General features: G+C 41.1%; 2 protein-coding genes and 1 non-coding gene across 9 annotated transcripts in view; 2 read left to right on the top strand and 1 right to left on the bottom strand.

Annotated features, from left to right (window-relative positions):
- Positions 1-27,100: 27,100 nt before the first annotated feature.
- Positions 27,101-27,207, top strand: LOC122445621. Its single transcript, XR_006270589.1, has one exon. It is a non-coding gene; the product is annotated as a U6 spliceosomal RNA (small nuclear RNA).
- A 14,380-nt stretch (positions 27,208-41,587) lies between these two features.
- Positions 41,588-94,722, top strand: DRD3 (dopamine receptor D3). Of its 2 annotated transcripts, XM_043474904.1 has the most exons (8): positions 41,588-41,979; positions 52,100-52,404; positions 63,611-63,723; positions 77,102-77,244; positions 86,778-86,974; positions 88,041-88,118; positions 92,636-92,981; positions 94,521-94,717. In XM_043474904.1, exons 2-8 carry the CDS (start codon positions 52,135-52,137, stop codon positions 94,715-94,717), a joined length of 1,344 nt encoding a protein of 447 aa, XP_043330839.1. In that variant the 5' UTR covers positions 41,588-41,979; positions 52,100-52,134. The 2 variants fall into 2 exon arrangements, with proteins under 2 accessions (XP_043330839.1, XP_043330840.1); XM_043474905.1 differs by lacking the exon at positions 88,041-88,118 and having other exon boundaries at positions 92,699-92,981; positions 94,521-94,722.
- Positions 94,723-110,556: 15,834 nt separating this feature from the next.
- Positions 110,557-144,179, bottom strand: part of QTRT2 (queuine tRNA-ribosyltransferase accessory subunit 2) — a 39,530-nt gene continuing 5,907 nt past the window's right edge. The window contains exons 3-10 of one of the 6 annotated variants that reach the window (XM_043474908.1): positions 143,477-143,532; positions 141,748-141,824; positions 138,355-138,567; positions 134,034-134,233; positions 131,529-131,680; positions 129,320-129,437; positions 120,993-121,075; positions 110,557-112,004 (exon numbers count right to left, since the gene is read on the bottom strand). In XM_043474908.1, the coding sequence (XP_043330843.1) occupies positions 111,970-112,004; positions 120,993-121,075; positions 129,320-129,437; positions 131,529-131,680; positions 134,034-134,233; positions 138,355-138,567; positions 141,748-141,824; positions 143,477-143,532 (934 nt within the window). In that variant the 3' untranslated portion in view covers positions 110,557-111,969. The other 5 variants (XM_043474909.1, XM_043474910.1, XM_043474907.1 and 2 more) reach the window with 5 other exon arrangements.

Genomic DNA, 144,179 nt, shown 5'->3' with positions numbered 1-144,179 from the left:
AGTGAGTCAGCTCTTCAAATCAGGTGGGCAAAGTGTTGGAGCTTCAGCTTCAGCATCAGTCCTTCCAATGAATATTTAGGGTTGACTTCCTTTAGGATTGACTGGTTTGATTTCCTTGCATATTAGTGTCTGATAATATTTCTGCTTAAATTAGTAAATTTAATAGAATGGTTTTTGTCCTGTGAAACTGAAACCACCAATACAAAGCTCAAAGAATGAATTATAGGGACTTAAATGGTGGTCCACTGGTTGGGAGGCCACCTGTCAATGAGGGGGATGCAGGTTTGATCCCTGCTCTGGGAACTACGATCCCACATGCACAAGGAGGCTGGGCCCATGTGCCACAACTGCTGAATCTGCACACTCCAACTAGAGAGTAGCCCTCATGCAGCTAGAGAAAGCCCACATACAGTAACAAAGACTCAGCACAGACAAAAAAATATATTTTTAATAAAAAGGAAATAAACAAACAAAAAGAGAACAAATTGTAAGCTTCTGGGGAACTAGGCAGAGACATGTTCTATCAACCTGGAGGCTTTGTTCCAGGCTCAGGCCATTTCACATCTGTGACCAATAGTCCCTGGGCAGCATCCTTGAGACACCACATAACACATCACACTGTGCCCAGCTTTTAGAAACTGAAGGATCATTCCCAGGAATGCTCACCCACAGGCAGTTCTTACACTGTTGCTTCTAACTGCCTTTTTGCTACCCTTGACAACCAGCTTTGTACTTCCTCTCTTGTCTGCCCTATGGGTCAGCTCAAGGACTCTCCCAAAAAATTCCTCATTTCCCCTACTTCTGAGCCATGAAATAGTCTTAGCCACTTTTACCCATCACTTCGAATGTAAACAGAGACTCCTCTTCTGTGCCCCAGCACTCTGTATGCACTCTAACGCAGACTTTGCCACATTGGCTTATATTATCTGTTGACTTTTCTATAACTCCCACTACACTGTATCTGCATGAGAGTGAGGTCAGGGCCTGTTTTGCACAGTATTGACTCCCAGTGCTGAACACTTGCTTTCCATCTAGTAGGTGCTCAACAAGGGCTTCCCAGGTGGCTCAGTGGTAAAGAACCCACCTGCCAACACATGAGATGTGGGTTTGATCCCTGGGTTGGGAAGATCCCCTGAAGAAGGAAATGGCAATCCACTTTAGTATTCTTGTCTGGAGAATCCCATGGACAGAGGTGCCTGGCAGGCTACAGTCCATGGGGTGGCAAAAGATTTGGACATGACTTAGCAGCTAAACAACAACAACAAAAACAGAGGTGCTCAACAAACAGTTCTATAATTTGTTAACAAATACATAAATGTCTGGTTAAATGTGACTGTTTTTTGCTAAATCCCAGGGTCTTTCCCTAACTCCTCTGACTAAATCTTCAGCCAGACAACAAAGCACCGCTACAGAGAGAGAAAAAAATTGCCAAAAGTTCACTGCTTAGGCAAATAGACTATCCTGAAATTGATCAATCATAAAAATTGCATAATTTCCCTTTTCCTCTGGGGAATGTCAAAATTCTATAAAGGTAAGTTATTTGTAATGCATATAAAGCCTTTCCCCCAAGTTGTTATTTTCTTGGGCTTGGAAATGAATATATCTCAATATTGTCTATTCAGGTTTAATTATAGTGAGATTTCTGAAATGCAAAATAAAATTTTTTGACCACATCAAAATCCTCCTTGGCAGCTCCTTGTCTTGAAGATTGGCATTCACAGATCTTCCAGTTGCGCCCATGTTCCTGCTCATAGCAAGAAACACACAAATGAATAGCAAATGGTGTCAGAAAAACAATCCTGAACACCTGTGTGTGTTTGTTTGCTTTTGGCATTTCATTCAACTGCTAGCTATAAATTAATTATCCCAGTCAAAATTAATTTCTCCCTCTTCTGTTACCCAATAGTACTTTCTTTATGCTGCAATTATAGCACCTAGCAAATTTCTCCATGTCTTACAGAATCGAGTTCCTCAGTATACCTATTAGGGAACTACTACATCATTTATTCAAAGACTGGAAGAGGAAAAACAGACATCTGGAAGAGAACAACAAACCATCATTGAGATGAGGGTCCTAGATGGTTAGTTAGTTTCACTCATTTGTTAATGATTAGTTCTCACACACCAGGCTCAAAACACTTGAATTCAAATTTATACTACAGCAATATTATAAATGATATTTATTATCCTGATGGCTCAGCAGGTAAAGAATCTGCCTGCAATGAAGGAGATAGAGGAGACATGGGTTTGATCCCTGGAGAAGGAAGATCCCTGGAGAAGGAAAATGGCAACTCACTCTGGTATTCTTACCTGAAAAATCCCATAGACAGAGGAGCCTGGAGGGCTACAGTCCAAAGGGTCACAAAGAGTCGAACATGACTGAGCAATTAAGCACAGCACAGCACACTCATATAAGCTGTAACTTTACCACATTGTTACCCAAAGAGTGTGTCTCTAACCACTTGAGTCAGAATCAAGTGGGGTTAAAATTAATTAACATATGCAGATTCCCAGGCTCCATGGTCAAGGTACCTAATCAGAAGTCCCATCTGGGAGAGAGGACAGGATATCCTAAGACACACACTGGGTCCCATCTATCTGACAGGTCACTATTTTTTCAGTCCTAGGCCTGTACATCATAGTTGTTCAGTAGATTGTTTCTGCAGCTCCTTCTTTTAAATTCTTTTGCCCACTGATGTTTGAGGACTGCTGATTAACTATATAACACACCACAATAAGATAAATAAGTGTAGGTAATAAAATCATATAATAAATAAGTAAACAAAATATTAATAAAGCTAAAAAAGAAAATAAGAGAAGTAAGTATGAACAAAGTGTTAGGGAACACCAAAGTGGAGACAATCAATTCTGCATAGAAGGCTCTAGAAAGACATCATAAAACAGATTATAGTTGAATTGGTTGCACCAGAAGTAGTCAATCAGAGAAGCAACACAAAAACACTGTGGGTGGAAGAGCATGAGCTGGCTTTGAGAGGGAAATGCGTCTTGGTGTTAGAGAGCAGCTAGTCTCATGATAGCTTGGAAGGCAGAGGGGCAGAGTGATAGGGAAGGAAAGTGGTAGGAGGTGAGGCTGTCATGACTGGTTCCACACCATGAGGCATCTGGGTCATGTGTGCCTTCCTCTGTGTTCTCAGAGCTGTAAGGGATCTCAAGAGGCAAACTGGCACAGCTACAGTCTAACCCAGCAAGAGGCAGAGCTGCCCTCAGATCCAGAGCTTCCACATGCTAGGTTGTTCCTCAATGTATAGTTGTCCCTGGACAACATTCAGGTGACCATTCTCAGTGATTTTGGAGGCCTATCTGTTATATTAACCAGTCAAAGCATGGACTTGTCTGGCTTATGACTTATCTGAAAAGGAATCCCAAATGGGGCCATGAATTGCTTTCAGTGTCCACAGCTTAAGAACCCAACGGGAAATTCTGAGAAGCCAATTTCCACCATGGGCAGAATTTAGCTCCCAGTATCTGATCATTTGTTCAAGCTTCAGAATGAAGAAAGTTGAGGGAAGACTGGCCACATTTGCTAAACAGATCACAGATCTTAGGGAAAGGGTAGACTCTCTTTGTCCCTCCCTCCCAGTGGAGTAGGGTAAGGGCCCCTCCTCTTCAGAAACATTCAGACTTCATTTGCAAAAAATTGGGCAGGAGTGAAGCCTGCAGAAGGAAGGAAAAATCTCACTGGACCACAAGAAAGGTAGAAAGAACCCAAAGGAAAGGGTTCCTCTGGACCTTTTTCCTGTGGCTTTAACTGAGTAAGGAAAGCACGATGATTAAGGTCCCACCACTACATTCATCTTCTCATCAGCAAGTTTCTGCCTCCAGTTGGGTCCTATCCTTCCAATATCAAATAAAACAGCAAAGCATAGCCCTTTGCTCAACATCAGCCCTAAGCTTGATCTTTCCTGTAGAGAGGTCCACACAGTCCAAACCAACACTTGCCCAATCCTGACCACACTCCTTACACAAAGGGTCTCACATAATCCTCCCAACAATCTCATAGGGTTCACACTCTTGTTATCTTCACATTACAAATGAGGAAGCTATGTCCCAGAGAGGTGATGTCATCCACCATGGTTATCATCCATGGCAGAGCAGCAGAGCTGGTGTGTGAACCCAGGTAATCTGACTCCAGGCTCATATGCTTAGCCTCTACAACATGCAGATAGAAATGAAACTTGATCATGAAATCAACATAGGGTCACTATAGGAAATTTTGAAAAACAGAAAAATCACAAAAAGGATATAAAAATCACCCACTATCCTAAAACTTCTGCCTTTGAGGAAAAGGGATAAAATAAAAATCAAAAATTTCCTTCTTATTTCTGACTTCAGCTCTGAAAGCTATCCACTGTCCTTCCAGACTTTTTTCTTTAACATTTACAGAAATATGTGTAGGCATAAACAGCCACATACAGTGGTTTTTTAAATAATAAGACTGTGTTTGCATGTGGCACATGATTATTTTGCATATTGCTTTTTTTTTTACTAAATATAAAATCTATTCAAACCTTTTAAAATAATTGCATGATTATCTACTGTCTGCCGAACCATAATTTATTCAACCAGCACTGTAATAAAAATCTCTGTCCATATAGCTTTATGGGTCCAGGCTAGTAGTTCCATAAGACACATTGCAACAAGTAGCTCAGAGAGTGTGTGTATTTTTCAACACTAATTGTCAAATTACCCAGTGGATCTTTAGGATGGCAAAAAAAGGGGTTGTTGATAATAAATCTACATTATGTAATGAAAACTGCATGTGGCTTATTTAAGCATAATTGTATAGAACACTGAATAAGTGACTTAAAGGGGGTTATACATCTCAAAGTCTTCCCCACTAAGAAACTGAAGAAATAACTTTGCTTGTTGTGGGTAAGAAAATGTGTCTCACATATATATGGAATTTAGAAAGATGGTAACGACAACCCTATATGCAAAACAGAAAAAGAGACACAGATGTACAGAACAGACTTTTGAACTCTGTGGGAGAAGGTGAGGGTGGGATGTTTCGAAAGAACAGCATGTATATTATCTAGGGTGAAACAGGTCACCAGCCCAGGTGGGATGCATGAGACAAGTGCTCGAGCCTGGTGCACTGGGAAGACCCAGAGGAATCGGGTGGAGAGGGAGGTGGGAGGGGGGATCGGGATGGGGAATACGTGTAAATCTATTGCTGATTCATGTCAATGTATGACAAAACCCACTGAAAAAATAAATAAATTTAAAAAAAAAAAAGAAAATGTGTCTCTTTTCGGGTTCTCTGGAATTCTCCTCTCAATTGAGCATTGCTTTTGTCCCACCTGAGTTCACGCTAGGGTGTATATTTCTTGTGTATGTGCCTTGTTCACTGTTTCCCAAAAACGTACATTCTTGATACCCTCACGTGTTCAACATGTACTCCAAACACCAAGTTTTTACCAACAACTCTCCTCAAACAGCTGTTCCCTCCAACACCCTTGCAAGATGCCGGTTGCTGGTTTTCCTGTCTGCCTGGCCTGCCACTCTGCTCCAGAGTTGGCCAGGCTGATGGCTTCATGCATTCTGGTCAGCACAAGAAGGGCAACATTACTGTTTTGTTTTGATTTTCTTTTCAGAAAGAGTAACTTCCCAATTGAGTTGGATCTGATTAAACTCTTCAGCTTCCCTCAGACTACTGCCCACTGTCCCCCTTAGCCAAGTCTGCCCTTCATTTGACCTGTGCCTCCTGATATTGAACATTCCCCCTGCCTGAGAAGCAGTGTCACCAAATGCAGAGTATGTGAGACTTTGGAAGCAGAAATATGGGGACTCGAATCCTGACTCTTAACCCTGTTGGCTGTGTGATCTGCAGCAAAGCATTTAAGCTCTCTGGACGTCAATCCTCAATCATAAAGTAAGTAGTAATGAAAAAAAAATGAACTCACAGGACTGTTGAAAGCACTTGGTCTGGCACACACATGCACACAGACTGGTAATGATTACAGCTATTCTTAATATCATTCCACAGCCAAACTTCTTGAATGAGAGTGCTCAAGCACTCAGTTGGTATGTCATGTCTGACCCTGTGCGACCCTATGGACTGTACCCCTCCGGGTTCTTCTGTCCATGGGATTCTCCAGGCAAGAATACTGGAGTGGGTTGCCATGCCGTCCTCCAAGGGATCTTCCCGACCCAGGGATCAAACCTGTCTCCTGCCTCTCCTGCATTGACAGGTGGATTCTTTACCACTGAGCCACCAGGGAAGCCCCCAAATGAGAGCAACATCATATAAAATGTTAGAAGGGTTTCAAATCTGGGGATTTTACCAAGTGCCTTTCACACATCAGAGGCTCAAGCCTTGGAGTCCGTCCTCCTTCTGCTGGTGGCATGTGACCAAGTGGGACACTTATGCATGGCTGGAGGTAATGTGACTAACACAGCCTGTTCAGAGTCACTTCCCCAGAGAGCAGACAGTCAGCATTTGCATCCTTTAAATACTTGTTCAACGAAGAGAGTTCACGCCACTAGCCACCCCCGTTTGAGAACCAGGAACAGGAAGGGGCCCCACTGAGGTCAGGTGGCTGGTGTGCAGCTTAACTTGCAGGGAGGACATTCTAGGCATGTTGCTGCTCATACTGGGGTTCCAAGACTGGGGAGGTTAAGAAGTGTGGGGGTTTTCAGTCACTCCAGCACCTGTGATGTGAGAAGCTCTCCTAACAGTAGTAGGTGGATTCACAGGCACCATATATCCTGCATTGCTTGGGTTGTGCCACCCAGAGAAGACTACCCTTCCCAAAATGCCATAAACACTTCTTTTGAGAACCATCTGTAGGCTTTAGACATCAAAAACCCTTTACTATTGTTTCCCAGCTTGGTAAAGTAGGCTTTGTCCCTTTGTCCTGGAGGCCAGGTTGCAATGATAGGTGCCTCCTTCCCTGGGCACCACATCACTCTTACTTGGCTGCCAGTGTAGAGGGGGCAAAAGGCAAATGCATACTGTCTGATCTATAAAGCTCTTGACTTCAAACCCCTATGCGGTACCCTTGCTGTTAACTGGCATTTGGCATCTTGCTTACAGGTGGATGCCCTAAGAAAAGCCCACTCAAGTAAAAACTCCTTGGGCTTCCCAAGGGGGAATACAACCCACTAGCTTCGAGGCCCAATAACGCCACTGTCCCTCTCCCAACTCTTTCCACATCCCCAGCGCTTAGAGAATGCCAAGTATGGAAGGCCCCTAAGTCTTGTCAGAAAAACCCAAGAAAGTAAAATTAATGAGTCAACACTTTCTGTGTTCTTCCTTTGTGCTAGGCTCTGTGCTAAGCATCGTACATACATTATCTCACTTCGTGCCAACTGACATAAAATAAAGGTCACCTTAGAAAAAGGCAATGCCAGTCATGCTAATCACACCCCTCAGTCTTTGTGGGTGAGTCTCTGTTAGACTGAAGCTGCACTCGGGCCACCTGAGCTCCCAGAATCCCTTGGGTCTCAGTGGCTGGGGAGGTAACGTGGCTAAATTCACATTTAGTCCTGAGCCCACGCAGGGATGACTTCTGTCTCACGTGTCTTCTGCCATTAACAGAGATAAATCCAGGGATTGTCGTTACAGTAATGGCCTCTGTGTCTAAGAGGAGTTAAATAGAAAGTCAGCGAATGTCAAATATCTTGAAAAATCTATTCACCATGAAGTCACCTTCTAATGTGTTCTGAGGAAACAATAACATCCATTTTCACTCCAGACACTACTTTCCATGGTAAATGATATCATGAGGTGACTTTATCCTATAAGTCCCCAGAAATTGTTTCTAATTATTGTCAGAGGCACATCAATTACCAGTAGAGCCTCCAGGCAGCCCTCGTCATGGCTCTGATTAGAAACATGCTTTACTTCCATTTTTCCTGTCAAGTCTCTCAGCCCTCTACATATTTAATTGCTCCATCTTGGCAGTGGGCCTGCTTTCTTCACTCTCCTCTCTGAAGCGCTCATGGTGAAGTCGGCGTCTCGTCCAGTCTCAGCCTGCACCTTGCCCTCCTTGAGAAGTGCCTTAGCACCTGCCAAGGGCTCGTTCAGTCCTTTTAAAAACACTGGGCTCTGGTGACCCAAATAACTGATAAAACTGCTTCAATCATTAAAAACATACCACTCTGGGCCATGTACTGTATCTTATGCACATTTCATACATATTTTCTCAGTGAATCTTCAGAATGGCCCTGTGAAAGAGATATGATGACTTTCTCCATTTTCCATTTGGGAAAACTGAGGCACAAAGAGGTTAAGTAATTCCCCCCGAGTCACTTAACACACAAACAGAGGAGGACCTGCCACCACCATGATGGAGTCTGTCTATCTGTCCTTGCTTCTGTTCTTCCGGTGGCCCTGTATTGGGGCTGAGTTGGGCCTCCTCTTTATGTCCCCTCCTGATTACTAACCTCTGCATCCCTCCCACTCGCTCCTTGAAGATTTTAATTAGTCGGACTCTTTCCAGATCTACTTCTTCTATCATAATTGTTGGTGTCTTCCACATCCAACTAGACTTCAGGGAGCTGGGCTCCAGAAGGCACCACCCATGTAACCACAACAGGAAGTGGGAGTACCCAGGGGGCAGCTTTTCAGCTCCTCTCCTCCAGTGACCTTGCTGTTACCATCTTGGCCAGCCAGGCCATGTTCAGGCCCCTGCCTAGACATCACCAGCTGCAATGCAATGCATTCTCTGTTCCAGCATCTCCCTCTGAGACCATTGCCTCCTCTCTTTCCAGCTTATCTTTTCTAGACTTCCAGCTCCAACAGTTCTTGTACCACACCAGGACCAACAAACCATTGTTCCTGGCATCTTATTATTTCCCCTCACTCTTTCACTCCCTCCTGTCCTCTTACCCAACTTAGATTCCATAATTATGTTACTCCCTGTGTAGCTCTTCAACAGCCTCAACCTACTCCTTCCTTGCTGTACCAGTTTAAGACAACTGTCCCTTTACTCCATACCTGCATCTGAGCAGCTGAGCATGACTGAAGAAAACAACCTTGCTTGCTGACTGGCCTCCCTTTAGTCTTATCACAAGCCTCAAGTGGGCCCCCAGTGCTGCCTGACAGCCTGCTGCATTTCCCTTATCCACTCATTTTCCCAGAATCATTTCACCAGTTTCTCTTTCTCTTCAAACCTCCAACACCCTCTCTTCCTCCTCAAGAACACTTGGTTGACAACTTCACTTCCCACTTCACTGAGAAAATTTGAGCAACCAGAAGAATCTGCACAAGCTTCTACTGTCACATCTACATCTTTCCACACTTACGTCCATGTATTACACTTAACCTTCCCATCTGCTACTATAAACTGCTATGAACTGTTCATCTTCTTCCTAAAGCCAGTCTCTCCTCTTTGCACTATATCCCATCTCCTCGTGCCTGCTCAATGACATTGCTTTTGTACCCATTTTTCTTCTCCACTGAAGAATACAAACATGATGCTATTTCTCCAACAGAAACACAAACAAATCCCTTTGATCCCACATCTAAATCAAACTACAGCTCTATTTCTGTTCCCCTTCACAACAAAACTCCTTAAAGTGATTGTCTTTACTCACTCTCTCACATTCTTCTTTTCTGTCTTTTCTTGAACACATCACAAGTAGAGTTTTTTTCCCTCCATGCAACTAAAACAGCTCTCACCAAGGTCACCAATGACCACTCAGTCTTAAATGCAGTGGCAAATTCTAACTTGACCTTCCAGCAGCAGTTGACTCAGATGCTCACCCCTTCCTTCTTAAATGCTTGGTCCCCTTCCCTTCCAGAGCACCACTCTCTCACAAGCTGGTCATCTCACAAGCTCCTCATCTCTCTCAATATTTAGATGTTGGAATCTCTTAGGGTTTTAGTCTTCAGGTCTTTTCCCTTCCCTGGCTACATCCACACCTCAGGTGACAGCTCCAGCCTACACCTCCCCTTTGACATCCAGACGCTTGTAGTCAACCAGCTTCCTCTCCATTCCTGGAACATGCTGAGCATACCTGCCCCTGACTCCATGCCTGCTGCCGTCTCCTCTGAGATTCTGTCCCCTCGATGATTTATTCCTTTCAGTCTCTACTAAAGACTCACTTCAGAAGTAAGCCCCTCACACCTAGCTGAGCTAACATGAAACTAATGTCACTTTCCCCACCCATCCTCCCTGCCCACCACCCAAATGTATTTTTCTCCATAGCATCAATCTCCACCTGGAATATTACAGACTCAATTGTTTATTTACATGTGTCTCCCTTCCCTGGAAACTAAATTCCATGAGAACTGTTTCCTACAATGTTAGATTCATACCAGGCACTCCTTTAAAATGTACTTCTAAAAAAAATTATTTATTTGACTGCTCCCAGTCTTAGTTGCGGCATGCAGGGTCTTACTCAGTTATGCCATGTAGGATCTAGTTCCCTGACCAGGGATCAAACCTGGCCCCTTGCATTGGGAGTGCAGAGTCTTAGCCACTGGACCACCAATGTTAGTCTCTCAGCCATATCCAACTCTTTGCAACTCCATGTAGATGGCTAGGCTCCTCTGTCCATGGAATTCTCCAGGCAAATATACTGGAATAGGTAGCCATTCCCTTCTCCAGGGGATCTTCCTAACCCAGGGATCAAACCTGGGTTTCCCGCATTGCAGGCAGATACTTTACTGTCTGAGCCACCAGAGAAGTCCCTTAAATGTACTTTGACTGAATGAATGAATTTGGCATTTGAACCCATATCGTCTGAATGTGGTGGCATTAGTCAGAACAGCAGAAGAGGGACATCCTTGTCATGGAGGACTCCAAAAACTATTTGAGAATTTGAAAGCTTGGAAGTCCCACCTAGTAAGGATAGAGCCAGAAACGCAAAAGCTGTTTATTATAACTTTATTTTTGCTGCCTCTCTGGTGGGCTGAGAAGGCCAAGTTACACATCTGTGTCACTGCAAGAGATGCAAAACACCCTGAATCCTGAGAATGTGTGGTATCATGTGTCAACTGCACCCAGAGATCATATAGGCGTCTTATGAATCTTTTTTTTGTAAACTCATCAGTTTTTATTTCAACTGACATATGCTTACCCTACCTACTCCTGCCCGGAAGTATTTTCCCCATCTGAACACACTTGTGCCCATCCATGGGCAAATCTGGGCCCATGCAGACAGTACCATCTTGCCCTGCTTAGTTGGGAAATGTGTCCATAACACTATAATCACAACTGCCATCTGAGCAGAGCTTGATGGAATCAGAGCACTCATTGGTCTATTAAAGTAAGCCCTGCTGCTCTCAAAAAAAAAAAAAAAAAGAGCTAATCTTTATTTTTTTTCACTTTGCTTTGCATTCACCTAGATATTCGTGTCAGGACTTACATGAGAAAAACACTTCTTTCTGACCCCTGTAGTGATCAACTGATGCCTTGAAGCAGGAAATTTGATTGCCCCCATCTCAGGCTGAGTCTCTGTTTTACCAATCACAGAATGACTCAACCCCTTTCTAAAAGCCAGCTGTGACCATTGACTCAGCGACCTCCTGCGGTGGCGAATTCAGTTTAAAAAATAATAATGAAGAAATCAGCAAGGTTATCGAAGCCATTAGGCTTCAATTTTCAACCCTTTGGGGGCTGGAGGAAATAAAGCAAGTTGGCCAGACCTGAGGAGTTGATGACACACATTTCCCTCCTCCAGAAGCATCTTGTAACTCGTCCTACCCCCAGCAGCGACTTCCCAGGGCGGCTCTTCTCCCCGCTGTTCCCCATCAGCAGGAATGTGGTGACACACAGGCTGATGAGCGGTAGGTACCAAAGCTCAGCCAGTGTGCCCTTCCAGCCTCGAACCCCACAGCTTGTCATCTCCTGTGGTCACATGGCTCCTGCACATTCACTCACTGCTCACACGAATCTAAAAGATAATCAAAGGAAAACTCCACCGACTTACCCCTGCCTAGACCAGCACAGGGAGTGGTCAAGTGTGCATGTGAAATATTAGCAGATTCTAATCTATTCTTTGCACCCAGCTCGCGGGCTCGTGCACTCGCCCTCTCTCTCTCTTCCTCTCTCTCATTTTTCAAAATAAATAAATAGATAAATGAATTTGCAGTTGGCTAAAGATTTCAGCTCAGTGACTGCTGTGCAGATGGATCCTGCTGAAGCTGGTGCTGGCTCTCTGGGGAGTAGCATGAAATGCTGGTTTTCAAAACCTGAGCAGCGTGTAAATGGCAGCTAAAAAGGAAATGCAGATTGGTGCTGAGTGTTAATTGTCTCTTCCTCTCTTCTTCACACACTTCAGAGGCTGTGTGCTGGCAGAAGACAGGAAAGCCGGCCTGCCTCCTCGTGGGGTGGGTTGTTTTTTTTTTCTTTCAAGCTGGACTGAGAGAATAACACCTAGAATCCAAGTCAAAACATGGAACGGGTTTTTTTTGTTTTGTTTTGTTTTTTCTTTTTTTTCAAGTTCTCGTCTGATGAAAGTCAGGGAGGTGGCACCAAGCTCGTCATGAAAGTAAGATTCTGCTGAGAAGGAACCGATGAGATGTGACACAGAACGGGGAAGCAGGATGTCTTTGTTTTGAAATGACAGGCGATAAGCTAAGGGGGTGCCTGGTGAGATTTTAGTCCATAACTAGGTAGCAACCTGTCAAATGCAGGCCCCTTAAATGCATCACAAGAATTCTCACTTGAGATGATTTCAATTCCAGCTCTGCGTGTGTGTATGAGCACATGCACGCACGCACAGCAAACATAATTGAATGCCCAAGCCCCAGGTACATCCCGTTGAGGGTACAACGGTAATCACACTGGGGCCAGAGCTCCCATTCCCTCCCTCACCTTCCTCGCTTAGGCATTGACAGGTCAGCCTCAGGACCACAGCCCAGGCTCAGCACCGTTTATTTTCATCCCTGAAGATTTCTATAAGCTTTCTCCCAGGACTTTCACCAGGCAGAACCTCAATTATCTGTCTTTTCTAGATGCAGTGGGGTTATTTGAATCTACGCAGGTCCAAATAAAACAAGGGCAAGGGCTTGCCTTGTGGCTCAGCTGGTAAAGAATCCGCCTGCAATGAGGGAGACCTGGGTTTGATCCCTAGGTTGAGAAGATCCCCTGGAGAAAGGGAACAGCTACCCACAACAGTATTCTGGCCTAGAGAATTTCATGATCTCCATAGTCCATGGAGTCACAAAGAGTCAGACACGACTGAGTGACTTTCACTTTCACTTCACTTTTCAACAGAGAAGCAATGGGGAAAATCAGTTTGCAAAGAGAAAAGAAGAATCTGGAACCTTCTCTTAAAAATCATAAAATCCCCAGGCCCCACCTGAGCCATGGTCCCTGTGTCTCCAAGCATTAATGGAAAGGTTGTTTCTCCCTGCTGCTGTTGCTGGAGTGCCAACCCCATTCTGGCTTGCCAGTTGGAGGCAAAGATAAGCAACCATGAGTGAAAACAAGTTATTATCTGTATCCATTGTCTCCTAAGTGACCAGGGATGTGCAGATGAACTGCTCCCCACCCCTGCTCTTCACTGGCAGGACCAAGAAGAGCATGTAAAGGCAGTTTCCAAAGACAAGGGTCCCTCCCGCTGCTGACTTCAGCTCGGCTGGGTGACATGCTCCACATTCCAGCCTCTCCTAGCGCCTTTCCTAACCAGGCAGAGAATGGTCTCCGCCAAGAATGGTAAAACCAAGAGATGGATCTTGCTCCAAGTACAAAGTGACCTCACTCAAGCTGCGTGTGTGAAGGAAGCAGATAAAGAATGTACTTTCAAGGAACTGGAAAGGACGGTTGTAGGGGTAGAAGGGGGACCATCCCAGCTTATACTAGCACACCAGAAAGAGCTTCCTAGGCTAGAAATAGAGCTCAGGTGTGGGACACAGGACTGGACCACCAGGCCTCTCTCCTTAGAAGCACCTCTTAAGTCTGAGTTCAGTCAGTTACCTGCCATCTTCTGGGTAAAGTCCAATTTCCCAAACCTATTTCCCTCCCCAAAAGGGAATGGCCACCATATACAGGTCACCTGGACAGAATGACCACAGTCACCACTAATGAATGGGAGTAGTGATGGCTCCCACTGTAGGCCGTGATGTTAGCTAAAGGGCTTTAGAGCATGACTCAGTCTCCACTGTGTACAGGGGAGAGTCTGTCCCTTGAAGGGGAGCCCCAGCATAGATGTCTATGAGCTTGTAACTCACTATCACGAGAGTGGGAGAATAGAATGGGGTTGATGTTTTATTTTGTCTCAACATTTTCTTGATTTCAGTGGTTTGTTATGTGCCAGCCAACAAGAGCCTCAGGCAAGGTCAGGAAGCTGCTTGAATGCCCCTCACTCTAGTGAATGCAGAAGTGAGCTGTTGTCACAGAGACACTGCCTCTGATTAATGACACAAGCTGGTAGCTCCATGCGTGTAACCTGGTGCCAGGATGACCATGAAAGCCAAAAGAAGTGACATGGTCCCTGCTGCCAGTCCAGCCCCTCCCATAGGTGACCAAAACAGAACCATCTTAGAGCAGTTTTCTGAAGCTATGGGACAAAAGTCAAAACTGAGTATTTTTGGCAGGAAGACCTGCTTTTAGGGGGTAAGAGTTGATTAAAATGGGACATGGAGTGATGGAGATGCTCTCCATCTTGATCCTATGTGGGTTACACGAGTGTCTGTATTTGTCAAAAGTGATCAAACTTGGACTTCCCTGGTGGTCCAGTGGTTAAGATTTTGCCTTCCAGTGCAGGGGGTCCAGGTTAGATCCCTGATTGGGTAACTAAGATCCCTCATGCCTCAAAGCCAAAAGCCCAAAACATAAAGCAGAAGCAATACTGTAATAGAGTATAATAAAGTCTTTAAAAATGTAATAAATGTAAATAAAGTATAATAAAGTCTTTAAAAATGTAATAAATATAATAAAGTCTTTAAAAATGGTCCACATTAAAAAAAATCTTTAAGAAAAAGGTGATCAAACTGTATATTCTGTTTGTTTCACTGTAAAGACTCTTTATGACTCAATGGACTCTAACCCACCAAGCTCCTCTGTCCATGTAAATCTCCAGGCAAGAATACTGGAATAGGTTGCCATTCCCTTCCCCAAGGGATCTTCTCAACCCAAGGATCAAACCCAGGTTTCCTGCATTGCAGGCAGATTCTTTACAGTCTGAGCCTCTGAACATAAATTATAATTTCATTATAAAAAAGCTATTCTACTCCTACAGGAGGCCACAGTGGGGTAATTTTGATAATCCTCACCTTCAACCTACCTTTCTGGTACCAACTGGAAAAGGGCAACCCAGAAGTTCCATTCCCAGCTCCCTGTGCCCTGCTCTGTGCAGTAGGTCACATCTAGGACTTGGAATCCAAAGCCTGCATCTGAAGCCTTGCGTCCCCCTCACCATGCCTGTGACTTCTGGATTGTCCCTCCATCTCTCTGAGGCTATATCTCTTCATCTTTATAATGGAAGGGAATGATTCCTGCCTATAATATTATCGGAGGAAACAAAAAAGAGTGTTTCATAAACTGGGAAGAGCTATAGGAATACAGATTGTACTCCACCTCACAAAGATCACCACTATTTAGACACTTGCCTAAAATGGACAAGCTCTTTGGTATAGTGTCAAAAACTCCAATTGGACAGTCTGCTGTGAAAACCTCTATAAACAACATATAACTAAATAATCAGAAGCAGTATGGAAATATAAATGGTATATCTGCCTTGGAAAAGAGTTTGTTCCTCAAAAAGTTAAACATAGAATTATCATATGACCCAGCAATTCTATTACTAGGCATACACCAAAATAATTGAAATGAGAACTAAAACAAATACCAGTATGTGAATGTTCATAACAGCATTATTCGCAATAGGCAGAAAAAACCTAAGTGTCCATCAACAGATGAATGGGTAAACAAATTGTGATATACAGTATACATACAATGAAATATTACTCAGTCACAGAAAGGAATGAAGTTCTGAAACATACTACAGCATGGATGAACCTTGAACTTTAAGTGAAATGAGCTAGACATAAATAAAAAATATTGTATAATGTCACTTACATGAAATATCTAGAATAGGTAAATTCACAGAGACAGAAAGTCATTAGAGGTTACCAGTGACTAGGGGAAGGGAGGAATGACCAGTTGTTGCTTAATGGATACAGAGTTTCTGAGATGATGAAAGGGTTTTAGAAATACATAGAAGAGCTGATTGAATAACACTGCAAATGTAAATAATGTCATTAAATCACACATTTTTAAATTATTAAAATGGAAAATTTTATGTTATGCATATTTTACCATGATTTTCAAAATAATGACTGTCTTACAGTATGGCAGGTACTCAACAAATTGTAATAGTAAATAACCATCAGCAGAGACTCATGTAGAAAATAACTTAAATGCCTTGGCCTATAGCCCTTCAGATCTGGGATGTGAAAAAGGTTATGGAGAGGGTGAGGCAGGTCAAATTTGCTTTTACCTACAGCTACTTTCAAGACTGCCATTTCTGAGGCACTACATTATCCAAAAACTCATAGCGCTATAATCAGAGAAAGAATGTGGGAAGACATTAATCTATTCCCTGTGATAGTTTGTGGGACAGACATAAGCTCAGGGTCTCAGGTAAAACTTATGCAAAAGTACAATTTGCCTTTATTAGATCATCTTCTTCCATTTTAGTTCCCTTCAGGATGTGAAGTGTTCCCAAATCCCTCAACTGTCTTTTGATAATGGTTGCTTTCCCAAGACAATCTAGACCAGTGGTTAAGAGCTCAGGGCTTGAATCCAAGCACTCTGGAATTTGAATCCCAGCCCTGTCATTCCTTCAGTAAGTGATCATGAGCTGGTTACTCAATCTCTCTAATGTTTTGATTTCGTCCTCTGTAAAGAGAGGATAACAACGCCCAGCTCATAAGGTAGTGTAAGCTAAGGATTTAGGAAGGAGCCTGTCAAATATAAAAGAGTACAATAAATGGCAGCTAATGTTATTTTAGAGCACTATTACTCTCCTACCAAAGCTTATAAACACCTGTCTTTGTAACTATAAATGAGGAAAGAATTATTTAACTTTAGTTTCCAGGTATCTGATGAATAAAATAGACCATTTATTTCTCCTTTCAAACATTTAATGGACACTTGCTATGTGAATGCTGTTCTATTGTATGACTATACAATCTTGCTTCATTCAGCTGTTGAAGTAGGGTAGAGAAAGGAGGTGTGAACTGGATAATAGTCAGGACTACAGTCACTGTAAGAATTAGATGAAGTTCCTCAAGCAATTAAAATCTTCCTAGTAGCTTCTAGTATCCAGGTCACCTTATGTCACAAATGTTTTTGAAAAGTCAATATGACTGTGCCAAAATCTTTAAATAGAGCATAGTTAAATGCTTCCTGGATATGAATAATTATGAAGACCAAGTCTGTTCTAACCCACTTGGTAGGAAATAAGACTTATTTTGGTACTGTTCATGATGATTATTCAACAGCTGGACCAGAAGGCAAAAGAACCGCTGCGTGAGTGTTCAAATTGTGTAGCACTCCAACAGACAGCTTTTCCTTCAATAATATAAAGAAATAGCAAGAGAAAGCAACTACAGATCTTTCTCGACTTGTGATGGGGTTACATCCCAATAAACTCATCATAAGTTGAAAGTATCCCAAGTCAAAAATGCCTTTAACTGCACCTAACCTACCAATCAGAGCTTCACAGGTGGCTCAATAGTAAAGAATCTGCCTGCCAATGCAGGAGATGCAGGTTCAATCCCTGGGTCAGGAAGATCCCCTAGAGAAGGAAATGGAAATCCATTCCAGTATTCTTGCCTGGGAAATCCCATAGACAGAGGAGCCTGGCAGGCTACAGTCCATGGACTCTCGAAAGAGTCAGACATGACTTAGTAACTAAACAACAACCTACCAAACATCACAGCTGAGCCTAGGCTGCCTTAAACACACTCAAAACACATTAGCCTACAGTTGGGAAAAATCATCTAACTCAAAACCTATTTTATAATAAAATGCTTAATATCTCATATAATTTATTGAATACTGTACTGAAAGTAAAAAACAGAATGGTTATATGGGTACATGTGGTTGCATGTATATTGGTTGTTTACTCCCCTGATCACATGGTTGACTGAGAACAATGGCTCACTGCCACTGCCCCAGCATCACTAGAGAGTATCTTACCACATATCACTACCCCAGGAAAAGATCAAAATGCAAAACTCCAAGTGTGGTTTTCACTAGATAGCTGTCACACTATTACAAAGTCAAAAAATATTAAGTCAAACCATCATAAGTCAAAGACTATTTGTAGAAACAAACCTTATAAACTTCAGAAAATTATTTCTTCAAAACAAGAATTATTCCATCCAAAATAATTTTTGAGGTATAAGAAAAACAAAGCAAAAACATTAAGAGGATTAAGTGATTGTGTGAGAATTCTTTTTAAATATTTCTCAATGGACATAAGTGTTTCTAGAACTATTACTTCATCAACTGTCTGTTAAGCATCTAAAGATACCACTAAGGTTAAACAACAAGAACAAAACTATTTTTTAATTTAAAAGAAAGAACAAAGTTTGAAACTTTGGAAGAAATTAATAGGGACAGGCTGCTTTGAAAGGAAGAAAAATTAGTTTCAAGAGAGGAAAACTAAATACATCCCAGAAACAAAATTAAATCTAGTAATTAGGAAAGCTCAAAGAAACAACACATGAATGCAAAACATTTTCACTTCATTTTCCTGAGCTGTCTAATATTTTGCCTCATTATTTCAGAAAAATGCTGCCTTTTCATTTCCATCTATTGTTCTAATCATGCAATGTCATTTACTTCATGTTTATAACTTGACTTTATGATATACACTTAGTTTTCTCTGAATTTCTAATTGCATTTCTCTGTAGTTGTTGCTCTTACTATTTTTCATTCATAGAGATTTTTTCCCTCATTTTATCAATAGCATACTTTCCACTTTCAGGTTCTTAACAATCAATTCATAATATAAAGGACTCTCTTTATAGACATTTTTCATGGATCTTCTGATATTATAATTTAGACTGTTTAATTTTAGGCCTGCTAGTCAGATGTTAAATCAGGAATTTTAAAAATCTTATTCAGGAGTTATTTCCAATAGCTATTAACGCTTCATAATGACAGGGGAAAAAATCAAAGTGACCTAGACTAATACAGATATTAAATTTGGCAGAGGAGAGCATTAAAACCATTATTATAACTGTATTCTTTATATTCAAAAAATCAAGTAGAGATATACAAAAGAAAAGCAGGTAAATTGAATTTCTAGTAATGAAAATTACAATATGGGACATGAAAACTTTATTGAATGAGATTAATGGCAGGTTAGACATCACAAAAGAAAATATTAATGAACTTTAAATAAAAACAAACTATCAAAATGGAAACAGAAGAAGAATTTTTAAATATATGTATATTTATAGAAAGACAGAGAGCCAGAAGGAGAGACACAGAAACAGAAAGGCAAAGGGGAAGAGAGAAATAAAAGTCAGCCAGATTGGAAAGAAATAAAACTGTCATTATTTTCAAATGATACAATTATCTATGTATAAAATCCAAAATAATCTACCCAAAAAAATACCCCAAAACAAAGAAAAAACATTAGAACAAATAACTGCAAGGTTGCAGGATACGAGACCAACATGTAAAAAAAAAAATTTGTATTCCTATATGCTGCAATAAATTATTAGAAACTGATATTATAAAACACTATCATTTACAAAAGAATTAAGAATATTAACTCCTTAGAAATACCTTTGGCAAAAGGAATGAAAGACCTATACACTAAATAAAATATTTTTGAGAAAAACTAAGTAAGACCTCAGAAATAAATGACAAAATACATCTTTGTTCATATGTGGAAAGATGCAACATTGATTTATATGGAAGACCCTAAATTCATCTATGAAATAAACACAATTCCAATCAAAATCCCTACATACTTCTGAAGTAGAAAGTAACAAGATGATTTTAAAGTTTGTGTGGCTCATTTATGATTAAAACTCTCCAGAAAGCAGGAATAGAAGGAACATACCTCAACATAATAAAAGCTATCTATGACAAACCCACAGCAAGCATTACCCTCAATGGTGAAAAATTGAAAGCATTTCCCCTGAAATCAGGAACAAGACAAGGGTGCCCACTCTCACCACTACTATTCAACATAGTTTTGGAAGTTTTGGCCACAGCAATCAGAGCAGAAAAAGAAGTAAAAGGAATCCAGATAGGAAAAGAAGAAGTGAAACTCTCACTGTTTGCAGATGACATGATCCTCTACATAGAAAACCCTAAAGACTCTACCAGAAAATTACTAGAGCTAATCAATGAATATAGTAAAGTTGCAGGATATAAAATTAACACACAGAAATCCCTTGCATTCCTATACACTAACAATGAGAAAACAGAAAGAGAAATTAAGGAAACAATACCATTCACCATTGCAACAAAAAGAATAAAATACTTAGGAGTATATCTACCTAAAGAAACAAAAGGCCTATACATAGAAAACTATAAAACACTGATGAAAGAAATCAAAGAGGACACAAACAGATGGAGAAACATACCTTGTTCATAGATTGGAAGAATCAATATTGTCAAAATGGCTATTCTAACCAAAGCAATCTATAGATTCAATGCAATCTCTATCAAGCTACCAATGGTATTTTTCACAGAACTAGAACAAATAATTCCACAATTTTTATGGAAATACAAAAAACCTCGAATAGCCAAAGTAATCTTGAGAAAGAAGAATGGAATGGAGGAATCAACCTGCCTGACTTCAGACTCTACTACAAAGCCACAGTCATCAAGACAGTATGGTACTGGCACAAAGACAAATATGGATCAATGGAACAGAATAGAAAGCCCAGAGATAAATCCACAAACCTATGGACACCTTATCTTCGACAAAGGAGGCAAGGATATACAATGGAAAAAAGACAACCTCTTTAACAAGTGGTGCTGGGAAAACTGGTCAACCACTTGTAAAAGAATGAAACTAGAACACTTTCTAACACCATACACAAAAGTAAACTCAAAATGGATTAAAGATCTAAATGTAAGACCTGAAACTATAAAACTCCTAGAGGAGAACATAGGCAAAACACTCTCCGACATAAATCACAGCAGGATCCTCTATGACCCACCTCCCAGAATATTGGAAATAAAAGCAAAACTAAACAAATGGGACCTAATGAAACTTAAAAGCTTTTGCACTACAAAGGAAACTATAAGTAAGGAGAAAAGACAGCCCTCAGATTGGGAGAAAATAATAGCAAATGAAGCAACAGACAAAGGATTAATCTCAAAAATATACAAGCAACTCCTGCAGCGCAATTCCAGAAAAATAAATGACCCAATCAAAAAATGGGCCAAAGAACTAAACAGACATTTCTCCAAAGAAGACATACAGATGGCTAACAAACACATGAAAAGATGCTCCACATCACTCATTATCAGAGAAATGCAAATCAAAACCTCAATGAGGTACCATTACATGCCAGTCAGGATGGCTGCTATCCAAAAGTCTACAAGCAATAAATGCTGGAGAGGGTGTGGAGAAAAGGGAACCCTCTTACACTGTTGGTGGGAATGCAAACTAGTACAGCCACTATGGAGAACAGTGTGGAGATTTCTTAAAAAACTGGAAATAGAACTGCCATATGACCCAGCAATCCCACTCCTGGGCATACACACCGAGGAAACCAGATCTGAAAGAGACACGTGCACCCCAATGTTCATCACAGCACTGTTTATAATAGCCAGGACATGGAAGCAACCTAGATGCCCATCAGCAGACGAATGGATAAGGAAGCTGTGGTACATATACACCATGGAATATTACTCAGCTGTTAAAAAGAATTCATTTGAATCAGTTCTAATGAGATGGATGAAACTGGAGCCCATTATACAGAGTGAAGTAAGCCAGAAAGATATAACATTACAGTATACTAACACATATATATGGAATTTAGAAAGGTTGTAATGATAACCCTATAAGCAAAACAGAAAAAGAGACACAGATGTACAGAACAGAATTTTGGACTCTATGGGAGAAGGCAAGGGTGGGATGTTTCGAGAGAACAGCATGTATATTTTCTATAGTGAAACAGATCACCAGCCCAGGTGGGATACATGAGACAAGTGCTCGGGCCTGGTGTACTGGGAAGACCCAGAGGAATCGGGTGGAGAGGGAGGTGGGAGAGGGATCGGGATGGGGAATACATGTAACTCCATGGCTGATTCATGTCAATGTATGACAAAACCCACTGCAATGTTGTGAAGTAATTAGCCTCCAACTAATAAAAATAAAGGGGGAAAAAAAAAGAAAAAAAAATAAAGTTTGTGTGGCAATGCAGAGTACCTAGAATGGCCAAAGAACTTTGAGAAAGAAGAACAAAGTCAGACTGGTCTGACACCACACCAGATTTCAAGATTTCAGTTCAGTTCAGTTCAGTCGCTCATTCATGTCTGACTCTTTGCGACCCCATGGACTGCAGCATGCCAGGCCTCCCTGTCCATCACCAACTCCCGAAGTTTACCCAAAGTCATGTCCATTGAGTCAGTGATGCCATCCAGCCATCTCATCCTCCTTCGTCCCCTTCTCCTCCTGCCCTCAATCTTTACCAGCATCAGGGTCTTTTCAAATGAGTCAGCTCTTCGTATCAGATGGCCAAAGTATTGGAGTTTCAGCTTCAAGATCAGTCCTTCCAATGAACATTCAGGACTGATCTCCTTTAGGATGGACTGGTTTCAAGATTTAGCTGGAGTAATCAAGAGTGTGTAGTACTGGCAGAGAGAAGTAAGTCAGAAAGAGAAACACCAATACAGTATATTAATGCATATATATGGAATTTAGAAAGATGGTAACAATGATCCTACATGCAAGGCAGCAAAAGAGACACAGATGTAAAGAACAGACTTGGACTATGTGGGAGAAGGCAAGGGTGGTATGATTTGAGAGAACAGCATTGAAACATGTATATTACAATATGCAAAATAGATGACCAGTGCAAGTTCATGCATTGAACTTGAGGAGGGAAGTGTTCAGTATCGGGGGACATGTAGGCACCCATGGTTGATTCATTTCTATGTATGGCAAAAACCACCACAATATTGTAAATTATCCTCCAATTAAAATAAATTTTTAAAAAGACTGTGTAGTATTGGTATCATGAAAGCTTTAACTGATAAACAGATCAATGGAAAGATAGAGGGAAGCCAGAAATATATCTATACATACATGAACACTCATTTTTGACAAAGGAGCAAAGGAAATTCAGTGTTGAAAGATTAGCCTTCTCAACAGACAAAGGTAAGGAAAAAGTGGACATTGTGTGCTCAGTTGCTCAATCATGTTGGACTCTTCAACCTCATGGACTGTAGCCCATTAGGCTCCTCTGTCTATGGAATTTTCCAGGCAAGAATATTGGAGTGTGTTGCCATTTCCTACTCCAGGGAATCTTCCCAACCCAGGGATTGAACCCACGTCTCTTGGGTATCCTGCATTGACAGACAGATTCTCTACCACTGAGCAATGTGGGAAGCCCCACCTTATGTAAAAATATGAACTTCAATCCATGCCTTGTACCATAGACAAAAACTAACTCAAAATATAATATAGACCTAAATGTAAAACCTAATACTATGAAACCTCTAGGGGAAAAAAAGAATATCTCTGTGACCTTGGGTTAGGCAAAATTTCTTATGTAAGAAACCAAAACACAATCCATTAAGAAATGTTGAAATTGGACTTCATCAGAATATTAAACTTTTAAATATTAAAACTAACCCTTCAAAAGACACTATTAAAAGAATGAAAAGACAGACATAGACTGGAAAGAATATATTTGCAAAGTTTATATCAGATAAAGAGCTTGTACCCAGAATGTATAATGAACTCTCAAAACTACATAATAAGAAAATAAATGTCCAAAACAAAATGGAAAAAAGATTTGAATAGACACTTCACCAACACAAAAATATAGAGGTGGTAAATAAGCACATTAAAAAATATGCTCAACATCATTATTCATTAAGGAAATACAACTTAAAACCACAATGAGCTATTGCTTCATATCTATCAGTATGACTAAAAATTTTAAAAGGCTGCACATACATTGTCGATAAGGATGAGCAGAAACTGGAACTTTCATACAGCATTGGTGGGAACGTAAAATAATACAGCCACTTGTGTGGTACTGCTTTACATCTATCACATGATCCAACCAGTCCACTCCTAGGAATGTATCCAAAAGAAAAGCACACATCTATACAAAGACATGCACACATATGTTCATAGCTGCCTTATTTCTAATACCCAAAAACGATATGGATAAATAGCAGAATAATTCTCAGCATTGAAAAGCAGTCAATTATTGCTACAAACAACACCATGAATGGATATAAAATAACTATGCCAAGTGAAAGGCAAAAAAGAATGCATACTGTATGATTCTATTTAAATCTACTTAAAAATCCTTCACAATGTAAGCCAGTTTATATAGACAGAAAGAAGAGTAGTGGTTGCCTAGGGAAGGAGGTTGGAAACAGAAAAGATAGCTGGGCAGAATTACAGACAGGCACAAGGAGACTTTGGGGGGTGATGAATACGTTGACTATCTTGATCACAGTAAAGGGTGTAAAATAAAATTTATCACATTGCATAACAATTTGAAAAACAAAACTCTTTTAAGTTTAATTAGGTCCCATTTGTTTATTTTTGCTTTTATTTCCAATATTCTGGGAGGTGGGTCATAGAGGATCTTGTGGTGATTTCTGTCGGACAGTGTTTTGCCTATGTTCTCCTCTAGGAGTTTTATAGTTTCTGGTCTTACATTTAGATCTTTAATCCATGTTGAGTTTATTTTTGTGTATGGTGTTAGAAAGTGTTCTAGTTTCATTCTTTTACAAGTGGTTGACCAGTTTTCCCAGCACCTCTTGTTAAAGAGGTTGTCTTTTTTCCATTGTATATCCTTGCCTCCTTTGTTGAAGATAAGGTGTCCATAGGTATGTGGATTTATCTCTGGGCTTTCTATTTTGTTCTTGATCTATATTTCTGTCTTTGTGCCAGTACCATACTGTCTTGATGACTGTGGCTTTGTAGTAAAGCTTGAAGTCAGGCAGGTTGATTCCTCCTTAAAAGCTTTTGCACAACAAAGGAAACTATAAGCAAGGTGAAAAGACAGCCCTCAGGTTGGGAGAAAATAATAGCAAATGAAGAAACAGACAAAGGGGATTAATCTCAAAAATATACAAGCAACTCCTGAAGCTCAATTCCAGAAAAATAAATGAACCAATCAAAAAATGGGCCAAAGAACTAAACAGACATTTCTCCAAAGAAGACATACACATGGCTAACAAACACATGAAAAGATGCTCCACATCACTCATTATCAGAGAAATGCAAATCAAAACCTCAATGAGGTACCATTACATGCCAGTCAGGATGGCTGCTATCCAAAAGTCTACAAGCAATAAATGCTGGAGAGGGTGTGGAGAAAAGGGAACCCTCTTACACTGTTGGTGGGAATGCAAACTAGTACAGCCGCTATGGAGAACAGTGTGGAGATTTCTTAAAAAACTGGAAATAGAACTGCCATATGACCCAGCAATCCCACTTCTGGGCATACACACCGAGGAAACCAGATCTGAAAGAGACACGTGCACCCCAATGTTCATCGCAGCACTGTTTATAATAGCCAGGACATGGAAGCAACCTAGATGCCCATCAGCAGACGAATGGATAAGGAAGCTGTGGTACATATACACCATGGAATATTACTCAGCTGTTAAAAAGAATTCATTTGAATCAGTTCTAATGAAATGGATGAAACTGGAGCCCATCATACAGATTGAAGTAAGCCAGAAAGATAAAGAACATTACAGTATACTAATGCATATATATGGAATTTAGAAAGATGGTAACGATAACCCTATATGCAAGACAGAAAAAGAGACACAGATGTACAGAACAGAATTTTGGACTCTATGGGAGAAGGCGAGGGTAGGATGATCTGAGAGAACAGCATCGAAACATGTATATTATCAAGTGTGAAACGGATCGCCAGTCCAGGTTGGATACGTGAGACAAGTGCTCGGGGCTGGTGCACTGGGATGACCCAGAGGGATGGGATGGGGAGGGAGGTGGCAGGGGGGTTCAGGATGGGGAACACATATAAATCCATGGCTGATTCATGTCAATGTATGGCAAAAACTACTACAATATTGTAAAGTAATTAGCCTCCAACTAATAAAAATAAATGGAAAAAAAAATAAAATAAAAAACAAAATTCTAGGGGTGATCATGAAGCACGAAGCATGAGAGAGAGTTAGCATTAGCTCATAGATACAACATGGCCATCCTGCTCAAATTGTTCTGTTCCACAGCAACACTGCAAAGGTTACAGGGACAGTCTGGAGGACAAAGGGAATATCCCCTCCCTGATTTTGTAGACTTTTGTTTATACTGCCTAAGGTTGCACAGTTTTGAAGTTTTGTGAACCATTCCTTTACTTTAATCAGACTGCTAAATCCTTTTAAACTTATAGTCCAAACAATCATTTCCCCCAAAGACCATGAAGAAGTGTGAAGGTAGTGTTAGTCACTCAGCCATGTCCAACTCTTTGCGACCATAAGTTTTGTCAAGTTAGATCTCCCCATCCTTTGCTTTTAGATCAATTGATATTTTACATGTGACGAGCATGTTTCATAATTTTAAACTGTTTTATAGTGTTATAAATAGAAATGCTTTCTATTTCAGCCTTCTGAATCCTAGTTGAACTATACAACTAGCTATACTAGCTATCCCTCCTCAGTTTGAATTAACTTCAAACTTGAAAGCTAAACTTTCTACATTTTCCAGCCACAAGGTCAATAACTTTTAAAAGTCACCTGATGTCTTAAATAGTATCAATGCTTTCTTAAGTCAGTCTACCAAGGCAATAGAAAAATAAACAAATGAAACCTAGTCAAGCTTATAAACTTTTGCACAGCAAAGGGAACCATAAACAAAATGAAAAGACAACCTACAGACTAGAAGGAAATATTTGCAAATGATGTAAACAACAAGGGCTTAATTTCGAAAATATACAAACAGCTCATAGAACTCAATAACAAAAAAACATAACCCAGTGCTCACTTTGGTGGCACATATACTAAAATTGGAATGATACAGGGAAGATTAGCAGGGCCTCTGCACAAGGATGACATGCAAATTTGTGAAGCATTCCATATTTTTATTCATGTTGAGGTTTGACAGAAAATAACAAAATTCTGTAAAGCAATTATCCATCAATAAAAAAAAAAAACTTAAAAAAAAAAACAATCAAAAAAAGGGCAGAAGGCCTAAATAGATATTTTTCCAAAGAAGACATACAGATGGCTAATAGACACATGAAAAGATGTTTAATATCACTAATTATTAGAGAAAAACAAATCAAAACCACAATGAGGTACCACCTCACACTTGTCAGAATGGCCATCAAGTCTAGAAATAATGTATGCTGGAGAGGGTGTGGACGAGAGGGAGCCCTTCTACACTGTTGGTGGGACTGTAAACTGATGCAGCCACTATGGAGAATAGTATGGAGTTTCTTTAAAAAACTAAAAATAGAGTTTCCATACAATCAGCAATCCCACTCCTAGGCATATATCTGGAAAAAAAACTGTAACTCAAAAATATACATGCATCACAATGTTCATAGAAGCACTACTTACAAGAGCCAAGACATGGAAGCACCCTAAATGTCCACTGACAGAAGAATGGATAAAGAAGATGCAAATACCTCTACACAGTGGAATATTACTCAGCCAGAAAAAAGAATGAAATACAGTCATTTGCAGGTATATGTATGGACCTAAATGTTATCATACTAAGTGCAGTAGATCAGAAAGAAAAAGATAAATACCATGTCACTTATAGTGGAATCTAAAATATGACACAAATGAATTTATCTACAAAACAGAAACAGACTCACTGGTATAGAAAATAGACTTGTGGTTGCCAAGGGATGCAAGGGGTGGGGGAAATGACAGGATGGCATGGGAGAGATGGATTGGGACTAGCTGATGCAAAGTACTGTATGTAGAATGGATAAACAATAAGGTTCTACTGTATAGCACAGGGAACAATATTCGATATCCTGTAATAAGCCATAATGGAAAAGAAAATAAAGTCACTTGATGTCTTGCTGTCTCTTACTGCCAGTCTTGGTTATTACACAAGTAATGAAGACTGCTATGGAACTTGTTTAGTGAACTTATAATTGAGTTATTTTCATAATGCTACACATTTCATTAACTATATGATCACAGATATTTAAGCTCACCTCATTTCAATGTTCACACTTTTGCTAGGGTTTGTCATCATCCTTGGATGTGTCTGGTGACCCAGCACAATGTCACCTGACACCCTTTAACTAGACTAGGAGATACTGCTAACTAGGCCAGGACATCCTGGCCTTTATTTTACAGAGAATTCTGAAAGTATCTCCCAGTTACTGCAAATAATGACAAAAGCAAAACAAAAGGAACTATGTGCAATAACATTCCCCCCACTAGTATTCAGGGAGTCATCCTCCAGAAGAGGTTTCCTGTTATTTAGTAGCAGATTCATAAGCTCCTTTATCACCCCCCTTCCTCACCCACACTTCTTCCCTTCCTCCCTGCCCCCCAAAAGGACTAAGGCACTTGACAAGCCTCTGGCTCAGCCTCAAGTTTGAATCAGTCCTAATGAGATGGATGAAACTGGAGCCCATTATACAGAGTGAAGTAAGCCAGAAAGATAAAGAACATTACAGCATACTAACACATATATATGGAATTTAGAAAGATGGTAACGATAACCCTATATGCAAAACAGAAAAAGAGACACAGAAGTACAGAACAGACTTTTGAACTCTGTGGGAGAAGGTGGGGGTGGGATGTTTCGAAAGAACAGCATGTATATTATCTATGGTGAAACAGATCACCAGCCCAGGTGGGATGCATGAGACAAGTGCTTGGGCCTGGTGCACTGGGAAGACCCAGAGGAATCGGGTGGAGAGGGAGGTGGGAGGAGGGATTGGGATGGGGAATACGTGTAACTGCATGGCTGATTCATATCAATGTATGACAAAACCCACTGAAATGTTGTGAAGTAATTAGCCTCCAACTAATAAAAAAAAAAAAAGAAAAAGAAAATCACTGATGAGTAGATTACAGCTGATTGGAGATACCTGCCTGAGGGAATTTCCTAAGAACCCAGCGCAGACAAGCCTTCCACAAGTCTTAGGAAAGTTGTTCCTTCTTCATTGTGGATGACTACATGAAGCAGATTTTGCTCTGAACATTAGTGATAAATGACTTGAAAGCAAGAGGAGACTTTCTTTTACTTGACTTATTTCAAAAGGAAAAAAAAATTCTTTATAATACACTCCAAGACTAAGTCTGTCTTTCCAGTGGAAGGAGGAAACGTAGGAAGTGACTTTTCTGAAATAAGACAGCATGCCTCCCTTCAAGGGAACAGAGAAAACCAGGTAGTAAGTCCAAGTTCACGGAAAACTGATGACATGGTTTTATAAGATCAGAAATTCTGGCATTCTCAACACGTCTGTAGAGGTGTTAAAGGCAGAAAGAATAATGAATTCAGGATTCAGAGGGGACCTGGCAGGGAGTGTTTCCTGAAACACAACTAGGTGTAAAACTACCAGTTAGATGGAAACAAAAAGAGGAAACTGAGTCTAAGACACTGACTTGGAGATGGATAAAAGTCACATTGGCTGTGTCATTTGGGGATATCACTTAGGATATTATCTCAGTCACTTGGATGAACAGGGACAGAAGTTTCTTGTTCCTCCTCACCCCCTCCACATTCCACCAAGCCATATAGGTTCTTACATGCAGTAGGAATGCTCTGTGTCAGCAGGGCTAGAGAAAGAGAAGTCCAGTGTATGACCAGTTAACTTGGGAACCCCTCTGAGAGGTAGACAGCAGGAGCCTTCCAGGTGGAGAAGCAGCCCTTCTTCAGTGAGGTCTGCCACTGCCTCTGATGGCATATGTAAGCATTAACTGTCTGCTACACTCTTCATTTCCCTTCTCATTCCAGGTATTCTAGTGCTGGCTGCTGCAAGAAATTCAGCACAGTGCTTCTCCAACTCTATGTTAAGAAAGTTCAGGGTTTTTCAGTGTTTCTTTTAAATTTCCAACCCATACCTTGAACTGGTGAAATGAAAAAAAAGAAGTCTAAAATTTAAGTATTAAGTTTAACAAAGATAAAATTATTTTGCCAAATTGTCATAAAGGTTTCTGAATGCTTACTCTCAATTTCTGTATCTGTCTTGTCTCAGACCAGTAACAAAGTTCACCAAGTGGCCCCACTTGGTAAACCATGCTTTGAGCCCTAGAGCATGTTCTTTTGAAAATTAGAATAGACGGACATAAAAATGTCATTAGACAACCCTAGGTTAGAACTGGAACATCAGCTAATATCTGTCATAAAATAGTCACCCAGGAGAGGTGAGAGCCATATGAGACACTGAAGGAAAGCTTAATCTCTAGTAGAAAACTGATGTTGAAACAGAGAAAGAAACAATAAATAGGTGAAATAGATATGCAGGAGCGTGGATAAAGAAATATATAGACATGTATGACCTACTTCAAAAATAAAAATAAGTTTAATCAAGACACTGAAAGACTGAATATACAGACTATGACCAGACCATATATAAAAATAGAACTTTATATATATATATATATACACATATATATATATATATATATATATACACATATATATATATATGAAAAATAGGCAGAACCTGCTCACAAAGTCAACCAGTTATTTACAATAAATAACCCCAGAAGATAGTTGGCTCTGAGTTAGACTTGTAGGAAGCCAGACTGCCATCTCTAGAGATAATACAAGCTAAACAATAACTTAAATAACATTAGTCAAAAACAGACAGGACTTGGTTAATAACTGACAGATTCCCTAATTTTTGTCCCTTCATCTCAGAATCAACCAGAAGTCAGATATGCATCCCTAACTAATCACACAGGATGCCCTGCTTCCAGGTAGCCCTCTTATTGCTTCCCCAGGACAACAGCCACCAATCAGGGCATTCCAGAAGGCTTCCCTTTCTTCACTATAAAGCTGCCTGCCTTTGGGTCTCAGCCTAACTTAGAGTCTCTACCAAAATGCAAATGACAGTGACTGACTCCCTTGCCATAGCACGCTCTGAGCAGTCTTTGGTTTTCTCATTTAGTTGGTCTACAGTTATTTCCACAAAATGCTTATTTTTGTTTGGAGACCTCAGGGCTGTTCATAATGGATGACATAAGCATTTCATAGAAATCTGCACATTCTTAATAACAAAGTCTAATTCTATTACTGTCTTGGCAACTCCATTTCCCTCACACCGATATCCAATCTCATAAAGTCCTGTCAAGCCTGTTTCTAAAATGTAACCCAAGTGGATTTACTACTCCCCTATCCCTAGTCCCACCACTGGAGTCCAAGGGACCAGCCATGTGCTTTGGACTGCCACAATGGCCTCTTCACTGCTCACTGCTTCTTCTCTTGCTCATAAAGCAGCCAGAGATCTGCAAATCCAGTACATCATTTCTCCTCCACTTAAGCCTTCGGACACGACTGAGCAACTGAACTGAACTGAACTAAGCCTTCAAATGGCTTCTATCCCAATCAGAATAAAATTCAAATTCCTATAATATATGGCATACTCCCTCTCCAGCCTCACCTTGTTCCACCCCTCCTGTCATCCACTATACTCCAGTTACACCGGCCTCCTCAAATGTGCCAAACGTGTACCCATCTCAGGGCCTCTGTGCCAGCTGTTCCCTCTGCAAGGAATACTCCTCCCCTTGACCTCAGCATGGCTGGCTGCTTTCTGTTGTTTAGATCTTAACTTAGCAATCACCTTTTCAGAGAAGCAAAGAAAACACCTGCTCTACCATAGTCACCCAGCCACTGTCACATAACCTGATTCTACCCCTCTGTATAATGCTCACCACTACCTGAGACTTTGCTTTGTTAGTCTGTTTGATTCTCTGTTTCCCTCTACCAGAGCAGGAATCTATCTGTCATGATTATTCACTGTATCCCCAAGCCTAAAACAGGCCTAGAAGCAAACTGATGCTCAATAAGTATTTGTTGAACAAATAAATGAAGGAATTAAAAATTGAACTGCCTGAGACTTTGGACTCTGGTGGGTGAAACAAATTCTCCTTCACCACATCCCAGCTCAAATCTAACTCCCATTAACTGAAGCACCCAAATCAATTTCCAGCTTCTCTGGAGAGTCTTCCACTTCTACTCAAAGGCTGCGCTTTCTCTCTTTCTCACACATAGCTCTGTCTGAAAGGTTCATTTGAATTTGATCACATCCACCTTGAAGCCTGCTGCCTAGTCCTGTTAAACTCTTCCCTTGCTTCTATTTTCAAAATTACTTGTTTATTTATTTATTATTTTGGCTGCACTGGGTCTTTGTTGCTGGGTGCAGTTTTCTCTAGTTTCAGAGAGTGGGGATTACTGTCTAGTTGTAATGTGCAGGCTTCTCTTGTTGTGGAGCATGGGCTTTAGGTACACGGACTTCAGTAGTTGTGGCACACAGGCTTAGTTGCCCTGTGGCATGTGGGATCTTCCTGAACCAGGGATCAAACCCTGTTCACTGGTAGGTGGATTCTTAACCACTGGACTACCCGGGAAGTCCCTTCCTTGCTTCCAATTGTAGCACATGTGCAAGTCCTACTCACCAAACACACACTGCACTCCATAATACAGTCCAGTGAACATAGTGAAAACTCAGTAACTAGCTGTTGAATAAGTTTTCTAAGATGCATATCAGGTAAAATTAGGAATAATATAAGTCTAAGTTGTAAAGGACAGAGCCAATGATGAATGAGGTCAAAGCAGAGATCTCAGAGCACTTCCTCAAATCCACATGGATTCCTTCTTGAGGTGATGGCCTGTGTTACCCATTGCCTATTCACTGGTTTGTTTCGTGCAAAGTTATCTCATCTCTTTTCCTAAGATGCATTCTGTGCTCCAAAGGCAATGCCATGCATGGCTTAGGATAACATTATTAAAGACAGGCTTATAAAATAAATTAATTAATTAATTAATTAAAAAAAAAAAAAAAGACAGGCTTATATGCACAGTGGGCAGCCAGCCAGAAATTGCAGCTTGAATGACATTTTTTCTTGCTTGGCAAAGAAAGCATTGCTTCACCACCCTGGAGCTCAAACACCAGTTCACCCAGTTGGTGAAGGCTTCTTTCTATTTTATTGAAATTATATTCCTGAAAACTCATATAGTGGTTGCTCCCTTAGTGTCTAGTTTGTAATACCACTCTTTCTGAAGTATGTAAAAGAGCTAAAATAATGTTTTTAGGAGTGAATTTTCAAAAAAGATCAGCAATTCCACAGGTTACTCCGGCTTTTTTTCCCATCTGCTGTGACAGCAGGTGTGATTTCACAAGCCCACTCCCATCAATCATCCTCCCCAACCTGTCTCTGGTGCCTGACAAGGTGTTTATGTGCATAACATGGAAACCATCACTAGATTCTGCAAAGGAGTAAGGCTGCCTTTCACAATCCTCTAAAGGAAGACTTCCATGGAAACCTCGGTACTGGGTTCAGGTGGGCAATTTACTGAATCTCCACAGTGTCACCTCCTTCCAGGAGTAGCAAACTCAAAACCCTTCAGGGGCAAGTGGGTACTATGAAAGTCGGAAGCATCCTAGTATAAGACAACAGAGTGGAGAAAAAAGTGGCCAAAATGCATAGTGCATGCTCCATCTTAAAAACAAAATTACATTCACTTTACAGAAAAATGTGCTGGCTAAACCCAAGTTTAATGTGGCCAGGCATGATGTGGCCACCAGTTTTCAATCTCTGTGCTTCTATTAAGTCAGTATCCTAGCCTGAGGCCCAAGAACAGATGTTTTCCACACAACTTGAGAATTCATAAAATTATGGACAATGGAAACTGGAAATGATCTTAGAATTTATTCATTTCAACTTCATCTTTTCAAGTAAGGGAACTGAAACCCAAAGGTTGATAAACCAATCAAAGTATACATAGCAAGCATGTAGCAGTGTCAAGATAAAACTCTAGTCTCCAACTCCAAGTCTGATGATTTTTCAGCTACTTGCCATCACTTTTCCTATGTGTTAGTAACAACCTTAGGCTTCATGTTAGTATGCTTAAAATGAATATTACTTTAAAGCTATTATAATATTAATAACAGTAAAAGATATACTTTAAAGCTACAACAACAGTAATATTAATAATAGTGATAGTAATATCTGAACAGTAAAAGTTCAGATGACAGAGGCTGGATTACAATGTTATCACATCCCTAGTGGCTCAGATGGTAAAAAATCTGCCTGCAATGTGGGGCACCTGGGTTCAATCCCTGGGTTGGGAAGATCCTCTGGAGAAGGGAATGGCAACCCAATCCAGTATTCTTGCCTGGAGAATCCCATGGACAGAGAAGCCTGGTGGGATACAGTCCATGGGGGTCACAAAGTGTCGGATACAACTGAGCGACTAACACTTTCACTAATTTTGTCATTTAAGATAACAATAATGTTTAAGATGTTTAATGTTTCATGGTTATTTTACATGATAAACAATGATATAAAATTAAAATTTTAACTATGCAAAAGTATGTGTGCATGTGGACAAAGACAAGAATGAAATTTGCAAAATGAATAGAGTAGCACGATGATACTGTCATTCTTTTAAAAAACATTTTAATGTGTAGTGATATTCCTCATGGCATTTTAGATTATTCTCTTTAACATGAGAATTCATTTTAATCTCAAGGGTAGTCATTTACCACTTCCTATCTTCTTCCTTATTAGCAAAAACTCATATTTTGTTCAACTATCTAGGCTTTTCCCTTGTGTCTAAGGAGAATGTCCTAATAAATATGTCAATAGCAATGTTTCCATTCCCTTTGTTACTGATTTGCTGAAGCATGAACATATGATATAAATCTGGAAAGTGAAACACAAAAAGACTTTGGTGTAGAACTACTTGGAATGGGTTTCCTAATCTTAATAACAGGTCTCTTTCTCCACTTCTGGATGTTGTTTGAGAATATGAACACCTCCAGCTGCTGCAGCCATTTTGTGACCATGAGGCAAGCCAGACTAAAATCAAGACCTATACGCTGAGGCTGACAGAGAAGAAAGATAGAAATGATCCCTAAAGAGTTAGTGTAAAGTCACCTACCTCTGTACATATTTTCTTGTGGTAATCAACTCTTTATCATTTAATTCAGTTGAAAACGAAGTTTCCTGTTGTTTTCCAAAGCCCCAGCCAAAATAATAAGCTTAATTATCTCCTTTGTATTTTGGGGAGTGTAGTGGGATGCCTTTGTGGACAGCAGGGCATACCTTATGTTTTCTTCTCCTTTCCTCTTACTAAGGCATAGGCAGCATGACTACATTCAAATTCTCTGGTGCCTCATTTCAGGGGTGTGATCAAGAAGGATATAAGCACAATTCTTGTGCCTGAGCTACGAGTTATGGTTCTACTAAGCGCCACAATATGACCAGAACCTGATGACCTTTAATATGACATCTTTAAACCATAAGAGAGTTGAAACCAATGTGAGAGAGAAATCCTCTCTGAAGAGAAAATAAGATAGAAAAGGGAGGAAATGAGCATTTCTAGGATAGGAATGCCACCCAATAAATCTGAAATTTTAAAAACTCCCCCAAGAGTTCTAGTGACACCAAATATCCTTGTTTGGATGCTTGTATTTGTCCTATTTCAAACCAGCTAGTTTGTAATAATCTGTCTTTTTTGTTTACTCTGAGAGTGACTGTATTTCAATTACAGTACTGCAGTAGGATATCTGGACATCAATGACAAGTTTGCAAAGGGGCTGTGGAGGGGACAAAAGCTACCACTGAATACAAGATTATTGTTATTAACATACAAAGTTCTACAAGTCCTGTCTGCTGGGGAGAACTGAACTTTGGAGGATTAGAAAATGTAACCCACAGAGAACGAATGGCAGATACATTTTATACATGCTGAGAATCTTGAAAATCAGATATGAAGATAAAGGAGCTCCTTTGTGCTCTAGGGCAGGGATCAAACTATTAAAAATGTACTTACCCAAGAAAGGCATGGTGTGTGAACACTCAAACCTCAATTTATGACAATAATAATAGTTTATTTCTAATGTGAGAGAACATTTCCTCCTGGGAAATCCTAAAGGGTTCAAAACAACTTTTACAAAATAAACATATATTTTTCATAGGCATTTGCAAAAAAAAAAAAGAAAAAAAGTACAACCTATTCTATAATAAAATGTTATCAACTATGAAAAAGTTAAGGAACATCTATTAATCCTTCATCTTATTCCCCACAGTGTCCCTCACCTCTTAATGTAAAATAGTTGAAACATGCCTCACCCAATGTAGAGCTTCTAGACCCCTTCTGCTTTCTTAGGTATCTCTACTTCTGTCATAAAATTTCTCCTCCATCTCCCGCATCTCTACCCCCTACATACAGCCTCCTGATTTCCAGGAGAGTGGTAAAAAACAAGTGGAAAATAAATAATAAACTTTTCCTGTTGTATCTGTAACTTTTAGCAGGCTTGTTCTTTACACTAGTGCTTCTCAAACTTTAATGAATAACCTGAGAATCTTATTAAGACAGTGATTCTAGATTCAGCAAGTCTGGGGTGGTACCCAAGATTCTCCATTTCTAACAACTTCCAAAGTGAAGTTACCATTGCTTCTCCTGGTCCATGGCCCATACTTTGAGTAACACAGTTTTATAAAATCAGTTACATAAATAGCAGCTAAGACTAAAAAAAAAACCCACTCTAAATAATTAAATGCCAATTGCTTCAGAATGTGATGGGATTTGATATAATTTGAAATGTGCTGTTCTGAACACTGAATATGACAAGTGCTGTAAAGACTGAACTCAATGTATTACCTATTGACATATAATAAAATTATTGGCTTAAAATAGTATCAAACATTTATAGTGCTCATGAATCTGAAATTTGGGCAGACCTTTGCAGCAATAGCTTGTCTCTGTTGTACATGGCATCTACAGGGACAGCTAGCTCAACTGGAGATTAGAATAGCCACTTACAAAAAAAAAAAAACAAAACAAAACAAAAAAAGAATAGCCACTTACAAAATGATTTACTCTTAGGACTGACAAGTTAATGCTAGATTCCAGTTGGAAGCACAGCCAGCGTTGTGGGGCAACTGTCTTTGGGTTGCCATTTCCTTCTCCAGATCCTCCTGACCCAGGAATCAAACTCACATCTTCTGCATTGGCAGGTGGACTCTTTACCACTGGGCAACCAGGGAAGCACTCTTTGGAAGATACAATCTGCCATACTCATCAACTCAAAGTCCTTTTTAAACAAATGATAAGTTAAGATAAATTTTTCTAATTCTATTCCATCCCCATTCCCATTTATATGTAATTCAGGGAAGAAGAAAAGAAAGCAAATATTGGGGAAAATGAGAAAAATGTTAAAGAATGAAAGATTATCTGACGGAGATAGAAAAAAAAAAAAAAACAGGAAGAAATTAGGTAGAAAAGTGAAGACAGAAATATAAAAAGGAAGTAAGACGCAAGCAGACAAACTTGTGCTTGCATACAAAAACAAAGGAAAATATCACTTATTTACTTCCTACTCTTACTCTACTACCATAAAACAGTGGAATGGGTACTAATCTGATTGGCTGGGAAGCTTACATTGTAACTTGCTGCCATTCTCTGATAGGAAGGAAGAAAGATTGGAGCGCAGTACTGGACAATAATAAATGAATTGAACTATTTTTCTCTTTTGCACATTTATTACAGTAGCAGAGTGAATTCAAACATAAAATCCAGGGCTTTCTCATTTATGGCAAGATCACATTATTGGTGAGGCATGGGGGCAGGGATTGGGGAGGTGCAACCATACTGTCTGGACCACTTATTACGTTTGCCAGAGTACCTTTGCACTCTACAACTGGAAGTCTGATTCCAGTGAAAAACATACCAAAGGGCTATTCTTTGATGGTATTTATGTAACTTAAGATCATCATGACAATCAAATCTACCAGTTCACAGTGAAAAATCCTAGTTACCTTGACCTTGACACAGAGAAACAAAATGTCCCTCTGTTTATACAGAGCCCTGAAAATTGACTCCCCACATTGCCTCATTTGGTCTTCATAGTGTCATGCTGAGTGTGAGCTCTGTGGCAGCTTAAAGTGATGTCAGAAAGTCATGTTGCACTCAGTGGTTGGTGCTGAAGGCAAGATTCCCATAGTGAAACCAAAGAGTTGCCACCCTGGAGCCGAATTTCAAAGACTTGAAAGGAGTATTTCTACCACAAAATTCACACCAATTCCCTTTCAAACAAAACTCCTGAGCATGCCTATGTATCAGAAACCCACCACCTTTTAACTCTTGCTCTAAATCTCCCAGTTCAGGTTCAAAAGATGAAGACTTCCTTGATGAAGCACTGTTGACTGGTACATGAGCTGTTCCACTTATGCTATTGAGATGGGTTCCTGGAAGGAAAATGAGAATGATCTATATTTTTCTTGATTTCTGCCCAAGCATGTCTGTTCTGTAGGCGTCCTGGAGTCCTTCCCAGAAGGCAAATCTCAAAATCTTCAATGCCAATCATGAATAAGAGTTTCACTTAAAAGAATGAAACTTGTTCAGTGTTGTATGAATGGAAAGTGCCAGATAAAAGGAGCAATTGCTGTCACCTACATTGAAGTCCTGAGAAAAAGGACCCCCTCATTCACCCTTCCCTGTCCATTCCCTAAGGCAATCAGGGAATCTACTAGAGAGAAAGTCAAGTCAAGACTGAGTTGACCGCTTAGATGTGTGACTTTGGGCATGTCAGTTAATTTCTCTATCTGTTGCTCCTACATAGAATTAGAGTTGTCATCCCTCTTTATCTTCCTTTGAACTTTGCTAAAGGAAGGCATTACAAAAATGCAGAAGAAAATTCTGCCAGCAACAGCTGCTCTATGAGGATACACCATGTACTCTCAACACAGAAAGTTTAGAAATATGGCCTTTCCAGCTACATTCATGCATTATCATGGCAGTGTTCTCATCAGACACACTACTATCAAATGTTAAAGAAAATAAAGAGGATACTCAAAGTGGAACCACAATGCTGAAAATGAGCAGTTAAGATCCTGAGTTCTTTAATATGATTCTGCTTAACTCTATTTGCAAATTCTCTGTTGTTACATGTCAGACATGCCAGACCTTGACAATGCATATTTTCTTAGTCACCTAATCCAAAAGAAGAACTGGGAGCTTCAGTTTTAGGGCATGTTCAACACAGTTATGTCACATAACAATACATTCATGCACCATAAATCATGAGCAATCTTGGATACGGTACTTAAACTCCCTAAATCTCTGTATTAATTTGCTAGGGTTTACATAACAAAATACCATTGTTTAGATGGCTTAGATCTTGTGCTCAGTCATGTCCAACTCTTTGTGACTCCCTGGATGGTAGCCTGCCAGGTTCCTGTCCATGGGATTTCCCAAGCAAGAATACTGAAGTGGGTTGCCATTTCCTTCTCCAGTGAATCTTCCCAAACCAGGGGTCAAACCTGTGTCTCTCATGTATCCTGCATTATCAGGCAGATTCTTTACCACAGAGCCACCTGGGAAGTCCTTGAATGGCTTCAACAACATAAATTAATTTTCCCATAATTCTGGAGGCTAGAAATCCAAGATCAACTTGTTGGCAGGTTTGGTTTCTCCTAAAGACTCTTCTTGGCTTGCAGACGGCTACCTTCTTGCTGTGTCTTCATGTGGCCTTTTCTCTGTGTCTCCCTAGTGTCTCTCCCTCTTCTTATAAGAACATCCATCAGATTGGATTAGACACCCCGTAATGGCCTCATTTTTACCTAATCACCTCCTTAAAGAGGAGGTTTCTCCAAATAGAGTCACATTATGAAATTATGAACTTGAGAAGGATACAATTCAATCCACAACAGTCTCTGTAAAAATGGGCATCATGAGGATTTATTTAAGATACGGATGGGAACATGAATTAGAAAATGCATTATAAATTATGTCATGATAATATTGTATCATTGAATATCATAATTTTTGTCATTATAATTATTATTCTGTATGACATATTGGGGGAAGAGGGCATGGCACCCCATTCCATTCTCACCTAGAGAATCCCATGGATAGAGGAACCTGGTGGGCCACAGTACATAGCATGACAGAGTTGAACATGACTGAAGCGAATTAGTATGCATGCACACATGACATATGTCAGTCTCCTGAGAAATCTAAATTTTCCACCTTTGAAACAACTGTAGCATAGCAGTTAAGAGAACATGCTCCAGAAATAGTTGATGGCAAGATCCAGATTCTGGATCTACTATGTGTTAGCTGTATGATCTTTAGAAATTCTCTAAGTCTCAATTTCCCTATTTATAAATTAGGGATGTAAAAACATTATCCACCTTTTAGAGTTGTTGAAGGGATTAAAAGAGAGCATTAAAATGACTGACTACTAGTACATGCTCAATAAATGATGGCTGCTGTTAATAGTCATACTTAGACCTTGCTGCTGCTGCCTTTCTCAGCCAGCAGAGCTCTCTATCATAGTTAAACTAGGACTAGCTTCCCCATGACAGTCCACACTGCAGCTGCCAAACATATCCACTGCCAGCAGAGAGGGTAGTGAAACAGTTCCCACCCTTTCTGAAGGAAGGAAAAGAAATCAAAAACAAGAAAGTAGGGAATAGTTAGGATTCCATGAAAGTGGAAGTGAAGTTGCTCAGTTGTGTCCGACTCTTTGCAACCCCATGGACTGTAGCCTACTAGGCTCCTCCGTCTATGGGATTTTCCAGGCAAGAATACTGGAGTGGGTTGCCATTTCCTTCTCCAGGAGATCGTCCCAACCCAGGGATTGAACCCAGGTCTCCTGCATCGTAGGCAGATGCTTTACCGTCTGAGCCACCAGGGAAGTTTGATTAAACATTATATGAACAGGTGACCATGAATTAAGATTGTCTAAATTTTAGCACTGCTTCAGAAACTGACTTTCACTGACTTTCCTTCATTGCATCTCCCTTTAATCAGTTCTAAATTTGGGTTTTTTTAAAAATTACTCACATATACCTCAGAGGAGCCATAAGAATGAATTGGCAAATGTTATTGTAAAGTTCTCTGAAAACTAGTGCCTCTAAATAAACATTTAAAATTTCTCATAGTATTAAGCCTATTTCATCTTTATCACCAGTTACATGCCTTGGTTTTGCTTCCCCTGTAATATATTTCCTTTAGACTTCTTTTCCAAGACAGGCTTACACCTCCGAGTTCAATTATTCTGTCAGTTGCATTTTAAATTGTACTGATTTCTATTAACCACTTGTGGTATCAATTTGTTGATCTGCTCATTTTTCTGAACCAATCATCTTTACACCCACCAACAGCTGGAATGACAATTAAACTGAGGAAGGTGAAAATTATTCAAGAGAAATTAAAGTCATAGAAGTAAAGACAGTGGGAAACTGAGATTCAAAAGAGCATTGAGGGAAATATATACATGTACTAAAAGCATAGCACAAAGCACATAGAGGCACAGAGGGAAAAGAGAAAAGCAAGGTAGAAAACGGAGTCTGCTTCTGCCGGCTACACTTCTCTTTCAGCACCAAGGACAGAGCTTCTGAAGGGCTGACCCAAGTGACACTCGGTTTAGGGTCCCTCCCAAATCCTCTAGAGAAAATGGTGCATTCGAAAGCAGTCAGGAAACATGCAGTAAGGTCTAATAGGGAAGCTGGAAGAGCAGCACACAAATGACTTCACCTTAGAGGCAAAAATGGGTGATTTTATTTCTGTTCATTTCCACAGTTTCTGCGTCCTGAGAAAGGCAAAGTTTGCTTTGCTTGGGCATGTCTGCTGTTCGTAAATGGTTATAGGAGCTGAAGTGCTAAACCCCACAGCCTCCAGAAATCAGAAGAAATTATCAGGGTAAGTAATTTTATTTCATTTCTAATTTAATACACAGTGTTTTCCTAAGAGGTTATTTAAGCAGCTTGGGGTTCTGTGGTTCTCTGAGACTATGCATTACAACTCTGTACCCTCTCTTAAAAACCTGAACCCCTGAAGAAACTGTTTTCATTTTCTCCTCATTTTTTGGACAGTAGAAACATATTTTCTTTCTCCTTTTCCCCCCAAAATTAGATCTTCATAGTCTCTAGAAACTATATCAAGGCAGAATTTTAAAATGAAAAATAAAAAGCTGTTACTATTCCTGAAATTTGTATGGAAGTTGATTATTTTCCTCTTAAGGGTTTTACTTAATTGAAAGGGTCTGTTATTTTAAACTCCCCAATTCAGCACCCTGGTAATCCAAAGCTGAGGGTTTGGAGAGGCACAGTTTCAATAGGCACTGTTTCTATTTTAAGTTAGGCTGCTTCCAAGTCAGAATCCAATTATTCGCAACAGAGATATGCAGTACTTGAGATGATGATTGTGTATATTTTCTGTAATGATGGCAGATGATTTTGAGGATATTGTTGTTTAATTGTGGGACTTTCATTACTTACTGTAGCTTATTGGGTCAATGGAAGTTGTTGCAATTAGGCATTTGTTCCAGTTCATGCCTTCAGTTTAATCAAATACTGTCAAAATGAATGCACAAATAATAACGCAGCAATAGCAAAGTGAAACTTGGAATCTAGACACATTCTGCATCCTGCTTGAACTTTATAGGTGAAGCCGTTTGCTTACTGACACCAAAAGGTCAGTAAAATGCCTGTCCTTAGGTAAGAGTGAAGACTTGCTGCTTGATACAGCATTGGATTTCTTGTAGCAAAACAGAAGCAGATACAATAAGAGAAAGATTCTTACTCAGACACTGTTTATAGTTGGACATTTTCAAGGGTCTGCTTGGCTAGCAGTGTGCAGAGCTATTGAGCAGAGTAACTACTGCCAGCATCCAAGGGCATACCTGATATTAATGAATCTATACAGAAGGCTGCTTATTATGGAATGTGAATTAAAACAAATACCAAGTAGATTTTACCCAATACTAAATTCAATTTCTAATATGTTGAAGTTGTCATCAATCAATATTTGCTTATTGACCAACTAATCCATTGAGTTCCCCATTTTACCTCTGAATAGAATGGTAGGATATTCAGATATCAGAATTTGTGATGGAAAGTGGGGATTCTCTGCTTTACTGGGCAAGTTTAATGAAGAAAAAACTATATTACCTTAGCTACTGGATCTCAATAACCAGCTATGATTTTTCTCTGTATATTTGCCAACAATGTAAATGTGCCCAAATATATAAATAAGCTATGGATTTCAATTCACTTATGAATCTTCAGTAGAAAAATTAATTAGACACAATTTTCAAGAATAAAGTGCCATAGAAATGCTAAAGACTACCTCTAATAATAATGACAATGTAACTCCCACTGTTTCTATGTGCAGTGTGCACCTGCATTGTCTTCGCTGAGCTTGGTCAGGTCATGTGCACAAGATACTCTGAAAAAGTGAGATTTTAAAATTAGCCCCCATTTCTGGCTTGTCTCTCTCACCTGAATAATGGGGAAGTTAAGAACATGGGGCTCTGGAAACAGATAGCTCTTGGGTTGAATCAGCTCCATAATTACTGGTGTATGACCTCAGTGAGATCCTTAACCTTTCTGTTACTTACTTTCTCCATCTGCAAAAATGGGGATAATAATAGTACATATTTCTTTCATCAAGTTGTTATGAGGTTTAAATAAAATAATGCTTATAAATGTTAGTTAAAATTATTAATTTTTTCAGGCAATATAGCAAGTCTGAACTGAAGTCCCAAGCCAGAAAAGCCTTGGAGACTAGATCAGGATATAACTGAGTGAAAGTTCAAAGATGGCAAAAGACAGGGATCTGTGATACAAGCAATTGGTCTTGCAACTCTGTTGTCACCTGAAAATGATTGCCCATAGTGACTTCCACCCCCAGCATGAAAGAAAGTGAAAGTGAAGTCGCTCAGTCGTGTCCGACTCTTTGCGACCCCATGGATGGTAGTCTACCAGGCTCCTCCATCCATGGGATTTTCTAGGCAAGAATTCTGGAGTGGGTTGCCATTACCTTCTCCAGGAGATCTTCCCAACCCATGAATTGAACCCGGGTCTCCGGGTCTCCCATTATAGGGAGACGCTTTACCGTCTGAGCCACCGGGGGAGTCAGCCTAGATACATTAAATAAGTCACAAATTTTGGATTTAGGAAGACACAAGACTAAAGTTGGGCTCAATTCAGACCCCTATACTGTGTAATCCTGGGAAAGTTATTGAAATTCTGTCTCAGTTTCTTAATCTGTAAAAAGAAGATATCAATATCCATTTTCAGGGTCACTATAAATAATAAAACGAGGTAATATCTGTAAAGTACTTGTGCCTAGTACAGAGGAGCAGCCGGAAGTGGTAGTGACTCTTCAGAAGGAGGTTGAGAACTCAAGGTGTTTTTGTTTTTGTTGTGTTTTGCTTAACTCCATGTCCTCAAAGAAAGAAAACAAACAATTAAAACCCTATAAATCTTAATGAGTAACTTCCTAACAAACTCCATGGGAGTCTGGTATGGAACCAGACGCCCAAACAAGGCAACGTACAGATACACCAGGCAGACTGTGATTCCACAATGAGGGACTGAATATCATCAAGGCAGAATGTATGTCATAGCTCATGGGGGCCTGACCACACTTTGTCCCTCTGCTTTTTAAAGTAGATTAGACACTCACTCAAAGAGATGCTACAATAAACTCTAAAGACTGTGTAAGAAATTAAAAGCCTCATTAAAATTTGTAAGTAGTGTGATATGTAATGATTCTTGAAAGAGTAAGACCAGCAGTAATCTCCTAGTCCTTGCTGTCTCCACTTTCTTACCTCCATCCACTCTTAACTAACACCCTTCGCTGAGGTCATCAGCAATCTCCTAATTTCCAAGTCCATTAGACACTCTGCAATTGTAGTTTATTTGACTCCTTCACCTATTCCCACTTGCCCTTAAACAATAAAAGCTACAATATTTTAAGTGAAATGTGCCAGACATGATTCTCAATGGGGAGAGCAATTTTGCCCCACAAGGGACCGTGACAATGTTGGAGACTTGTTTCACTGTCACAGCTGGAGGAAGGGCCATGTTACTGGCTTCTAGTGGGTAGATGTCAGGGATGTTGCTAAAAATCCTACAATATAGAAAACAGTACCCCTTCACCCCAACAAAGAACTTTCCAGCCTCAGTTGTCAATAGTGCCAAGACTTTGCATATATAATTTTATTTGATCATTACAATAACCCTATAGAGTGGGTATGATTGTCCTCATTTTGCTGATGAGGAAGTCAGGCTATTGTTATGAATTACTTAGAGAGTCAAAGAATTGATGCTTTTGAACTGTGGTGTTGGAGAAGACTCCTGAGAGTCCCTTGGGCTGCCAAGAGATCCAACCAGTCCCTCCTAAAGGAAATAGGTCCTGAATATCCATTGGAAAGACTGATGCTGAAACTGAAACTCCAGTACTCTGGCCACCTGATGAGAATAACTGACTCATTGGAAAAGACCCTGATGCTGGGAAAGATTGAAGGCAGGAGAAGAAGGGGATGACAGAGGATGAGATGGTTGGATGGAATCACCGACTCAATGAACATTAGTTTGAGTAACTCATGTTACTCAACATGAACATGAGGGAGTTGGCCATGGACAGGGAGGCCTGGGGTGCTGCAGTCCATGGGGTTGCAAAGAATCAGACACAACTGAGTGACTGAACTGACTGACTTAGAGAGTGACTTTTCCCCCCAGCTGGGCTGGGTCTTCATTGCTGTGTGTGGGTTTTCTCTAGTTGCAGCTAGAGGGAGCTACTCTCTAGTTGCAGTGCATGGACCTCTCATTGCAGTGACTTCTCTTGTTGCGGAGCATGGGCTGTAGCATGTGTGGGCTTCAGTAGTTGCAGCATATAGCTTCTAGAGTATGGGCTCAGTAGTTCTGGCAGCCTGGCTTAGTTGCCCCATAGTATGTGGAATCTTCCCTGATCAGGGATTGAACCCTTGCTCCCTACATTGACAAGCAGATTCCTAACCATTGGACCACCAGGGATGTCCACTTAGAGAGTGAATATTAAGTTCACAAATTCTCCAGACTCTTTACTTCTCCTACCTGAGATCAGTTTACTTGACAGCATATCTATCAAAAGAAAAAAAAAAAAAAAGAGAAAACCCAGCCCCGTTCTGTGTTATATAAGCAGTGCTGGCAAAAAAAAAAAAAAAAAAATTCTAAATAAAATCTAAGGAGGGAGGAAGTTGAAACAATTAGCTGAGAAATAGGGAATAACCTAGCATCTCAGTCATTTTATGCTTTCATCTCCCACGCCCACAACCCATCAGGAACTGCCTGGGCAACCAAGGCTTACCCCACAGCTACGCAAAAGAATCTAAGACTAGAGATAGTGTAACGCAAAAAATAAGTAAATCAGAAACTGCAATGGTGATTCCAACATCAGGCTCAGAATTGATTTTCAGAGTCAAGGGTTTCCCTTCATATAATTAGTCACTGACACTCAGCTGTGCTCTTTTTAAGTAGCTGCCAAACCTTAGCAGAGTAAAATGTCCAGCACAATGGTAACAAATATCCCAAGGTTTTATGCTTCCCTCCTATCCAAAAGATGAGATAAGGCCAAGACATCACTACCCAACTGCAGACCCCAGGAAAATGTGATTCCTGGCCACTGATTTCCAACATGGCCCAGCTGCAGAAGCAAAAACGTTCCAGACCTGAGCCTGTCTCAAAGGTGAAAATACCCTTGAACAATCAGAAAGCTTTGTATTTTTCCAAAAGCTCTTGGCAGTAACAGTGCTATCTCCAGGGTAGTGGCTGCCCTTCTCCAAATAATGAGAAAATTATAATTATTATCAAAAATTATTATTATGCTTTAAAATATATTTAGTGCAAACAGTGTGCCAAGATAAAGAACGTTGTGTTTTTTTTTTTAAACAATCCTCTGAATTCATTCCAAACCACTCGCCCCTTACAATTATTTGTTCACTTTAACACTTTCACATTCCAGGCTGAAACATTCAAAATGAGATACAAAATGACAGCCAGGAGTAAGCCAATCTCCAAATCAAAGGAGAGCTAGAGTTAGCAGAATTGAGAGCAAATCCTGGCCACCAAGCCAGGGCCTGGAGCAAGAATTCCCATGGGGGCCCATATACTCTATATCTACATAGTTTAGTTATAACGAACAAATAGTATCGAAGGAAACGTTTACTCCTCCTGCCTTAATAAAGGTACCTTTTCAACAATCTGGAAGGCCAGGTTTGAATTTGGAATTCCCGGGCCTTAAGAGTGCCAAACAAAATGTGAGAAGGCAGGAGAAACTACCCCACTCCCCATCCTGTCCCAGGGACTCTGTCTTCTCTCCCCATCTCAGGCTACCTCCACGCTATTCAACCAAACTCCCCCAAACATCTACCCCAGGAGCCCATGGGTCCCAAACATATGCCACAGTCTTCCTTCAGGGTGACAAATCCAAAATGAGGCCTGTGCTGCCCTAGAAATAGGGTCCAAGCAGTCTGGGCAGAGAATCCTATGATCTTGATACCAAGAGTATAGTCTAGAGGGCCTCCCTGGAGGTCCAGTGGTAAAGCATCCTACTGCCGATGCAGGAGACATGGGTTCAATCACTGGTCTGGGAAGATCCCACATACCATGAAGCAATAAAGCCTGTGCACCACAACTATCTGGCCTGTGCTCTAGAGCTCAGGAGATGCAACTACTGAAGACCACGTACCCTACAGCCCATTCTCTACAACAAGAGAAGCCAGTGCAATGAGAAGCCTGCACACCACAACTACAGAGTAGTTCTCGCTTGCCACAACTAGAAAAATGCTTTTAAGTTTCATTAGGTCCCATTTGTTTATTTTTGCTTTTATTTCCAATATTCTGGGAGGTGGGTCATAGAGGATCCTGCTGTGATTTATGTCGGAGAGTATTTTCCCTATGTTCTCCTCTAGGAGTTTTATGGTTTCTGGTCTTATATTTAGATCTTTAATCCATGTTGAGTTTATTTTTGTGTATGGTGTTAGAAAGTGTTCTCGTTTCATTCTTTTACAAGTGGTTGACCAGTTTTCCCAGCACCACTTGTTAAAGAGGTTGTCTTTTTTCCATTGTATATCCTTGCCTCCTTTGTTGAAGATAAGGTATCCATAGGTATGTGGATTTATCTCTGGGCTTTCTATTTTGTTCTTGATCTATATTTCTGTCTTTGTGCTAGTACCATACTGTCTTGATGACTGTGGCTTTGTAGTAAAGCCTGAAGTCAGGCAGGTTGATTCCTCCCTAAAAGCTTTTGCACAACAAAGGAAACTATAAGCAAGGTGAAAAGACAGCCTTCAGAATGGGAGAAAATAATAGCAAATGAAGAAACAAAGGGGATTAATCTCAAAAATATACAAGCAACTCCTGAAGCTCAATTCCAGAAAAATAAATGAACCAATCAAAAAATGGGCCAAGGAACTAAACAGACATTTCTCCAAAGAAGACATACACATGGCTAACAAACACATGAAAAGATGCTCCACATCACTCATTATCAGAGAAATGCAAATCAAAACCACAATGAGGTACCATTACACACCAGTCAGGATGGCTGCTATCCAAAAGTCTACAAGCAATAAATGCTGGAGAGGGTGTGGAGAAAAGGGAACCCTCTTACACTGTTGGTGGGAATGCAAACTAGTACAGCCACTATGGAGAACAGTGTGGAGATTTCTTAAAAAACTGGAAATAGAACTGCCATATGACCCAGCAATCCCACTTCTGGGCATACACACTGAGGAAACCAGATCTGAAAGAGACACGTGCACCCCAATATTCATCGCAGCACTGTTTATAATAGCCAGGACATGGAAGCAACCTAGATGCCCATCAGCAGATGAATGGATAAGGAAGCTGTGGTACATACACACCATGGAATATTACTCAGCCATTAAAAAGAATTCATTTAATCAGTTCTAATGAGATGGATGAAACTGGAGCCCATTATACAGAGTGAAGTAAGCCAGAAAGATAAAGAACATTACAGCATACTAACACATATATATGGAATTTAGAAAGATGGTAATGATAACCCTATATGCAAAACAGAAAAAGAGACACAGATGTACAGAACAGACTTTTGGACTCTGTGGGAGAAGGCGAGGGTGGGATGTTTCGAGAGAAACAGCATGTATATTATCTAGGGTGAAACAGATCACCAGCCCAGGTTGGATGCATGAGACAAGTGCTCGGGCCTGGTGTACTGGGAAGACCCAGAGGAATCGGGTGGAGAGGCAGGTGGGAGGGGGGATCGGGATGGGGGATACATGTAACTCCATGGCTGATTCATGTCAATGTATGACAAAACCCACTGCAGTGTTGTGAAGTAATTAGCCTCCAACTCATAAAAATAAAGGAAAAAACAAAGAAAAAAAAAAAGAAAAATGCTTGCACAGCAATGAAAATCCAGCACAGCCATAAATTAATAAATTAACTAAATTACATACATACACATACATATATATACACATATACACATAGATAGATAGATAGATAGATAGATAGATAGATAGATAGATAGATAGATAAAGAGTATAGTCTAGAAAGGGAGTGTGGACTCTGGGTGGTTCTGCTCTTTGGTGCCATAGGAAGACACAACTTCATCCTCTGGGGAGGTTATGACCAGATGGGGTCAGAGTGAAGCCCTGGGAAGCACAGAGCCCCTGGGAAGCACTCTGCCCAGGTCTCAGGGTCATGCTATAGGCTACAAGATTTGTGCTTCCCCAGCATGTGGCATGTGGGATCTTCCCGGACCAAAGGCACTGCTACCCTTGGCACAAAGGCATTTCCCTCTTGCCTTCCACAGACACACACACACCTGGCTTTAAGGGCCCAGAGTCCCTTCTGGCCCAACAGATTGGTGTCGTTGGCCTGCTGATGGGCTCTGTTGCCTTTCCCACTCTATGTCAAACATCCCCGCAGTTGAAAGGTTGGCTTTTCCGAGTGGGTAGTAATATGACAGCTACTATGGCTTTCAGATGCCAAAGAAGAGCATTGGAAGGCTTGTATGCAGGTTCCCTAAGAAGCTGATTGACTTAAGATATGTTACTAATCTCTCTATGCCTCAATTTCCCTGTTTGAAAAGTGAGGGCACTAAACTAGGTCAGAGATCAAAAACTGGTGACATATGGTTCATTGACCCATGGATGTGGGATTTTTTTTGGGGCGGGGGACGGGAGACTTCATAAGGCTTAAATATTTTTTTAAAGTAGTAATGAGTCTTTAAAAATTAGGAAGTTTCAGGAATTCCCTATTTATCTAGTGGTTAGGGGGCTTCCCCAGTGGCTCAATAGTAAAGAACCAGCCTGCAATGCTGGAGCTACAGGAGACGCAGTTTCAATCCCTGGGTCAGGAAGATCCCCCAGAGGAAGGCATGGCAACCCACTTCAATATTCTTGCCTGGAGAATCCCATGGACAGAGGAGCCTGCCAGGCTTCAGTCCATATGGTCACAAAGAGTCTGACAGAAAGTGACTTAGCATGCACGTACCAGTGGTTAGGACCTGGCATTTTCAATGGCGTGGCTTCACTTTCTGGTCTGGGGACTCAGATCCCAGAAGCTGCACAGCACAGGCAAAAACATAAAATGAAATAATTAGGAAGTTTCAAATAAAATTCCACACATAGATTTTTCCTAAATATAAAAACCACTATGCTGCCTCTAAACCCCATTACTCTTCAGATTTTCTCCCATAATCCAGTCTCCAAAACCACCATGTCCTACTACCTAAGACCTAAGAGAAAGAATGGTAGACTGAAGGAAGTAAACAGAGACACAGGGAGGCAGGGGAGAAGGCAAATGCAGGCAATGGGAGGGGGGTGGAGCGGGAGGGGAACAAGGAAAGGGGAGTGGGAAGCCAAGAGAAAAGGACCAATCAGAGGAAAAGAGCTAACACATCACTTTCTAGGTGTTGGGCATGGCTGTCAATGTCTTACATATATTATAACTCATTTAATCTTCACAAAATCCCTATTTGGACGAGTTCCATTATTTCCCCATTTTACAGAGGAGGAAAATGAAGCTCAGCAAGGTGAAGTGACGGGCTCAAATCCCCAGAGTTAGGAAGTAGTAGAGCTGGAGTTGTAATCCTGCAGCGGCTAACCAGCTCACTCCAAGTCCAAGTGAGATTCTTTCAAGGGCCCTGCATGCTCAACCTCACACCCTTCCACTCTGCCCCAGCCTCACCTGGCTCCAGGCACACTGGTCTCCCTGCAGCCCCTTCCATCCACCAGCCACTGCCTTCTGTACCTGCTGTTCCTCCTGCTTGGCTCCGTGCAGTCGGCTTCCTAAGGTCCTCCAAGTCATGACTCGGTTGTCACCATCTCCCTGAGGACTTCCTGATTAGTCAGTTAAAAACTGCACTCAGACCCCCTATTGGGTGTCTAGTGTGGCAAAGTCACAATGTCCATCTAGATATTGGTATAAAAGATGGACACTGTGACTTCCCCACACTAGCAGAGAATTGCACACACACACAATCCTCACCCTGTCCTCACCTCCTTCCCTAATTTATTGTTCTTCAAAATACATATCATCATCGAACACATTGTTGTCTTTTTTTTAGTCTCTAAGTTGTGTCCGACTCTTTTGTGACCCCATGAACTATAGCCTACCAGGCTCCTCTGTCTGTGGAATTCTCCAGGCAAGAATACTGGAGTGGGCTGCCATTTCCTTCTCCAGGGGATCTTCCCCACTCAGAGATGGAAACTGCATCCCCCGTATTGGCAAGAACCACCACTTAGCCACCTGTGAAGACCTTCATCAAACATACTACGTGTTTTATTTATCTTACTACTGTCTTCTCCTCTGGAATGGAGGCTTCACAAAGGCTGGAATTTTTATCCCTTTTCTCAGTGCTGTATATCCAGGGCTTGGAATAGTGTCTGGCATATAAAAAGTGCTCAATAAAATATCTGTTGAAGAAATAAATTGAAAAATGTACCCAAGCAAGTAAAACTCCAAAGAGTCTAACTTGACAAACATTGTTTATCTCCTCCCAGGAAACGTGTGGGGGTTACCCCGCTCCCTCCAGGCGATGGCACCTCTCAACCAGCTGGGGAGCCACATCAATGCGACCTGTGCAGCAGAGAACTCCACAGGGGCCGGCCGGGCCCGCCCACACGCCTACTATGCCCTCTCCTACTGCGCACTCATCCTGGCCATCGTCTTCGGCAATGGTCTGGTGTGTGTAGCTGTGCTGAAGGAACGCGCCCTGCAGACCACCACCAACTATCTGGTGGTGAGCCTGGCTGTAGCGGACCTGCTGGTGGCCACCCTGGTAATGCCCTGGGTGGTGTACCTGGAGGTGAGTAGGTCACAAGTGCAAGCTGCCCATGTGACTCTGCTTGTCTTTGTCTTCCCTGACCATCTGGTGCCTGGGCTCAGAATGCTCCCTGCCATGATCCAGGGTCTGGGGAAGGAAGGAGAGTTCCTGTTACTCTCGCTTTCACGAGGGAACTGAAGGTCCTGAGAGCAGCATTTATTCAGCATTACTTGCCCATGTCAGAAGCAGGGAGCTGGGAACGATTCTTCCCTGAGCCTCCAGCATCCAGGTGACCGGACTTGAGTAATGGGATTCATCCTAAGAAATGCGCCAGGTTTACTCTCCATGTCAGTCACGCTGCAAAGACTTGGAGGGTTGGGGGAGGCAGTCCAATGGCCATCCTCATCAGTGTTCCAATACATTAATACATAGGGGTGAGGATGTGTGGCAGAGTAATTCTTTTTTAATGAAATCTTTTTTGCTGAATGAAGGAAACAGGGAAGGGGGATGGGAAGGTAAGAGAAACAGAGCAGAGAAAATGAGAAAAAGAAAGAGAAAGAACAGTCTGCCAATGGATCAGACTTCTGATGGCTCAGTTGCCCTTGGACTCGGCACTTTCCTCCTGGGTACCAGCTCTCCACACTCTGCTTCCACAGGAAAAAAACAAATTTTTATTTTCGATGCCTCCATTAATAGTACAGAGCCCTCACCAGTTAGATAATGCAGCAGACCCTGGGGAATTCTTCCAGAGAGAAACATTTCTTAAATTTGAAAGTATTTTCATTGGAAAGTGCAAAACAGAGTCAGGAGGTGATCAAGACAAAACAACCATTTGCTAACAAGGAAATCAGGGTTCCCACACCTGTTCAAGAAACAGATATTCCTACCAGGAAAACATGCAATTACTAAAGAGTTTTTTTTAAATACCTTAATACACTATTAATATGTCTCCTCTGCACTGTGTGTCATTCTAAAGAGGTATCCAATGAAGGCTCAAAATGATGCCATGATTAAGAGAAATTAAAATTCATCAAATTAATATCTCAGTTAATATTAATAGTGAAGATGACAGTTAATTAAGTATGACATATCACAGGAGAGCAAAAACCTCGAACACAGACTGCTTACCCGAGTAACCATATTAAAGAATGACTGGGAACTAAAATTAGACTTATGATCTCAACGGGGAGAGACAAAGGAACAAAATCAAGAAGACAGAAAAAGGAATTCAAGAATAAAAGCAACTAGGCTGACTGGGATAGATTTCAAGGCTAAGGGAATACTCAGAGTAAAAAGTATGCATGTATTTTTCCATTAGGATGTTCCTGATGGTAAAGGGTCTTGTAATTATTTTGACTTTTCCACCAATCCAATTGCTGTGCTTAGTCACTCAGTCGTGTCCAATTCTTTGTGACCCCATGGTCTGTAGCAACCGGGCTCCTTTGTCCATGGGGATTCCCCAGGCAAGAACACTGGAGTGGGTTGCCATGCCGTCCTAACCTAATTAGAAACATTCTTGAAGTCTGAAGCCATGTCTTTGTCCTTTTTTCCCCATAGTCCAAACATAGTACTTGACACATAATATGTGCTAAATAAATATCTGATGTATGAATGGTTAAATGAATCTGCTCTGCATGGTATGCGTTAGATAGACCATTTCTGCTTATACCATCTGCAGCTACATCTATTGTTACAATGAACTATTTACTTTTACTTTTTAATAATGATCCTGAAAAGGAGTTAGAAGCATATATTTCTGTTCAAGAGAGAGGAAGACTTTAGCGGCCATAACCCAGTGTGGATGGATTAGTCAACACTTCAGAATATCCCCACACCCCCCTCAAAAGTGTTTCTGTCTATCCCTATACACTATCAGGATTTCTTCAGTCTTTCAGAAGGATGAATGTCAGAAAAAAATGCAGGAAGAGAACCTTCCCTCTGATAAGCATCTTAATTGCATCTGAAATAAAACTAGGCTTTTGGTGTCTGTGCACTTAGGGCCTCTTTAGCTGTCAATCTGTGATTGTTTCCAGGACTCTGGATGGATCATGGTTGGAGAATCTCTGTAGATACTGGTATAGGAGATGGACAGTGTGACTTTCCCACACTAGACACCCACTGCATCCCCTTCTGGCCCCAACTGCCAATATGGATGGTGCCCCTGCTCTACTGCTGAGCAAAGAGGAGCACCTGAGTCTGCAGAAGGCCAGCAAGATTTCTCTCCAAAGGTCTTAATGGACTCCCTGCAGGTAATATCTGTGGGTTTTCTCCACTAGAGAAGCTCTTGTTTCCCCTCATCAAAACCAATACACCCTCTGTCCAACAGGTTATTTACAACAAGCAGGCATTCAGTGGTCAAGAGGACGGTCACATAAGTCTGAAATCAAACAAAAAATATTTGGAGGAGCAAAGACATCTCTCCACTGGGAAATAGGCTTTGTGACCTCTTTTTGGTCCTACCCATTTGCTTCAAGGCTCTAGTAAATGCAACTGAGTATCTCTGCATCACTTTCTCCAACAGTCAACTAAGAGCCTATCTCAACAAAAGACAGAATATGTCATTAAGTAACTATCATTAGCAGATAACCAATTAAGATAACAGAAGATTCTATTCCAGAGGATCAGGTCTCCCTACCCCACCCCAGTCTGTATATTTTCCTTAGTCTTAAATGCCAGCTTCCTGTGGACTCAGAAGCAGACTGGGTGGTTAAAGAGAAATAAGAGCACTTTGAGCTCCTAAAGGAATCATGAATATATAAATCATGTGTCTCAGGGAAGAACAAACTGTTACTCCCACTAACTTGTCTTAATGACAGTACAGTTTGGGTAGCTGGTCTAGTAATTACAAGATCATACCAAAGAGGAAAGAAGAGGAAAGGATACAGTGTTGACCATAGAGACTACTGTGGGCCTGAAGGTTCCCAGGGGGACAGGATGAATGTGAGAAGACACCATGAGAGTGCAAAATTAACTGTCAAATTCCCAGCTTCCTGTACTTTGATTTGAATGCATCAATACTGTTTGAAGGGAATATTGGCTCACATTGGCCAGAACTCCTCCTTCAAAGGAAAATTGGCTCATCATGCCAGACACCAGTTTGTTTGAGTTACAAATGTTTTGGCTGTAAATATCGGAAAATTTGACTCACTGTGGCTTAAACAAATAGGAGTTAACTTTTCTTACACAACCAGAATTCTGGAGGAAAGGGTTGTGTGGGTATTGGGTCAGCTGCTTCAGGTGTCATCAAGGACCAGACTCTCCCATTCTTTCTGTTCACCATCCTTGGTAAACTGACTCACTTCCTCATGCTGCTCACAAGAGGGCTACTATTGCCTTCAGCATCATGGCCATATTAAAAAATAGGATGGGTAGGGACAGCAGGGAAAGGAAAAAAAATCCTTTCCTGGAGTAGCTTGAAGATCTCTCTAAGGGACTTCATTTAAGTCTAATTGGCCAGAACCAGAACATAAGGCAAATTTTAGTCACAAGGGAGGATAGAAAGGAAAAAGTGAAAATGTGGGTTTTATTAAAACAAGATGTGGGGGAGAGATAGGCAATAAAATGTCATATAACTTAGTGCTTCTGCTGGAATTCACTGGGATGAATGTTATTTTGATACAGTCATGCTATGAGAATGACTCAGAATTGGGAGTCAGAAGGCATGGAGTTACATGAATAAAATGAAAATGACAACTACGCTTTCCCTAACTCAAAGGGTTGATTTAGGCTCAACTGTCGTCAACTGAAAAAGTGCTCTGATAACTAAAGTATGATCTATAAATATCTTAGTTAATACACTTTTATTTGTAAGTAAAAGAAACTTTAACTCCAGTTGACTTAAACAATGAACATTGTTTGTCTTTCAATGCATTGGCTCTCCTAAGAACTTTAATAAGAGTCTTGTGGTAGGGTGGACTGCAGGCACAGTTTGAACAGGGTGCCAGTTCCATCTCTCTACAAGTCTCTCAGCTCTGTCTTCTTCCATATCCTGGCCTTATCCTTTGGCAAAGGGTAAGCTATAGACCTTACATTGCACACCATGCCATTCACAGCAAGAGAGAAAATCTATATCCCAGAATTTCTATTAGAAGTATCCAGATGTACTTGGATTGGATTGGTTTATTGCACACAATTTTCTCTGAATTAATCACCGAAGAGAATAATCAGTTTGGCACAGGTTATGTGTACCTTCCATAGAACACATCAACTGCTCAGGAATCTCAGGGATTCCCAGTGGAATCCAAGGACAATTGGAAAGAAGGAACACTGTCAGAAAGAAAGCACCACGGTGGCTTTCATGGGTACCATTTTCATCATGAAGGCACACAAGAAGGCTGGGCTTGGTCAATATATTAAAAGGAACTAGAAGAGGCCAGTCACTACCCTTCTTCAGATTTCTCTGTCCTCAGGCCTGGCAGAGAAGTTGAGGACAAAAACCACGCAGGTGACCTCATTATATTCCAGAGGGCCCTGGCCATCTCTTTAGTTCAGTTGCAGCATTTTTGTGAAAACTCTTTTCTGGGCTATACCAAATAGTTCTATCTCAGATTCCCTCTCAAATTTTTAATTTCCTGCTTTAGAAGCTGCAGTCTGTTTAGAGCTCCTTCTCTAAGCACAAACATCCCATCTTGTTCCACTCAGTTAAGCACCTTTTGTGATGTTTAATGCACTTGTATCAAGGCAGAAAGGCAGCGTAAGCAGCCAGGGGAACATTGAGAATACTAACCGCAGAGTATTTGGGTCCCAGTGTGGACTGAAGGAAAGATTCGAGGGTTAGGTAATATAAACAAGCAAAAAAGTGCCAAGTGGGTTCAGGCAGGGGCACTCACCACAGAGAGCATGGTCCAGGTCAGAAAATGGTGACAGAAAAGAATGCTGTTTTGGGGAGAGAGGTGCCTTTGGAACTTGTAATGATCCTGATTATCAAAAGTAAAGATGTTTTAAAGGAGAATTTCACCACTGTCCAAAAACCCCAAATGACAGCAATTTAAGAGCTCCCCTCTGGAAACAAAAACACCAAAAGTCTCTTCACCAAACTCTGGATTTTTATGGAAGTCACAGACTATGATAGCTGGAGGGGCTTGGAGAGTGTTTCTACTGTCATCTCTTTTTTTCTTTTAATGTATATTTATTTATTTGGCTGTGCTAAGTCTTAGCTGTGGCATGTGGGATCTAGTTCCGCCACCAAGGATCAAACTCCGGTCCCCTGCATTGGGAATGAGGAGTCTTAGCCACTGGATCACCAGGGAAGTCCCTCTGCTGTCATTTCTAAAGGGTCATCCAACTCAAGAAATTTCTGGCAATATCCTAGTGGCCAGGATTCTCTGTGGGAATGGGCCTCAGGGTTGAGCTAAACCTTTATTACAGGGAGCTGCTTGTTCAAAATACAGACTGATGGATCTACCCTAGATGTACTAAACTGGACTGTGGCAAGCAAAAATGGAGTAAAGAGGCTAATCAGAGAAGTAATTCCATATCTACCCCTTGGATGTCTCCCCAAAACAACTAAAATTCCACCCCTTAGAGCAGAAATTCTTAACCTGGGGAGTCCATCAACTTGGATATAAATAAAATTACTTCTTTATTTTCACTAAACCAAAATTAAGCATTTCCTTCAATTATGAATGTCAGCATCAACCCACAGCAGAAGAAATCCTTTGTGTCACCAGTAGAAATCACAGATGTTTATATTTTCAAATCGCATTACAGTTTTTACAGACACCAAAATAGCATTTATACTCATCAGTACTTTGAAACTATAGGAATTTGGGGCCTGCACCTAGGTCTTGTCATTTAATGCATTATTAAAGAACCACATATATTTTTTTTAAATTTGTAACTACAGTTTGATATAATTGGTTTCCTTTGTGATTCATTGTATTTTATTTTATGCATTTAAAACACTCTTCTGACAAAGAACTATAAGGTCAAAGGCACCCAAGGGATAAAGGATGCTTCAGGAGCACTAGGACAATCATTTCTTTTTCTTTTAATATTTTTTGTTTTATTAAAATATAGTTGATTTATAATGTTGTATTAATTTTTGCCGTATAGCAAAGTGATTTTGTTATACACACAAATATAATCGTATACTATACATATATTCTTTAGGGACATATATACACATATAATCTTTAGGGATTACCATTTCGGAAGATAAAGTCATGCCCCGCCCTCCCACATCATCCTGTGGACCAGTATTTCCCAAACCTCCCAGGCAGCATGAATCACTGGAGGTATTTATTATCCTGAATGGGGCCTAAAAATCATTTTAACAAGAGCCTCAGGTGATTTGGAAAATGCTGCCTTACCAGTAAATTTGGGAAATGCTGCCGTAGGCTCTGCCTGTTGAAAATCAATAGCCAACTTCAGTACCTGAAGACACTCTCCTGCTCCCCCGCCTTCTGTATTGCCAAAGGGAGTCAGTTAGATTCATTAGCAAGTGAGAGTAACACCACCTGGCTGCTGTTTAATTCTGAAGTGAGTTATTCATTAAAATTTAGGGGAAAGGTAGGATCATATCTCAAAAAGCCTTAAATCAATCAGATTTCTTTTTTCTGCTTTTCTCCTGCTTTAATTTCAAAAATCACTTTACCTTCCATTTTCTCCCAACACTGTACTCATCTCACTGTCAGCACTTATCATAGATATTTTCTAAGTGTGCCTCTCCTGGGCCTTCAGTTCACCCCTTCCGATTCACACATGACTTCCCGCTCCCCCGCCACCCCCCGCCACCCCCCACCCCGCACACACACTATATTCTGGCCTCACAATACAGTTTAATATCTCACAAGTTTAATTCATTTCAGTACACCCATCTCAGCAAAGCGTCAGCCCCATAATGGGCCCTCAATAAACACCGGACGCGTGGGTGGATGGATGGACCAAGGCCAAGTCTTCCCCCTCCTGTGATATGAGAATGGAGCTAATTGTATACGTCTCAGAAGCAGCGTGTCAAGGTGCTGACCTCTGAGAGGCAACACAGAGTAACGGTTAACATTAAGGTTTGAGATTCCAGCTACTTTTACTAGCTATGTGTCCTTCGGCAAATTATTCAACCCCTCTCAGACTCCCATTTCTTTATCGATAAATTGGAAAGAATATTTACCTCATTGGGTTGCTGTGAGAGTTACGTACCATGTTCTTGGCTGTTACTGATTGTTCTCTATTATTTACTTGGTGTGGAGGACTCGTTTTTAAAAAATAAAGGTAGTTTCATTATACATACCACCAATTAGAGACACATCTTGACGAGCAAGCTCCAGAGAAGGCCAAGTGATGGCACCTTAGTGGGAATTACTTAAATAGCTAATCAGGTTGTTTTCCTCTTGACAATGAGCTGAGATCAAGGGGAGAGTGAGTATTTTGCTGGCAGAGTTGGAGACAGGAGGAGAGGAGAGCCAGAATGGGATAGCACAGTGGGGGCCTGGAAGCCAGAGGACAGCTTGAGGGCTTTGGCCCTGAGGAGCTCAAGAGACCAGGGACTGGCCAGGTATGTACTTTCGCTAGCTCCAAAGTCAGCGGGCCCCCACTGTTTTGCACTGTTTTTCTGCAACCCTGGGATGCAAGCAATCAGAAGGTCTCCCATTCCCTGGAAGGGGGGTGATGTGGTCCGTCCCACAAAATTCCCTGATGAGCATGTGATTTTCTCTTCCTCCTTGTGTCCACCCACTTCCAACACTTTCCAACAGCTGCCCCCTCCTCACCTGACACCCCCATAGAGCGATGTGTAACAAGCCATGCCTTCCTGGGCCAAGGTGCTGCACCTCTTCAAACATTAGTCTCTTTCTCATCAATGAAGATAACAACAGTCCTCTCTCACAGGACAATAACCAGCCACAGAGGCCATGTATGTAATTGTTAGTATTAACACAGATTATGTCAGAGACCCTTCATCCTGTCAGAATATATTTGCAGGCTGGGATTCTTCTAGGAGAGGGATGCAGCAGCAAACAAGAAAAACTCCTTGCTCCTATCAGATTGATTAAGTAGCAGTCATTTAATCTCCTATCAAATAAGTGTATACTTTGTCCTCAAAAAGCTTTGAGAGCACATACAGCTTAAAAAAAAAAAAAAAAAAACTCAGGGATCAAGTTTCAAAGTTACAGAAATTTCTGCAATGGGTCATGTGGATTGGTGACCCACATAGACTGAGTTCTCAATAAATGTTAACTTTTATTAATGATATTAGGATCTCATGATGATCTCTATTTTATTTAGAATGCCTTGCTTCTTCAGTTCTCTACAAGGATGGGGCCTGAAGAACTTTTTTGAAAAAACACATAATATACCCTCCTCCAATGAACTAATAGGAGTTTTGCAGGTACTTGTGTTATGGATGAATGAATGAATAAACAAATGAATAAACAGGACATCCAGTAAGCCTGGGGTTGGCTACTGTTCTAATGATCCTCTCTCACTTACACAGTCCCCCAACACACATAAACAAACAGGCACTCATAATTTCACCAAAAAAAAAAAAAAAATGGTTTTCCCCAATTTAAGTTACATAAAGACATTAGCATACAAAGAGATGTTAAAAGAGATGTAGCATACAAATTTCCCTGGTGGCTCAGACAGTAAAGAATCTGCCTGCAATGCAAATTCTGCCTGCAGGTTTGACCCCCGAATTGGGAAGATCCCCTGGAAGAGGGTATGGCAACCCACTCCGGAATTCTTGCCTGGAGAATGCCATGGACAGAGGAGCCTGGCAGGCTACAATCCACAGAGTCACAAAGAGTCAGACACAACCGAGTGACTAACACACTACTACATACAAATTTCACCTTTTGCAAGAAGCTTTTACAGCATAGAACTGTCCTGTGGACTGAGCAAAACTCTCTTCTATTCTCCTGGCTGCCTTAAACACATGTCCCTTTAAAAATTTTTTCATTTTCAGAATTCCTATATATTCATTATTAGGCTTTTATTTACATAGCACCAAATGACTGGACTAAGAGAAAGTAAATCCACAACTAAATGAACAAAAATGATGACTTTATCACTAGTTTGAACTTTTCATTGTTGCTCTTAAAATACTTTTGGTCAGAGTTTCTCATACTATAGCCTGGAGATAACCAAATATAGGGAAAAGATCAAATGCTGAAAAGGAAATAATTCTATGGGGAAAAGTTATTAGTGGAGGGGAAAGAGAGAGACCCTTTCAGGAACGTGCATTAACGCCATAAAACAAGGATATCCAGTGAAGTGGTCTGGTGATATAACAAGACTTTTGGATGAGAAGAATTAGAGGAACAACAGCATTTTCATGTACTATTGTTTGCAGTTTTTTCCTTGAGAAGCTACTTCAGAGGCTACTGAATCTATGTTTCACTCCCCTTTCTCTTAAATAGCCATTTGGCCTGCCAGCAGAGCTATCATGAACACCCAGCTAAGCCTAGGGGGCCAGCTTCACAGGTTTCCCCTTGAGACCCATGGTGCCCAAGAGTGGCAGCCCCAGGGGCTGGAAGCTGGCAAAAGCAAAAAGCCTCCAGCCCCAAGAATGGCATTTGTGCATGAAAGTGACAATCTCCCTGACATATCTCTCTGGCTCAATTAGGTTATGTAAAAAAAAAAAAATTAATAAAATAGAAAGGTGCTAGAATATAACAGAAATCATCTAAATTACTGACTTATTTATATATGTTACTTGGAAGAGTTATGGAGCTCGGAACACGTGTGTATATGCATGAGGTCAGAACCATCTTCTCTGATTCTGTGAGTAGTGAAGAGGATCTGGGCCCCTTTCCAATGCCCTGGACACACCTTTTCCTCCATGTCTTGGTGAACAGGACCACGGTGATGAAGGCGGGCGCACTGGCACAGACTGATTTTACATAGGCTCTTACAGATGCTGTTAAAGCTTCCAAGCTTTAAAATTAGAAGCCAGACAGACTTTCATTGTGGAGGGAAGGTTTATGAAAAATGTGTTCTCAGTTTATTTCCTGAAAAGGGTGAGCTCTCCACTGGGTGGAGGGCTTCAAAGAGGTAGTCTTGGCACACTGCACACATTTGGCAGTCACCCAAGCTCTTTTACCATGAGCTGTGCATCTATGGACACATCACTTAATCACGATGAGCTTTAGCTGACTCCTGAGTTTGAACCAGATCAGTTCAGTTCAGTTGCTCAGTTGTATCCGACTCTTTGTGACCCCATGGACTGCAGCACACCAGGCCTCCCTGTCCATCACCAACTCCCAGAGTTTACTCAAACTCATGTCCATCAAGTCGGTGATGCCATCCAACCATCTCAACCTCTGTTGTCCCCTTCTCCTCCTACCTTCAATCGTTCCCAGCATCAGGGTCTTTTCCAATGAGTCAGTTCTTCACATCATATGGCCAAAGTATTGGAGTTTCAGCTTCAGCAACAGTCCTTCCAATGAATACTCAGGACTGATTTCCTTTAGGATTGCCTGGTTGGATCTCCTTCCAGTCCAAGGGACTCTTAAGAGTCTTATACAACATCAGAGTTCAAAAGCATCAATTCTTTGGTGCTCAGCTTTCTTTATAGTCCAACTCTCACATTCATACAATAACTACTGGAAAAACCATAGCCTTGATTAGACAGACCTTTGTTGGCAAAGTAATGTCTCTGCTTTTTAATATGCTGTTCAGGTTGGTCATAGCTTTTCTTCCAAGGAGCAAGCGTCTTTTGATTTCATGGCTGCAATCACCATCTGCAGTGATTGCAAGAAAATAAAGTCTTGCACTGTTTCCATTGTTTCCCCATCTTTTTGCCATGAAGTGATGGGACCAGTTGCCGTGATCTTTGTTTTTGGAATGTTGAGTTTTAAGCCAGCTTTTTCACTCCCCTCTTTCACTTTCATCAAGAGACTCTTTAGTTGAAACAGATCAGTGATTCACAAATCTTGGTGTTTTGGGGGGGGGGGGTTCATTTTAAAAAGATGATTCATGGGTCCAGACACTGTGACTCAGTTGGTCCAGGAAAGGGTTCAGAAATCTACATCTTTAATGAACACCCCACTGTGGACTGCACTTTGAGAAACGCTGGAATATTTGATTCAGAAGATTCATTTCAATACTGACATTCCACCAATATATTCTTTCTCAGGCAAGCAATCTTGGGCACTCTGACATTCGCTTGAGATCTGCCTGCCCTTGGTGATGAGGCAGTACCCACAGGGAGGGTGTGTCTCCATCTGTGCAGGACAGACAGCCCAGGGAAGGCAACTGGGTTGCTGTCCCTTTGCTGGGAGGAAACACTAACATCCTTGTCTCTGATGCCCAGGTGACAGGTGGGGTCTGGAATTTCAGCCGAGTTTGCTGCGATGTTTTCGTCACTCTGGATGTCATGATGTGCACAGCCAGCATCCTGAACCTCTGTGCCATCAGCATCGACAGGTAAGGCTGGGCTTTCCTTCCAGGCTTGGGAGAGAGGTGGCTAGGTCAGATGGTAAGGGACCCCACCTTGGGAAGCTGCCCTTGATGTGTTCAAGGCACAGGCTCAGCATCTAGGGCACTGGGGTCATTGTGAAGTGCAGTTTAACACTGGGACATTTTCTTTTCTCTCTTTTTCTTTTAAATGATGGTTTGTAGGTGAGATGAAACTCCTGTGATAGGAGAGAAATAACTAATCTGGAAGTTTTCCTTTCCCCCAGATCCCTAAGGAGGATTCTGGTTTTGCTTTTCCACCATCCTTGAGGCTTTTATGAATCTTAATTTTTTTTGTAGGGAGAAAGCAGAGAGACAGGGAGGTGAGATTAGGAGAAAATGTTCCTGCTGCTATTGTGTTTGGTTTTGGTAAAGGGAGAGAGACAAAGGGGCCAGGGGCAAAAGACAGAGAGCAGAGAGAAAAGTTTGGGAGTATTTCTGAGGACGGAGAGATGAGTGGATGAGGGAGAAAGGTAACTGCAGAAAATGTGGTCATGACCTGTTTGTTAAATATTTATTTCCCTCATCGAGTTTAAGAAAAACAAGAATGATGTTTTTTAGAATTGTTTTTTGGTCACTGGAGCGGACTTCTATGATTTTGACTTGAACCTGTGTATATTCCATCAGAATAGCATCACTTTCTAGCCCTAAGCATGTCCTGCCCCAGCTCTGGGGTGCTCTGCTCCTCTCTTCCCTTCTCTTTATGTTTCTTCTCCTCTCTCCCTTCCTCCATCCTGAGTCACATTTGTCATGGCTCCCATGGACATCTCCAGACCCAGGGAGCACCCTGGGAAAAGGAGGTCACTTTCCAGCCTGTGGCCTCTGTGGCTGGTCAAGAGCCTCCATCTCCCCTTCTCCTACTCCTCATCCACCTCTTTTCTTCCTACATTCTATCTACCTACCTACCTACCTACCTACCTACCAGAATTCTATCCATCCACTCCATAGCTTCAACAGGTGACCCCAAATAAAATCTGCCATCTACTGAGAATTTACCACATGGTGCTAAGGCATGTTAAAACCTTAATCCATTTCCTTTTCACAACCCTTCAGTCAGTCAGTTCAGTCGCTCAGTCTTGTTCAACTCTTTGCGACCCCCTGGACTTCAGCATGCCAGGCTTCCCTATCCATCACCAACTCCCGGAGCTTACTAAAACTCATGTCCATTGTGGCGGTGATACAATAACCCTTAGGTAATATTATTAGCTTCATTTCCAGCTTCTTGGAATAATGAAGATGTTTTCCCAAGCCACACAGCTAATATGAAGCAGTGCCAGGATTTGAATTCGTGTCTATCTGATTCCCAAGATAATAATCACAGGCTTTGTGCTAAGCCTCCTCAAATCTCCAACCTCACCTCTAATCTGATATCCAGACCACATTACTATCTGGATATACCACTGGCTCCTATGAGGTAAAATGTTAAAAACCAAACCATCACAGCACCAAACCATCTTGACTTGATCTCTTACTGGCAACATCATTCTTCTGGAATCTTGGATTTTGTTCAGCCCCTTTCTCTTCCTCTTCTCCTTGTTTAGATACACTGAGGTAGCTAAACAATCAGTGCTTATAGACTCTTATCTCTGAAATGTTTTCTAAATATGTCCCGTCTTTCCTTTCTTACCTCACCTGCTTCTTTTAGGCTCCTATGACCTCCCGCCTGAACTTCTGCCACAGCTTCCTAATTGGCCCTTCAACCACTCTCAGAATTATTCCCCCAGAATTGGAGCCCGAATGTCCACTGCCCTACTCAAAACCCTTCAGTCTCCTTGGCCTGAGGAATAAAAATTGAAGTTACCATCACAGTCTAAGATTCAAAGTTTTCCACAATATGGCCTCGCTCCACCTTTGCAATCTCATCTCTTTCCAGGTTGCCCTCTGGCTCTCTTATGCTCCAAGGCTGATCACACCGGTCCCCTTTGCTGTGAGGCCCTTCCAAACTGTCTACAGCTTAATTCAGTCACCCCTGACCTCCCATGGTGCTTCCTCTGTAAACATGTTGTGGCATCGCCAGGCTCCCTTTGCAGGAATCCTGACGCAGGCCCTCCTCACGGCCCCAGGTGTGACATTCACATGACCCAGAGTTCTGCCCTAAACTTCCCCGCATGTGTGTAACCAGTGACTGGACATGAAAACCCAACCCTCTGGGGATACTGCAAACCAACCAGCCAACTCAATGATCTTGACTTTTATCATTTGATTGGCTATCATTTGACATTTATTACTTGACTAGCTATGCTGAGAAGGAAAATCAAAGAATGTGTCCATAAGGCTAAAATTAATACCATTAAAGAATGTATTAAAAAAAAATAAAGGGGAACAGTTGTATAACTCTGTAAACATACCAAAAAACCCACATTAATTTTATACTTAGATGAATTGTGTGGTATGTGAATTATATCTTGATAAAGCTGTTAAAAAGTAAAGGGATTGTTAGGGATTTTATAATATTTTTAGCTCTCTGAAAAAAGAATTCCTCCCATAGCATCTACGCCTTTTGTATGATTTCTGGACATTTAGTACATGTTTTCAGAAATATATGATTTATAGAAATAATGGACTATGTTTGGTTTGCTACATCACTACCTCCACCACCCAACAATTAGACCATCCTAGCCCCTCATCAGCCATGAATGTCCCTGCTGTACCTATTTCAGAGCCTTGAACAAAGAATATTAAACTGGATTCAGGGAGCCCTGCCTGAAGATGGCCAACGTGTACACCACAAATATGCACCTTCAGAGGGGACATGAGAATAGAATCAGATCAGCCTTGGAGGAGTGAGGGAAGAGCTGCATAAAGAGAGCTCCTAGGACAGGCTTTGGGCCAGCCCCCTCCCAGCCTTCTAGTTCCAACCCTACCCTCTCCCATCTTTGAGGGTGTACCTAAACACTCCTGGAATGCGAAGTCAAGTGGGCCTTAGGAAGCATCACTATGAACAAAGCTAGCGGAGATGATGGAATTCCAGTTGAGCTATTTCAAATCCTAAAAGATGATGCTGTGAAAGTGCTGCACTCAATATCCCAGCAAATTTGGAAAATTCAGCAGTGACTGACGGGAAAAAGTCAGTTTTCATCCCAATCCCAAAGAAAGGCAATGCCAAAGAATGCTCAAACTACTGCACAATTGCACTCATCTCACATGCTAGTAAAGTAATGCTCAAAATTCTCCAAGCCAGGCTTCAACAGTACATGAACCGTGAACTTCCAGATGTTCAAGCTGGATTTAGAAAAGGCAGAAGAACCAGAGATCAAATTGCCAACATCTATTGGATCATTGAAAAAGCAAGAAAGTTCCAGAAAAACATCTATTTCTGCTTTATTGACTACACCAAAGCCTTTGACTGTGTGGATCACAACAAACTATGGAAAATTCTGAAAGAGATGGGAATACCAGACCACCTGACCTGCCTCTTGAGAAATCTGTATGCAGGTCAAGAAGCAACAGATAGAACTGGACATGGAACAACAGACTGGTTCCAAATCAGGAAAGGAGTATGTCAAGGCTGTATCTTGTCATCCTGCTTATTTAACTTATATGCAGATTACATCATGAGAAATGCTGAACTATATGAAGCACAAGCTGGAATCAAGATTGCCAAGAGAAATATCAATAACCTCAGATATGCAGATGACACCACCCTTATGGCAGAAAGTGAAGAAGAACTAAAGAGCCTCTTGCTGAAAGTGAAAGAAGAGAATGAAAAAGTTGGCTTAGAAATCAAAATTCAGAAAACTAAAATCATGGCATCTGGTCCCATCACTTCATGGCAAATAGATGGGGAAACAATGGAAACAGTGCAAGACTTTATTTTCTTGGGCTCCAAAATCACTGCAGATGGTGACTGTAGCCATGAAATCAAAAGACGCTTGCTCCTTGGAAGAAAAGCTATGACCAACCTGAACAGCATATTAAAAAGCGGAGACATTACTTTGCCAACAAAAGTCTGTCTGGTCAAAGCTATGGTTTTTCCAGTAGTTATTGTATGGATGTGAAAGTTGGACTATAAAGTAAGCTGAGTACCAAAGAATTGATACTTTTGAACTGTGATGTTGGAGAAGACTCTTGAAAGTCCCTTGGATTGCAAGGAGATCCAACCAGTCCATCCTAAAGGAAATCAGTCCTGAATATTCACTGGAAGGACTGATGATGAAGCTGAAACTCCAATACTCTGGCCACCTGATATGAAGAACTGACTCCTTTGAAAAGACCCTGATTCTGTGAAAGATTGAGGGCAGGAGGAGAAGGGGACGACAGAGGATGAGATGGTTGGATGGCATCACCGACTCCATGGACATGAGTTTGAGTAAACTCCGGGAGGTGGTGATGGATAGGGAGGCCTGGCGTGCTGCAGTCCATGGGGTCACAAATAGTCAGACACGACTGAGCAGCTGAACTATACACTCCACCCACACACACTCTCATGCATGGGGCTGGCAGGTGAGGTTGTGGCTGGAGCGTAGGAACTGAATTCAGCCAGGGCTTCATTCCCAAAGCTTGAGTAGACCAAGAGAGGGTACTTTTTTACAACTCACCAGCCAGGAGAGGGTATCTTTTTGTAACTTGCACAAAAGCACCATTTTGCTGGCAGCTGCCATGCTTAACGCACACTTCTACTTGCACCACTTAAGACACAACCAACAAGAGCAAACTTTGAATTGGCTTCTGTCTCATACAGGAAGAATTCCCAGAATGCGCGGCACTCACCAACCTGCAACCTGAGGGACAAGTTCCCATCTTAGACCCCAATGGACAAGGATGCTCCCCTCTTGGCTTGTAGGTCTAAAGGAACCAACCCTCACCAACCTTAAAATGTAGCCTCCTCCCTCTTCTAGGACTGAAAATAGGCCTTGGAAAAGCTCTCTCTATTATCCTTCACAGCAGTTTGCAGTACACAGCATTAAATTCTGTTCATGGGATGCCAAATAGCCAGTCAATTCATTAAAAATGCAATCATTCATGCAGACCTTTGGTCTTCACACAATGCTAGTCACCCATCTGACAAACCTGACCAAATGGATTCAGCATTTTTTGGTCATGAAGCCCTGATCTGTAATAACAGGGTAGTAGGAGATAGAAAAGAAAAGGAAATGATAAAAGGGTTTTTGAAAGCAAGTAATACTATTGTCATTAGATTCTCAGGCATAGCTCTGGATGCTGGCATTAATGCTGCCTTTTCTTTTCTAAAAAGCAGAGTGAGTGAACACCACCCCCAGATCCCCCCTCCCTTGGCTCCTTGCCTCCCAGTGGGCCAACCCCTCCCGCCGCACCCTGGGTCAGAGCTAACTCGGGGAGAGGGCTGAGAAAGTGTCAAATGAGGAGGACAAGATCTGAGCGAGCGGTGAGAATACGGGTCCTCCGCAACGATCCCGGGAATAATGCAACCAAATTCATTCACCAGGGAGTTCTTTAAGTGGCTCTCAAATGGCACCCATCACACAGGCAAGCCTCCGAGTCTTTGCAGCAAGCACAATAGGTACCGGATGAGTCACAGGCACCTTGGATTTTTTAGTTTGCATCTAAATAAGCACTTTATATTTGCAACGGGCTTTCCAGTCATTTGCAAAAAGCTTTCTCCTTCAACAATTCCACGAGGGGAGTCCACAGAACTAAAGATTTATTGAGCCCCCTGTCTGACCAAATAAAAGGTGGTGAAAAGCAGCGCTCACAGAGCTCGGGGGCTCATTAAACCCAGGCGGGGAGTCAGACTCAGGCCCTCCCTCCCGTCCCAGCCTCCTGCCTCCCCTGCTGTAGCGTTCTCAGGACGCACCCTCCTCAGTTCCCACACACACACCTCCCACCGGCCGATAGGGCTCCAGGCCGAGGTCAAATTTCCGTGAGGACCCGAGACCTTCAGTAAAGTGGCAACCCCACGAACCACAGTCACAGAATTGGAAGTCAGAGGGACAGTAAGAGTTTAACTTGTTGGTGCAGGAATGAGTTAAACTAAATGCTCACCGGGGTCCCACAGCCTCTTAGGTCTGAGCCTAGAACCTGAATCTCCCGATTCCCACACCACCCCTCTGTCTGTGCCAACAAGTGGCCCCTTCATTGTTGGAGGTGAGGATGGGGCTCAGAGGGAGGGGCCTCTGGCCAGGCTGGCACCCAACTTTCTAGGTGCCATTTCCTGGGAGTAAATCAGGCACATCTCCTTTGTCTTCAATGTCCTGGCTACCGCTCTGCTGGTCCTAACATGAGTGAATCTAAAAGCAATAGCAGTAGAAATACTGCGTTGGCCAAAAAGTGCATTCAGATTTTTCCATACCATCTTAAGGAAAAATCACATGAACTTTTTGGGCAACCCAATGGCTACTGTTTCTTTCGCATGTATTATGAGCCAGGCACCGAGAGCCTGTCATTATGCTGACCCTCACAACACCCCAGCAAGGCAGGTGTATTACCTGCATTCCGCAAGTGAAGAGTCTTACGGTTAGACTGTGCAGGTAAGCTTGCCCAGATCTCACAGCTGGTAGGTGAAGGAGGACAGACCCAGGCATCCTCTTTCTCCTCCAGCTCAGTGCCATTCTCAGAGGCTTAGCCACACTCTGAGTCATGCTGCCTGGCTCGAAATCCTGGCTCTACCACTCCACAGGCTTCCCTGCCTACAGTGTAGGAGACCAGGGTGTGATCCCTTGGTTGGGAAGATCCTCTGGAGGGCATGGCAGCCCAGTCCAATATTCTTGCCAGAAGAATCCCATGGACAGAGGAGCCTGGTGGGTTCTGGTCACAAAGAGTCCGACATGACTGAGCAACTAACACTTTCACTTTTTTTTTTACCAGTTCATAGCAGTGTTCATAGACCTTGAATAAGTCAATTAACCTTCCTGGGCCTCAGTGCCCTTCCATTTAGTGGGGATATAGCAGAATGGTTGTCATGAAGAACAAATGAGTTAATGTTTGTAGAGCACTTCAAATTGTTGCTTGACTCGGAGAAAGTGCTGTATACTTGTTTCAGAAGTAAATAAACTTAATGTTCCCTGATAATCAGGAATAAGGTGCAGACACCCCCCTCCCCAAAACTGATTGGTATGAACAGTTACAGATCCCCTGGGCTAGCACAATAATAATGACAACAATAATAATACTGTTTTTTGAATGCTTAATAGGTACTGGGCATTGTGCTAAAAAAACTTCACAGATATCATCTCATTCAATACCCAAAACAGCCCTATCGGGCGGAAACATTATCCCCACTGTGCGGATGAGGAAATTGGGTCTCAACGAAGTCATATCTCTGGTCCACGGCCCCACAGTTCAGCGGCAGGCCAAGTGGGATTCAGACGCTAATCAGCCTGTTTTCCAACGCCCATTGACTTACGACTGAGCTCACCGCCAGTTTTTCCCGCCACTACAGCAAGGACCCAGAAAGCTAAGAGCTCAAAGGGAGGGGGCCTGGCCAAGCGCGCTGCCATCGGGACCACGCACGCAGCGCACTGGAGCTTGGCTGAGGACCTGGACGCGCGGGGGAGGGCATCGGGCCCACGCCCAGCCCTGCCTTGGCCTGAGGCCGGTCATCTGCCATCGATTCGGGGCCAGAGCAGAGGCTAAGCAGTCTGCTTGAGTGGGAATTCGGGGTCCCTGCAGGGCTGCAGGAACCAGGGGGGTCTCCCGAGCTTTCCCGCCCCACCTCCCCACGGTGCCTGGAGAGCCCCCAGGTGAGCCGTGAACTTCTCACCCCGCCGCGCGGGAGGAGCTCTTGCTGCATTCTGGCGCCCTCCGGTGGCCAATGCCGGAACAGCCTCTAGGTCTCAGCCCATTGTGGCAAGCTTCCTGGAGGAAAAGCCCTGGAAGCAAATTGGGGTGAGGGGTGGGGGTTGTCACTTATTCTAAAAATTTAATCATGTTTTAAAATTAAGAAAAAATATTAATGTAACAGTGGCAAGATGTAGTCTCATCTCTCACTTCTAACCCAAGTTCACAGGAGTTTTTGACACAGAAATATTCCCCAATGCAGACTTTCTCCAGCTTGTCTAATCAAAAGATACACTTGCTTGTTAAAAATACGCACTTCTGGAGTAAAACAAATATCCAAGGGTGTGGCCTTGAAATATGCATTTTAACAGGACCCGCAGAAAATTAATAGAATCAAGCTACTTGGGGAACCTCAGTTCCAGGCAGCTGGTTGCTCTCAAAGTACAAAACACCCTTCAATACCATGTTTCCTGAAGAAGCCCACAAGGCCTCGTGCATGCGTGCTCAGTCACTAAGACGTGCCCAACTTTTTGAAACCCCGTGGACTGAGGCTGCTAGCTAGGCTCCACTGTCCATGGGATTTCCAGGCAAGAATACTGGAGTGGATTGCCATTTCCTTCTCCAGGGGATCTTTCTGACACAGGGATTGAACTCTCATCTCCTGCTTGGCAGGCAGATTCTTTACCACTGCACCCCCTGTGAAGTCCCCACAAGGCCTCAGAGATTTGCAATGCCCTGGAGAAGCAGCGGGGCAGCCAGAAGAGACCTGGCTTCTGCCACCACTAGCTATGGGAAGTTGTTTTCATCATGTAATCACTCAGTGGTAGTGCTCCCTACGCTTACTGATTCATTGAATAAATTAGAACCTCCAAGAAGTTGCTGAACGTTAAAGCCTATTTAGGAAAATGAGCAACTATCAGTGGTGGACTTGGAGTCAGCTCATAATGGCCAGTGAGAGCTGATGGCAAAACTTTAGGAGCTTTTTGAGGCAGTTACTAACCCATTGGTGTAACTTGAAATGGACAATGGTGGGAGTATTTGTACCATATAAATTGGCAAATGGTATAAATTAAGGCTCTTTTTCACCTGCAGAGCCAGTTTTTAGGCATTTAGCAGCATATCACTGAATGAATGGGATGGTCAGGTTCTTCTACATCAAAGGTAATTATGTAAATGAAGGCCTGGGTCCAGCTGCAGGTCTGAAGGGCAAGAAGTGCATCTTACCTTTTCTTCCCGACCCTCAGCAGGTGTTCGGCCAGGGCAGCTACAGGACTCAAGGCTCAGCCTCTCCTCCGAGGTGCCTCAAGGGGTCACTGCTCAGGGTCAGGCCCCGGTAGATGTATTTGGCTTGAAGCCCCAGCAGAGTCTGAAGTCCTGAGCAGAGCGAGAGCCTGGAGGAGTCCCACGCATTATTTGCCTGCTCCTTCATCTCCAAGTTAGGAATTCAAGGGAGGATTTATAGTGTATGTGCATCAGGAGAAGGAAACTGGGCCATCATGGGCCGTCCTTGGGGTTGGTGGTGGGATCTAAATTTGACCTTACTAAATAAGGGCTCTGTTTTTCCCTCTTGAGAAAGAACCACCTCTGTCACATGCCAGGGTGCTAACACCAAGTTCTATCAAGTCTTCATCCATCTTCACCCTCGGACCTGACTTGGAAGGCTATTTGGGGACACAAATGTTAACACATGAACTCTTAAGGCCAGATACACAAGAGGTAGATGAGTCAGGTGGCTGGAGCATTGGGGAACCCTGCCCCACCCCCTCCAGCTCAGGGTCTGTCCTTCCTCAGCCCCAAGCCTTGAGGTGCACAAGAGGAGCTAAGGGGGTTCCTGCTCTGCATCTGGCCTCCAGGTTCCCTGAATACCGAGAGGACAATGAAAATTTGAGCCTATGTGCTATTTACAATAGCCAAGATAAATGTCCATCAACAGATGAATGGATAAAGAAGCTGTGGTACATATACATAGTGGAATACTACTCAGCCATAAAAATGAATGAAACAATGTTATTTACAGCAACATAGATGGACCTAGAGATTATTATACTAAGTCAGACAGAGAAAAACAAATATCATATGATATCACTTATATGTGGAATCTAAAAAATGGTACAAATGGACTTATTTACAAAACAGAAACAGACTCACAGACGTAAAATACAAACAAGATTACCAGAGGGGAAAGGTGGGTGGGATGGATCAGTTAGGAATTTGGGAGTAGCAAATACTCCCAAATACTCCCAAATACACTACTATATATAAAATAGATAAACAACAAGGACCTACTATGTAGCAAGGGACCTATGCTCAATGTTTTGTAATAACCTATATGGGAAAAGAATCTGAAAAAGTGTGCATGTGTATATATATGCATGCTAAGTTGCTTCAGTGGTGTCCAACTCTTTGCGACCCTATGGACCATAGCCCACCAGGCTCCTCTGTCCATGGAATTCTCCAGGCAAGTATACTGGAGTGGGTTGCCATGCCCTCCTCCAGGGAATCTTCCCAACCCAGTGATCAAATATGCATCTCTTAAGTCTCCTTCATTGGCAGGTGGGTTCTTTACCACTAGCACCTCCTGGGAAGCCCATACACACACACACACACAAACACACATATATATATATATATATATATAAATGTCACTTTACTATACACCTGAAATTAACACATCATTGTAAATCAACTATACTTCAATAGTAAATAAATAAATGTTCAGCATTTGTAGACTCAGCTATATATATTAGATCCCTTGAGCTGGGATAGAATTAGAATTGTCCTCTTTTGGGGTAGGATACCTACAGGATCCATGAGGCAATCAGTCTACAGCTTCTTACTACTTGCTTTGTGCAAGGACGTATATGGAATACCAAGGCTATAAGATGAGTTGAGCCATTAAGTAGCTTAAATCATATGGAGTCTATCTCTCTCTAGCCATGAGGTAAGTTCACTAGTGAGGCAAGACACTGCATGCAGAAGAGCAATGTGATTGATTGGCAGAGGAGTGCTATACATTTAGAGTTAGAGGTCTTCATAAGATGGAAGGACTGGGATGGTTACTGAGAGCTGATCTGAGATTAAAGGAGAGAAAATATGAGCTACCTGGGGAAGGAAAAGGGATAATGGATTGAAAAAAGACTATTGAAGATTACCAATCACTAACATGGGTTACATGGCTAACATGCCTGGAGTTATAAGTAAGTGTCAAGGACCCATAGGAGGTCAATTGGCAAGACAAGTATTTGTTTTCTGTTGCTGTGCAACAAATTATCACAAATGTAGTGACTTAAACTATATCCATTTTTTATCTCATGGGTTAAAAGTCTGTGCACAGTGTAGGTTCTCTGCTCAGGATCTCACGAGGCTGAAAATGGGTATAGGCTGACTTGTGTTTTCATCTTTCAAATGTATTCGGGTATCAGTAGAATCCAGTTGCTGGCAATTATGACAGAGGCTCCCACTTTCTTAGTGGTTGTCAACCAGGGGCTGGTCTCAGCTCCTGTAGGCCTTGTGCTGTCCCCTGCCAAATGATTTTTCCCAAACACGGCAGGTTGCCTCTTCAAGGCCAGGAGGATAATTTCTCATGCTTTGACTCTCTCTTACTCAGGAAGTACTGAGTTCCTTTTAAGGGCTCACCCAATTAGGCCCAGCCACCCAGAATCATCTCCCTTTTGGTTAACTCAATCTGTTGACTTGTAGTCTAGTCACAGGAGTTCTGCTAGTTCTACAGTGCATGAACCTTGGACGCCATCTTAGAATTCTGCCTATCTTAGACAGTTGTCAGCTGAGGGGCCATGGGGTGGGGAGGACATAATGAAATCTATTTTGGAGCCTAGCACAGAAAACCAGCCAGGAGGCTGTGGCCATCACAGAGGAAGGTGGTAGAAGTGCATGGATAAATGGGGAAGTTACTATAATGCATAAATTTATAGGACCTGCTGTCCTTCTGCCTAAAATGCTTTTCTCCCGCTTTCCCTCATGGCTGGCTCCCTCTCACCCCACTCATTTCCTCCCATCTTGTGTCAGTTTGCCCCTTCTTTACATCCTCCTCTACCCTTAAACATGTCACCCAGCTTAATTCTTTCATGATAGTTTTCATTTTATATTAATATTTTTTTCATCCATCCACTCCACTTACCTCCAAGCTCAATAAGGACAGAGACTGTTGTCCCATTTGCACATCTTGGTATTTCCAGAATAAGGCCTGGTATATAGTAAAGAACCCAATAAATGCTGGATGAATGAAAGGTTAAATGAATGGATGAGCAAATGATAAGGAAAGGCCAAAGAAATGTCAAAAAGCCTGAGTGTTGGGTATGGATATCTTGAAGAAAGGCAAGAAGTGGAGCCAGATTAAGAAATGTAGGGAAACAGAAAGATCTATTTCAGATAGTTTGAGTTTGGGACAACCATGGAACAACTGTGCAGGTAAGTCCAATAAGCAGCTGGAAATGTGTGTGTGGCGATACCACAGAAAAGACAATATCTAACAAGAATAAAAAACTGCTTTGACCATGTAAAAGCATGTGCTGTAGACTGAATGTTTACATCCCCCACCCCCAAATTCATATAATAAAATCCTAACCACCACTGTGATGGTACTAGGAAGTGGAACCTTTTGGTGGTGATTAGGAATCCACCCTCATTAATGGGATTTGCCCTTATAAAAGAGACTCCAGAGAGCTTGCCTCACCCTTCCGACCATGAGAAGTGAAGTTGCTCAATCGTGTCCAACTCTTTGAGACCCCATGGACTATAGCCCACCAGGCTCCTCTGTCCATGGGATCCTCCAGGCAAGAATACCAGAGTGGGTTGCCAGTTCCTTCTCCAGGGGATCTTCCCGACCCAGGGATCAAACCCAGGTCTCCCGCATTGTGGGCAGATGCTTTAACCTCTGAGCCACCAGGGAAGGGAGAACACAGCAAGAAGATGGCTACCCACCAGCCAAGCAGTGGGTTTAACACCAGATACCAAACCTACCAGCACATTAATCCTGGACTTCCCAATCTCCTGAACTGTGAAAAATAAATATTTATTGTTTAAGTCACCCAGTGGTATTTTTGATAGAGCAGTCTGAACAGACTAAGACAGCATGAAAAGTTGATTTTAAAATAAGCCTTCATTAGATATTACTCATCTCTATTTACAAAATCTCTGCTACTTGGAATAGTTGTCACTGAAGGGTTAGAATTAATGTTAGGATACAAGCAGGAATAAACATCCTCTTCGGGCACAGTTCCATTATTATCTGAAAACTGTGGAAGAAAATAAAGGCACACAAACCAGCACCTAGACTCTTCAGGATTAAGGGTGTCAGGGTGTGTGAATACAGGGCTGGGATATGCTGGGCCACCAGCATTCCTGATACCCTCGTGGATATATAAGAAGCTCGCTGACAACCCAGTGTCGCTATGCTATGCTTTTCACTCTTTCTTCCTTTCTCTGCTCACCTCCCTCAATGAGTCCTTCATCTGTCTTATCTCAGTCTTTCTGCTGTGTTCACTCAAAGACCCCTTTCTCCCTTAAGTTTGTCCAACCAAATTATTTTTCTCCTTCCGCATGTATCAACCTGATTATTTATCTAGTAACCTTTTTCAACCTGTCTTTTGACACTTTCTTATCATACCTATTCTCTACCCCCTTCCTTTCACAGGTACACTGCTGTGGTCATGCCAGTTCACTACCAGCAAGGCACAGGACAGAGCTCCTGTCGACGTGTGGCCCTCATGATCACAGCTGTCTGGCTGCTGTCCTTTGCTGTGTCTTGCCCTCTCCTCTTTGGCTTCAACACCACAGGTAACAATGACAGTGTCCCTTCCAACACCCAAGTGATTCATAGCACATCTGAATGTCTGTGAGTGGTGTTCATCCCTGAAATGTCTGACCTCAAAGGCAGTATATTTTGTAATCAAATGAGGATCCTATAGACTGCAAAGCACTGGCCTCTATTGATTATAAATAAAATAGAAAGCAAAATCTCTTCAATTAATGGTGCAGGAGCCATATTCTGCCCCAATTAACGAAGTCTGGCTTACTCCTATTTTGAAAGAAATACTATTGTATTCATTTGAAGAAATATGCCAGTTAAAAAAACTATGCTATATGAATAATTCAGGTGAGATTTGTTAATGAAAAGATGATAACTTGTAATGAATTTACAGCACAAAGTAGCATATCATAAAAGCCCTTGAGCAGGGTATACATTTCTAGCTTTTTACTCAATAAGAATCATTTCTAGCATTTGGGAACTAGGATACATTTGTGAATTATTGGAGGATGTATTTTATATTTTTAATATACAGAAATTTTTGACCATGGTGCTTGGCACATGGTACATCTTCTATTGGATAGATGGATGGTTGGCAGGATGGATGGACAGATGGATGGATGGATGGATGGATGGATGGATGGATGGATGGATGGACAAATGGATGAAAAATGTGTTTATCTGACATGTCCAGGACTTTAAATACAATACTGATCCAAATTTATACCTCATGTGCTTCAGTGCCTTTCGCCTCTATTCTATGACCATCTTTCAGCCTCAGGAATTTCATGTGTTGAATGAAAACTGTTAGCACATATAGTAAAGTTACAGGTATTGACAGTAAACACTGAGTATTTACTAAGAGATAACTACTTAATTCCTCTTCTAGTGTTCATCTGGATTTCTTACTTTGTCCATTTGAATTGGTTCATTCAATTCCTACTGTGTTCTATTTTTATGAATTTCTGGTATACAAGTACATAGCTATGTACTTATGTGTACAGATATATGTAACATATTACATATAAATTCAGGTAAATCTTAACTTATAAATAGTCTTCAAAGAGTCATTTGCTGGACAATTATTTAGAAGTCAGAATACATTTAGGAAGGCAGAGGCCCTGGAGTCAGAAAAACCTAGATTCAAACTTCAATTCTACTACTTAACAGCTGTATCTGTTTGAACAAGTTACTTAACTTTTCTAAGTTAAGCTTCCTTATTAACAAATTTGGGGTAATAATATAGTAGAGCATAAACGAACAAAATCAAATATTTGGACTAGGTCTATGTATTTAGTTAGGAAGTTTTCAGCATTTATTTTTATATATGGCCTCTTGCAAATAAGTGCAGCAACTTCATCTCTAAAATTACATGTTATGTTGAACTCTTTGTAAAAGATGAGATATTACTGCATGTGTCATATGTCTTTACTTATTACTGTTCAGAGTTGTAATCAAACCGTGTATATTTTTATATGTGATTCAGGGTGAATTTTGACTCTATAATTTTCATTGACTCTAGAATCTAAGCCTACATATGCTATAACTTCACTCCACCTCCTTCATGCAGCTTTTTTTTACAATAAAGTGAAGATTAAATTGGGATAACATACATGAACGTGCCAAGCACATATCCCCTGCTCAAAGTGAGGCTTGCTTCTCTGCCATATTAGAGGTTAAATGGAGAAGTCATCCAATGAAGATGTGCCTGGTTAATTCAGGGTGCTCCTAAAATATGATGTTGTTATCATCCTTGCATTACTTTTTACCATTTCCCATTACCACTTACCAATGACACAGTATATATACAAACACGCATGTGCACACACATACACATACATAGGCAACATTCTCTAACATAACAATAGAGGTTGACTCTGGCACTCAAATACCATTTCGATGAGTCTAAATGTGCTTTGGGCATTAGTCTGATAACTAAGCCACCCTCTATATCCATGTTTCTATAAGAAAATGCCTTCTGGACTTCCCTGGTGGTCCAATGGCTAAGACTGTGCTCCCATGCAGGGGCCTGGGTTCTATCCCTGGTCAGGGAACTAGATCTTACATGCCATAACTAAGAAGTCTCATGCCACAACTAAGACCCAGCACAGCCAAATAAATAAATAAACACTTTTTTTTTTAAAGAGAAAATACCTTCTAAATTTGGAATCTGCAGTATGGGGCACTCACTACCACTGCTAGACCAAGGTGGTCCTTACCTGGCCAGCAGCAAGCCTCCAGCAATGTTTGCTGGGCAGAGTGATTCCTCTTACTCATTCTTGGAGGCTGGCAGGGGCAGTCTTACTCTTGCTCACACACACACACACACACACACACACACTGGTAACAGTCTCAAAATCCGACATTAGACAGAGTTCCCAGTTAATGTGAACATGTAAAGTGAAGAAGAATGATGAGCTAATTGCAGTCTTGTTGCCACCAGTGAGATCATAATTGTTCCAGAAACAAAACTTTCCAAAAGGATTTTCAAATATAGAATTGAGAAGGCAAAAAAGACTCGTGACTTAACACAGGTCACAAGCTTTAGTATAGGCTCACCTTAGTATAGCCTTAGTATAGGCTCACTTCTCTCTCATCTCTTTCTCTCTTACTTTTCAATGTATTCATTAGACTATAGTAAGTGAAAGTGAAAGTGAAAGTCACTCAGTTGTGTCCAACTCTTTGTGACCCCATGGACTACACAGTCCACGTAATTCTCCAGGCCAGAATAGTGGAGTGAGTATCCATTCACTTCTCCAGGGGATCTTCCCAACCCAGGGATTTAACCCAGGTCTCCTGCATTGCGGCCCAGATTCTTTACCAACTGAGCCATCAGGGAAGCCCAGACTATAATAAGCTCTCCACTTATTCATATACTGTGTTAAATTCTCTGGGCCATTATAAAAGCCCAATAGATATTGGTCAGTGTTACTATTATTATGTATTAGAAAAAGTTCCTCTGCTTCAAAATATAACTGTGCCCTTGCTCCAAGGAAATCTAAACAGTGGTAGTTCTGCTGGTGGTCAGAGAGGAGCCTAGTCATCTCATTCTAGAACACTGGTTAGAGAATTTGTGAGCAGGACTCAAGGCAGAGAAGCCCAGCCATCTTCCTTTGCCTCGTCTGACCTTCACAGCATAACTTCACTATTGATATAGTGATATATTGCATCTATAAGGAAGTTCCCAAGTTATATTGAAAGCCCAATAGAAATGATCTCTCCACCATTTTTTCTTACCCCTCCTCATGTGAGAAGTAGAGGAGAAAGGGGCAGTATACTGCCAACACCTGATAGTGGAAGTCACTGGACTTCTACTAAATGCAGCACAAAACACAACCTTCTGGCAGAGCTCTTCTTTTTTTAAATTTCTTTTTTCTTTTCCTAAATTAAGGAATGCACATACTTGGCTGCATCGGGTCTTAGCTGCAGCATGAGTGATCTTTGCTACATCCTGAGGGGTCTTTCACTGCGATGCCCAGATTCTCCAGTTGTGGCGCAGGCGCTCCGGAGCCCATGGGCTTGGTAGCTAGCCGCAGGCTTAGTTGCTCTGAGGTGTGTGGGATCTTAGTTCCCTGACCAACGATCAAACCCGCATCCCCTGCATTGCAAGGTGGATGCTTAACCCCTGGACCACCAATGAAGTCCCCCAGAGTTCATCTTTTAATGAAATGGGCTGCCACGTAGGATTGTGAATTGTCAGAGAACATCAGTTCAGTTCTGTTCAGTTGCTCAGTCATGTCTGACTCTTTGCAACCCCAGGGACTGAGGTAGAGCAAAGTTAAATTGCAGTTTCTTCCTTCTTGGAATCACTCTTATTGCCTGAGAAGGGTGACATGCATTTCTGGATGCACACATAAGGCAGGACCATGGGTTGCAGACAGTTCCAAGGCTGTGGGGCCTGGTCGACCTGTGTTGCCTCAGCTCCCAGCAGAGGCTCAGCAGTCAGGAGTCAAATATCACAGCCTCAAGAGCCCCTAAGGCAGTGGAGGTTGGAGAGTTAGTGCTAGAGAAAACCCTAAAGATCCCTGATCCTTCCATTGCACAAGTCAGAAAAATAACTAGGCTTTAAATTTCTGCTGAAGACAAAGTTGCAGGGCCCTCCCAGAGAGGAGGCCCAGGAGCATTTCAGGACATAAAGCAAGACAAGGATGTGCCTTGATTCACGTTGTCCATGATGACAATATGTTTACTGCCTCTTTTGCAATCGTACCCTTGAGCAGAACAGGGATTCCCTGAAAAGTACACTTGCCTGTATTCAGCCACCACCTGCCCCACACTTGATTCAAACTTGGAGACCTGGCATTCTCAGCACAGAAGCCTTCCTCCTTTCTCTCCCTGCATTCTACGCCTCCACACCAGCAGGCCCTTTTCCAGGGGCTGGATCCTTCCTGGGAGCCTCTGCTCTGTTACTCTGTGACACTCCACCCAGCCTCCCAGGCCTCGCCCCTCTGTGACACAGCATAGCATACAGAAAGGACTGTCTGTCTGTCTAGATTGTGAGCTTCTTCAAGTGTAGACACTGAGTCTTACTCATCTTTGTGGCCCCAGTGTAGGTGGTGTCTGGCATGTAATCATCAGTAAATTTTCTTCTTAAGTGAACTGTGAGCAACACCAAGATGAATTAGGTTTGTATTTCTCCAATATTTAGTGATGTTGAACATCTTTTCATGTGTTTATTGGCCATCTGTGTAAATTGACACAGCCACTATGGAGAACAGTATGGAGATTCCTTTAAAAACTAGGAATAAAACTACCATGAAAATGAAACATTAGTCGCTCATTTGTGTCCGACTCTGCGATCCCATGGACTGTAGCCTGCCAGGCTCCACTGGTCATGTAATTATTCAGGGAAGAACACTGGAGTGGGTAGCTGGTCCTTTCTCCAGGAGATCTTCCCAACCCAGGGATCAAACCTGGGTCTCCTGAACTGCAGGCAGATTCTTTACCACCTAAGCCATCTGGGAAGTGAACTACCCCAACAATCCCACTACTGGGCCTATACCCTGAGAAAAATCATAATTGAAAAAGACACATGTACCCTAATGTTCATAGCACCACTATGTACAATAGCTAGCACATGGAAACAACCTAGATGTCCATCAGAAGATAAACGGATAAAGAACATGCAGTATATACACAATGTAATATTCAGTTCAGTTCAGTTCAGTCGCTCAGTCGTGTCCAACCCTTTGCGACCCCATGAATCGCAGCACGCCAGGCCTCCCTGTCCATCACCAACTCCCACAGTTTACTCAAACTCATGCCCATCGAGTCAGTGATGCCATCCAGCCATCTTATCCTATCATCCCCTTCTCCTCCTGCCCCCAATCCCTCCCAGCATCAGGGTCTTTTCCAATGACTCAACTCTTCGCATGAGGTGGCCAAAGTACTGGAGTTTCAGCTTCAACATCAGTCCTTCCAGTGAACATCCAGGACTGATCTCCTTTAGGATGGACTGGTTGGATGTCCTTGCAGTCCAAGGGACTCTCAAGAGTCTTCTCCAACACCACAGTTCAAAAGCATCAATTTTTCGGCGCTCAGCTTTCTTCACAGTCCAACTCTCATATCCATACATGACCACTGGAAAAACCATAGCCTTGACTAGACGGACCTTTGTTGGCAAAGTAATGTATCTGCTTTTTAATAGGTTGGTCATAACTTTCCTTCCAAGGAGTAAGTGTCTTTTAATTTCCTGGCTGCAGTCACCATCTGCAGTGATTTTGGAGCCCCAAAAAATAAAGTCTGACACTGTTTCCACTGTCTCCCCATCTATTTCCCATGAGGTGATGGGACCAGATGCCATGATCTTAGTTTTCTGAATGTTAAGCTTTAAGCCAACTTTTTCACTCTCCTCTTTCAGTTTCATCAAGAGGCTTTTTAGTTCCTCTTCACTTTCTGCCATAAGGGTGGTGTCATCTGCATATCTGAGGTTATTGATATTTCTCCCAGCAATCTTGATTCCAGCTTGTGCTTCTTCCAGCCCAGCGTTTCTCATGATGTGCTCTGCATATAAGTTAAATAAGCAGAGTGACAATATACAGCCTTGACATACTCCTTTCCCAATTTGGAACCAGTTTGTTGTTCCATGTCCAGTTCTAATTGTTACTTCCTGACCGGCATACAGGTTTCTCAAGAGGCAGGTCAGGTGGTCTAGTATTCCCATCTCTTTCAGAATTTTCCACAATTTATTGTCCACACAGTCGAAGGCTTTGGCGTAGTCAATAAAGCAGAAATAGATGTTTTTCTGGAACTCTCTTGCTTTTTTGATGATCCAGTGGATATTGGCAATTTGATCTCTGGTTCCTCTGCCTTTTCTAAAACCAGCTTGAACATCTGGAAGTTCACGTATTGCTGAAGCCCGGCTTGGAGAATTTTGAGCATTACTTTACTAGCGTGTGAGATGAGTGCAATTGTGCAGTAGTTTGAACATTCTTTGGGATTGCCTTTCTTAGGGACTGGAATGAAAACTGACCTTTTCCAGTCCTGTGGCCACTGCTCAGTTTTCCAAATTTGCTGGCATATTGAGTGCAGCACTTTCACAGCATCATTTTTCAGGATTTGAAATAGCTCAACTGGAATTCCATCACATCCACTAGCTTTGTTCATAGTGATGCTTCCTAAGGCCCACTTGGGTTCACATTCCAGGATGTCTGGCTCTAGGTGAGTGATCACACCATTGTGATTATCTGGGTCATGAAGATCTTTTTTGTACAGTTCTTCTGTGTATTCTTGTCACCTCTTCTTAATATCTTCTGCTTCTGTCAGTTCCATACCATTTCTGTCCTTTATCGAACCCATCTTTGCATGAAATCTTTTTTTGGTATCTCTAATTTTCTTGAAGAGATCTCTATAGTCTTTCCCATTCTGTTGTTTTCATCTATTTCTTTGCATTGATCGCTGAGGAAGGCTTTCTTATCTCTCCTGGCTATTCTTTGAAACTCTGCATTCAAATGGGAATATTTTTCCTTTTCTCCTTTGCCTTTCACTTCTCTTCTTTTCACAGCTATTTGTAAGGCCTTCTCAGACAGCCATTTTGCCTTTTTGCATTTCTTTTCCATGGGGACGGTCTTGATCCCTGTCTCCTGTACAATGTCACGAATCTCCGTCCATAGTTCATCAGGCTCTCTGTCTATCAGATCTCGTCCCTTAAATCTATTTCTCACTCCCACTGTATATTCATAAGGGATTTGATTTAGGTCATACCTGAATGGTCTAGTGGTTTTCCCTACTTTCTTCAGTTTAAGTCTGAATTTGGCAATAAGGAGTTCATGATCTGAGCCACAGTCAGCTCCCGGTCTTGTTTTTGCTGACTGTACAGAGCTTCTCCATCTTTGGCTACAAAGAATATAATCAATCTGATTTCGGCGTTGACCATCCGGTGATGTCCATGTGTAGAGTCTTCTCTTGTATTGTTGGAAGAGGGTGTTTGCTATGACCAGTGCGTTCTCTTGGCAAAACTCTATCAGCCTTTGCCCTGCTTCATTCCGTACTCCAAGGCCAAATTTGCCTGTTACTCCAGGTGTTTCTTGACTTCCTACTTTTGCATTCCAGTCTCCTATAATGAAAAGGACATCTTTTTTTGGGTGTTAGTTCTAAAAGGTCTTGTAGGTCTTCATAGAACCGTTCAACTTCAGCTTCTTCAGCGTTACTGGTTGGGGCATAGGCTTGGATTACCGTGATATTGAATGGTTTGCCTTGGAAACAAACAGAGATCATTCTGTCATTTTTGAGATTGCATCCAAGTACTGCATTTCAGACTCTTTTGTTGACCATGATGGCTACTCCATTTCTTCTAAGGGATTCCTGCCCACAGTAGTAGATATAATGGTCATCTGAGTTAAATTCACCCATTCCAGTCCATTTTTAGTTCGCTGATTCCTAGATTGTCGACATTCACTCTTGCCATCTCCTGTTTGACCACTTCCAATTTGCCTTGATTCATGGACCTAACATTCCAGGTTCCTATGCAATATTGCTCTTTACAGCATCAGACCTTGCTTCTATCACCAGTCACAACAACTGGGTATTGTTTTTGCTTTGGCTCCATCTCTTCATTCTTTCTGGAGTTATTTCTCCACTGATCTCCAGTAGCATATTGGGCACCTACCAACCTGGGGAGTTCCTCTTTCAGTATCCTATCATTTTGCCTTCTCATACTGTTCATGGGGTTCTCAAGGCAAGAATTCTGAAATGGTTTGCCATTCCCTTCTCCAGTGGACCACATTCTGTCAGACCTCTCCACCATGACCCGACCATCTTGGGTGGCCCCACACGGCATGGCTTAGTTTCATTGAGTTAGACACGACTGTGGTCCTGTGATCAGATTTGCTAGTTTTCTGTGATTATGATTTTAGTGTGTCTGCCTTCTGATGCCCTCTTGCAACACCTACCATCTTACTTGGGTTTCTCTTACCTCAGACGTGGGGTATCTCTTCACGGCTGCTCCAGCAAAGTGCAGCCGCTGCTCTTTACCCTGGACGAGGGGTATCTTCTCATGGCCGCCCCTCCTGACCTTGAACGTGGAGTAGCTCCTTCAGCCCTCCTGTATATTATACAATATAATATTGTATATTAACACATGTCTATGGAATCTAGTGGAGAAGGCAATGGCACCCCACTCCAGTACTCTTGCCTGGAAAATCCCATGGATGGAGGAGCCTGGTGGGCTGCAGTCCATGGGATCGTGAAGAGTGGGACACGACTGAGCAACTTCACTTTCACTTTTCACTTTTATGCATTGGAGAAGGAAATGGCAACCCACTCCAGTGTTCTTGCCTGGAGAATCCCAGGGATGGAGTCGCACAGAGTCGGACATGACTGAAGTGACTTAGCAGCAGCATAGAATCTAGAAAAATGGTATTGATGGACCTATTTGCAGAGAAGGAATGGAGAAACAGATCTATAGAACAGACTTGTGGACACAGTTGGGGAGGGAAAGAGTAAGATGAACAGAGAAAGTAGCATCAACATATATACACTACCAAGTGTAAAATAGATAGCTGGTGAGAAGTTGCTATATAACACAGGGAAGAGGGGTGTGATGGGGGGATGGGAGGGAGGCTCAAGAGGGAGGGGATACATATATTAATATAATCATGGCTGATTTGTGTTGTTGTATAGCAGAAACCAACACAACATTGTCAAGCCATTTCCCTCCAATTAAAAAATAAATATATATATAAAAAAAGATGAAATTAGACTGCCTATGGAGTACAAGCGGACAATGTGGGTGTCTGAGATGGGACCCTTTCCCCACAGCTTAACAATCAGGCCCTGAGTGCTAATTACACAAAAGTGATGACAGGAAAGGACCGTGAGGCACAAAGGAAGTAGAGCTGCTTCTGACTGAGAAACTCGAGGCATTTAGCCTCCTCAGAGGAGGCAGCATGTAAACTGGGACATGATGAGGGAGGAGGTGGGACCGGCTCCCAGCACTTCTCAAACTTCCATTGTGGATTTGCTGGTGGAGACACCACATGTGATGTGGGGCCGTATTCTGTGCTCCCCACTGAATCCCGTACTTGACCAACTACTTTGCTTTCTCCACTTCTCTCACTCACAGGAGACCCCAGCATCTGCTCCATCTCCAACCCTGACTTTGTCCTCTACTCTTCAGTGGTGTCCTTCTACCTGCCCTTCGGAGTGACTGTCCTCGTCTATGCCAGGATCTACGTGGTGTTGAGACAGAGGAGACGGAAGCGGATCCTCACTCGACAGAACAGCCAGTGCCTCAGTGTCAGACCCGGCTTCCCCCAACAGGTGAGCATCCTGGAGCAGAAGAAGGAAGACGCAACCTCCCGGCCTGTGGCCAGCAGTGCACGCTTTTGCCTGTTATGCCCATCAGGGACACACATCTGCCACCTTTTAACCTGCAGATATTGGCTGGGCCTTAGATGGAGGAAATCCAATCTCAACAGTGCATTGATAGTCTTCCCTAGAGCACCCTTTCTGGGCTTGTTCTGCTTCCTTTCAAAGTCTTTCATTGCCCTCAAATGGCAGCTGTTCAGATATCACACAGGTATGAAGTTTTAGTGTAGAAGCTTTACCATTCACTGCTGCTGGGTTTCCAGGAATGACTTTTTGGCCAGACCATTCACATCAAGAATCACTAGGGGTCTGTTGAAACTTCTTTTCTTTTCTAAATCTGCCTCTGTGTCAAGGCACTAACCAGCTGGTGGAATGGGATGCTGATGGTACATTTTATTAGATCTTTTGAGGCTCTGAAAAGGAAGTTCATTGAAATACTCCAATTGCTTGGGCTGTAAATTCTGCTTACTTCAGTGCCTAGTACATAGTTCAGGTGTATTCATTTGAAGCATGAATGGATATATACCTATCACTTGCAACTGCTAAGCAAGAGATAGCAGGGATATTATACAGCCTCTACCTTCATGGAGTTTAAAACCTTATATATGCAAATAAAACACACCTACACCCAAAATTAGTGAGCAGCCCAAAGCTGAATGGAATGTTTGCCAAAGTGAGATGAAGACAACTAAGCACATAAATATTAAATGCTGGAGAGGTTATGAGAAGATAAAGTCAATATGCTCAGGAAAGGGCTTCATATAGTAAGAACTGGGTTTGATCTTGAAGGTAGGTCCAAACTGGACATCTAGATCAACCTGTAATGACTTGAGTGAGAATCAGAATCTCAAACTGAAAGTCCCAAAGCTTTGGTGGAAAAGGAGTATTGGCCCCCATGAAATAGGACGTCAGGACCCAAGAGTGAGGATATGAACATGTTGTATTCATATAGCATCATCTATATGAGCCAACTATATAGAGCTTAACACACAACTGTTTCTCTTTCTACCCACCCTAGTCTGCCTGTCTACAGTTACACCCCATTCGGCAGTTTTCAATAAGGGCCAGATTTCCATCAGATGCCACGCGGAAAATGGTAAGTAAGCCATGCCTTTGGTTGTAGGAAAAGAATAAGAGACCCTTTCTCAAGACAATGGCTTGATTCAATCCCACTTCCACCCCAAAATGAATTTGGCCCCAGTCTCATACTTGGATTTATGATAAATGACAAACTTGAGAACCTATCCAATTTGAGCTTCAGAATAGGCATTATCAAGTGATATTCCAAAAGCATGTGACTCTTGGGATAGATCCCAATGACTGAAGCCAGTGACTCTTGGATGTGTTGTGGACTTTACTGTCCAGAACCACCTCTATTAGAGGGAAAGGACATCACTGAACCAGACATGGGCAGAGCTAAGAAAAGTAGAAAAAGGAGGCTAATGGGATAATTTCATGTGCCCAATTGCCATCCAATACAGGGAAAACCAAGACATTCTCATAGCCCTAATTCTTATCCTTCCCATTCAAACCAGCCCTGACTCCCCAAGCAAGCCAAGTGCCAAATGGAGCCTAAAAGTGTTGGATAAAAGACCAGTATCCCTCTCCCTAAACTCCACAGCTAAGTAAATATTAGGAATAAAGCTTCAAAAACCCATAACGATGAATGACAGAGCCTTGTTTAATCTCTGTATAGTTCAGTCACTCAGTCATGTCCGACTCTTTGCAACCCCATGGACTGCAGCACGCCAGGCCTCCCTGTCCATCACCAACTCCAGAGTTTATTCAAACTCATGTCCGTGGAGTTGGTGATGCCATCCAACCATCTCATCCTCTGTTGTCCCCTTCTCCTCCCACCTTCAATATTTCCCAGCATCAGGGTTTTTTCAAATGAGTCAGCTCTAGCATCAGGTAGCCAAAGTATTGGAGTTTCAGCTTCAGCATCAGTCCTTCCAATGAATATTCAGGACTGATTTCCTTTAAGATGGACTAGTTGGATCTCCTTGCAGTCCAAGGGACTCTCAAGAGTCTTCTCCAATACCACGGTTCAAAAGCATCAATTCTTCTGCGCTCAGCTTTCTTTATAGTCACGTATGGTCACATCCATACATGACTACTGGAAAAACCATAGCCTTGAATAGATGGGTGTTTGTTGGCAAAGTAATGTCTCTGCTTTTTAATATGCTTTCTACATTGGTCATAACTTTTCTCCCAAGGGGCAAGCGTCTTTTAATTTCATGGCAGCAGTCACCATCTGCAGTTATTTTGGAGCCCCAAAAAATAAAGTCTCTCACTGTTTCCCCATCTATTTGCCATGAAGTGATGGGACCAGATGCCATGATTTTAGTTTTCTGAATTTTGAGTTTTAAGCCAACTTTTTCACTCTCCTCTTTCACTTTCATCAAGAGACTCTTTAATGCTTCTTTGCCTTCTTACACAAGGGTGGTGTCATCTGCATATCTGAAGTTATTGATATTTCTCCTGGCAATCTTGATTCCAGCCTGTGCTTCCTCCAGCCCAGCGTTTCTCATGATGTACTCTGCTTAGAAGTTAAATAAGCACAGTGACAAGATACAGCCTTGACGTACTCCTTTCCCTATTTGGAACCAGTCTGTTGTTCCATGTCCAGTTCTAACTGTTGCTTCCTGACCTGCATATAGATTTCTCAAGAGGCAGGTAAGGTGGTCTGGTATTCCCATCTCTTTCAGAATTTTCCATAGTTTGTTTCCACACAGTCAAAGGCTTTGGTGCAGTCAATAAAGCAGAAGTAGATGTTTTTCGGGAACTCTCTTGCTTTTTTGATGATCCAGTGGATGTTGGCAATTTGATCTCTGGTTCCTCTGCCTTTTCTAAATCCAGCTTGAACATCTGGAAGTTCTTGGTTCACGTACTGTTGAAGCTTGGCTTGGAGAATTTTGAGCATTACTTTGCTAGTATGTGAGATGAGTGCAATTGTGTGGTAGTTTGAACATTCTTTGGCATTGCCTTTCTTTGGGATTGGAATGAAAACTGACCTTTTCCAGTCCTGCGGCCACTGATGTGTTTACCAAATTTGCTGGCATATTGAGTGCAGCACTTTCACAGCATCATCTTTTAGGATTTGAAATAGCTCAACTGGAATTCCATCACTTCCACTAGCTTTGTTCATAGTGATGCTTTCTAAGGCCCACTTGACTTCGCATTCCCACCAGACTTTGTCTGGCTCTAGGTGAGTGATCATACCATCATGACTATCTGAGTCATGAAGATCTTTTTTGTATAGTTCTTCTGTGTATTCTTGCTACTTTTCTTAGTATCTGTATAGTTAACTGACCATTTTTACCAGTTACAGACTCTTGCCGCAAATAATTTTCTTTTAGTAGATAGGTTTAAAGTTACCTACAACAAATCCAAGCTCTGAGAAGGCTCCAAGGGCAAATGAAGGAAAATTAGTGACTACATAGGAGAGATTGGAGAATCAAGACACTGGCATTGTCTGGAGTGTGAAGAATTAGGTTCTGTCCTGCTATCTGCGAATGGAGGGCTCTGCCAGCCAGATCCCAAGGAGTCCAGTGTTTCTTCATGTCAGTCAGAGAGGTAGTGATAAAAGTTTGTAGAGAGAGCTGAAAAATATGCTCACCAATGTGAGAATGGGAAGAATCACTTTCCTTCAGTAGGACAGAATTTCCAAATCTATGAAAGGGAGACAAGCTGCATTAGATGTTCTCCAATGTGAGATTTCATAAGCACTCTCAGAAATTTGTCCCTGGCCCTTTAGTTTCAGAAATAATGCATCTTTTAGAAGATGACTAGATTTCAGCTCAGTCATAAATATAATCTTACAAATGGTCAGCCAGATAAATCACAATATCCTTATGTTAATTATTAGAAAATTCTATTAAAGTTAAAACCAAATTTTTAAAAAACATATTATGATAGAATCCCTACAAACACCTCTGTGAGAAATTTCTAAAACACTAAATTATCTTGAAGCCCACTTGTATTCATTCATTCATTTATTCAACAATGTTTCTAAGTGTGTGCAGTATACTGCCCCTGAGTATTTGGAAGACTATGATTCCTTGAACTAAGGAGAGACTAGTGAAAGTTCTTGGTTGTTGACACTGACTAACATGTAAAAAAGGAATTTACTGGAAGGATATCAAGGAGCTCAAGCTTAACAAGAAGGCTAAAGAACAGCTTCAGAAGATGCTGTTCATGCCTAAGGAAGAATCTGGGTAGAATAGTGAGGACACTGGACACTGACTGTCACCACTGCTAGATGAATTCTGAAGTCTTGCTTCATGAGCAATTTTAAGGTTGTAGGTGCAAATCTCCAGTTGGCTGGGCTTGGTTCATGTGTTCACATGCCAGAGTTCTAGCTGCCCTGTGGAGAGGTCAGGGAGAGTGAATATCTGATTTTCATGGCTTCAGTACGGGTGTTGGGGAGTCTTTCTTCTACTCAAGATTAACGCAGTATCTGAGTTTTCAAACATGAAAAGAAGTGCTGTTGTTGAGCACACACACATCCTCCAAAATACCCAAAATATCTGCATATCATCAGTTTTCTACTCTGAGTCTGCTCACCCCAAACCTATTTCTTTTTTTTTTTTTTTTCTGTTTTATAAATGAGGCTCAGAGACATTTAATTAACTTGCCCAAGGATGCATCTAAGTAATAGGAAGCTGAGATGAAAATCCTGGGTTTTTTAACTTTTTGTTATTGAAAATTTCCAAAGTAAAAAGGTAGAAAGACAAATATAACTAAGCCTTCAGTAGCCATCAGCCAAGCTCAGCAATTATCAGCTCATGGCCCTGTCTTCTTTCAACTACATGCCCATCTACATTCATACACCCCCACTGGATTGTTGTGAAGCAGATCTCAAACGTAATAGCATTTCAACCAAAAATATGCTATAAGACTCTCTAAAGGATATGGACTCTTTTATAAAACATATAACCACAATACCACATCACACTAACAAATTTAATAATAATTCCTCCCTGGTGGCTCATATGGTTAAGAATCTGTCTGCCGTGTAGGAGACCCGGGTTCAATCCCTAGGTCGGGAAGATCCCCTGGAGAAGGGAATGGCTATGCACTCCAGTATGAGGAATCTGGTGGGCTACAGTACATGGGGTCACAAAGAGTCAGATACGACTGAGCAACTAACACACACACAATATTAAATATTCATTCAAAATTTCCTCAAATGTCAGGTAAATTTTTATAGATTGTTTATTTGCATCAAAATTCAAGTAAGACCCATACTTTTTACCAGTAGGTGTTGTTGTTGTCATTGCAATTTATTTGTTGAAGAAATTGAGTCATTTGGCTTGTAGTTTCCCATATTCCAGATTTTTCTCTTTACATCCTAATGGTGTCATTTAACATATTCCTCTGTATATCCAGGTCATTCTACCTCAGAAAGTCCAGGCTATAATTCTATGCTCCCCTCCTCAAGGGATTATTGTGATTCTCAGATGTTTATGTGGTAGGTGCTTTTGGTTGTAAAGGCACAAGCAGATTTTGTTTACCATAACTTCCCATGAGCCCACCACTCTCAGAGGCACCCTCTGTAGGTTTCACAGATTGATGGTTTCTTTTTCCTTCATTGGACTGTTTCCCTTTCAGGAACATTCAGAAGATAAACAATACCCCCAGAAATGTCAGGACCCACTCTTGTTACATCTACAGCCCCTCCCCCCTGGCCAGACACACATGGAGCTGAAACGCTACTACAGCATCTGCCAAGACACTGCCTTGGGAACACCAGGATTCCAAGAAGGGGAGGGAGACTTGAAAAGGGAAGGGAGGACTCGGAACTCTCTCAGCCCTGCCATGGCACCTAAACTCAGCCTAGAAGTTCGAAAACTCAGCAATGGCAGGTTATCGACATCGCTGAGGCTGGGGCCCCTGCAACCTCGGGCAGTGCCACTGCGGGAGAAGAAGGCAACCCAGATGCTGGTCATTGTGCTTGGTGAGTTTGAGTCATGTTAAGCTGGGATAGGTTGGATTACGTTGGCTTAGGCTGAATTCAGTGGAGCTGGTGGAGGATACTTGGGTAACCATATTTAACAGAAATTGGAAATGTGACAACTTTAATACTTGTAAATGTTAATATTTATAAATGTTTAGAATGTAAAGAGTTTGTGAATATATCTTAGTGCTGATGGAAATTCAAAACACTTAGACTGAAATTTATGAAACCAAACAAGTCACTAATTGAGCTATGCTTTGTTTCTATCTCTTTTGGAATTATAATGGATAAACCAAATAATAAATAAGACAACAACTCAATAAAACCATCTGGCACATATTGGATATTACTAAATGCTTACCTATTTTAAAATATTGAGGGGGGAAAATGAGGATGCAAAAAGACTACTGTCATATGATATTATAACATCTAGATTAAATATAGAGAAAAAAGACTGAAAATTAATTCACTCATATGTCAAAAGTGATTGTATAGTGGCTGATTATTTCACTTTTTTTTTTGCTTTTCCATATTTACCAAGTTTTCCATAATGTATAAAACTGGAACTAGTTTTTATAGTAGAAAAATGCAAACTTTATTTAAATAAAGAAATTAAAAATTGATAAGTTGCAGATGCCATATAGAGTTAGTTAAGGTAACCGTATCCTGTTCCAGTGAGTCAGTTCTTCGCATCAGGTGGCCAAAGTATTGAAGTTTCAGGTAACCATATTTAACGGAAATTGGAAATCCAACAACTTTAATACTTGTAAATGTTAATATTTATAAATGTTTAGAATGTAAAGAGTTTGTGAATACATCTTAGTGCTGATGGAAATTCAGAACTGACTCATTGGGAAAGACCTTGATGCTGGGAAAGACTAAAGGTGGGAGGAAAAGAGGAAGACAGAGGATGAGATGGTTGGATGGCATCATCAACTCAATGGACATGAGTCTGAGTAAGCTCCAGGAATTGATAATGGACAGGGAAGCCTGGTGTGCTGCAGTCCTTGGGGTTGCAAAGAGTCGGACATGACTGAGTGACTGAACTGAACTGTATCCTGTTCACTGTCAGAAACAAGCCCCAAACTTGTCATATCTTAGGGACTTCTCATATCCAGGGAACCCCTATGTTAATCTCCTTAACAGCCTTAATTATGTCAATTGCATTTTTAAGGTCTTCCCCTATCAATGCCACGAATCGTATCTTGCATGGATAGACATAAAATAAACATTTGAATTGAACTGAGAAATAGACAAGGCTAGTGAAGAATTATCTAAAGATCAAACTAGAAAACTGATTTAGGAGCAAAGGTCTGGGATGAATCAAAGATGTAAGCATCTAGCTTTCTCATCTAAAAAAAAAGAAAGAAAGTGACTAATCATACCTGTTTCATAGGTTTGGTATAAAAATTAGAACTTTAAAATTAAACTTGCAGCATACTGGCTGCCATTAAGTAGACAACTGGGACTCATTTTCATGCTGCAACAAAGGAAGTAAACAAATCCCTGACCCAGTTTTTCTTTTCCTTTGCAACCTAGGGACCTTCATTGTCTGCTGGCTGCCCTTCTTCTTGACCCATGTTCTCAATACCCACTGCAGAGCATGCCACGTGTCCCCACAGCTCTACAGTGCCACCACGTGGCTGGGCTATGTGAACAGTGCCCTCAACCCCGTGATCTACACCACCTTCAACGTCGAGTTCCGGAAAGCCTTCCTCAAGATACTGTCCTGCTGAAGGAGGATAGGAGAGAAGACTCCCTGTGCCCACCTTTAGCTGCCAGGCCACAGTGCTGCTGGCCAAGGCCTGCTCAGAATGATGATGCAGTGTTTTCTGAATGGGGAAGGAAGGAGATCCCTGGAGCAAGGATGTCCCTGTGTGGCAGATGTCACCAACTACTTCCTCTAGAACAGCATGTCCTACCTCCCCAGCTAAAATCTGACTTCACTCTGGCAATCTTGAAGTGGTTTAGGGCCCCTGAATGATAAGCAATAATTCAGAGAGAAGCTGATGGAACACGATTCCACACACAAACACAATTGTCATCAGAGGCATGATTCATTACGTGAAGGAAATAATGAACAGAGCTCATAATTTTCAACTTGCCAAGGGTCCTTGAAATCTCAGCCAGTAAACCATCTTGCAGACAGCCAGTCTCTCTTCCTTCAAATTTCTAATTAACTATCAGGCTAAACTTGTACTTTCATGAGCCCACTCTCTCTGGTCATTCCTTTCATTCACTGCATCCTAAAATATAACAGCAAGGCCAGTGCTTCCACCTCTCCATAGACTCTGACTGGCTACCTTTAGTTTGGGAAATTCCTCACCCTGAGAGAGACATGGTCTCACACTGGGACCTGGGATTCATTTTAAACCTTGCTACCCCTGTATTTTGGGCTTCCCTGGTGGCTCAGTGGTAAAGAATCCACCTGCCAAGCAGGAGACATGGGTTCAACCCCTGGGTCAGGAAGATCCCCTGAAAAAGGAAATGGCTACCCACTCCATTATTCTTGCCTGGGAAATCCCATGGACAGAGAAGCCTGGTGCGCTATGGTCCATGGGGTCACAAAAGAGTCAGATATGACTGAGTGACTAAACAACAACAACCTCTGTATTTTAGCTCTAGCTAAGAAACCCCTTTGATTCCATTCCCTTACTTTCAGAGTGTCAGCTTCAGAGTAATTCAAGATGCAGGTGAAGTGACAAAGGAAGGACAATTCTCTCTATAGTATCACTGTTGAAACTTATGGTTCAGAACATGCTTTAGATGTGCTTTTCATAACCTCATGTGAGGTTTTCCTACACAGACATCTCCATCTCCTGCTTAACAGAGATCCAGTACTTTCAGACCCAGAAACCCATTGAGTATTAAGTGTCTACAAGGCACCATTCATCTCCCAGGTTCTGGATATATGACAATGAATAATACAGCTCCTGCCCTCAAGGAGCCCCCCACCTGCTCCAGTGTTTGACTGTTCACTTGTCTAATGATGGTAGGGACTCACCTAAGCTACCAGAGGACCCCAGAACTGAGACCAAGTAGCCGTCCAAAGCCATCATAAGGACAGTCTTTGAAAAGTCCTAATGCAGATGCTAAACATTATCCTCCAACAATTTAGATTAAAGGTATAATAGAAACAATGTGTAAATGTCATTCAAAATTGCATTTAGAAGAAACTTGAATATTCTCACATTTACCTTTTCACCTACAGAAGCTCTTTCTTATTGATTACAGGATCAATAAAATCTGTGGATAATTTATGAAACATTATCATCCTGAGCTTCAATAAATATACTGTTAAGACCTGTTAGTGCATGGGCATGACAGATATTTGCTGCATTGCTATTAAAACCTCAAAATGCACAGGAACTCTAATATGGAATCCAAGGCTTCCTTTGCCCCTTCTTATTCCTTTAACTCTAAGTGTATATAAAGAGGAGATATACAACACCCCCCCACCCCAGTGAATCAGTTACTGTTACTCCTGAATGCTTTAATTGCCAATATTTTAAAATATTATTGTCCATAACAACGCTGTCTGCCCACTAGTTCTTGTACCTGATGCCATCTGGCACAATAGGTTTATGGAACAAGTAAAACTAGGGACTGAGACAATTAAATATCAGAAGAAGTCAAAGTACGTGAGTCCTAAGTTTTTCTATGCAAAACAAACAGCAGCAAAGGTGGGACAGTGGGGTGAAAGATCATAGAATTTCATATCAAAATCAGAGTCCTAAAAGGGGAAATACAAATAGCATCAGTACTCAAAATATTTGTGAAGAACAGTGATAGCAAATATTTTGTACCATTTATTTACATCAGGTCATCCAACCATTAATGATAACTTTAGAAAGATAAACATCATTTTGTACATGAGGAAACTGGGGCAGAGGGAGGGAAGAGGTTTGCCTCAGGTCACACAGTCAGTAAGTGGCAGAACCAGGATACAAGGGTCCATCTGCCTGATTTCTAAGCTCATGCAATTAACCACTGAGAGTGGTAAAGGGGTGGGGAGAAAAAGATGGAACAAAGATCCCCAGGAGAGTCTTTTTTTTTTTTTCCATTTATTTTTATTAGTTGGAGGCTAATTACTTTACAATATTGTAGTGGTTTTTGCCATACATTGACATGAATCAGCCATGGATTTACATGTATTCCCCATCCAGATACCCGCTCCCACCTCCCTCTCCACCCGATTCCTCTGGGTCTTCCCAGTGCACCAGGCCCAAGCACTTGTCTCATGCATCCAGCCTGGGCTGGTGATCTGTTTCACCCTAGATAATATACATGTTTCGATGCTGTCCTCTTGAAACATCCCACCCTCGCCTTCTCCCACAGAGTCCAAAATTCTGTGTTGTACATCTGTGTCTCTTTTTCTGTTTTGCATATTGGGTTATCGTTACCATCTTTCTAAATTCCATATATATGTGTTAGTATACTGTATTGGTCTTTATCTTTCTGGCTTACTTCACTCTGTATAATGGGCTCCAGTTTCATCCATCTCATTAGAACTGATTCAAATGAATTCTTTTTAATGGCTGAGTAATATTCCATAGTGTATATGTACCACAACTTCCTTATCCATTCGTCTGCTGATGGGCATCTAGGTTGCTTCCATGTCCTCCCCAGGAGAGTCTTATCCTGTCCCACCCACCTCCACCTTGGACTCTCTTGAGAATCCAAGGCATTACTCTCACCCTCCTTTCATGTTCAACCTCTGAACCAGTCACATGGGACATTCATAATCTGTTTTTGCAGAATCATGGAACAGACCTGAGGGAGTATTGTTTCTATCCTCTCCATTCACAGAAAAGGAAACTGAGACCCAGAATTGTTGTCCCACCATTGGTTAATGACAGACAAGTACTCGAATCTGCTAAATCCTAGTTCAGTACTCTCTCTACTTTACCACACTGCCTGTGAGCCCCATAACAATCATAAACTCCATACAGATACAAGGACAAAGTCCTACTGTCATCTCCATCATTAAACTGAGGCACTTTCCCCCTCCATAGTATCTATTAGGAAACATCTCCTTTCCAGAATTTCCTTCTGAGCCAGGAAGAGCCTCCTAGGGGAATCCCAAACACATCTTCCAAGCACCCACTTCAGCCTCTTCATCCCGAGTTTCTGCATTCTACCTCCTCCACCTCTTCATTCCCAACATGAATCAGCACACTCTACCTTAGAGCTCGCTACTTCCAGAACCAGTATGATCAAATATCCCAGGAGAGATGCTGGCCTGAATAAGGTAGAGCAGAGTTCTTGGGGCAAACCAGGCCTGGAGTCCAAAGACACCTAAGAGCAGTCCATACTGTTTGGGTGAAATGTAAACAGTATGGATATCCAAGCAGATGACAACCAACATTCAACTTTATATCTGAAATAAATATTTTCTTCTTCTACAACACTATTCTAAAAAAATTCCATTCATTACTCATTTACTAAATCAACCCCTTATTCAATAAATATTGATTGGTTACTTTCTATGTGCTAAACATGGTGCTTGATGCTGGGAAATAGGAGTAAGGAAGCCAGAATCCTTGTTTTCAGCAGCTTGTGGTCCAGTGGGGAGGTAGAATGCCTGTGCACAGTGATGACCTGCTTGTCACCTATTTTAAAGGGAATTCATGGTGTCTGGAAATCCCATATTCAACCTTGAGAAGGCTTTGCAGACATGCCAGGGTTGAGACATAATTAAAAATTAGAAAGAGTGTTCCAGACAGAGAAAACCTCTGAAAAAATAAGAGAACAAGCAAGGAACATGCAAGGTACCTCAAATAATTACATCTGGCTATACAGAAGAGACCCTAGAGATAAGGCAGGAAAGGGCCTCATTGTTGACAACACCCTCCAGCTCTGCAGAAATGGCTGCTGAGCTGGTGGTGACATCTCTCACAGAAACTCTCAAGATTTTGCCTCTGCTTTCCTCCACATGGGCAATGCACATTACAGCACATTTACCGCTGACTAATCTAACTACTTCTCTCTGAATTATGATGAATTTCAATAAAAGCAGAATTCAATTTGAATTTTTGCTCTTTTCTCTACAAGGAGAGGAATGACTAGTTTGGTGGCCGTACAGTCAAAGATGGCCAAAATTAAGAGAGTTTAGTTCAGAAATCAAGGGAGTTTAGGTCAGAAATCAAGGGAGGTCAGACAAAAAGATTTGTTTTCCTGAATGCTCAGGTCAGAACTAAAGAGGCAGAAAGGTTAACGCATTCGCTAAGAACGGGCTCTTTCTTGGAGATCCTGACTCCCAGGACTGTGCTCTGATCGTCTGATATCTGCTGACATCAGAAAACTGAAAAAGCTTAATTTGAATCAACACACAGAGAGCAGCAAGGGGATGACAGGCAATTAATTTGATTCCTCCTTTCTACCTAATTCTCTCCTCATCAGCTCAGAAAGGGAGTGAGTTTCCATGACTACCTTCTGACACACAGAGACTCAGTTGAGGGTGATGCCAGTGTCAGCTCTGCTTTGTAACACACACTGGTGAGGACAAACCCGAAGTCTGTGCCAAGCACAAGACCTGGAACCTCTTGCTCCACCTGCCCTCACCTCAATTAATCACCCAGCCTCTACCATTGTACATCAAGTCCCTGCTTTGTGCAGCCTGCTGGATTCCAGGAGGAGAGGATACATGGCCGTGGGCCACCAAGGATGGATATGTGCCAGAGAGGGAGCTGGGCTGAACCCAAGGTGGCTCTGACCAGCTTATGGGAAAAACAATGGACAGAAATGAGAGAAAGACTGGAGGACTAGCAGGGACAAGTGACCTTGGGCAACTGTTTCACCTCTATGAGCACCAACTTCCTCATTAGTAAAATGGTGACCTGAAGACTGAGCCTTCCTCATAGGTCGTTTAAAGATCAAATAGCTAATACTAGAAGTGCTTGGTCAACTACAAAGCTCTAACAAATATAAGAGATTATTATTATTATTGATATTATTGTTACTATTATTATCACTTCCCCCCAGGCAGCTGTTTCTACCCTGTCTGGTTCACAGTGCACCTTTCTCTCTCCTTGCTGATTCTCTAATTGTCTCAAGTTATTAGGCACAGTCTGTTCAGCCTCCCACATGAAACTAATTTTTCTCTTGTCTTTTATTCCCCAAATGTGCCCAGGATACTTGGCTGAATTTGTAGTCAGATTGTTAGGCAACTGGATAGTTCCCTTTCACTGTTCACACAGCCAAGTGCGCAAGTGTAGCATGATCTAACACCAGACTGACAGCAGATGCTTGCTTGCTAAAGTGACCGTGGGGCCTCTGTCCCTCTCCTGGCCAAGAAAAGAGAGCCGAACACATCTATTCCTCAGGACTTTCCAGCTTTGTTCTTCATGGTGTCTGAGGCTAACACACTTTCCTCTTCCTCCATCTATTTCTTCCTGACCGAGACAAGTGCTTTGGTTTCCTGGAGCTACTAATTACCACAAACTGAGTGGCTTGAAACAACAGCCAAGTTTGTTCTTTCATGATTCTGGGAGCTGGAGTCCAAAGTCAAGGGGTTGGCAGGACCGTGCTCTCTCTGAAGGCTGTAAAGGAAGAGCCTTCTTTGCCTCTTCTAGTTTCTGGTGGATGCCAGCAATCCTTGGTATCTGTGGCAGCACAAGTCCAATCTCTGCTTCCATCTCCATATGGCATTCTCTTCTGTGTGTCCATGTCCAAGCTTCACTCTTTTTAGAAGTCACTGAATTAGGTCCCACCCTAATCATGATACAACCCCATTTTAACTCAATTACATCTGCAAAGACCCTATTTCCAAAGCAGATCACATTTACAGATTCTGGGGAATTAGGACATATCTTTTTGTGGGAACACAACTAAATCCATAAAATATGGTAACAGTGATCTGAAAGGAAGGAGGACTTAGAACCTGGAAGACTTGGGGAAGTGTATAAATGCTCTGTCATTCAGTATTGCCTGCTGCTGCTCAGTCATGTCTGACTCTTTGCGATGCTTTGGACTAGCCCTCCAGGTTCCTCTGTCCATGGGATTTTCCCAGGAAGGATACTGGAGTGGGTTGCCATTTGCTCCTCCAGGGGAATCCTCCCAACCCAGGGATTGAACCCGCATCTTCTGTGTCTCCTGAATTACAGGTGGATTCTTTACTCATCATTCAGTATAAGAGGTCTGATTTCAGCCTTGGCATATGGTCCTTTTAGTGACCCAAGTTGAGTTTGCAGACTTCCTGGAGCTCAACTTTATTATCAGTGAAAGTGATAAGTCTGAATTCTTAACCTATGATAAGATAACTTAAAATAATTCTAGAGGGATATAAATTATCTTCTGAGACCTAAAAGCCTATGCATATGCTTACTAATAAAAGTCAAAACTGTTCAAAAACAATTCTAAGCTGCTTCTCTGTGTCTTAAGGGGAAAAAAAGAGTTCAACAGCAAACTCACTGGGACTGAGGAGGAAAGCTGATAGAATATCATGTAAATTTCCTATTCCATGTAGCACCACTTCAGATTGACTAAGGTGGAAAAGGGTATTTTTCCGTTTAAGAAAAACTGACATAATTGAGTCTTGCATTATGGTTTGAGCAGACTCCATAAACTCCATGGTAAAGACTCTTAGAAAGCATGCAATTCATCACAGTGTATAATTACGGGATTTGAGAGTTGGAGGGGACTTTAGTCCAATCTCCTAGTTATTGTAGAAATTCTCTCCAACATCTCTGATCCATTATCACCCAATTGTATTAAGGAACTGGCTCACTTCTTTCCAAGACATATAACAAGCTATCCTTTAGAAAATTCCTCCCTCTTTTAAGACAAAATTTGCCTTCTTATAAAATCCACCTTTTGGTCCCTATTCTCTCCCTATTACATCTTCCCGATGATATTTGCACATTTTGACAGTTCTCCAAAGTTTCAATGCCTATATCTCTACTTTGTGTTACGTTTTCTTACGCTCTCCATCTTGGTTGCTTTCTTCTGGGTGTAGCCGTGTTGTTAGTGTTTCTCTTAAAATGCTACTGCTGCTTAGTCACTTCAGTCTTGTCCGACTCTGTGCGACCCTACAAACTGCAGCCTGCCAGGCTCCTCAGTCCATGGGGATTCTCCAGGCAAGAATACTGGAGTGGATTACCATATCCTCCTCCAAGGGATCTTCCCGACCCAGGGATCAAACCCAGGTCTTCTCCTGCATTGCAGGCAGATTCTTTACTGCTGAGCCACCAGGGAAGACCTTCTCTTAAAATATGAGGCCCCAAATAGAATACAATCTTCTAAATGTTGTTTAACCAGTTCAGAGTACCATGGACTCATTATTCCACATGATTGGAATATTCAATTTTTAATGATCCAACGCAAATTACATAGACTATTAGGGCTCATATTGAAACTCTTTAAGAAGGAAATTTGCATCCTGAATGGATCAGTTTAATGGGATGCGCCTTAGGGAACAACACCTATACTTCAGGGAGAAATAGAACTGTGGTGTAGTCACACATAAAAACTTAGATGATCCTACAGGGACTTCTGGAGGGGCAGGGTCTTTATGGCCCCTGCCATTAATTGGATGCAGGCTACCTCTGGGGAGGGAGGCATGACTTAGGCAAGGATGCTGTCTTCAGTTGAAGGGTTTCATCTGTCAACACTCCTAACAACTAGGGGAAGAATTCCTCAGTCCTGAAGAAGGATCTGGGTAGCAAACCACAGGATTCACTACAGTTCATCCTTTATGCCATTTGGCTTCACTTTTCTTCATATAATAAATTCTAGAAGCAGTTTCCTCAGGAATCTAGTTGGTTTCTTCCTATGGAACATTAATGGAATAGACTATAATCTTTGCCACAGCAACTGGTTTCAAAAACAAAGTAATTCTCATCATTTCCCTTTCTACTATCTATTCTAGATTCCCCTCACTTTTGATTATCACTGTACTAGTCTAGGTAACTTACCTGGTAGAAAGTCCTGAGGGACATGGCAACTTTCTCAAGCCATGGCTGCTACACTTATCCATTACCTCAGTGGATCATCCAGGTAGCAGATGTAATCTCCCCTGTCCCCATTGTGTAACAATATCCCTAAATTTTCCTAATGATCAGGATTCAGTTATCCTTGCCAGAATGCTCCATCGCTTGCCTGTTGGTCTCCTGGCACAAAGAATTCCAAATGACTAGGTGGAAACTATAACTTAAAAATTGATTGGGATCCTCATCCCTAGTGAAAGTGTTCCTCCTTTAAAAACAAGGATCTTTACCTCAAAAAGTTAAACATAGCATTGCTACTGCTGCTGCTGCTAAGTCACTTCAGTCGTGTCCGACTCTGTGCAACCCCATAGATGGCAGCCCACCAGGCTCCCCCATCCCTGGGATTCTCCAGGCAAGAACACTGGAGTGGGTTGCCATTTCCTTCTCCAGAGCATGAAAGTGAAAAGTGAAAGTGAAGTTGTTCAGTCATGTCTGACTCTTCGCGACCGCATGGACTGCAGCCTACCAGGCTCCTCCATCCATGGGATTTTCTAGGCAAGAGTACTGGAGTGGGTGCCATTGCCTTCTCCGAGCATTGCTACATGATCCAGCAATTCCACTCCTATGTATATACCCCCCCAAAGTGAAAAGTTCAAACAAATATGTACAAAGAAATGCTCATAGTAACATTATTCATAACAGCTAAAAGTACTGCTAGAAAGAACCCAGATGTACAGCAACAGATGAATGGATAAACAAATTGTGGTATATATAATACAATTACATAATAGTATATAATATAATTCCATTACAGATATAGATAGAATGGAATATTATTCAGCCATAAAGATGACGTACTGATACTTTTTACAATGCAGGTGAACCTGGAAAAAGTTATGCTAAATGGAAGAAGTCAGACACAAAAATATCACAAATTGTATGATATCATTTATGTGAAACATCCAGAATAGGTAAGTCCATAGTGACAAGGGTGGAAGGAGAAGGAATGCTGCTTCTATGCTTAATGGGTACATGGTTTTCTTTGGGGTTTTCTTTCGTGGTTTTCTTTGATGAAAATGTCTTGGAACTAAACAGAGGTACTGTTTGCACAGTAGATAGAGGTACTAAATGCCACTGAATTCTTTGCTTCCAAATGGTTAATTTTATGTGATGTGAATTTTACCTCAATATTTTTTTTAATATTAAAAGGAAATAAAAATGACCAAGGACCTAGAGGTCCCATATTCCTGGATTGGAAGACTCAATATTGTTGCATTGGCAGTTCTCTCCAAATTGATCTATATAACTCATGCAATCCAGTTCAAAGTCCAGCAGACCTTCTTTCTCTTCCAGAAACTCACAAGCAGATTTTAAAATCTATATGGAAATGCAAAATATTCAGAACAGGCAAAATAATTTTTGAAAAGAAGAATAAAATAGGAGAATGTTTCCTTCCCAATTTCAAAACTCACTATGAAGCTACAGTTATCAAGATAATATGATATTGACATAATAGATATGTAGATCAATTGAACAAAAAAGTCTAGAAAGAAATCCTTACATTTATGGTTAATTGATTTTCAACAAAGGCAATCTGTTGGGGAAAGGAGAATCTTTTAAACAAACGGTGTTAGGACAGGTGGATATTCATATGTATAAACATGAATTTAGGCCCATACCTCATGCCATCTCCCCAAATTAATTCAATATGGATCATAAAATTAAATGCAAGAGCTAAACGAAAAAATTTTTTAAACTTTAAAAGAAACCGTAGGTAGAAATCTTTGAACCTTAGGATAGGCGAAGATTTCTTAGCTAAAACACTATAAGCACCATAAAAAAGAAAAAAAGTGATAAACTGACCTTATGACAATTTAAAATTTTGCACTTCTGAAGATACCATTTAGAAACAACAGACTAGCTTGCAAAATATTTGCAAAACACATATCTAATAAAGGATTTGTATCCAGAATACATAAAGAACTATTGTAACTCAGTAATAAGAAAAATAACTCAATCCAAAAATAGCAAAAATATTTTAATGGATATTTTACTAAAAAAGAGAAATTGCTTATAGACACATGAAAAAAGATGCTCATCATTATCATTAGACAATGATTAAAAATTTTTTAAAAGACAGACAATAACAAAATTTAGAGAGGAGGTAGAGAAATAGGGAACCTCCGACATTGCTCATTGGAATGTAAAATGGTGCAGTCACTTTGGAAAACAGGTTGAAAGTGAAAGTTGCTCAGCTGTGTCTGACTCTTTGTGACCCCATGGTCTGTCCTTGGAATTCTCCAGGCAAGAGTACGGGAGTGGGTTGCCGTTCTCCTCCTCCAGGGGATCTTCCCGACCCAGGGATCAAACCCGCATCTTCATCATCTCCTTCATTAGCAGGAGGATTCTTTACCATTAAACCACCTGGGAAGCTTCCTAGGTGCACCCCAAAAGTAATAATAATTTTTTTATTTAAAAAGTTAAATATAAATTTACCATATCATTCAGTGATTCTGCTCCTGGGCATCTACCCAAGAGAAATCAAAACAAATATCTGCACAAAGACTTGCACATTATATTCTTTGCAGCACTATTCATAATAGTCAAAAGTTAAAAACAACCCAAATGTCCATCAATCACTGAATGTATAGACAAAATGTGGTATATCTGTACAACAAAATATTATTCAACCTTGGAAAGTAATCAACTAGTGGTACATGCTATGACACGAAAAATGTCAGGAACTTCTACTAAGGGAAAGAAGCAATCCACAAGAGACTATATATTTTATGATTCTATTTATATGAAATGTCCAAAGAGGCAAGTTTATAGAGAAAGAGAGCAAATTAGTAGTTGCCTGGGGCAGGGGAATGTAATGCACATGAGAATCTTAATGGAAGCATACAAATGTTTTAAAACTGATTTATGGTGATAGTTGTACAACTTGGTAAACTTACTAACAATCGTTGAATTATACACTTGAAGCATGTGAATTATACACATGTAAGGTATACCTCAATAAAATAATTTTTTTAAAAAGGACCTGTAAATGTTCAGAGTCCAGAATAGCAGGGACAAGAAGTACAAAATTCCTCAAGTGATTCAGAAACAGTAATGGTAAGAAGGGGTGCTTGTACTTCTACTTCCTATTTCCCAGATCTGTGTATTCTACTGATCTTTGTTTAGAGTATATACTTTATCTGAAATCTGGTGCCCCATTATGAGAAGGTATCATCTCCAAGCTGATGCCTCTATTGTGGATCCAAAAAGCTGTTGCACATGCATTAAACTAGTAGCTTTTGGGAAGTGTAATATGTGACAGAGTGGATCACACGTTCATGTGCATATGGCCATCACTTCATCCAGATAAGCAGTTTCTTTGGTCTGATACAATGTTTGGCAGGATTCTCTTCCAGTGGATCAAATGCTTCATAAGCACTGTTGGGTTGAGATTATATGAGTAGGAAAGGTAAATCCACACTGGGACATGTGTTAGTTCAGTCAATTCCTATCAGGAGGAATCACAATTTGGAAGGACCCATTGTAATAAACTTGCCATTAAGGAGCTGATGGGTCTCTTCAAGAGTTGGATCCATATTGCGAGTTCAGTGCTGGGATTTTTTGCTGGTAGGCTGGGTCTTCAACAGTGGCAATAATTAGGTCAGATTTGGATAGCTGGAGTCCATGTTTTGGGCCATGTGTAATCTCCATCCTTGCTAGCATTTCATAGAATGATTGTTGTGCTTGTTCACACAACTGGACAACTGAGTATTTTTTTTTTTTTTTTGGTCTCCATAATGTTGTTGTTGAGTCGCTAAGTCATATCTGACTCTTTGCAACCCCATGGCCTGCAGCACGCCAGGCTTCCCGGTCTGTCACTATCTCCCAGAGCTTGTTCAAACTTGTGTCCACTGAGTCAGTGATGCCATCCAACCATCTTATCCTCTGTCACCTCCTTCTTCTCCTCCCCTCAATCTTTCCCAGCATCAGGGTCTTTTTCAGGTGGCCAAAATATTCGAGCTTCAGCTTCAGCATCTGTCTCCGTCGCATAAAGCACATCTTTTGGTGATATCTTCTTTTGGTGATAACGATCAGTTAGCCTTACAAGGATGGTGACTCCATTTCTTACCTACTAGTGCATTAATGTGCCTTTTGTGCCAGCATTGATAGAAGTTGACTGACATCAACTAAGACATTCTGTTTTGTAGGTTGTAAAACATCACCTGGACAAGTCATTCACTACTGCCCATGAGAGACATATATTCTTACCTCAAAGCATTTCACTTCACAGGCATACTACCTGAGGCTTTATTCTTAAAAAGAATTCCCCTCTTCCCTGGATTAAGTCTGTAGCATTCTAAAATCCATCCTGGCAAGGGAAGTGGAGTATCATGATCGGTTTAGTCTTTTTTTTTTTTTTATTAGTTGGAGGCTAATTACTTTACAATATTGTAGTGGTTTTTGCCATACATTGACATGAATCAGCCATGGATTTACATGTGTTCCCCATCCCAATTCCCCCTCCCGCCTCCCTCTCCATCTCATCCCTCTGGGTCTTCCCAGTGCACCAGCCCTGAGCACTTGTCTCATGTATCCAACCTGGGCTGGTGATCTGCTTCACCCTTTCTAGTATACTTGTTTCAATGCTGTTCTCTCAGAACATCCCACCCTCGCCTTCTCCCACAGAGTCTAAAAGTCTGTTCTGTACATCTGTGTCTCTTTTTCTGTTTTGCATATTGGGTTATCGTTACCATCTTTTTAAATTCCATATATATGCATTAGTATACTGTATTGGTCTTTATCTTTCTGGCTTACTTTACTCTGTATAATGGGCTCCAGTTTCATCCATCTCATTAGAACTGATTCAAATGAATTCTTTTTAATGGCTGAGTAATATTCCATGGTGTATATTACCACAGCTTCCTTATCCATTCGTCTGCTGATGGGCATCTAGGTTGCTTCCATGTCCTGGCTATTATAAACAGTGCTGCGATGAACACTGGGGTACACATGTCTCTTTCAGATCTAGTTTCCTCGGTGTGTATGCCCATTTGCAGTGGAATGGATTTCAGGGTTCCCTGCTCCGTAGTTGGTAGAACCTAATCTGTTCCTCTGTGTGCAGAACCTTCAGCCTTCAGGCACCTCTCCACCCCCAGTGGATTGTTGATACAGGCTCTGGGAACCCCTCTGCACTGTACCTTATTTCAGTTTTTTGGCATTTAATTCCTCCAGCTCCAGAAACTTAAATCCACTTAGAGAGGGTCCATGTTTTCTTAATTTCTCACTTATGTAGGACTTCAATCCTCCCTGTATCTTCCTTTCAAAATTGAATAGGGTATATCCTGGTATCACCTTTCTTTGGCTCCTGCATTTGAAAGTCGACTTTTATTTTCCCCAGGACCCCGAGGGAACCAAGCTGAGTTCCATCCTCCATTTCCATAAGAAATCCACTCACACTAAGCAATTAACAAACTTTAATGGAATCTACCCAAGATCTGAGCCCGTGGGGAAGAGAGAGGAGGCAGATCACCATTTCCTTACTTGATCTTCCTCCTGTATCTTCTCACAATCTTTCTCTCAAATTTGGCCTCGGGGCTCTCGAGTCTTCTCCTGTCCATGATGCCCAAACTTGGAATCTTCATTACTTTTCCAAGTGCAATAATATCAATATTTTCCTTCCACATTAAAAGAAATATAATTTTCCCCATCTTTTTGCACATTGGTGAAAACAGAAGCAAAGTAAACAACAGAAAAAAGTAAAAACTACTTAACTTGGGTTAACGTTATACCCCCTCACTTACTGAAAGAGCAAGCTGCTCGATGTTTGGGCTTCCCCTCACTCTGACAAAGCTTTTAGGGTTCTTAGAGCAGCTGTTAGCACTTTTTGTAAGGGGAGGTTTATTCCCAACTTCAGCTTCCTTTATTCTGTTTTTGAAGGTTCACGACAATCTTTTGTGTTCAAGCTCATCTATAATCCCCTTTCCCTGTCTTTTGTTCATGTCCTTTTAAAAGCCTGAGCTCTGCAGAGAGCTCCCTGCACAACCACCTCTTTCTTCAGATGTCTCCCCTTTATCCCTGGATTATTTCCTATTATATTATAATCAGGATTTTATTATTTAAATCTCCCACCTCCCCCAAGTCATATTCCTTTTGTAAAGGCTCACATCACAGAATCGCACCTGTGGTAAATACTCTTTTGAAGTGAAGAATTAATTTGTAATGCAAATAATTACCTCTTTATTTATCTCATTTTCAAGTAGGAATTTTCATATATCAAATTTTCATGAAGACAAATTCAGGGCAAATGATTTCACACCTTTTTTCTTCTCCGTTGCTTACTCTCCTTCCCCCTCCCACTTCCCTCCTGTCCTACTTCCCTCTGGGTTGTTTTCCTTCCTCCTTCCAGGATCTGTGCAAGGCCCTGAGGCTTCTCTCCCTGATGCTGCTTTTGTCAAACTGAAATACTTTCGGTTCAAGTATTGGAGTGAGCCTTTGTTGTACCAGGCCGACTCAGCTAACACCTGCCTCTAAAAGAGCTCACAAGCAGAGCCAAGTGAAGAAAGCACTTGTATGGAGAACTGGCTGTTGGTCTGTAACCCCTGACAGCTGGGGATTTCCATTTCCTGACTGTTCTCTATCTATCAACTTCAATTAAAGTCCACCTTCTTCAACTGAAAAACTCTGAGGAGTCAGTCTCTGCCTCAGCCTCCTCAGGGGTAAAATGAGGGCAATGATCTCTGTCCTGTCTACTTTACGTGTTGTTGGGGAAAAAATCATCTGTAAGAAAATATAAACTGGAAAGCATGATCTAGCTATACAAGAATATCTACTGCTTGTGCTTAATATAGATTTGTTGCCTGAAAATATCAGGGATGGGAGTGTTGAGTATGGAACTGGGTAGAAATAAATGATCTTTAGGGAGGGTTTTGAGCAAGGAACTCTGAGAACTGAGATTTTTTAAAAATTTATTTTATTAAAGTATACTTGATTTACAATGTTGTGTTAATTTCTGCTGTACTGCAAAATGATTCAGTTACAAATATAATACATTCTTTTTCATATTCTTTTCTGTTATTATTTATTATAGGATATTGAATATAGTTCTCTGCATTATGGGCTTCCCTCATAGCTCAGTTGGTAAAGAATCCGCCTGCAATGCAGGAGACCCCGGTTCAAATTCTTGGGTTGGGAAGATCTGCTGGAGAAGGGATAGGCTACCCACTCCAGTATTCTTGGGCTTCCCTTGTGACTCAGGTGGTAAAGAATCCGCCTGCAATGTAGGAGACCCCGGTTCAAATTCTTGGGTTGGGAAGATCTGCTGGAGAAGGGATAGGCTACCTACTCCAGTATTCTTGGGCTTCCCTTGTGACTCAGGTGGTAAAGAATCCACCTGCAATGCAGGAGACCTGGGTTCGATCACTGGGTTGGGAAGATCCCTTAGAGAACGGAAAGGCTACCCACTCCAGTATTTCTGGCCTGGAAAACTCCATGGACTACAAAGAGTCAGACACGACTGAGCGACTTTCAATTTCACTTCCCTGCGTTATATAGTAGGGCCTTGTTGTTTATCCCTCCTATGTATAGTAGTTTGCACCTGCTAAGCCCAAACTCCCAATCCATCCCTCCCCAACCCCCAGCCCCACCTGGCAACCACAAGTCTAAGAACTGAGTTTTTTTAATCAAGAATTGCCCTGTCCCTGCTCCTTCCCACAGGGGTGGCTCTGGGTTTGTGAAAAGCAGGGGTGGCCTGTCTGTACTGTATTTGTGGTATCTGGTTCCAGTGCCCCTCTACATAACTGACCCGAGGTATATCATGTGAGAGGGGCAGACCAAAGACTGTAAGGATTGTTCAGGGTATGGAGAGGTGGAGTGGATGATCAGGCCCCTCAAGACGGCTGTTCTCTTGCACTGTGTACATCCCCTGCCCAACCAATGCCTGCCTCACCTGTATCTCACGCACATGACTGACCTTCCATCCCACATACCTGCCCCAGGCCCCAGCTAGTGATTGTTCTTATCAAAGGGACAGGCCCCTCTACTGATCTCCTGCTAATTAATGAACCCACCTGATGTCAACTGGTAATTCCTGCTCCCCTCCTGCTGCCATGTCCTGCCCACTGTCCGCCGCACACAATGGACTCCAGGACCTTGCTTCAGATATGTAAGTTCTGATCCATTAAACTACTAATGTCTCAAAAGAAAAAAAAACAGAATCACCCTGTCCTCCCTACACTATGAAGATTAAAGGCTGAAGACTTCATGAGATAACAATGTTACTGCCTCTGAGATGATTTATTTCACTTCTAAAAATATTATAAGGACAAAACTGTCCAGAAGACTTTTAGATAGAGGGAGGGGAGTGGAGATAAGGGCAAGGCTTTTTCAGGATTTGCAAAGGAGGTAAAGTGAAGGAGCAAAGATTCTGGAAGCTAAGGGAAGTTGTGCTATGTGGAGTAGAAATTGAAAGGAAGTAGGAAAATAGCTTTATCAAGTGAAAATAAAGTTTAGAAAAGAGAGAAGCTATGAGATATGTTAGTAAGAAATGGAGAATTCAGTGAAAGGTTAGAAAAAAGCTAAGAAAGCCAAGAGGAGTAATTCCTTTCAATGAAGAAAACAAAGTTTGCCTGGTAATGCCAATCCACCTGCATTCCTGCTTGCCCACCACCATCAGCTTCAAACTTTTATAAGGTTTCACTCTGAAGAACTATAAGAGAAACCTCAAAGTTTTGTTCATTTAATTACATCAATCCTGAGCAGAATCATGAGGGTAGAAATAGAACATGGGTTTTAATCCCTGTCAGGGGGGAAAATAACATAGAGAACAAATTGCTGGTTCTTGTGTTGCCCTGGTGGTTATGCAAACATGACTTCAAACTAACTTCCTAAAGAAGAGACAAGGGAGCTCAGACAGGGGATTTGGAACATCATTTGGTAGAAACATTAAACTCAGCAACCCTGGGAGTGGTTCATGAGATTTAAAATGTTGTCTTCTAGGACTTACCGGGTGGTCAGTGGTTAAGACTCTGTGCTTCCAACACAGGGGGTGTGGGTTCTATCCTTGATCAGGGAATTAAGATCCTACAATGTTGTGTGGAGCCTGCCAAAAAAATAAATACATAAAATAAAAATTTTTTAAATGCTGTCTTCTTGGATGATGTATTTCATTTTTGAAAATATTATAAGATGTATCAAACACTCAAAAAACTTTAGAGAATAATATTGTACCAAAGAAGGGCAATGCCAAAGAATGTTCACTACCACACAATTGCAGTCATGTCACATACTAGCAAAGTAATGCTCAAAATTCTCCAAATTAGGCTTCAACAGTACGTGAACTGAGAACTTCCAGATGTTCAAGCTGGATTTAGAAAAGGCAGAGGAACCAGAGATCAAATTGCCAACATCTGTTGGATCGTTGAAAAAGCAAGAGAATTCCAGAACAACCTCTACTTCTGATTCATTCACTATGCTAAAGCCTTTGACTGTGTGGATCACTACAAACTGTGGAAAATTCTTCAAGAGATGGGAATACCAGCCCACTTTACCTGCCTCCTGAGAAATCTGTATGCAGGTCAAGAACTAACAGTTAGAACGAGACATGGAACAATGAACTGGTTCCAAATTGGGAAAGGAGTATGTCAAGGCCGTATATTGTCACCCTGCTTATTTAAGTTACATGCAGAATACGTCACACAAAATGCCAGGCTGGATGAAGCACAAGCTGGAATCAAGATTGCTAAGAGAAATATCAATAACCCCAGATATGCAGATGACACTACCCTTATGGCAGAAAGCAAAGAGGAACTAAAGAGCCTCTTGATGAAAGTGAAAGAGGAGAGTGAAAAAGTTGGCTTAAAACTCAACATTCAGAAAACTAAGATCATGGCATCCGGTCCCATCACTTCATGGCAAATAGATGAAGAAACAATGGAAACGGTGACAGACTTTATTTTCTTTGGCTCCAAAATTACTGCAGATGATGGTTGCAGCCGTGAAAGTAAAAGATGCTTGCTCCTCAGAAGATGCTTGTCCTCAAATTTAGACAGCATATTAAAAAGTAGAGACATTATTTGCCAACAAAGGTCTGTCTAGTCAAAGTTATGGTTTTTCCAGTAGTCATGTATGGATGTGAGAGTTGAACCATAAAGAAGGATGAGCACCAAAGAACGGATGCTTTTGAACTGCAGTGTTGGAGAAGACTCTTGAGAGTCCCTTGGACTGCAAGGAGATCAAACCAGTCAATTCTAAAGGAAATCAGTCCTGAATGTTCATTGGAAGGACTGATGCTGACACTGAAGCCAATACTTTGGCTACCTGATGGGAAGAGCTAACTCATTAGAAAAGACCCTGAGTTGGGAAAGATTGAAGGCAGGAGAAAGGGACGACAGAGAACAAGATTGTTGGATGGCATCACTGACTCAATGGACATGAGTTTGAGGAAGCTCCGGGAGATGGTAAAGGACAGGGAAGCTTGGTGTGTTGCAGTCGATGGAGTCACAAAGAGTCAGACACGACTAAGCTACTGAACATCAATTGCACATAATAGCTATATCAGATGTTAGCATTTTATATTCATTTCAAATCTTTTAAAAGAAAGAATACATTACAAATACACTTAAAGTAATCATCCTTATTGCATTTTCCTCCTTACATACCCAGAAGGAATCAATATTGGCATTAAATATTTATCATTTTCACCATGTTTTATGCCTTGCTATGTACACATATATCCATATTGCATTTTATGTTTTCAAAGTGTAAGTACAATTATAGTACCAATAGTATAAGTACTATTCTCTGAAAATCTTTCTTCATATAAGTTGATACATGTAGGTTTAGTTCATCATTCATTTTAACGCTATATAAACATACCATTCTCCTGTTGATAGTCATTTAATCTGTTCTCAAACCTTTATTGTTTTTAAAAGCTATAATGAATATTTTTGTACATATATCCTTGAGCATATGTGCTGAATTTTTTCTAGGATATAAACCTAAAAGAGAAATTATTAGTAGAAAGATTTGCACATCTTCTACTTTAGTAGATATTATCAAATTATATAATTATATCCTAATGAGTATCTGATTTTTTTAAAGCTTTTATTGGAGTATAATTGATTTACAATGTTGTGTCAGTTTCAGGTGTACAGGAAAGTGAATCAATTATACATATACATATATCCACTCTTTTTTAGATTTTTTTCCCATATAGGCCATTACAGAATGTTGAGTAGAGTTCCCTGTGCTAGTCAGTAGGTCTTTATTAGTTGTCTGTTTTACATATAGTAGTGTGTATGTGTCAATATTATAAATAGTGCTGCAATGAATATTGGGGTGCATATATCTTTTGAAATAGTGTTTTTATTTTGGGAGAATATATACCAAGTTTTTGTATACCAACATGAATTGGGGTGAGAGGCACAAAATTCAGTCCACAGCAGCCCCTAATGAAATAGCAGATCTGGGAAGTGATCGTTAGTGACTGTCATGACCATTAGAAGAAAAGCTGATGGATAAGTCTGCAGTATCAGGACCACTGATCAATCTTAACAGCACAAGAAGTGAATGAACCATTATGTGCCTCCTCATGGAAGAACACACCACCATCCTCAAAATAGTCTTGCCAGAAAAATCAAATCTGAACCTGATCTCACCTCTAGATCAGCACTGCTCAACAGAAGTATAATGTAAATCACATATGTACTTAGAAATTTTCTACTAGCCATATTAAAAAATAAAGTAAATAAATAAAATTAATTTTAATAATATATTTTATTTATCCCAATGGATTAAAATATTATTTACCATTAAGATGTTAACAATGTAAAAATAATTATTTGCATCTTTTTTATGTGCTAAACTTTTGAAATCTCTTGCATATTTTACACTTTAAGCATATCACAATTCAGACTAGCCACATTTCAAGCACTTCATTGCTACACAGATATTGATTCAAATAAACCAACTCTAAAAAATTATGAGATGATAGAGTAAATATGAATACTGTCTAGGCATTTGGTTATAGTAAGGTGTTATTCATTTTAAGTGGACTAAAAGTACTGTGTTTACTTATTTATTTGTTTATTGACTACAGTAAAATTTTTATTGAGCCACTTACAAAGATTTTTCAGTAAAAATCACTAGCTTAATCTTTAATCAATAATAGGATAAAATGGCATAGTGTCTAATGAAAGAAAATCTGAAGTGGTTGGCTACTTCACACATGTATTTTAGAGTTTCTTGGTTATTTTTTGGAATTATTATTAATTTTTAAAGAGCCCTTATTTTTTTAAAGATGTATGTTGAAATGTTTACAAATAATATTAATACCATAAATTGTCTGTAATTTGCTTCAAAATAATCCAGATAGCACTGAGAGGAGTAGATAAGAATATAGAAAAAGCAAGATTGGCCCTGAGCTGATGGCTGACACTAAGAACATGGTACCAGCTTGTTGTTCCGAGCTTCTGTCGAAGAACAGCGGTGTCTTGTTTATTGAACACTGTAAATTAGGATTAATCTATTACGTCATTCACTTTTGACTCCAGGAGAGGTTATAACAGTGGCCAGAATTTCTCCCCTGACCTTGAAGCAGATATCCAATCTTGGGCAATGTTTCCATGTTCCCTCTGCTTCCCTACATTACCCCAAATGCTAAAATTAAAAAAAAAAAAGATTGTGGATCTGAAGATTTAGATCAACTCTGTGAAAAAAATGAAGAAATTTCAACTGCTGTGAGGGAAGAAAAGTAATGTTTCAAATCCAGCTTGAGCCAGTATTGCTCCAGGAGATGTTCAGTTGGTGGAAACGGGGCTAACTCGAATATGAAACATCCAAAGAGAAGTCAAATCGCAGAGGGAGAACATGGAGCCGCTGGAGTCAGTTAACCACCTCCTGGTGGAATACCATCCTCCTTCCAGCACTAAACTTTGAGGATTCCGGGTTCCATTTTATCAGAGGAGGCAGCACTCCTCTCTTTGTATCCCCTGCATAGGCTGCCTAGTCAGTCAGAAACTGCTGTTGAGTGAGTGAGGGATGGATAATGGAGAGTAATCAGAGGCAATATGGCATCATGGAAGGAACACAGGCAAGTCTGGGAGGAATTCCTGGACTACTTTGTTAGTGGCCTGTAATTGTCTTCCCTTGGTAAAACTCTATACATCCTTTTTTAAATTACTAAGTTAACTATTTTCCCTGTTGTCCCCATAAGTAGATTCACATTCATCCAACTGCATGTTCTTTTTTGTTGTTCAAAAAATATGACGAGAAAAACTTCTCTACCATGTCACTTTGTATATCCCACACCAGTGTGGTTACTGTGCTATTTTGCACGGTTATAAATGTGTTTATTCTCTCCACTAAGCTGTGATTTCAAAAGCAAAACCTCTGACATTTTCATGTTTCAATCCCCACTATCCGGCAAATGTGGGACATATCAGCAGGCAGTACATGGTGAATGAATAGATCATCCATCGACAAACATTACTGGGCATCCAAACAGGTTAACAGCATGAAGTGGCAACTTCCTTAACTTTTTATTTTCTAGATGAACACTCCAAACGTGGCTTTCTAGCTAGGATCTTGTTACTGACTTCAAAAGTCACACAAGAAAACCAGTAGATTACTTTGCAGTTACTCTGACCCATATACCCATACCCTTTAAAAAAAAAAATCATAACCAGAATTATTCAGCTTGACCTTCTCATGAGACATGGATTAGATTGACCGTTGGTATTTTCTAAAATGTAAAGCACATATATATTGCTGTTATTAAGGACACTCAACTGAGTGTGCTTTCCAGTCTGTACTCCTTTCCCAAACTCTATATCCAAATGTTGCTCTATAAAGGTTTCAAATAATTGCCGGATCATTAGAAAAAGTCTCTACTCCTATGATTATCTTCAAGATTAGATCACTTCTTTCAAAATTCTGTTAAAAAAAAAATCAGCGATACATCTCTGTAGAAACTTGTTGTTAAGAGAATATATGCTATATACTTATTTCAGAGCCCTACCCTGGACCTCAGGTGCCTGTGAATGAGAAGGGGGTGAGGTTGGAATTATAGCCTAGACTATGGCACCAGATGTTCCTGGAATCAAAGTACATAATTGTAAGTAGTTATTTGATTGTTCTAGCCCTGTTTTCTCAAATATAAATGGAAAAAAATTATACTTTATTAGAGGGATTGTACATTTGTTGGGAGCCTTAAAATGAAGACCACTCAAATTGAATTAATGTCAGTCAGTCCAGACAAACTCAGCTCACTAATCTGGCCTGCAGTTCTATTTCTTCAATAACAAATATTAAAAACAAAAACAAAAAACTCTTTAACATTTGCATTTTCTTTATCATAGGAATTGTCATCTAGTGATTTTTTACATTCTCTCATTTCTTAGGGGAGTTTCAGTCTTCTGTTGTGGTTAGGATACGACTTAGATTATTGAGCAAAGTGAAGTTTTCTAATTATATAGAATGTATGTAATTCTGAGTTTACTCCTGGTCTGCAAATTCCAAGAAGGTAGGTGCTCTTTGTGGGGTGTTTGTCATTGAACTCCAAGTGTACAGAGTGATTGACACTTAGTTGGAAATCAATAAGCTTTTCTTGACTAACTGACTGTATGCTAGATATTGGAATGAATCAGGTTAGGGAGGATATATTTATGACTGAACAATATCCCCAGTGACAAATTATGGGGAAGTCCCTCAATGAGATTTGTTTTTATGTGCTGATTAGCTGGACCAAATTCCATAGATAATCAAGAACCTGTGAGAAAAAGATATGATTACTTGATGAGGCCCTGGAAGATGAACACCACTGTTCACGCCTTCCCTTTCTCCTGACACAAACCAGCAGCTCAAAAAAACCATGGAGCCCTTTACAATTATGTGAGGGGCATAGAACAGAGAAATGGCAGATATTGGAATGACTTGGTCTATATGATCTTTCTGAACTACGCTTGAGACATCTTTGCCAACTCCTATGATGCCCACAGTTATAGTAAAGTCAATGCAGACTTTAAAAAGAGTATCTATAAACAGAAAAATCTCTGCATTCAAGAATCACTATTATTCCAGAAGCTAGGAAGGCTCACAGCCATGACCAGAATGGTAAAATCATGCTTGTCAGAGTTCTCTCAAGAAACAGAAACAATAGGAGATGATAGATAGATAGATAGATACAGACAAATAGGAGAGATTTATTATAGGAATTGGCTCACATGATTATGTAGACCAAGAAGTCCCACAATCTGATCTGCCGTCTGCAAGCTGATGGCCCAGAGAAGCTTTGGGTGCAATTCTAGTCCAAACCCTGAGAACCATGGGAGCAAGTGGTGTAAGTTCCAATCTGAGTCCAAAGGGCCAAGAATCAGGAGCATCAATATCCAGGAGAACAGAAGACAGATGTCCCAGCTCAAGTAAGAGACTTATTCGTCCTTCCTACACTTTTTTGTTCTACTCAGACTTTTGAGAAATTGGATGGTGCCCACGAATTGATGAGCGAGATCTTCTTTACTCAGTCTACGAATTCAAATGTTAATCTTTTCTGAAACAGCCTAACAGACATACTCAGAAATAATGTTTTACCAGCTATTTGGGCATCCCTTCCACAGTCAAATTGACATATAAAATTAACCATCACAAGTTCCCAGTACGTGATGTAGGAGCTGCTTAAGAGTACCAAGGTTTTATGGAGGCAGAACAAGAACTAGGGACCAGGAGAAAGGCTGGGAAAGGAAACCTAGACTCTTGTTCCAGCCTTTCCTCTCACTTCTTGTTAGACCTTGGGTTAGTCACATCCTATCTGGGCCTTGGTTCCACCTCTGTTTATAAAACAAAGGGGCTGATAAATGATTATATTTTCTGTGTCACCAAAGAGTCCTGTTTTTGACAAGGAGAAAAACTAAGCTAATTTCCCCTTCTCATCCCTTTCTAGAATTTAAATGTCCTTTTGTTTTTCATTTATATGTAAATGTGTGAGACTTTGACCAAAACAAAATTACCATCTCTGGGTGACTTCTCAGCCTTCTCCTCATTAAAATTGCAGCTGCAGATTTCTAGAACCAAAAAGGGAAAAGAAAGCTCTTGTTCTGCCTCCATACAGCCTCAGTACTTTTAAGCAGCTCCTACATCACGTACCGGGGACTTGTGATGGTTAATTTTATACGTCAATTTGACTGTAGAAGGGATGCCCAAATAGCTGGTAAAACATTATTTTTAAGTATGCCTGTAAGGCTGTTTCAGAAAAGATTAACATTTATGGGGATAAAATATCTTATCCCCATCCCTTTTATGAATTATATCATTCATTCAAGGAGTAAGTTTCCTAGCTGGATTGACTAGAAGACAAGTGCCATTGACAGAGGCAAGGAAGTTGAAGTTTGACTTTAGTTTGACTGAAGGAAGAAAGATAATATATCTGGTTTCTGATGTGTCAGATTTCTGGTAATAGCTGAATGTTCAAGCAGAAAAGTGAAGTTGAAGTGACTTTTTTAATATGACTGGAAGTGACTTTTCTACTCAAACAACATGGAATTGGAGTCTAACCATAGTCAGATACATGGTAAAAAAAGAAAAAAATGAATGTACTTTGTCATTCTCTTCTCTTTTGATGTGTAATTACTATGTGGGGGACTGAATATATTTTCATAGTTTGTATTTTCTTCAGCTGACATCACGGGAACTGATAAACGCAATTGTGATGAAAATGTTAAATAAGTTTGTTAAACAAAAATAAAAATAAATAAGTTGGGAATGGAAAATTGGAGGTGTGATCTGAAAAACTCTTATTATCTATTATGTCACTGAATTCTATGAAAGGACTTGTGACCAACATAAATCACCCTGGGGTGGTTTTAAGTACTACTTTAACTGTTTGGAAGGAAATCAGATCCTCTGAGGGGAGACCATCTTCTCATTCCATCCATAAAAATTAGAGTAAAACTTCATCAGACCACTGGATTTGTAATGTTCAGTCTTGAGGGCTAATCTTGCCTAATTTCTTCATGAAAGAAGCATCCTGAAGATGCTTGCCCTGTTTCTCAGTTACTGGTGGTTCCCTCAGCAACCCCTCACCTTTTGGTTTCTTGTCTCTTACCTCCTGTCTCACATCCCTTACTAACACCAACTATAAAGCAGTAGTTATTAAACGGTTATGAAACTTTGATTTGAAACCAAGATGTCTGGGAGGGAAGGGAAAATGGACTAAATAAAAGGAAGTGACTCTGAGCTGTTAAGAAAGAGAAGACCATTAATAGCCACATCTTGATTGTGTTCTGAAGCCATCCGAAAGACGCAGGGAACAAAGCGATAACAAGAGCAAATGCGTTCCTCAGACAAAGGAGCAGACAGCAGGGGACAGCAGTTCAGGGAAAAAGGCAAGCATTAGGGAGAGCGTGCAGAGGAAGGTGCGCTAATCCCTCTGAATCATACTAGCAGGAGCACGGGCCGTTTGAACTTCTTGGCAACTTCAGCTTGGACTCAAAGTGGAAAAAAGAAAAGTTCACTCTGAGTTCCTCTTGTCAGAGCAGGGGAAATTGCTTTGAGGCCAGTGCTAGAAGATGCTAATGGCAGAAGGCAGAACTGAGTCAGAGAAAATAAAAATGTGTCAGGTCACTGGGAGCTTGCCTAATGTAAAGTGAGATAAAATCACCGCTGACAAGACATTCAGCCTAGGTCTCACTGTGTACTGCTGTGTCAGCTCAGCTGGCAAAAATCTGAAGATAATGCCTCAACCGCACAGAGAATAAGCATTCCCTAGACAAACAGTAATTGAGCTCTCACTGTGTTGGCCGAGACTAGTGCTGTTAAATGCTAGAAGGTGTGATAGGAACCCTTACGTCCTTGTACCATCTGGTTTTGTGAGCCAGAAAGGATCCTTGGAAAAGGGTACTGGGAAACCACTACTGAACCTGGAAGGGCACAGCCCAGCAGAAAATAGGGTAGGATGGAGGAGAGTCAAAATGTAACTGGAAAGAGATAGGCTTCTCTTTAAATTCCTTAAGAAGACACAGTGACTGAAAGTCTTTCTTCTCCAGGCCTGACAGTTCTCAACCATAAAACAAAAAGTTGAACAAGGCAATCATACCTTCCCGTTGGGCAGGTTTGGAATTGTTTTGGGAGTTATGTGGGGATAATGCCAGGGTGCTGGGACAACATGGGGGATCTCTTCTGTTAAAAAAAATAAAATAAAATTACCTTATTGAATTCTTACGATCAAATACTGCCAACTAGCATTGCTTCCACTCATGCATCATTAAAAACAAACAGCTATTTCCTTGGTATTTCCAAATACCAAATACCTAACAAAGTTTGAACTTAAAATGCACCTTGATTAATATGTGAACCAGTAATTTTTTTAAGCATAACTAACAATTCAGTTCCTAACATGAAAGTGAAAGTGTAGTCACTCAGTTGTGTCAGACTCTGAGACCCCATGGACTGTAGCCTGCCAGGCTCTTCTGTCCAGGGAATTCTCTAGGCAAGAATACTGGAGTGGGTTGCCATTCCCTTCTCCAGGGGATCTTCCTGACCCAGGGATTGAGCCCTGGTCTTCTGCATTGCAGGCAGATGCTTTACTATCCGAGCCACCAGGGACTGGGGATCTCTTAATGTGGAAATCTGTAATCAGCTGCAGGAGCTAGAAACTCTAGGTGCTTTTTCTGTATTTTGATGCATCACTGAAAAACTTTTAAATGTTAAAGATGCCAGTCTTCCCTCCAGATTCTAAACCAAAAAGGTTGCAAATCAGGCACACTTAAGTTTTGTCTGACTAGAAGAATACTTTAAAAAAAATTGATCCAGCATTTGAAAGTTGTGAGTTTCAGTGTTCTGTGATGACCTAGAGGGATACAGTGGAGGGGGAGGCTCAAGGGAGGGGATATATGTATACTTATAGCTGATTCATTTTGTTTACAGCAGAAACTAACACAATGTTGTAAAGCAACTATACTCCAGTAATTAAATAATAACAATAAATTATGATGAAAATGCAAAAAAAAAGCTTTTATCTGAAAATCCAGATTTGTTGGCTACTCTGAAAGATTAAAGATGTGACAACACTGGATCCATGGCAGCAATTAGCAAGAGGTAGATAGCAGCTGTCCTGTTTGGATGGGGCATCTGTTCTCGTTTGACCATCCCCACCACTCACATTAGGGTAACCACATAACCTGGCCAAACTTGGGCACTTCTGAGAGTAAAAGGGGTGCTATTTGTAATGATGTCTGGACCACAGACCTAAACCAGGACTGCTGTGGGCAATGAGGATGTAGAGTTACCTCACTTCACACTATTACACTGGGCTTTCTTTTCTGATTTGCCCGACTATTAATTTGGTTATATGGTCATAAGTCAGGGATTCCCATGAGGAAGAAGGGAAAGAAAAGGTATAAAACAAGCAAGAGTTCTAGAGGGTGAGAAAAAATAAATGAGAAAAAGCATATTACAATGAATGCCGATTACCCCAAACCTTCAGGTAAAGGCAGAGCCTTGCTGGTGGCTGGCTCAGCATGTAAGTTTGACCTTCTTGGCTCCCTGCCCTACACAGCACTGTCAGTTTTAATAAGCTGTAATCCTGTCGCTATGAGCGAGACTAATCAAACTGCAGAGAGCAGCCTGTTCCTAATCAGGAAGGCACAGGATAATCATTTAACTCTGTGGTTTCTCAGTGAGCTCCAAGCTGCCTCAATAGAAAAAAACATCCTGGAGAAGATGGTTGCTTACACACGCTAATCTTGACCTTTTGATGGCCTTTGTTTGAAATTTTATTAAAATTCTTTAATTACACAAATATTTAGTTTGAAAAATGTGTTAAAAGAATCTCTTCCCTTTATCCCCAGAGAATAATAAAATATCCTCCCCCCAAAGCATATAGGAAACCTCAGACTCTTATTGATTTCTCAAGAGTCCACTTTAACTGATCACAGACTCAGACCCTCTCCCTGGTGGCTCAGATGGTAAAGAATCTGCTTGAAATGTGGGGACCCAGGTTCGATCCCTGGGTTACGAAGATCCCCTGGAGAAGGGAATAACTACCCTACCTACTCCAGTATTGTTGCCTCGAGAATTCCATGGACAGAGGAGCCTGGCGGGCTACAGTTCACGGGGTTGCAAAGAGTTGAACGCAGCTGAATGACTGACTTTCTGAGAGAGTGAATTCCTAGGCAGGTTGATAAGAAGTCCAAGGGTCCCTGAGAAGAGAGGGGTCAGAGGTTCTTGAGAAGGAGATAGGGGTCTGGAATTCTCAAGGAGGAGGAAAGGACAAACTTCTTTTTTTTTTTCTCTACATTCCTTAGTCACATAAAACAGTTTTTTAAGACCGGAAGTGATGATTATACAACAAGTTCAGTTCAGTTCAGTTCGAATTGCTCAGTCGTGTCCGACTGTTTGAGACCCTGTGGACTGCAGCTCGCCAGGCTTCCCTGTCCATCACCAACTCCCAGAGTTTACTCAAACATGTCCATTCAGTTGGTGATGCCATCCAACCATCTCATCCTCTGTCGTCCTCTTCTCTTCCTGCCTTCAATCTTTCCCAGAATCAGGGTCTTTTCAAAGAAGTCAGCTCTTCGCATCAGGTGGCCAAAGTATTGGAGTTTCAGCTTCAATATCAGTCCTTCCAATGAATATTCAGGACTGGTTTCCTTTAGGATGGACTGGTTGGATCTCCTTGCAGTTCAAAGGTCTCTCAAGAGTCTTCTCCACCACCACAGTTCAAAAGCATCAATTCTTCGGTGCTCAGCTTTAATTATAGTCCAACTCTCACATCCATACATGACTACTGGAAAAACCATAGCTTTGACTAGACGGACCTCTGTTGGCAAAGTAATGTCTCTGCTTTTTAATATGCTGTCTAGGTTGTTCATAACTTTTCTTCCAAGGAGTAAGCGTCTTTTAATCTCATGGCTGCAGTCACCATCTGCAGTGATTTTGGAGCCCCCCAAAATAAAGTCAGCCACTGTTTCCACTGTTTTTCCATCTACTTGCCATAAAGTGATGGGACCGGATGCCATGATCTTTGTTTTCTGAATGTTGAGCTTTAAACCAACTTTTTCACTCTCCTCTTTCACTTTCATCAAGAGGCTCTTTAGTTCTTCTTCACTTTCTGCCATAAGGGTGGTGTCATCTGTGTATCTGAGGTTATTGATATTTCTCCCAGCAATCGTGATTCCAGCTTGTGCTTCTTCCAGCCCAGCATTTCTCATGATGTACTCTGCATATAAGTTAAATAAGCACGGTGACAATATACAGTCTTGACCTACTACTCTTCCTATTTGGAACCAGTTTGTTGTTCCATGTCCAGTTCTAACTGTTGCTTCCTGACCTGCATACGGATTTCTCAGGAGGCAGGTCAGGTGGTCTGGTATACAACAAACAACTCAGTTTAAACTCTGTACTAGGGATTATATAACAACAATGTATCCTGCTTGAGGAGCTTCTCCTTCCTGAAAACCTTCTGACTAATCCTGATATCTTAGAATGTATATTATGGGAGTGGGCCTGGTAGGATTTTTCTATCATTAAATTCTAATCCTGTTATCCTAGAATGTAAATTGTGGGAGTGGATCTGGTAAAATTTTTACAACCTTAAGACATCCTTTTGATTTATTGTAGTAACGAATTTATAAAGTATATAATTCCCGTGCTAAAGACTAGCAAGTGGGGCACTCTCCACCCCTGTCTGATGTCTATGTCAGAAACTTTCTCTGTCCCCTTTCACTGATAAAACTTCTGCCACACAAGAGCCCTGTGTGGTCAAGCCTGGTCTCCAGTCCCGAAGCTAAAACTTTGGAGATCACAAATCTGATGTTGTTCACTGTAAGCTATCATTTCCAAACCCGCTCAATACCGTTCAAGGTGTGATTACAGTCCCCAAACTGGGCTTGGGCAAATTAGCAACTCACATGGAATGGCAACTCACATCAAGTACCTACAGACCGATAGGTGTCAACATGGTACTGTGGGCCACACAGGCCAGTGCCAGCTATTCCCCAGTGGAGCAGTGGGAGCCAGGACTGAGCTCCAGCAAAGCTCCAGAAGCCCCCTGCACCTCAGGGCCAGAAGGCTTCTCTCTTCAGTCCTTCTTGTAGCCCCTTCAACTCAGGAGCAAGCCACCAGGAAGAGGCTAGTGCAATGGTTAACTTTTGAGTTTTAGTCAGATGGAGCCAAGTCCAACCTGGGAGCTGACTAGTGGCAGGCTTTTGGCAAACCACTCAACCTTCCAGAAATTTCTGGTAGGCCTCAGGCAGACAACTCAACCTTCCTGAAACTCAAGCTAGGAATAATATCAGCACCACACAGCCATGCTGTAAGAGTCAATGAGATATGTGTGGAAAGCATTTACTAAGGTGCCTGACACAGTAAAATACTCCATAGACTGTGGCTACTACTATTATTTGTATTATGTGCTAGCATAGCCTTAAGGCCTCTGATTATGTAAAAAGACAGGTGCATCCCTGAATCTCTTTCCTGGATTCTGCATTTAGTGTGAGTACACTTAAAAACAATGACTACACATGGAATCAATGTAGAAAAATTCTTTTCTAATGGAGAACATTTCTGGTACCATGGAAATTAATGTTTTGTTTAATAGATGCATCACTATTTATAAGAAACCAGATTAGTATTTTTTTAATTAAAAATGTTTATTGGTTATTGACTTTAATCAGTTTAAAGGAAAGAAATATTCTTTCAAATGTGCTAATAAGAAAAAGACCCAGAGAAATGGACAAAGTTGGGTAGAATTTTCAGCGTTTTGAATACAAATAAAGCTCATAAATTTTATATGGATTCTAGGATATTTATTAATACTCCTCCAACAATGGGCTTGACATTGAACAGGACTATAAACATATGAACAAGTCCAATCCAATATATTTCAAAACAAGAAGATTCTTGAGAATAGAAATTCTGTCTTTTGTAAGTACCCTTGCCATTCATTGGAGGAGAGGTTACAGGAAGTGTCTGTGAATTCTGAAATTCATGAACTTTGGAATTCATATACATTCTTAAACCACTAATAAAAGAAGACCATATAGATGGGCGCCCAACATATAAAAATATAGTAACCACATAATAATCAAAAACAATGTTCAGTAATGCCCACTAAAATGAACAAAGAGAAAAATACAGCATAAGAATATAAAACAAATATTTTATACCCCTACAAACAAAACAAAGGCATCTTTTTGGTTCTGTTGTTTTTATAAAAACTATGTGTGAAACACACACGTATGTGTATTTTTACAGGAAACTTGACAAATATAGAAAAGCACTTCTAAATAAAAATCACCTGTCATATCATCAACATGAATGTCATTCCTTTGACAAGAGCATAAAAAATTCATAGAAGGAGATGTGATCAGGGAAGGCCTTCCTAGCCTCAGGACCTGCGGATGACAATTTACCAACCACTTTAAAATCCATGGGCCAAACCTCTTTTTAGGCTCTCGAATATCTCTACTGTTGCCTAACTCCTGATACCACTGTATTTTAAATCAAGCCAATAGTGATCAATAAACAAGGATACATGTAAAGCTATGGTTCTAATCTAAAACTTCTTGTTTCCCAAATATTAAGAGCTGGGTGGAATCTTAGACATTCATCTAGCACTCTTCACTATGCCTGTCCCCATTATTGAGAAGGAAACAGGAATGGGGAGGTTAAGTGATATATGCCCAAGTGTTACAGCTGAGTAACTTAAACCCAATCCCCTAACAGCCAGGCCAGGGCTCCGTCCAAGTGAACACACAGTGACTGAATCTCCCCAAGTGATGGAACTTCAGTTAAGTGGCTCGACTATGAATGAGCCTGAAAGGCAGACCACAGTGGATCTGTATGACCAGATGAAAGCTGCAATGCACTTTCAGCTCCACATAGGCAACTGTGGTGACTTTAGGGAGGCAAGTCACAGAAAGACCATATGGTCAAATGAAGAGTGTGCCCTGTGTCAACTGGTCATTGGAGCAACGTGAGAGCTCCACATTCCATTGAGATGTGAGGCTGGTGAAGTCACAAGAGTCATTTCTGGTTGACTGCACTGCCAGGACAGCTTGGGAGGCAGAAGAATCCAAAAGAGGCCCCTGAGAATATTAGGATTAAAATGAAGAAAACTCTTGAATCAGCTAGATTCCTCTTGGTCAGCAGGCACATATCCACAGAGGTCATATGACTTATGACCAATCATCTCCCTTCAAGTTCCAATCCAATTCAGTGAACCCTCAGATTTTCATCATCCCCACTTCAAGGCTGTCCTCTTATATCTAAAGCTTATCTTTGACTAAACAAATCTCAATTGACTAAAAGAGTGTAGAAATATGAAAGGTCAGGTTTCAGTTTCTTCTGATCAATCTAGGTCATTTCAGTCGTAAGAAGTCTCTTTAGCCTCATGTGGGCAGAGCTCAGTACAGATGTTCCTACTTTAAGTAGACTTCATTCTCAAATATAAGTGATTAAAGTTAAAAGTTACGATCATTTCTGGCTCTCTTCTTCCCACATCACAACTGTGGTGCAGGCTCAACGTGAAGAGTCAGACTGGGTGCCACGTCTCAGGAGGCTTGCTGGCGGATGAGCTCTTTCAACTGAGCCAGTCTGTCACTTTTCAGTGCTTCCCGGATGGAGTGGAAAAATCCAAAATAGTGTTCAAAGTTGTGCATCATAAGCAGGACACCAGCCAATAGCTCGTTCGTCACCAGCAGATGGTGGACGTACGCACGAGTGTGGTTCTTACAGCAATAACAGGAACACCCTCTCACGAGAGGACTGAAGTCCTCCTGGTACCTGAGGAAGGAAGTTACAATGATATTCCACAAGAAACTGAGAACCCAGACCACCTATTCTATTGGCACATAACCAACAGTTAGTAACACGACTAGCAAATGTAGTGCCAGGCACCTGCTGAAGAGGGCAATGTAGTCAAAAGGTAATGGAGAGTGCAGCGGGCCAGGAGATTCAGAAGTCCGGCTCTGATGGATACAGCCTCCTAGACCAAGGCTTACCAAGGAGCAGCAGCAGAGTCACATGCTCGCTGCCTCCTGCTGAGCATGGTTAGTCATACTGTAAAGGCACACAAAAATGTGAGGAGACGCGGTTCTGATGAATGACACTCTTCTCCCACTTGCCATCAGAACTATAATATTAGAAGAGACGGTATGACCTTTTACTTGCATAGCTTTTTGCAGTTTAAAAAAAACTTCTATATATTCTGTCTCATTTAATCTCTGCAACCACCCGTGGAGACATACATCTTTCCTGTTACTTTACCAATGAAGACTGGCCAAGGGGACAAAAAGGGAAGGCTCTGGAGCTACAATGACTGGGCTTGTTTCCTGCTTCACAACTCTGGAAAGCCAGTTAACCTCCCCCTGGGTCTGTTTTCTCATCTGAAATGTAATCAGGTAATAACAATGCCTTATTAGTGCTTACCTATAGAGCTGTTACAAGAATTAGATGATTTAATATAGTAAAGGACACAGACAGGCACATGCTAAGCACTATATGTACTATCTTTTATCAGCTATTTAAAGGAAGTTAAGTGACTTGACCAAAGTCACACAGTCATGAGCAGAACCACAATCTGAATGCCAAATCTCCAAAGCTTCAAGTCTATTGCTGATAAATACAGCAGTTCCCAATGATATCTACAATGTAAAGGGAATTTTAGTAGTAACCATTTATATCACCCTAGCTTTTTAAAAACAGAAATGAACCTCCTTGGTTATTTTTCAATAAGTCAAACATGGTAAATGTCAGCATTTCAGACCTACAATCAAGAAGTCACTACAGAAAGAAGAACTAGGAATTTCACATTCTTTCATAAATTTTCAAGTCTGTACTATTACTAGATAGTAATAAATAAGTCTGAGTCCCTAAAATGTCCCTTTACATAAGACCAAAAATACCCCAGCATCAAAATAAGTATACCAAGTTCCAGAAAAACTACTCACTTGTTCACTGATAATTTCCACTTTTGGCCAAACACAAAGTTACAAGATATCTTAGTTTAGTCTTTATAGAGGCAAATACTTTACTTAAGATTTATAATTTGTATATAACCAAGATGGCTTAAATTCCTTAAAATTTAAAAATCTTTTTGTATTTTATCTTGAAATTCTTATTTTACACTGTTATTATTTAAAGTAATCATAAGAAACACCAAACAATGGATTTGGTCTAATCCTCCTGACAGCTCTTCTAAAACATTAGTTATCAAGCCTCAGTTTTCTGACAAGACAAAGTACACAAATTCATCTACAGAAAAAAAGAGTTCTGCTGGCACTGAATTTGAGAAGGCCCAAACAATGTCCAACTATAAATATTTTATGAACTCATAAACTGAGAAGGGAACAGTTACATAAAACTTTTAAAACAGACTGAAATTAAAAAGACAGAAATCAAATTTAAAAAAACAATCCTTACTTTTTTTCCTTCAGATTAATTTCAAATGATGTCATTTCTCGGTCGCAACTGGTTGTTTTACTTTTCTTTGTTTGATCCACATATTTTATTTCTTCCTGTGTTCCATCTTGTTGTAATACTGAGGACAAACCAAAAAGAAGTCTTGAATGAAGATCAGATAAAGAGGGGCCACTGGGAGAATTTTTGTTTTAGTTACTATTTCAGGTCCTTTGACCCTGTAATTCCACTCCTTAGAACTTAACTTAAGGAAATGCACACACATTAAAAAAAGGAACATGTAACAAGGTGATCACTGACCTGTAATCTATAGTATCAAAACCTGGACACTCAACTATGTCTAGCAAAACATGGTTACAAGTGTATATCTTATAATCTTACTCTCAAGGAAGGATTTCTTAAAAACCAGCTGGGTGTGTGTATGTTCGTGTGTGTGTAAGACAGAGGGGGAGGGAAAGAATAAATGTGTGTGCCTGTGTGTTGGGAGTCATGTCTTATCATAATGTACATGCAAATTCACTGGGCTTTGTAACTGCCTATATTACAGATTAAAAGTAGAATATGGTTTTAATTTATGTATTCTGTATGGAGACTCTGGCCCTCCAGGGAACTCAGTTAATCCAGAATTAAATGCGAATTTGAGTTGTTCCCTTGAACTCTTTGCTTTAAGTAAGAACATTGCTGGAATTGCAAGGGAAACACTAGTTACTATGCAAAGAGCCAGCCAGAGTGCAAGTAGAGAAGTATTTCTGGGAATGAGTAATAACAATGTTAGGCCCAAGGAAAATGGGCAGATGGTCCTAGGAAGGTAAATTCGCCCAGGTGAAAGGAAAAAGCGATGTAACCTGAGCATTGAGCCCATGGCTATTCTAATTTTGCTGCCATTATTGGCATGCTGATGTGGAAAACCATAATAAAACCCTGGCTTTTGGAAAGTCCTTGTCACTGGGGAAATTACTGCCTACATCAGGCAACTAATTCTTGTGGAATTTTCACTTTGTAATTGGCAAAAAGCCCCAATTTAGTATGCACATACACAAATATGATTCATAATAATACTTTCATAAAAATGTTTAAACTCAGTTTTTCCAGTCATGAAGAAATCTGGCTTTCTCTGGCCCAAAAGGAACTTGTTTGTTCCAAAGAACTCAATACCAGGTTCTCTGTAGAGCTTTGCGTATTCACAGTACAGAATGACTAACAATCACCTATGTGCTGGCAGAAATAATTTCACTTGTAAATGAAGCCATGAACATTTATAAAGTGTTTATGGTACACCTATCTATATACATATGTTCTAGTCTGTCTAAGAGATAGTAAACCTGGTCTCCTCTGCTTAAGAATTTGATCAACTTGATTGATTTTGTTTCCAGAAGTAATTCCATTTAGATTATTGCTTAAGTTGTGTTACAGAAGTGTAACAAATCCTGAATGAAATTTTCATCACTTATGGGGAATAAAAGGAGCCTTTAAAGAAGTCTCTGACCCTACTCAAATTTAAGGGGAGCAGCAGGCGGGAAAGGAAAGCACACTCTGAAGGCCAGAGGGCAAACGGGCCCACAACACTCTCCTGAAACACTGCAGACACACTTCAAGGGACCCCAACCCTAAGTCTATAACCCGGTTCCTTTTTTATTGCCAGCTAAACATTAGAATCTGAAACTGATTTTCTTGACTTCTGAATAACTAAACAATAAAAGCAAATGGCAGTGCTTCAAAGCAACATTAGCAGAGGAAAACAGCTTTCACATTTCAGTATGAAAAAAAAAGCAAAGTAACACTAAGATCAGAGAGGGTGAGACTCCCTGTATTTTAGCATGACGTTTGCAAAAAACAGACAAGAACTCCTTTGTGAAAAAATGAATTAACTTTTACCAAGCAGTTCAAAGGTTTTCTTTTCTTAGATTTTCATCACCATTCATTCACTCTGAATGTTCTTTTTTTCTGGCTATTAATAGAAGAGGTTTTGTTTTTCTTGGTTCTGCTCCCTACAAAAATCACTTCCGAATATTGATGAGCTATGTGTGTAGTATTAAGTGCCTGGTTCTGTGTGCCAACATGCCAGGGTGTACAGATAAAAAACAAAGACGTAGTTTTATAAAAGGCTGGCTTTACAGTATGCACATGTTTCTGGTTTGTGACTCAAGCCAAAAGCCGATAGGAAATAGAAAGAATTTAAGGGTGACACAGAGATTAACTTCAAAAGACCTACATGTCTCTTCAGGATTCGGCTGGTAATCAAAGCTGAAAGTCAGGGCGCATCCCCGCTCTGTCACTTGATAAGGGAAAAAACTCTCAAATAAATCCACTCCTCTTTCAATACACTCGAGCACCTCATCTGGCCGGCTAACACCACAGATGAGCCTGTGAAAATAATACATGGAGTGACATGAGGACAATGCCAGGAATGAAATCAGAGTCTTTCCAGAAGGCATTAACAGTAATAATAATGAAAATCATGGTTAGCATGGCAAGCAGCAGATAAAGAGGTGTAGCGGAAAGACCACAGAGCTTTGGCAGCAGAAACCTGGACTGGAATCTCAACTCTGCCATTTATTTACCTGCTGTGTTACTTTGGGAAGGTTTCTTAACCTCTCTGAGTTTTAGTTTTCCAAATTTTAAAAACAAAAGCAAGAATACACATCTCATAGACTGACTGTGAGGATGAATGATGTACTTGAAAAAGCAGAGTGTAGTTTCTGACTCCAAAGAGAAGCTAGTAAGGGTTAGTTTTCTTTCTCACTCATCCCTTCTGAAACAATCTCCAGAGTCTTGGACTTAATTCTGTAGCCTTTCTATCCACTGCATATGATTGTTTTTTTTAGTGTAAAGCTGTGTGCTTTATTTTCTTCAAATACTCTTCCATGTCTTAACTGTACTTTGCTTATAATTCTTTTTCATTGTTGGCTCAAGAAAGACATTTTTACCTACTGTATTCTTCATAGCTCCATTTACAAAGCAATTCTTACTCTCGGAATTTCAACTCTGCCCACAGGATCCAAGAAACTAGTTAGCTTTCTTTATGCTTCTTCTATATTTTCTCCATTAACAAAATGTCTGCATGGTGGAATGAGATGGTATTTCTAGAGGCAATAGGTAATGCATTCTGAGAGTGTTAATAATATTCAACTAGGTTTTGCCACTAAAACAAGATGGGGAGATGCAATAGATCAGGGCTGGCTGGCTGCTATTTTTTATGTTTGTTTTTTTACTCATAGTCCCTTTTATAAACTGGCAGAGAAAAGCTTATAGACTCCCTGATTTCTAAAAGAAGTCCAAAAAAAGGCTTATGTAATATTAAACAACCAGAACCCTTAAATATATGCTGGTTTTTCTGACTACAGTTTCCTTCAAGTAATGTCATGTTTTTAGAACTCCTCTCCAACTGAAGCTGGCATTTCTACACACTTAAGAGAAAGAAAAACAATCCCAGCTTTCAAATCCAGTAACAGACATCTGTGAGCATTTAATTCAAAAGAAGTCCAGAAAATGACTAGAAATACTAGTGCTGAATTGTCATCTGCACCCAAATGAAATAAGCACAGGAGGGAAAGCAATGAACACAGAGGACTAGGATAAAACTGGGGCGAGGGTGGGGAGGATGGTGGCTGGGGTGCTGGAAATATCTTGTTCTGGCTGGTGTTTACAAGCATATACAGGAATAAAAATTCATCAAGGCATGCCTAAAATCCATATACTTAACTACAAGTTATACCTGGACTTTTTTTTTAAAAGTAGTAAAATTATATACATATATATATCACTCAGGGTGTCCCATGTGGCTCAGACCATTGCAGGTAAAGAATCTGCCTGCAATGCGGGAGACCTGGGTTTGATCCCTGAGTTGGGAAGATCCCGTGGAGGAGGGCATGGCAACCCACTCCAGTATTTTTGCCTGAAGAATCCCATGGACAGAGGAGCGTGGCAGGCTACAGTCCATAGGATTGCAAAGAGTTGACACAACTGAGTGATTGAGCATAGCACACATAATATTACTCATCAGCCCGAGGGGTATAAGTATTACCCCATAATCAAACCTCTTAATGTATCTCCAGGAAAAAAAAGCATGAATATTCATACCAACTGGGATAAAAGACTACAGTCTTTTTAAAAAAAAATAAAATATGTGGATAGTCTGGTAAGACATCAGCTGTACGCAGAAACTTACGGATTTTTTTGCCTTAAAATCTTGCAGATCACTCTTCTCTCCAGCACATAGTAAATCCTATGATGGATGGAAACAGCCAGCCCCACTCAGGTTGCCAGTTCCCTCGATTTCAAAAAATACTCCTCCTCACTACCTGCCTCAAATCTAAGAACCTCTTAAAGGTCCTTATTGATAGAACCCGTCTTCATTCCACTGGGGATCCCAGATCTGTCCTCAGCTTTCTGTGATTAAGGCCAGAGTTCCATGTGACTTTCTACCAGTCCCCAGGTTATAATGGATAAAGAATATTATTTATATTTGGCACAAGAATGAGGGGGAATAATATAACACTTGCCCTCACTTATAAGAATCAAATAAACTAACTCACATGGCACCGTTCTCTGGCCCACATTCTAAAATCAAAGGCAGACTCCCCCAAGCAGACTCAGCCCAGAAAGAACATAATCAAAACATCAAAAGACACGCCCATGTAGAGACTGCACACTGCAGACTGCATACTGCACATTCTGCAGCCCACCAGGCTTGGCCTGCATCCTCCTGAACACTAGCCTTGGTTTGTCCTCCGGCAGCTCTGCAGTGACTGATGACAGCAAGTGCAGTCTAGTCTCCAGGGTTGCTGGATTCCCCTGAAAGCCATCCAGAAGGAAGCCGCCAACAGGCCGCTTGGCTGTTTCTCGAGCCGACCTCAGCCTCTCCTCCGTCACGTCTCCACCTTCGATCACTCCAATGATCGAACTTTTCTGGAGGACCTAAGGTGAGAAAGGATTGAACATTTTTAACTGTTTCCAGTAGTGGAGACCTCTGTTTAAATGAGCATTAGTTAGCAGAAGCCCCCTGGAGAGATGAAATCTCAGTTGAAGCATGCAGGGGGATGGCACACTCTCCTTCCTGAGAACCTTTAGGGTTCCAAAGAACACAATCTGAAAGCCATTCAACGAGGTAAGAAAAGACTGAAGAGAAACTGAGACAATCAACATAGGCAGTCATGCTTTAGCTTAAACACACACCAGGCAGGTACAAGAGGAAAAGAACAAAAGCAACAGCTTTCATTTGTAGAAATGGTTCTCCTGGTCTACTCTAGGCTACTTCTAAGTCTCTTAGGACTCACAGACTTAGAAAACAAACTTACAGTTGCCAGGGCAAGGGATAGTTAGGGACTTTGGGAAGGTCACGTATACACTGCTAACTTTAAAATAGATAACCAATGAGGTCCTACTGTATAGCCCATAGAACTCTGCTCAATGTTAAGTGCCAGCCTGGGTGGGAGTGGGATTTGGGAGAGAATGGATACATATATATGTATGGCTGAGTCCCTTTGCTGTTCACCTGAAACTATCACAACATTGTTAATTAGCTATACCCCAATACAAAATAAAAAGTTTAAAGTTTGGGGGGAAAAAAGAAATCTCTTAGTTATAAATAACATTAGGAACTGTGACACTGGCTGGGACAACTGACTGCTCATTTGGAAAAAGATAAAACAAAAATTAGTACTGTACACCATTCTCAAAAATAAATTCCCGATAGCCCTAAAGATCTAAGCATAAAAGATATAGTTATACAAGTATTAGAAAAACAGATTAAGTATTTTTATACTCTTGGGATAAGGTAGGCCTTCCAAAGCAAGATAAAGCTTTGGAAGGAAAAGGAAAAAGCAGACATAATTGAGCACAGAAACATTAAAAAAATCCCTAGTGAAATATACTATCAACAAAGGTAAAGGGGAACTTACTCTTTGGAGAGATAGCTAAATGTCTACACCATGGACAAAGCTCCAACAAATCCTCTAAGCAAAGGACAGCCCTACAGACATCTAGGCAAATATGTGAATATGAACTTCAGAAAAACACATCTGGAGAGCTTACTAAATCTCACAAGGAAATGAAACCTGGAAATAATTAGATACCATTTTTGCCCATCACACTGACAGAAAAGTCAAAAGATAAAAAGCAACATAGTGGAGGTAAAAGGGTTAGAGAAATGGCACTTACATACCCTGACAACTACAGAGAATAAAAATTAGTTCAGCCTCTTGCTAGGGCAAACATACAACATTTACCAAAATGTCAATACTTTTATCTTTATACATTCTAAAATTCCACTTCTAAGAATATCACCTACAAATATATTTATTCATATGCACCAAAGTTTATTTTTGGTGCATATGAAACAAAGTTGTTTAGAATAATGAAAAACTGGAATCAGGCTAAACATCCATCAGTAGAGTAGAGGCTTAAGTAAAGTATAATATGTTCATAGTATGGCTTCCTACACAGTTGTTTTAAAAAGAAAGCATAACGTATAGTAATATATACACTAACAGGAAAATAATTTCAAGACACTGCTAAATAAAAACAAACAAATTCCTGAAAAGATGATCATATTCCTGTAATAAAAACCAGAGGCATGCATATATGTAATAATTATGTGTATGTGACTATAAAAAATAAGGTTTACAAGGAAAAATACCAATCAACAGTGGCTCTTCAATAGAAGAAGTGGGTGGGAAGGGAGCCTGGAAGGCTATAAAGAGGCTAAAAGGCTATATTCATCCTGCTTCTTGATTTAAGCAGGAGGAACATAATCAGACTATTCCTCCAGAAAGAAGACTTAAGCTGCTGTGTGGAGAGTGAACTGAGGGTGAGTGTGGTTAAAGGATGGAGTAGAGATGACTTGAATCATTGGGGAAGACAAAGAGGATCTTGACTGAGGCAGTAGCGATGGAGTGAACAGGAGAGAGAGGATCTGCAACCTCGTCAGGAAGAACAATCAACAACTCAACACAACCTGACTGCTGAGTTTCCTGGGGAGAGGATGAGGACAAAAATAGGATGACTCCTGGCTCCTATTTCAGATGTCCAGGGAGATGATGAGAAGAGCCAAGACAGGGCATCCTAGGACACCAGTGGAGGGTGAGGGAAGATGATTATTCTGTTTTGCGCATTCTGAGTTTGAGGTATCAGCCACTGAAGATACGGAATAAAAGTTAGGGCAATGTATATACTGGTGCAACTGCCCAGGCTAGACAGTAGGAGGTGCTTGGCACAGGCTGCCACTCCCCTCGCCTGCTGCCACGCTAGACACAGCCAAGAGGCTCTCCTCACCCTGCTGCACTGTGCACAGCTCTGAGCACCTTGAGATGAGACTTATTCACCATCCCTGGCCTCGGGAATACACGCAGAAGGAAGGAAAGCTGACGACAGAATCTTGAGGAGCTTCAATGCTTAAGGGCATTCAGAATAAGAGGATTCAATGGATAAGAGGAAAAAATCACAGACAGAGGAAAAGATGCTTGCAGACATACAAAGTAGACAGTTACATAGGCCTGTTCCTTTACGTGATTGGCACAGCCCCATCTAGGAACTCGTTTTCATGGGTATAAGAAGTGTAGCCACCAGGGACTTGCCTGGTGGTCCAGAGGTTAAGAATCCACCCTTCAATGCAGGAGACACAGGTTCAATCCCTGGCCAGGGAAGTAAGACCCCATTTGCTGCCAGGCAACTAAGCCTGAACACAATTAGAAAGCTCGCATACCAGAACCAAAGATCCCGTGTGCCACAACTAAGACTCGATACAGCCAAATAAATAAGTAAATTTAAAAAAAGTATAACCGTATTGTCTAAAATAGAACACACTTAAGAGTAAAAGGGGGCACTATCAATAATCATGTCAAGATAACAGCATAAGGGGTACAGAGAGGGACCCGAGCATTTGCCCAGCCCACAAGAATAATGTGAAATGGTGTGGCTGACAACACACAAGAGGGATTTGAGGCTCATCTGGCCTTTCTAATAATCACACTCTGTCACTCTCCCTGTCCTCCTTTCTACTCATCCAAACATTTACTCATCCTACAAGGATAATTACTGGCCGAAAACAATTGCTAGCAAATAACTGTTAGCAGAGCTAACAATTCAGAGCCGCAGCAATGTCCCCACGCTGAACCCTTACTCAGATACTGAGAGTTCTATCAGAATGACAAGTAAGCTTCCTCTAATTATTTCACGTATATTGATTAGCCAAAGTACATTTTTTATTAGTAAACTCAAAATAATGATCTTTCTCAAACTCCATGTGCTTTGCCACAGTGGGGCCTGCTAGTGGCTCAGGATTCCTCTACACAAATGACCAGACACTAAAAGTCTCTCCTCTGATCGCTATCTCCTATTCTCCCACTTCCTCTGCTCTCTCCTAATGAATGCCTTCCTTTCCAGCTTTATAACTCTGCTATCAAGGTCCCTTATTCACTGCTACAGCTTCATCTTCCCCAGCTCACGAGATGATGAGGTTACTATGCCTTCAGGATATAGAGCCGGAAGGGGCACTTTCCAGACATACGTAGGGAACTGGAGTCAGGGTGGAGTGAACAACTGAATATTAACTCGATACTAAAAAGGGTCTTGAAAGACTCAAATCTCTGGGCAGAGGAATTGGGGACTGTCACACAGGGAGAACAGTGCTGAAGGAGAGCCAGAGGAAGAGCAGGTGTGAGGAGAGGAGATACTGAGTTTGTTACCTGAGTCTGAGGTGCCTGAGAGGAATAGTGTAGTGAGAGAATGTAGCAAAGGCCTGTGGCTGTGTAACTCTGAAGCTAAGGAGAGTGATCTTGATCATACACACAATTTTAGAATTTTCAGCAATTAAAACTAAGGGGAGCTTCCCAGAGAGAACATATAGTGTGGGATAAAAAAAGAGCCTAAGACATCCTAAAGAGCAATAAAACATTCAGAGAAGAAGAAAAAATCAGGAGAATAAAAGAGACCAAGAAGTAAAGAGCAAGAAACAGGAGGAGGGGCAGAAAGGGTGGTATCATGGAATGCAAATTAGCTAGAGTTCCAGGAGAAAGGCCTGGTGAGTGGTATGGCTTTACCTCTGACTCTTCCTGTAGCTTCAGACAATTATCCAGGAAGAGAAGCGATCGGTCAACAGACTTTCTGGCTCTTTTTATGGAAGTTGCTTCATCGCAAGTTGCCTCTCCATCCGAAAGGCACTGGAACCAGTCTGGCTGAAGGGCCTGCTGAATGGCCATGAACTTGGACGCAGTCATTTCTACGCGTCCTCCAACACCCCACACAGACACTGACTGCCACGGAACAAGGTGAGACGAATTAGCAAGAGCAACATGCAAATAAAAAGAAAATAATAAAATGATCAAAGCAATTCTGAATTCAATTCTTCTTTACAGCTGGAGAGATGGTGGCAATTCAATCTTCTAGACATGGTGGGTAAAGAGGTTTCCCATACCATATTCCAAATTTTCTAAGGACCTGAGAGCTCATAGTGTCCTTCAATGTCCATTCAAGCCAACTTCTCAGTTATCGCCCAAGAATTCTGTGTCTACTTTTCCAGAATCCCAGTCTTTCTCTCTCTTCCACTCCATGCTGTTTCTGACTACACCACAGACTGATTTTTTTGTCTTTCAACACACTGTTCCTTTTGATTGAGATGGCCTTCCCCTACTTCTTTGCCTGGTAAAATACTATTCAAGACCTAAGAGTTTAGATGCCATCTTCTCTACTATGTTCCCCAAACTTTACTAGGCAAAATCAATTGCTCACTCTTATAAGCTCTATCAGCAATTTGTATTTACTTCTTTCATAGAAAAGATAGCCTTTATCACACCTTTGTATATTTGTCTGAACCAAGTATCTAATATCACAGTTGTGCCCCAAACGCAATCTGGGCCTCACACAGAATGTTTCCGCTCAGTTCAGTTCAGTTGCTCAGTCGTGTCGGACTCTTTGCGACCCCATGGACTGCAGCATGCCAGGCTTCCCTGTCCATCACCAACTACCAGTGTTTACTCAAACTCATGCCCACTGAGTCAGTGATGCCATCCAACCATGTCATCCTCTGTAGTCCCCTTCTCCTCCTGCCTTCAATCTTTCCCAGCACCAGGGTCTTTTCAAATGAGTCGGTTCTTTGCATCAGGTGGCCAAAATATTGGAGTTTCAGCTTCAATATCAGTCCTTCCAATGAATATTCAGGACTGATTTCCTTTAGGATGGACTGGGTGGATCTCCTTGCAGTTCAAGGGACTTTCAAGAGTCTCCAACACCACAGTTCAAAAAGCATCAATTCTTTGGCACTCAGGTTTCTTTATAGTCCAACTCTCACATCCATACATGACTACTGGAAAAACCATAGCCTTGACTAGATGGACCTCTGTTGGCAAAGTAATGTCTCTGCTTTTTAATATGCTGTCTAGGTTGGTCATAACCTTTCTTCCAAGGAGTAAGTGTCTTTTAATTTCATGGCTGCAGTCACCATCTGCAGTGATTTTGGAGCCCCCCAAAATAAAGTCAGCCACTGTTTCCACTGTTTCTCTATTTGCCATGAAGTGATGGGACCGGATGCCATGATCTTTGTTTTCTGAATGTTAAGCTTTAAGCCAACTTTTTCACTCTCCTCCTTCACTTTCATCAACAAGCTCTTTAGTTCTTCTTCACTTTCTGCCATAAGGCTGGTGTCAGCTGCATATATGAGGTTATTGATATGTCTCCCGGCAATCTTGATTCCAGCCTGTGCTTCATCCAGCCCAGCGTTTCTCATGATGTACTCTGCATATAAGTTAAATAAGTACGGTGACCATACACAGCTTTGACGTACTCATTTTCCTATTTGGAACCAGTCTGTTTCATGTTCAGTTCTAACTGTTGCTTCCTGACCTGCATACAGATTTCTCAGGAGGCAGGTCAGGTGGTCTGGTATACTCGTCTCTTTCAGAATTTTCCATAGTTTATTGTGATCCACACAATCAAAAGCTTTGGCATAGTCAATAAAGCAGAAATAGATGTTTTTCTGGAACTCTTGTGCTTTTTCGATGATTCAACAAATGTTGGCAATTTGATCTCTGGTTCAAAGTTGGTTTTCTAAAACCAACTTGAACATCTGGAAGTTCACAGTTCACGTAATGTTGAAGCCTGGCTTGCAGAATTTTGAGTATTACGTTACTAGCGAGTGAGATGAGTGCAATTGTGCAGTAGCTTGAGCATTCTTTGGGATTGGAATGAAAACTGACCTTTTCCAGTCCTGTGGCCACTGCTGAATTTTCCAAATTTGCTGGCATATTGAGTGAAATACTCTCACAGCATCATCTTTAGGGTTTGAAATAGCTCAACTGGAATTCCATCACCTCCACTAGTGTTGTTTGTAGTGATGCTTCCTAAGACCCACTTGACATCACATTCCAGAATGTCTGGCTCTAGGTGAGTGATCACACCATCATGATTATCTGGGTTGTGAAGATCTTGCCACCTCTTTTTAATATCTTCTGCTTTTGTTAGGTCCATACGCAGTCTGGGCCTCACACATTATGAATGTTCACTCATTAGACATAGTTAGATACAGAATTATATGCAAAGACATAAATCTCACAGTACACAAGAATCTCTGTATGTTCCTTTGGTTACTGCTTCCCCTACAGCGTCTCTCTTCTTAGAACAGATGTATGTAATTGGAGGACCACATACAATCTTTTTCATCCTGCATAACACTGTTTGAATGAATCCGTTCTCCCTTATAAATGGAATAATCGAGGTCAAAATATTTCCTTTTGAATTCAAATTACAAAATAGAAAGAAGTGTAAAACAGAAGACAAATTTAAAAAAAGGTATCCTAGGTAAGATTAATAGACATTGTTGATATCAATAAAGTGGGCGAAGAAAAGAGTAACTATGTTTGTGAAGTAGCAGTATATACTGAAGTCTTTCCATAACATTGTCCTCTGGGACAATGCAGTGGGGCCGTATCTCAGATTAAAACTTTTAATGAAGTCCTCTAGATACTGTTTTTGACTAGCTAAAATCTCTGGCTATGGACCCAGATTTTTCAAATTCTGTTCTAAACAGCAATATTATACTGAAGTTCTACTATATATAGTTATACATGTGATAACACTCATCAGCAACTTCCCCTACTTTTCCTGAGGTTGTTAAAACTGCAAATAAAGCATGGTACCAAAAGACTATTTTTTTTTCTACCATTATAGCAATTTCTTTTTTGGGCATGTACTTGACCCTTCTCTCCTCCCAAATTTTTGGTAACAGTAAAAAAGCTGAGGATACATTCCTTACCTTAACTCATCCGTGGGCTGCCCTATAAACCACACCATCCCACTATAGTCATACAAACAAAGAGAAGGCATAAAGGGATCTGGAATGGGTCAGCATCCCAGGCAGTGGAATCCTGGCATCTGAGGGATCCAATGCGCTGACTTCCTGAGACAAAGCTTCAGCCTTGAAGGACCTTCTGAGAACATACCTTATTTGTTACATAACCAGCTGGGCAAGGGCTGACTGGATCATGCAGGGAACAGTACAAGAGCGATTCTGGCATGCCTGTATAAACAAAAAAGAACCCCTGAAAGCACTTCCATCAGCAATGACACAGTGCTGTAACTGAGAGCAGCTTCATAATGTGGCTTCATATCCAGCAGGGCAGATAAAGTAATGCTAAAACAGAGTAAATTGCCCACACCAGACCTTAGAATTGTAGGAGGCCTGTCAACATGAATGAAGATTATTTTGAAATCTACAAACCCAAAAGAAGAATTAAACATTCATGTCTAATGACACTGAGTTGCTACAAAGGAAATGTATAACCAGAAGCATGATACAATGAAAAGTGATTAATGAAATATTGACCCTACTTGATTTACTTTGAAGAAAATAACATTAAGTTCATTCTCAATAAGGTACCATCCAAGGTGAACTTGCTACTGGAAAGATGAAATTATACAGTCAACAGGTAACATTATTAATAATAAATGGAGCCTACATCATGGGTCCCTAGGGACAGAATTATAGAAAAACGATAGGACACTGCAAATGGATCTCCTTTTCAGTAAGTTTCATTGACTCAAGATGACAGTTTCTTAGGTTTTTTTAATCAAAAAGACATTCATTTAAAAAAAATGTTTAGTAATTATATGTACTTAAATTTCATATGCCACATTTTCATAGGAAAAAAACAGGATTTTGCTGAAGACCAAAAATATAAAGCAAACAACAAAAATCTCTGCAGTTCTCCACCTTATTTTCTACAATTTCAATTATTATAATTATCTCTAGAAAGCTTATATTAGCTATTTTCACTTAATTATATGCTTGGATATTTTAAAGCCAGTTTTTAAAATTGGTCTCAGATCAAGGGAAATGGTATTATATAAATTCCTCTACGGAGATTACAGGCCATTGTGACAACCAAGTCATCATGCAGTCTCCCTCAGAAACAGCAAGACTGAATAACCAATGGAAATGGATTTTCAGTCACTTAAGTGAGTCCCAGACACTGAGGAAAAGCTTCAGAAGAAAACTGTTTGGAGAAGAGTTGGTTCTCTGGCCATCACTGCTAAGCTTTTCCTATAAATAAATGGACACATATACTGGCATTTAAAATCCTATTTCTGGAACAGAAGACAATATTAACATATCAGAATATAGGTGAATATAAACTCTTCATCCTCTGCTGTGTTTTAGGCTCAAACATGACAAGCCTGCTTTGGGTCTTAGGTGTGTTCCATGCAATCCCTCACCTCTAGGTCTCTGCTCTCCTCCTGGAGCGTCAGCTCAAACCTGTCGACCACCACCACTACACCCACCTCCTAATCTTGCTTACTCCTACTCCTCCTTGACCCACGAGATCTCTATTCTGACTTCCGTTCACATGGACTCTACAGCAGGTTATATGTTCCTCCCTCTAGGTTCTCACTATACATGTACCTACTCCCGATCCTGCAAATGCAGTCACCACACTCTATTAGAACTACCTGTTTATCTTAATGCCAACTAGGCTCTGAGTTTCATTAGGGCAGTTAATTGTTTCCTACTCATCTTTGAATCCCCAATGCCTATTCTTAGATGCTCAATAAATGCATATTATATTCATGACTGAATAACCGTATACATGAAGAGTCAAAAAACAAAAAGCATCTTCAACCTCCAAATTAATACACCAGAAGGCACACGCAAATAACTTGATTAAATTTTACCTATAAACTTTCCAACTCCTTCCTTATATTCTGCCAAGACTTCATGATGTTCTGCCCTATAAGAAAATAGAAAAATATGTAACATAATAATGAATCATTCTACAGATACTCTATGCAACAACTGAAGCCTCCTCTCCTCAGCCAAATGAGCCACATGATAGTAAGTGTAGTCTCAAAACACCAAGTACACATATTCAGGAGTCCCCACTCATTAGGTTGAGTTTATTAGCCAGGACAAAGGTCTTTAAGTTGCAAGTGGCTCTGTGAGAAAGAGAACCTAGCAAAGATCAAGGGCTTCAGAATATCTAGATTTTCTTCTTCCCCTTGTTCCTTTAAAATGACTGTTACTAATACAATCTTGCAGAGTAATTTGATCAAATAGCAGATTTTTCAATTAGGGATAAGGTCAGTATGTACATGACACAAAATGACCTCACTCCATTAGTTCTGTTACCCTAAAGTAGAATTGGCAAGTACATGTGCTGAGACAGGAAACTCTGAGGCTGGTGCATGAAGACAGCCCTGCGGGCCCAAGTTTAGCCCTGATGGGGCATTATGGGCACCATCACCCCTGGGAGCGGCAATGCAGGCAGTATGGAAAAGCGAAGCAGCTCTAACATGTAGGTTCAGCCTGTGCCTTCCATGTTATGGTCAGATGATGTATAATATTTGATATCTCTCTTCTGATTTCACTATAAAAAGC

Source organism: Cervus canadensis, chromosome 7 (assembly GCF_019320065.1).
Source record: "Cervus canadensis isolate Bull #8, Minnesota chromosome 7, ASM1932006v1, whole genome shotgun sequence".
In the NCBI taxonomy this organism is placed as follows: Eukaryota; Metazoa; Chordata; class Mammalia; order Artiodactyla; family Cervidae; genus Cervus; species Cervus canadensis.
The sequence above is the reverse complement of the archived record's forward strand: the minus strand, read 5'-3'. Positions and strand labels throughout refer to the sequence as shown.

Bases quoted from the DNA above. Each gene is read 5' to 3' on its own strand.
- DRD3 (XM_043474904.1), top strand. From the start codon at position 52,135: ATGGCACCTCTCAACCAGCTGGGGAGCCACATCAATGCGACCTGTGCA. The intron at 63,724-77,101 runs GTAAGGCTGGGC...TTCCTTTCACAG, and splicing joins TGTGCCATCAGCATCGACAG to GTACACTGCTGTGGTCATGC. The intron at 92,982-94,520 runs GTGAGTTTGAGT...TTTGCAACCTAG, and splicing joins GATGCTGGTCATTGTGCTTG to GGACCTTCATTGTCTGCTGG.